General features: G+C 36.4%; 6 protein-coding genes across 7 annotated transcripts; 2 read left to right on the top strand and 4 right to left on the bottom strand.

The window, feature by feature from the left end:
• Positions 1 to 90,360: 90,360 nt before the first annotated feature.
• On the bottom strand, positions 90,361 to 92,549 carry LOC130622292 (protein NKG7-like). Its single transcript, XM_057437741.1, has 3 exons — positions 92,183 to 92,549; positions 91,128 to 91,268; positions 90,361 to 90,583 (listed from the first exon to the last, which is right to left on the bottom strand). The coding sequence occupies exons 1-3, from the start codon at positions 92,370 to 92,372 to the stop codon at positions 90,375 to 90,377; spliced, it is 540 nt and encodes a 179-aa protein (XP_057293724.1). The 5' UTR covers positions 92,373 to 92,549; the 3' UTR covers positions 90,361 to 90,374.
• A 4,437-nt stretch (positions 92,550 to 96,986) lies between these two features.
• LOC130622293 (peripheral myelin protein 22-like) lies at positions 96,987 to 98,515 on the bottom strand. The gene is made up of 3 exons (XM_057437742.1): positions 98,139 to 98,515; positions 97,421 to 97,561; positions 96,987 to 97,259 (listed from the first exon to the last, which is right to left on the bottom strand). Exons 1-3 carry the CDS (start codon positions 98,338 to 98,340, stop codon positions 97,084 to 97,086), a joined length of 519 nt encoding a protein of 172 aa, XP_057293725.1. The 5' UTR covers positions 98,341 to 98,515; the 3' UTR covers positions 96,987 to 97,083.
• Positions 98,516 to 100,733: 2,218 nt separating this feature from the next.
• Positions 100,734 to 106,133, top strand: LOC130622741 (uncharacterized). The gene is made up of 5 exons (XM_057438237.1): positions 100,734 to 100,876; positions 101,531 to 101,654; positions 102,294 to 102,341; positions 102,853 to 103,923; positions 104,358 to 106,133. Exons 2-5 carry the CDS (start codon positions 101,594 to 101,596, stop codon positions 105,329 to 105,331), a joined length of 2,154 nt encoding a protein of 717 aa, XP_057294220.1. The 5' UTR covers positions 100,734 to 100,876; positions 101,531 to 101,593; the 3' UTR covers positions 105,332 to 106,133.
• A 2,122-nt stretch (positions 106,134 to 108,255) lies between these two features.
• Positions 108,256 to 111,813, bottom strand: LOC130622738 (steryl-sulfatase-like). Its single transcript, XM_057438235.1, has 3 exons — positions 110,472 to 111,813; positions 109,425 to 109,934; positions 108,256 to 108,612 (listed from the first exon to the last, which is right to left on the bottom strand). The coding sequence occupies exons 1-3, from the start codon at positions 111,586 to 111,588 to the stop codon at positions 108,287 to 108,289; spliced, it is 1,953 nt and encodes a 650-aa protein (XP_057294218.1). The 5' UTR covers positions 111,589 to 111,813; the 3' UTR covers positions 108,256 to 108,286.
• A 141-nt stretch (positions 111,814 to 111,954) lies between these two features.
• Positions 111,955 to 129,616, bottom strand: LOC130622740 (glycylpeptide N-tetradecanoyltransferase 1-like). Its single transcript, XM_057438236.1, has 12 exons — positions 129,183 to 129,616; positions 121,919 to 122,043; positions 121,116 to 121,207; positions 120,818 to 120,934; positions 120,021 to 120,191; positions 118,062 to 118,170; positions 117,646 to 117,717; positions 115,397 to 115,435; positions 115,024 to 115,083; positions 114,312 to 114,479; positions 113,551 to 113,688; positions 111,955 to 112,918 (listed from the first exon to the last, which is right to left on the bottom strand). The coding sequence occupies exons 1-12, from the start codon at positions 129,538 to 129,540 to the stop codon at positions 112,898 to 112,900; spliced, it is 1,470 nt and encodes a 489-aa protein (XP_057294219.1). The 5' UTR covers positions 129,541 to 129,616; the 3' UTR covers positions 111,955 to 112,897.
• A 5,617-nt stretch (positions 129,617 to 135,233) lies between these two features.
• On the top strand, positions 135,234 to 143,342 carry LOC130621696 (DDRGK domain-containing protein 1-like). 2 transcript variants are annotated; one of them, XM_057437028.1, is made up of 8 exons: positions 135,234 to 135,411; positions 137,076 to 137,195; positions 139,080 to 139,195; positions 139,624 to 139,725; positions 139,853 to 139,975; positions 140,948 to 140,986; positions 141,532 to 141,637; positions 143,135 to 143,342. In XM_057437028.1, the coding sequence occupies exons 1-8, from the start codon at positions 135,276 to 135,278 to the stop codon at positions 143,314 to 143,316; spliced, it is 924 nt and encodes a 307-aa protein (XP_057293011.1). In that variant the 5' UTR covers positions 135,234 to 135,275; the 3' UTR covers positions 143,317 to 143,342. The 2 variants fall into 2 exon arrangements, with proteins under 2 accessions (XP_057293011.1, XP_057293012.1); XM_057437029.1 differs by having other exon boundaries at positions 135,235 to 135,411; positions 139,089 to 139,195.
• The last annotated feature ends 837 nt before the right edge of the window (positions 143,343 to 144,179 follow it).

Here is a 144,179-nt window from a genome sequence, read left to right as displayed (position 1 = left end):
ACCGAGTGCGCGAGTTTGCCGAGTTTTTTTGTTTTGTTTACATTTGTCTCGCAACCGTTAGAAACCACGTGATAGAAAATAAGCAGTATGATTCGCTGAAATGCGTACTTTCGAACGGGACGGCATTCGAATAAAAAGTTTCGTTAGCGTAAAAACAAACAAACATAAAAATTTTTTCGACAAAGTTCTCGACACAAAAGGCGAACTGAAGAAGCGGTTAAAAAATGTCTTATTTTCGACGATCCCTTAGTCACATAAAAGTGCAGATATTAAAAGCAAGAAAAGTCAAAGTGGAGAAGTAGAAGTACAAAAGTAAAGTTAGAAGCCACGAGAAGTTGCTTCGAAAGTGAAGAGTACAGCTAGAAGTAGTAAAGAAAAGTTAGAAGTAGAAAATAAAAGCTTGGGTTTAAAGTCGATTTGGATTCACATATAGTAAGAACTTTGATATTTTTAGATGTTATGTTTTTATGTCGCTAGAGTTAAGTGTCCGGCAGACTCGCATATTTAAAAAGAACAAAATCCAAGTGAAAAAGTAGAAAAAGTGAAGTTGGAAGTGAAAGTGGAGCTACGTGGAGCTAGAAGTAAAGTAAATTTAGAGGTAGAAAATAAAGGCCACCAAAAAAAAGCACAGAAGAACGATCCCTTTACCTTGAAAAAAAGGAAAAAAAGTGGTTTAAAAAAGCATAGCTATATATTTAAAAAGAAAATAGACCAAGTGAAGAAGTAGAAAAGTGAAGTGAGAAGCGGAGCTAGATGTAAAGTAAAGTTAGAAGTAGAAAACAAAGGCTAGAGTTTAAAGTGGATTTGAAATCACAAATAGTAAGAACTTTGATATTTTTATTCGTTTGGTTTTTATGTCGGTGGAGCAAGCAGACTCGCATTTCCCAGGAAAAGCTACAGTTTCATATTTTACCGCGTATGTAGCCATATTTGTTTACGTTTTGTATGTTGCATAATTCATGAGCCCTGGCGCGTAACAAATGTATTGTCCTAAAATTCAAAATGCTACATAAAGCTGTTGGCTGACTAAAAAACGGAAAACTTTGGTTATGTTGAACTGTAATGTTATTAATTTTACATTACTATTGCTTCCCCCTATATGTGTTTTACTAAGCATAAATAGCTAGCTTTAGTTTTAGATAAGTGTTCCCAGTTTAAGTATATTTAACTGGGTGTCTTAGCTCTGTTCTGCCCAGATTGCGAAAACGACCTGTATACAACCGGGACAGCCGGATTATGTACGCACGGTCCGATTATGTTTTTTTTGCATTGTTATGTCCTGGTGACCGGATTATGAACGCTGATATAAATAGCTGGGAGACAGGCTGTGATTGGCATTTTCTTCAAGCTTTTGTAAATTAAACATTCTCTGGAAGATAGAACACCCCTAAAAACTAGACATGGCGAAATAAAAAAGTGTTGACGTAATTCTTAGTATAAACTACCCTTGTAGTAAATGCATTTCAACATAATATACTTTGAAGCAACTAAATTTCACGGAACCTAAATTATTCTTTTTGCGGGAATTAATTTTGGTGAAAAGTTATTAAACTTGCGAATCCCAAAATTTAGTATTTGCCACGAATGATATAAAAGCAGTCAGCCCCAATTATATTTGTGTTATTTAAGTCCTATAATTGTCGAATAATATTTGACTGTCATACATAAGTCGGCCTGCCCCGATTATGTTCGTTCTATAATAAGTGAGAAATAATATTACACTGTCGTATATAAACTGCCCTGATTATGTTCCTTTTATAAGTGCCAAATAATATTTTTTGAGTAATAAGCCGGCCTGTCCCGATTATGTTGCCCTGATTATGTATTTTCTGCCCTGTTCTTAACCGGGGCAAGCTGCCGTATTTAATCAGGCCAATGTTCATTATCCGGGCAGAACAGCTCTACTGTTAGCTAGCTAATGTTAGCCTCCAAGTCCAGCTCCCCATCCCATGGTTAGCTCTCTAACCTATGACTTCTGTTGTTATTCCTCTTTTTTAATTATATATAGCTAACTACTATAGTTTCCAAATTTCTCTTCTTTTATGAGCACGAATTATGATATAACAAGCTAGCTAGCTACCTACAAAATCTTTCAAAGACTTGAACTTTTGCAGGATAGTAGGATGTATTTTTATGCCCATAGAGAGTATAGATGAATTCCGTTGTTTACATTTTCAGTGGTAAGCTCTTTCAGCTTTGGCATTTGCGTGGCAGGGAAAAAGATTGGGGTGCTAGGTGAAGCAAAGTAATTTTCACTTCATTTCTTTAAACAAACGAAGGCATTCTTATGACTTTTATTGAATTCAAATAAAACAAGGCATCAACCTACACTCGATAATAGTTTATAACCCCAACGATGCCCCCGTTAGAAAAAATCCACGGTAAAAGACCTTTCTTTACCAAATCCTAGCATCTTTTTTCCTGCCACGCAAAAGCCAGAGCCAAGGAGCTTACTGCTAAAAAGTAAACAAATCACGTCACGCTGGATTCATCTATAATTTTTTTCACATTACCTGTGCACTTTACCACATGCAATATGACAACTGGAACGAATTTTATAGAATTTAAAGTGTGTGTGTTAAGTTATTTATTATTGTTTTGTTTCTGATTTTGTAATCTAATGGGCGATGACTGTATGCACTGAAATGACTGATTTTTCTAAATTTTGATGTGTTTCGTAACCTTTTGGTGGAAGATTGATGCAATATACGACATGCTGAATGAAATTATTTTTGTTGATTTAGATGTGTTTCTCAAAAACCAATCTGTTTTACATTTTGTGTAAACTTTTGTTTACGAACCGTATACAATGTTTCCAAAATAATGATCTTTTTTAATTCAAGTTTATTCTTTGCTTATTGATTTTTTGACATTTAGGTTCAGAATTGTTGGTAAAGGGCAGTACGGATCATCATACTAAAAAAGAAAAATTTTTGTGTTCTTAACTTGTTGATTTTTACACTGTGTGTAAATTTTTGTGGGAGAGAATGGTATGCAACTGAAATGACTGATTTTTGTAGATTTACGTTTAATATTTTCTAAACTATGGCTTTTTCATATTTTTGTATAAGCTTTTAAGGGAAAGACAATATTTAAAATGTGTAAAGAACTTATTTTTGTTGATTTGTGCTAACTCTTGCAGGCCAACTTTTTGACATTTCAGAATAAAATACCGAGGGTTTTCAACATAATCACTTATAAGATGTGCATATTTGAGATGCGTTATTTCTGACATTGTTATTATCCGTGTTGTGACTGTTGGTGTTCTTACTGTCGGTTTTGTGAGTATTGGTGTTGCGAGTGTCGTTGTTGTGAGTGTCGTTGTTGTAACTTTTTATCAACTAGATTTTGCACCTTGCAAGCTGTTCTTTTTTTATTTTGTGTAAGATTTGACATTTGACATTTTGTGTAAGATTTTAAGAACATTTTTTTTCTATATGCATTTCTTACGTCAGCAAAAAACATCTAAAGCAACTTATTTTTTTAATGGCCTTTTGCCTAAGTGGATTTTTCCATGGGCCTTATCGACTAGTATGTTTAATAATTTTTATTTAGCTTTCAGAAAATTCAAATAGAATGTATAAATTCACTTTAAATTTAAAGTAATTGAATTCTAAGCAGATAGTGAGTGGTATTTTGAACAAACTTCAAGCTTTTGATGACGTCATAAAAAAGTACTGACCTAAGCGAAAATGCCATTTGTTTCTTGACGTACTATAAGTGTGCCAAGTTTGATTCAATTTGGTCAAGTTTATAAAAATTTATGCCCCTTATGTTCAAAAAACCCTGGACCGAATAGAGTTAAGGATGGAACGAGTTAAACATAGTGCAACTGTGCGCTAACATCACTCTTGTTTGGAGTTGCCATAATGTAAGAGCTTGTAAAATTTTATATTTGTGATAACATACCAGATTAAAAAGACCAGCTGGCCTGTCGTCATTTCTCATCCAAATGACGTCATTGTATTGTGTTTTTTTTCTTTTTTTTCTGCATTAAAGCAATAAACACAAAAATAGGACAAAATTGTACCACGTGTATAACTTAAAAGCAAATCCATTTTTGGTTTTGATGTAAGAAGAATTATTGCGCAAAATCGTTCTAGTGGCAATGTATATCAGAAAATGTTTCCGTAGTAAGCAATAAAATTCTTATAATTACTTCAAACAAAAGACATTCTTTATCCAATAACATAACCCATTATTTACATGAAATAAAATATACTCGAATGAAACTGAGATTCATTTTTGTAATGTTTTTTTTTTGTTTTTTTGTTTTTGTTTTTTTTGTTTACTTTGAGCATGGTCATTCATTTGTCCTTTGTAACGAAAAACAAATACCTACCCCAACCTAATCACAGAAACACTTTCGGTTTAATTAAAATCGAAATAGCAAATAATGGAACTGAAGTATTTCAATACAATCTAAACTCAGTATTACATAACCCCCAAAAAAATGACGCAAAAATTCGCACGCACGCATGCTTTGCAAAATCCATTAAAAAAACAAACGATGGCGGCTTAATAATTCTTACTCATTTCATTCCACTATATGAGGTGAAGTACAAGAGAATCCGTTACATGTACAGCATGAGACTACCGACAGATAAAGAGTTAAATGCTCGACTAGGCGAATTACTAAACACGTTACAATAGAACTTAAACCACGCTAACATCAAAAAATATAGGTATTTGTGGAAACGAAAAGTACATTATGCTATATTCATTCTTTGGATCTTCAGAACAGTCATAAACTTGTACTCCAACTATCAAATGAAACAGTAACCTTAAGAAAAATACTTATTTAATGTTTGATAACCGTGTTTCTTTTTTACAGATAGAATTCTACTTTTGTGAAATTATTTAAGTGTTAAAAACAGATACAAGTTGTATCTATATATCCAAAGCAAAACAATCTTAAATACTTAAAATAGAACATTTTCTTTATCCAGTATCAATAAAGATCAAAGCCTTTCTCTCCAACGGTTTAAATCTCATCGGATTAGGTCCTACTCAGACTACGTATCCCTTTGCCAATAGAGCTATTGCCAAAAGTAATAAGTAGCTTTTTCCACTTCAGCCTTCAAAATGCTACATCTCTACCACCCTGCTCTTTATTCTCCAGGTGAAGTAATATTACATTCAATATAATATTACATTTGGCCGGTTTTTTATGCTCAAAAGACCGGAATAGTCTAAGAACTCCAGATTGATTACCTTACCTTGTTTTCCACAGAACATTTCAGCGGTATAAAGATATTGATGGTCTGCTAATCTGTGTTTGGGGAGGTGGGTTCCAGTACTAAATTTAGATCGATTTTGGTCACCATGCAGAAGATGACGTCAGTTATTTCCAAAGTTATTTAGGCTCAAACTTCAATGTACAATGCTCTCCTTTTTTATGCGTCTTGAGAGAAAATGCATAACGTTAGCCATATGCACAAGAGATAGGAAAATGCCGATCCTAGGACAGCGATTAATATATTCTGTACCACTCCACGTCAATTTATAGATCATCCACGTCAAATCAACGATAGAAGAGTCCATAAAATCCATGTGCACTTTACCACTTTACGTTAAATAAGCGGGCATGCTCTATAATATCTGTCCAAACCCCCCCTCCCCAGCCGTGTCCCCCGGGCCCCCTCCCCGTCCCATGGGTCCCTACCCACCCTCATCTGTCGTGCCTTATAATTTATAGTGTTATGTGTGTCTATCTTTACCAGAAACAAGTAAAGATGATTGCAATGTTGCAAGGTTTAGCGCCACATAATGTCATAACTGAAGAATCGATTTTGATGATTCTTTTGAGATTGTTTGAGACCATTTGATCTGACAAAGGCATCACCCTCCCAACCATAATCCTTCAATTCATCACAAAGTCTTGCAGGCAACCATGTCTTATATTTATTTCCCATTCTATCTTGAACCTCCGCATACATAGATTTTTCAGAAAGAGCACCAGGTCTTGATATTTCCATCTCTTTCACATATTTAACAAGGTAAATATCGTTTTTAGGCAGCTCTCTCCACTTTATGATTGGAGTAACTTGTTCTATGTTTTGTTCAAATTCTTCAACTGTTGGAAAAGCCATTGTGTTTATATTCACGATTACATCTCTTTATACCACTTTATAGATTCTATCGGACAGCAGTTTTTGTTATCTACCATCTGTCAATTAAACGCTTATAACAATAGGATTTTTTACATACCAGAAAGTTGTTTACATAAGAAAAAAGTTAAAACGAAAGTAGCCGTTGCGAAGGATATTTGGTATGTAAGGAATGCATTGTTTCTCTATTGTTATTCTGGCTTGATTGACATTTAATTGACGTCATTCTTTATCTAAACAAATACCATATGAAATAACCTGTTGTCATAACAATCACAAGAGCGATCTTCTCATCTTCGTGTGTAGGAGGAGTATCTTTGTGGTAAGGTGCAGTAATGTGTTTATCTGTAGTATCCACGTGGTGTACGGTAATGTGTTTATCAGGATGATCAGGATGATCGAGTGTTACCGGCTTATTTTTAGTTATCTTATGTGATTCGGTAACATTGACCTTTCGATTAATACCAATGGTAAGATCTTCACCCGATATCAAAATCTTGTTGTTGTAACCCACCACACCCGTCTTAATTCTGAGATTCATGTCACTAGGTATCATATAAATACCTTGCCCAACCGAATAATCAACCTTACTTGAAGCGTAGTTTAACGTATCCTGATAACGTTTAATGTCCTCCTGAATATCAACCCTACGGTTAACAATGTCTTCAAGGTTATTCATAAAAACTCTTTGGGCGGTCAGAGCACTTGAATCATTACCAAGGATGGAGGAGCGTGCTGAGGCCTGAGAACTAAGAATTAGATAGGCATAGGCTCTAACACTGCTTGAGATCTTCACAAGACCCGTTTTTGTAAATCCATCGGATTTTTCCACAATCCACCGCGTCATGGAGTCGTTAGTGAAATAACTCAACCCCGGAGTTGGATAGTCTTTACGCCTTTTTTGATATGAAGTGAAAAAGTACTGACCTCTGTATTTCATGGGGTTGGAATCAACATCATACTCATAACAGATTTTTAGAAATTCCTCATTTGAATAGGGATTATCATATTGATTAAAACTATTCTCAAAGGGTAGAGGTGTCTGCAGGCGCTTAATGATTCGTCTAATGTGATAATACACATGAAAACGATATATTGACCTGACCATAGATCTACCATCATTAAGGTGTTCGGAACTTACCCCACAGGCACTTGAAGCACACCAAGTGGCGAAATTTAGCTGGGTTTGCCATAATCTAAAAGGTTGCTCATTCCAAATTCTCATACGTTGCGCGTTCTGACTAAGTTCTTAATTGGTAAAAATATTAGGAAAGGAAGCGGGGAAAGAGCCACTTTCGGACACAATAATGGCCTGTTTGTACAGATCCCTAGCACCCAATATTTGAAGATCCAGCCCTCCATTTGTTTTATATGTCGCATTCGGGTTATATCTGAAAATGTCATCCATTCTTTAATTTAAATATATTCACAATCTCTAATATAATAATGTATATCACAATAAAGGACGTAAATAGCGAGAAGAAAATCTATTTGTATCAACCGATAGACAACTCACATGGTACAAAGGAGGTTGCGATCGTGGAGACGTTTTCGGATAATGTCACATATGTAGCTACAGCTCCAATAGATATACCTTTGGCCGATGGAGTTACCACGGTTAGGTTACCACAGGGTCGGCAATACACATGGAGGGAGTTGAATTCAATCGTGAGAGGTGATGTAAAATCAACACCACTAGCTAGAAACTCTAAGTTGGGTAAAATATTCAATATGGAGGGTGTAACGGAACTACATTTTAATCTTAATGAATTGGATAACTCGTTAAATCTTAAAGATGGTGAATATAGCAACAACCTGATGACATATCATATATCCGAGTATGGTGGTGATTTTACATATATTGAACCGAAAAATCCGCAATATAAGAAACTAAAGAAAGGTTTACTTCAATCACTTACCATGAGAGTCACAGGTCAGGATGGTAAGGTGTTATGGGGTGGTATGAAGACAACAGTTACCATTCACATAAGAGATACGGCGTACAGATGATACCGTAGCATTAACCGAATTAAAGTAAAATAAAATAAAAGTAATATGGAATAGCATGGAATACGGGAAAAAGTTAAACCCAGAGCGTTCACTTAGAATCGCACATGGTGTAAAAGGAACGCATCAAAAAGTAATTGTCACTCACAACCCAAGTGAGATTGATCAGAACCAGTTACTCCTGATTAGGTTCCCTAATTTAGGTAACGATGATGTCATCGTTCCTGGTACTTCGAAAATAAGTTTCGACATTGATCTCGAGTCAAAAGCTGACACCAAGAGAACATTGGTCTCTAACATAGGGAGGGCAATTGTTAAAAAGCTAGCTATCAAGTTCGAGGGTACCGAGATTCTAAGCATTGATGACTTTGATCTTTTTGGGTGCTACAGAGATTTATGGTTAACCAAGTCTGAAAAAAGAAATGCAATAAGACAAGGCATCATCTTTGATGAAGGGTGTACAGAAAACTGTATGAAACTGAGAGTTGGAGCCGCGGATAAAGACGCATCGGAGGTAGCGGACAAAGCTATTTATGATGCATACAAAAACAAGTTCACCATACCACTAGATTTTGAAATGTTGGATAGCACGATCCCATATTATCAGGCTGGATTAGGTAATAGGCTGTGTTATGAGATAACATTCAACAATTATGACAGGGTAGTATTATCAACACCAACCAAACCTTCGGGTTCCACCACGGCGCCGTTGCCGGATGCTAAATACAAAATCTCCAACATATCTCTCGAATATGAGATTGTGACACAACCGACACTCGCCAGATTCATCTCAAATGAATACCAAAACATGGCCGTACTTTACGACAGATTTCTGAGACATAGACAAATTAGGGTGGATAAGTCGGACACAACATGGAATTGGTCGTTCAATACACCGTGCAAGTCTTTGAAGGGTATATTGGTTCTGTTTGAGGAAGAGAAAGCTTACAAACGAGATACAGGTAGGTTCTACAATCCTAAGATCAAAAAGGTATCCGCCATAGTTGAGGGTAAGCCTAACCAACTTTTCGCTCAGGGGATGCAACCGTTTGAGCATTATGGTGAAATTTGCAAGTATTTTGCAGAGTTTAAACAAAGGGATGGCAATGCCGGTGAAATACAAAAACATTTGCAATTACATGATGTGAAAGTCGCCGACTACCTAACCACGAAATATGCTCTATGGTTGGATTTCAGAACCATAGATGAAAACTCACTGCACGGGACCGGTCGACGAATTGAAAATGCTAGTGAGGGGATCACACTGCAAGTTGAAAAGACCGCCGAAACCGCGGGATCCTTAAACGCTTACATATATCTAATCATGGATGCTCAATTAAATATTCAAAACGGTGAAATTATGGATGTACTATATTAAGATGGACTACATGAAAGATCCTCACACGGCACTATTCGTCGGTCCCACGGGCTGCGGAAAATCTAAACGCGTAGTAACGCTACTAGAGAGTGAATACTTTGATCACTTCGATTTCATTGTGATTATATGTCCAACATTAAGATGGAACAAGACATATATGTGTCGAAAATGGTTTTGGAACGACAGATATGTGATTCTAATTGAGCCCAGAGGTATGTTATATGAATGGATTCAAAAGATGACGGATTTATTCGCAGGATACAAAACATTATTCCTGATCGACGATATCATCGCGGATGAGAAACTGGACAAAAAGAGACAACCACTGCTGGAGCTGGCCATCAGCGGTCGGCATCGAAACCACACCATGTGGCTACTCACACAATCATACACCGCGATACCGAAGAACTTACGAAGGCAGGCGAAAATGTTATATGTGTGGTATCCGAAGGACAGGCAAGATCTCGCAACTATTCATGAAGAGAATGATGTCATTGAATCACGGTCAGAGATCCAGAAGGTTAAGGAAAGGCTAAAAGATGGCAAATACACACATTTAGTCATGAGAATGGAACATCCAAGAACTTACGTGATTTGCTAGATTGGACGTTTTTTTTGTTACAAGAGTCTTGTAACAAAAGTATCTAACAGATCTATAGACTCCTATAAGACTCTCCTATAATACTCCTATAATACTCCTATAATACTCCTATAATACTCCTATAATACTCCTATAGACTCCTATAGACTCCTATAGACTCCTATAGACTCCTATAGGACCATGATAGAATATATCAATTTCATAATATTAGTACTAATACTAGTAGTAGTACTTAGTTTTTGCTTTTTTTGTGTTAAAAAATACCTATCGCTATTGAAAATGGCTGAAACTGCAATTGACAACTTAATTTTTATTCAGGGTCCTACACCCGATGATGGCAAGAGGCAAAAATTGCTCGAGTGTGTGTTAACCGGAAATAGCAAGCTATACCTGGGTAAAATGTATACGGACGAGCAAATTCAAAAGCTCAAAGATGAAGAGGTAAAGAAACTCTTTAGTATCTATGAAGCTAAACTATCAGGTCAAATGGTGAAGTCTTTGGGGCAATCAATCATTCACATGTATTCCATGGGGGCCTGTACAGTCTTAGGAATAAACAATCAAGATGACCTGGAGAATGACCCATTCCTAAACTCCGCCCTTCAAAGGTTCACGTGCGATTTGTATTATAGATTCGGCTCATTCTTATCACCAATCAGTGTGGGTCTAATTACAGGTAGGCATTATATCGCTGGAAGAAATTTAAACGCAAATAATAATATAGATATAGATAATAAAGATGTCAGAGGAACAGACTCCTATTCAGGTGACAACGAAGAACCCTAAAAAGGTTGAATCTGGTAAGAGGTTGGCGGAATACAACCGTAAAAAGAGGGAGGAATATAAAAAATGGCTCATGGCACAGAATCAAGCACAGCCGACGCCTCAAGCACAAACACAGCCCGAAGATTCAAATGATATTGTAATAGATGTGGATTCTATGACCGAAGGCCCTAAACCAGATGGAGGGCCCATGAACTACACCATAATGGGGGGAGGAGTGATAGTACTAGTCTTAATTGGTGCTTATTTCGTGTATAAAAATAAGGACAAAAATATTAAGGTGAAGGGTACCCCACCACCCTCCGATCCTAAAAAAACCGTGAGAATAGGTAAACTTGAAATGGAATAAAGGGATAATATCGCGATATTATAATCTCGAAGTATATAAACATGGATAAGAAAAGTATAGTCAACGATATTTATAAGGCATCGGTCGTATGCGTTTTCGCTGTAGGCTATTCAATGCTCGGGAAAAAGGTATTAAAAATGACACCACCCTCAATTCAGAAGTTTGACCTGGAAGATACCGGAAAGCTTGTAGCCATAGTCGCCGCAAGTGAAATGACAAGAGAATATCTAGTTAAGCAAAAAATTATACCTGAAACTATAAATATATAATGTTGCGAATACTGGAATGGTTGGTCTGGGTTTTATGTCAACGTAAGAAAGTTGAGAGGATTTTACCCAAGGTGGAATACATGGAGGTGGATACGGATGTCATAGACTCCGAAGCTATCATATTAAAATAACAACACTAAATTATACTGTAGTATATGAAACATGGCTTCAATTGCAATGATGTTGGGAGGTGCCTTCGCGAACGCTTTGGCTTTCACCGGATCAAGCTACCTCTTTTCAAGTTTATCAAAGGATAGGATAGATAAGGAACGGAAGCGGCATGATCTAGCCATAGAACAACTGCAGAAGGCTCAGGTTATATGGCAACGTAAAAGACAGGACAGGGTTGACTTTATCAATAAGCAGCTCAGACTTGAGAAGAAGGCCGAGGGTAAATTTACGGAGCTGGATGACGCGATGCGGGAATATAAAAAAGTATTTGGAGGTTCACCTCTCACAGATATTCCGCGCAGGCCCGTATTGAGCGACTTTTATACACCCAGCAATGGCCAGCATGAGAGGGAATTGGCATTTATCGCGCTAAGCATGATCGGTGTCGGCGGCGCCGTGTGGTATTTCGAAAAATAGTACCATGCCGCGGGTATTATGTTACATGACACATGTAACATAGTAGTAGTATCACTAACGCTTTGTTACCATGTAGGTGTATATCAGACCTCCGATTCCGACTATCAAATCCCACAGGTTTTGACTCAACCAACCGACGACCTCCTTTGCTCTATTTAGGATCCATGATACGATGGATCCAATTATACCCGGTAGGGACGCGGCTGCGGCACCGGCTAATCTACCCAGGAGAGATCCCAGCGCGCTCAGCTTGTTCTTTATCCATTCCCTCGCACCACCTTCGGTTTTTTCATGATTTTTTGTATTACCGGTGGATGACCCCCCACCCCCTGGTGTCAAAGTTTCAACTAGAAGGCCGATAACCATACCAAATGCCGTTAGTACACTGACGATGGTAATACCCTGCTCACGGAATAGCGTTCGTATCTTTTCACCCAATGTAGTTTCTTTGTCAAGTACTTTGGTAATCGTCTCCCTGATGCTTTTTATTTGACTGTTAAGTTTACCTTTGAGAATATCGATAATCTCTTGCCGGCCTTTCAACTCATTTTGCAAACCTTTCAACCTTTCTTTCGCTTCATTTTGTTGTTCCTCGGTCATATTTGGTGTGTTTTCCATCTCTTCCAACTTGTTTTTTTCTCTGTCAATATGCTGTTCGAGCTGAACCTTTTTTGCAACTTCATCCTGAAGACTTCCTCTTATGTTTCTCAATGATCTATCCAATCCTAGCAATTCACGCATAGGATATTCAAATAGATCACCGGTCTGGGTTGCTTCATGGTCTACAGATTGTTTGACCAATGAAATTAAATCTTCCGTACTGTTTACCACATCCCCGGATATAGCTTCTAATTCTACATCACTTGCTGTTGTTATTTTGGATGACGAGGGTAATTCTTCTTGTATTTTGTTTAGCTTAGCAGCTTGTCGGGCTGTAATCTTACCTTTTGGTATGTCAAAGCCTAAATTACGCAGCCTTCTCTTGCCTAATATATCTGATATAGTACCGGTGGCCCTTAGTCTTCCATTGTTTGTCAAAGGTTCGTTTTTATCTCTGTAGTATAATTCACCATCCTTAATTTCAAAAAGGTCTGTATGTAGCACCTCAGGTTTTGACAGGGATCCTTCAGATAATCTATCATACAACACATCAACCATTTCCCGCAAAACTCTTGTACGTTGAGTGGAGCCTCCTCCGAATGATGTCTCCTCATCAGGTGTGTGTATCTGCACACGCGTGCGCTCCCTCGGTACCAGAGGTGTGGAGTCATCGGTACCCTCGTCGGGTTGACCATGGTCACCAAACGGATCAATATCAATGTCCGCCATTATTTTATTTATTTAGAGGATAGTTTTTTCCTAATATAATAGAAATGGCAGAGAGTTCTAGTACCAGAGAAGAAGTGTTTAAAACGGATATATCCAATTCCCAACTTGAGGAGCTGGTGAAATTACGAGGTAAGTTCCAAGACAGGACACACGAACACGGAGGATCTCTGATCATATGGTCGATTCTGGAGGGATTATCCGGAACCGCAGCAATTACCGGCTCGATAGCGACCGCGGTGACCATTATTAGAAATTTGGGCGGTACCCATGGAAATTACATGCGGAATTCGGGTATGTGTCTATTGGGCTCGGCTTCCTATGCGGTTACCGCCCAATATGTTAGGACATATCGGGAGAAACTTATCAAATTAAGAGCCGCATATCGCGTTGTACAAAATGCCATCGATGTTTTCGATAAAACGCTACTCTGGCACACTCGGATCTGTAGAGCCGATTTTGAGAATTTGTGTGATACGTATCATAGAACTCTCAAGGATCTGGATAAACTGGATATAGGTTATTTAGAGTAAAGTTTTTTTCTTTGTAGTAACCACACAATGGCAGAGATTTATCCGAAGCTACCCACGGCTCCCGAGTATTCGAGCGAGCAGGACAAGTTTAATACTAATACTGTGAACTCTCAACTTGGGGAGCTTAGAAAATTACGCGATAAGTTCAATACAAAATATGATAAATATAACAAGACGCTACACAGACTGGTGTTTTTAAATGCCAGCGCCACGGCCCTAACCGTCGCTTCGGGCATAGGTTCTGTGGCAACCGGTGCTACGCTCATCGGAATCCCCGCTTCCGTCGGATTGGGAGCCGTAGCACTGTCGGGAACCATTTTCACGGGTTCCGTCATGGCTCTGATTAAAAGATATCGGAGCAAACTTGACAAGGTCATGAAATTATATGATGTTGCGACGTCCGCCATCGCCGTGTTTGAAAACTCCGTCTCGCGGGCTCTGAATAATGACGACATTAGTCACATTGAATTTCAAACCCTGAGCGGTATATACTACGAAGCTCTGGACAAGATGACGAAAACCGACAGAAAGATGGAGAGCGAAACTCGCAACCAGTTTGAAAAAAGTATAATGGACGAGGTTCAAAGCCTCAGAAGGACCGTAAATCAAGGTTAGTGATGTGCGCATGTACGCCGCTCGCATATTTCGTGTGCTATTTGAAAAATTAATATGTAAGGCGGTTTGTGACATTATGTGGCGCGATCGTCCCGAGCCATAGCGGCCCTATCTGCCGACCGCCCTGTGCGATCCCCGGCATCATCTTTACCAGAAACAGGTAAAGATACTTTTTATGTATCGCCCCCCTTTTCACCAACCTTGCACATAATCAGGAGGTAAATCTGTATCTTCAGGTATTAACATCAATTCCTCTTTTACAAAAGCCCGTCCGGGTCCGTCTTGAACATAGTACATTACACGGTTACCAGGTTGCGCTATTACCTCACGCAATCTATATGTGTTTTTCGACCATATTCTATCGGTTGCCCGTCTCCGCCCATCATCATGCTCTTCACCAGGTTGTAGTAGATATCTATACAAGCCATCTTTAGGTAATTCTACTTCAGGTGGATAGCTCTCTTGATTAACCAAAGGCACCTCTTTCATTATAATAGCATCTTTCGGCTTCATATCAATCATCTGCGTCTTTGTATCGTTTAGCCTATCAATCAGTTTATACAGATGCTTAACCCATGTAGATGATACCTTTTCCGAATCATTCAGTTCTTGAGCATCTTGTATTTTGAATAAATTTTCCGCAAGTATCTTGTTCAACGCCTCAACAAAAGCTGTGTGCGTATGCTTATATTTTGTAGTCGCCCTTTTAATTTCAACCTTATGCTTCTCCAACAGCTTTGTCACATCTGCTTTGAATTCTGAACCGTTATCACATTGGAAAGTTTTCGGATAAGTTAATGGTCCTGCCTTGTAGATGTCCTCAATCATAGCGGCAACCTCTTTGGCTTTCTTAGTCCTCAAAGGTCGGGCTACTTTGTATCTGGAAGCAGCATCGATTCCCGACAAAATGTACTTATATTTATTACCATACAGTATGTCACCGGGCATGTACAATAAATCGAATTGATGTAAATCATTAGGGGTGGTAACTTCATAATGTGGTCTTTCAACATGTTTTGGGGCGGGTAAATGTACTTGCCAAAATGCTTGCTTTGATAGCCACTTCTTAATCTCCTTTAGCTTGAAACCGAATCCTCTTAAATTCTGAACAGCCTTTTGTCCTTTCCATAAATTTTGAGGTTGATAGTAAGTCTCTTGAAGTTTAGAGTTTGACATGTTTTATTTATGCACACCTTTATTTATCTCCTTTTTTGTTATGATGTGGTACGATAAAAGTGCTTAAAGTTTTTTATATATTATATTAATATGTCGGACATGGATACCACACCGGATTATAAATTGATGAAACTGAGAGAGTTGCGAGAGGTTGCCAAATCCCGCGGAATTAAGTATATCGTTGGTATGAGAAAGGCTAAATTGATTGAGGTGATCGAGAAGAATGATCTCGACCCATCCTACACCATCGATCTGGATACCAAGAAGGAATGGTATGGATACTGTTCAAGGTGGAGGTCGAAAAACAGGGAGGCATATCTAAAAGCTCAAAAACGTTATAACGACAAAAGATCCAAGTGATTGAACAACCCTTTTTTGTTACTCGTTTGAGTAACAAATGTTGGTGGGTGGGTACCCATGGTGTACCGGTCACGGCCCTCTAGGTGCTGGTGGGTGGGTACCCATGGTCTAAGCGGTGTATGTGTGTTTTAGCGTGATGGTTGTATTACAAACGATGACACTCACGACCCTTCAACACGGTTTACGATTTATAAAACCATCTTAAAGATTACAAAATCGTATATCACAACCAAGCATGTCTTCAGGAATCGTTCTCGATTTGATACACAGTAGAGAATATATTGATGACTTTGATCTTTTCACGGTCCCTGATTTAAGAGCCAGAGCGAGGTACCTTGGCCTACGTGGAAACTCGCGGCTCAGAAGGGCTGAGCTTATCGAATTATTGTTATCAACAGTACCCGCAAGATATCCCGATATGACTTTGCCGCTCGTCCTAGGGATGCTGGATCTCGAAGTGACCGAATTTTCAGGACCCGTGATGAGACCAAATGTATCAGTGCCAAGACCGGTACCAGCACCGATTAGACCGGTACCAGCACGGGTTGAGGTTGATGATGAGGACGACGCGGACGATGGTATTGATGAAGATGATAGATGTATCATTTGTCTTTCTAAACGAAAGACTGCCACCATTGTTCATGGTAGAACAGGGCATTTTTGCTGCTGTTTATCGTGCGCAAACAAATTGGAGAAGAGGGGGGATAAATGCCCTATATGTCGCGCATCAATAGATCTTGTCATTAGACAATATATTTGAGGGGTCGGATTGTTAGGGCATTTTTTGTTACTCGGACGGGTAACAAATGTGATTCACGACCCTCGAGGTGCCAATGGGTGGGTACCCATGGTGTATCGATGTATGTATCACAAAGCGTGTTTTACTACAATTTAGCATGGTGGTTGCCCCACAAACTAGGACACTCACGACCCTCCAACACGGTTTACGATTTATAAAAATGGCTTAAAGATTACAAAATCGTATATCATAGCCAAGTAACAAATTTTATTAATCTTTTTTTTAGTTTCACGATTATAAAAAACCATCTTAAAGGTCTACATATAGTATATCATAACCAAGCATGACTTCGAGAAATACAGTTGTTGAATTAAGAGCTCTCGCTAGAGAACGCGGCCTACGTGGCTACTCAAGGCTCAGAAAGGCCGATCTGATCGAATTATTGACACCCACTACTGTGTCAGCACCGAGACCCACTAGACCCGTACCAGCACCGAGACCCACTAGACCCGTACCAGCACCGAGACCCACTAGACCCGTACCCATGCCGAGACCCACTAGACCCGTACCCATGCCAAGACCGGTACCAGCACCCATACCCATGCCAAGACCCATACCAGCACCTAGACCAGGCACTAGCCAACAAGACATGAATTTGAAAAGCAAGTTGATCGAATGGAGAGACTGGTTAATAAATCATGTACCTAAGGCTATTAAGGAGAAAGCGAGCAAAGCTTTCAAAACTATGAAGGATAAGATCATGGGTTTGTATAAAAAGGGCAGTGGAGAGGAAGAGGAAGAGGAAGAGGTGGAGGAGGAGGAGGAAGAGGAGGAAAACCCCTATACCCCCATTGAAGAAGCTTTTGTAGGTTCATACAAACGTTTCAAAATAAACTCGGATGGTGGGAAGAATGTCAGAGTCTTTCTCGAAAAGGTCGAGCACGTCGTAAATAGGTTGATGAGTGACGTGCTCGGGCAGAAGAAGTCGCTGAAGACTCAGGCGACCTTGTGGGTGAAGTGGGTAAGGGAGGACACCAGCTCGACCGATGCCCTGTGTGTACATGTCGATAAAGCTTTCAATAGCTATATGGAGATACTGCACGCCCACGATGACATTTCTGATGTTTTCGATCGGATGTGTAATAAGATAATCGAGCAGATTGAAAACCCTGCTCTACCAGCCAGTGGGTTCACAATCGATAAAATCCTACATATGCATGTGGACTTTCACAAACTAAAATTAACTAGAGGTAGTTCTTACTTGCCGCTACCTAAGAATTTCAGTGGAAAGTTCTCCGTGATTAACCCTCATAACGAGGATGAAGAATGCTTCAAATGGGCCGTTTTAGCTGCCTTATATCATGATAAGATTGATAATCATCCTGAACGAATCTCAATCCTTAAGAAGTTTGAAGATAAGTGCAATTGGGATGGTCTATCTTTCCCAATGGCGCTAAATAAAATAGATTTGTTTGAGAGAAGGAACCCTGATATCGCCGTGCATGTTTTGACAAAAGATGACATAGAGGGTGTCTATATGTGTCGAAAGTCGAAGCATCTTGACCGGGACGAGACGGTTGTTTTGTTTTTACTGTGTGAAGGGGATAAGAGGCATTATATCGCTGTTAAGAACCTGAGCGGTGTCCTGAGCAAGGCCAACTCAAAGCATGAACATAAAGAGCATTATTGCTTGAATTGTCTCTCTGGTTTTCCAAGCGAACGGAAAAGGGATGAGCACTTTGAGTATTGTAAGAATAACGATGCCGTTAATATTCAACTCCCTAGGGAGGGTAGCACCTTAACCTTCACCCACGGTCAGTACCAGCTCAAAGCCCCATTCATCATGTATGCCGATTTCGAAGCTTTTACAAAACCTGAAGAGATAGAGTGTGGATCGTCCACCGAGAAAGTTGGTAAACATATCCCCACCGGATTCTGTTGTTATAGTAAATATGCTCATGGTGAAGTTTTGGACCCTCTGAAGCTTTACCGTGGTGATGACTGTGTTCCGCGCTTTGTGGATCATGTGGTTTCCGAGGCGAAAAGGTTATACAACATGTTTCCACAACTTGGTATGCGAGATCTAACCGATGAAGAACTTGATGGATATGAAAATTCCACCGACTGCCACATCTGTATGAGAGAATTTGGTGATGATGACATCAAGGTTAGGGATCACTGTCATTTTACTGGCAAGTTTCGTGGATCGGCACAATGGAATGTAATCTCCGTTACAAGGTGCCTAATTATATTCCGGTTGTCTTCCATAATCTGAGTGGATATGATTCACATCTATTTATCAAAGAGCTTGCGAAGAAGTATGGAGAAGGTGGTATGAGTGTAATCGCTGAAAATAAAGAGAAATATATCTCTTTCTCGACCGATGTTAAGGTTGGTGAATACACCGACAAAAATGGTGAGACCAAAGACAAAAAGATAAAGCTGAGATTCATCGATTCATTTAGATTTATGTCAAGAGGATTAGGTTCCCTAGCTGACAATCTATCCGATGATCAGTGTAAAAACCTTAGAAAATTCTTCAATGATGAGCAATTCAACATAATGAGAAGGAAGGGTGTATACCCATATGAGTATGTTGATTCATTCGATAGGTTTAATGAAACCAGGCTTCCTTCGAAAGATGACTTTTATAGCAAATTGAACATGAATGGTATCAGCGATGCCGATTATGCGCATGCCCAGAAGGTGTGGAAGGACATGAAAGTTGAAAATATGGGCGTTTATCATGATATCTATCTCAAGACGGATGTTCTGCTTCTGAGTGATGTGTTTGAGACATTCAGAGAGACATGTTTGAGAAACTATAAACTAGATCCCGCTCATTTTTACACGGCCCCCGGATTAGCTTGGCAGGCATGCCTGAAAAAGACAGATGTTGAGCTGGATTTGTTGTCAGATATGGATATGTTACTGTTTGTGGAGATGGGTATTAGGGGCGGTCTCTGTCAGGCCGTTCACAGACACGCGAAGGCAAATAATCCATATATGGGCGATATGTATAATACTTCAGAAGATACAACCTATCTACAGTATCTTGATGCTAACAATCTGTATGGATGGGCTATGATACAGAAGATGCCCACCGGGGGGTTTGAGTGGGATGATTCCGGTAAATTTACTCCCGAACTCATTTCAGAGTTGGCTGTGGAAAACGGTGAAAAGGGGTACATGCTTGAGGTTGATGTTAGATATCCACATAATCTTCATGACACACATAACGATCTTCCTTTCATGCCCGAGAGGAAGGTTATCAATGGTGTCGAGAAGCTGACACCGTGTCTTTCGGACAAGAGGAACTACGTGATTCATATCCGTGCGCTTGCTCAAGCTTTGAATCACGGTCTTGTTCTGGATAAGGTTCATAGGGTACTGGGGTTTGATCAGAGCGCATGGTTGAAACCTTACATCGACTTCAATACACAGCTGCGCACGGAGTCAAAGAATGACTTTGAAAAGGATTTCTTCAAGCTGATGAACAATTCCGTCTTTGGTAAGACAATGGAGAATCAACGAAGACAGAAGGATATACGTTTGGCCACCAACCAAAAGAATTATGAGAAAATGGTGATGAAGCCAAACTTCAGGGGTGCAATCCATTTCTCGGAAACACTGATGGGGATAGAGATGTCCAAGATCAAGATCAAGATGAACAAACCGATCTACCTCGGCCCCACAATCCTCCATCTATCCAAGATGGTTATGTATGAGTTCCACCATGATTACATGAGACCGAAATATGGTGATGATGTGAAGCTTTGCTACATGGATACGGATTCATTCGTTTACCACATAAAAACAGACGACTTCTACAAAGATATCGCGAACGATGTGTCTGCGAGATTTGACACATCTGGGTATGATAAGGAAGATGGTAGACCTCTACCATTAGGTTTGAATAAAAAGATCATTGGGCTGATGAAGGACGAGTTGGGTGGTAAGGTGATGACTGAGTTCATCGCCCTAAGAGCTAAGACATACGCATACAAACAGCTATGTGGTAGGGAGGGTAAGAGATGTAAGGGGGTGAAGAAATGTGTGGTGAGGGAGACCATAGGTTTCGCCGATTATAAGAGATGTCTGTTTGAGGGTGAGAACATTTACAGAACCCAAATGACCTTTCGATCGATTAAGCATGATGTTCACACGGTGAAAACAAATAAACTGGCGCTCAATGCCGATGATGATAAACGCATAATTTTGGAAGATGGTATTACCACACTGGCGAGAGGACATTATAGACACACATAACACTATAAATTATAAGGCACGACAGATGAGGGTGGGTAGGGACCCATGGGACGGGGAGGGGGCCCGGGGGACACGGCTGGGGAGGGGGGTTTTGGACAGATATTATAGAGCATGCCCGCTTATTTAACGTAAAGTGGTAAAGTGCACATGGATTTTATGGACTCTTCTATCGTTGATTTGACGTGGATGATCTATAAATTGACGTGGAGTGGTACAGAATATATTAATCGCTGTCCTAGGATCGGCATTTTCCTATCTCTGCACATTACTTGATAGAGTTTGTCAATATATGCCTTTTCTTGAGACTTCTGCTAAACATTTTATGTGTTATGGCTACAAGAATGCATACATTTAATGTTGTTCTACTCTCTCTCAAAAATATAGAAGCTTTCTCCTGCTTTAAATGTTTTCACATTCATTCTAAATGATGATTGACTTATTCGCTTCAGAAGATACTTAGAGTCCAGTCTTCACAAGATACGTATATATGGCTTTTGATAAAATGCAAACAAGCGCAACTGCGCCCTAACATTTGTGCATATACAGTGAATTCTGTATCTTGCATAGTTTTAAAGAACACCGTTTTTAATAGAAATTTGAATAGAATTTAAATGGACGCGTTGGATTGCGTGTTTATTTTTCTGTACATTGCTCAATATGTTCCAAATATCTCTTGAAAAGTCCTTTAAGTACTTCATCCTGATATTGCCATGCCATTCCAAACGTATCAATGACCAGCCGACCCCCAAGCAGGCGATTATTGAGTATTAAAACGTTTCCTTGACGGCTTTTTGAAGTAGTAATGAAAAGCCCTTCAAGAGGGCTAAAAGCCCCTAAAAGAGGACGAATACAAAACTCTTCATATCCCACGATAGAAAAACCTATCTGTGGGGCACTGCACATAAATTAGACAATAAAACTGTATAAAACAATTTTGTTCTGTATTATAAATATCATTGCCATAGAGAAGTAAATTGACTAGTTTATCATCCGAGAGGTCCGATATTGGACCTATGGTATTTTTAACATTGTCAATGAATGTTTTTCTTATATGCGTGTAAAAAGAACAGGGCAAGAGATAGTGATTACTCGATTTCAAGACCACAACAGCAAATAGGGTTTACGGTATCGCGAAAATTGTGTCTGAATTTATGCTCTCTAAGGTGACTAAAGTTTACGCGCAATCGGGTTAATAGTGTTAGTCCACGAGGATCGCGGATTTTATACACAGGACGCATTTTTGGCCTAATAAAATTAGAAAGACCTGTTTTAAATTTCGAGAATGATAGTAAATTTTTCAAATCGGGCCCAAGTTCCACTCATTTACTGTGTGCGGGAAAAAAGAATTCTTAAAATATTCAGTATTGGTTTTGAAATTGCTAAACAAATTACTTCTAGCCTGGTCATAAGAACTTTGCTTCAAGGGAAGCAATGAACCTAGATAGCCAGGTGAGGTACCTGATACAATATTAAAAAAGGAAACAAGTCTGCGATACCAACGCCTGTCGCTAAGACTAAGTTCTTCGTAGAGACGCTCGCGAGAAGTACCCCTGATAGCTTTAGTGATAGCAAGAGCAGAATTGTATTGGACAGATTCTATCTTATTGCAGAAACTGTCATTGTGTGGCTGGTCATATATTACATCTGCGTAATCAAGATGTCGTCTAATAAATGACTTATAAATACACAATAATGACTGCCGTGGAAGATAATTATGAAGTCTCTTTATAAGCAATATACCTTTGTTAGACTTACATATCTTCTTATTCAAATGATGATCAAAACTAAGTTTTTTATCAAGAATTAATCCAAGATGTTTCTGTGTTGGCAGAGATACTTAGGTAGAGGCATTGAAATATAAATGAGGATGGTTAATGAACTTCTTTTTGCGAGAAAAAAATACCTCTGTAGCTTGTTTGCTAGGATCAGGGTTGAAAGCCATCTTCCATTGAAAAGCCCACTTTTTAACAGTAGAAAGATCATTATTTAGGTCTAGACTTTGTAATGTCATAAACAGTAGAAAATATAGATGTGTCATCAGCAAACAGATTGGATACAGATACAATGTTTTCAGGAAGATCATTAATATAGTTCAAAAAAAGGAGCGGACCAAGGATAGAGCTTTGTGGAACACCAGCATTAGTATTGAGCCAGTTGGATGACTGAACACCTAAAACTACTCTTTTTTTTCTATCGCATAAATAATTTTCCAAAATATTGTAGAAACCTCCTTCGACATCATAGCATTATAATTTATAAAGAAGACCTTCGTGCCAAACTTTATCAAAAGCCTTGGATAAATCAAGAAATACAGCTCTAGTTTTAAGAGAAGGATTGCAATCAAAATATTTGTATAATTCATGAGGGATGGCAAGTAACTGGAGTCACCTCAGCTTATTCTCCTGAAAATATCCAAATAAACTGTTGTAGATTATTTTTTCAAATATTTTGCCAAAAATTGGTAAAAGTGATATTGGTCTGTAGTTCTTAACAATGTTTTTATTTCCCTTCTTGTAGACAGGGATGATGTTTCCTCTTTTCCAAGTATCAGGAAAACAGCCAGATTTTATTCCTGCTTCAAAGAGCAATTTCAAGGGAAATATTATAGAACTAGTCGTTAGCCTGTGGAAAAATCCACGGGTTCGCCCGTCCTTCATATTTACCCGTCGCAACAAAGTGGATAAAAATATATCGCATTTGATATTCGTGTTTCCGTAACATCAGTTTCTAAATTGGCGGGGGGTCCGCGCAGAGACAGACAGACGACGGTCATTATTATAGAGACTAGTTATTTAAACCCGTGGAATAATCCACTTAGACTTATTGTGCTTCTTATCACAAAGAGGTTTGTTGATAATTTTATAAGGAAGGCTGAAAAAGAAACGTCATAAACGAAATCCCGTGGAGATATCCACTCAAAAACATTTAAAATTTATTGTTTCTTATCACAAAATAATTTGTTGTCAGTTTCATTTTAAAGACGCAAACAATTAAAATTTTCGAACGAAATTGACAACCATAATAGCAACGTTAATTGCATGTGACTTTACTCGTATAACAATTTATAACAAAGCTTCCGTCACGGTAATTTTAAATTCGCATGCAATAAAATTCTTAACTAATGAAATTGCTTTATTTTATCACATGATTTGTTTTAGTAAAACAGCGAAATTCATTGTTCTTTTCGTCAAAACTTTCTGTTGTTAATTCCATGCAAGCGGGAATAAATAAAACCAATATGTTTTTTATATAACAGAAAACAATAGGGACGTGCTTAAGGGAATAATAAAAATTAATTATCCGTGACTTTTGCGTAACAAAGTTTACATCATTACACAAAGGTTTTTATGAGAACAATAAAATAAATTAACCGTGACTTTTTAAAACAAAAATGTTAAATCAATTTGAAAGAGACAAAAGACAGAAAAAAAATAAAAGTTTAGCAAAAGTGACATTTTACCGCGGCTGTTTCTTTAGAAAAAACAACACATCCACTTTGCCTGTCACAGACACACGGAACTGGCGTATTATTATATGGACTAGTCGATAAGGCCCGTGGAAAAATCCACTTTGGCAAAAAGCCATTAAAAAATAAGTTGCTTTAGATGTTTTGCTGACGTAAGCAATGCATATACAAAAAAAATTTCTTAAAATCTTACACAAAATGTCAAATGTGAAATCTTTACACAAAATAAAAGAAGAACAGCTTGCAAGGTGCAAAATTGATAAAAAGTTACAACAACGACACTCACAACATCGAAACTCGCAACACCAATACTCACAAAACCGACAGTGAGAACACCGACAGTTACAACACGAACAGTCACAACACGGATAATAACAATGTCAGAAATAACGCATCTCAATTGTGTACATCTTATAAGTGATTATGTTGAAAACCCTTAGTATTTTATTCTGAAATGTCAAAAACTTGGCCTGCAAGAGTTAGCACAAGTTAACAAAAATAAGTTCTTGACATATTTTAAATATTGTCTTTCCCTTAAAAGCTTATACAAGAATATGAAGCAGCCATAGTTAAGAAAGTATTAAATTTAAATCTACAAAAATCAGTCATTTCAGTTGCCTACCATTCTCTCCTAAAATCACCCAGTTAAGGACACAAAAAAATTTCTTTTTTAGTATGATGATCCGTACTGCCCTTTAGCAACAATTCTGAACCTAAATGTCAAAACACCAATAAGTAAAGAATGAACTTGAATTAAAAAAGATCATTATTTTGGAAACATAGTATATGGTTCGTAAACAAAAGTTTACACAAAATGTAAAACAGATTGTTTTTTGAGAAACACATCTAAATCAACAAAAATAATTTCATTCAACATGTCGTATATTGCCATTAGCCATCACCTTCCACAAAAAGGTTATGAAATATATCAAAATTTAGAAAAATCAGTCATTTCAGGGGATACGGTCATCGCTCATTAGATTACAAAATCAGAAACAAAACAATAATAAATAACTTAACACACACACTTTAAATTCTATAAAATTTGTTCCACTTATCATATTGCATGTGGCCACCTTTGTAGAGTGCACAGGTAATGTGAAAAAAATTATAGATGAATTTCAGCGTGACGTCATTTGTTTACTTTTTAGCGGTAAGCTCCTTGGCTCTGGCTTTTGCGTGGCAGGAGAAAAGATGCTAGGATTTGGTGAAGAAAGGTCTTTTACTGTGTATTCTAACTGGGACATCGTTGAGGTTATAAACTATTATCGAGTGTAAGTTGATGGCTTCTGATTTATTTGAATTCATTAAGAATGCCTTGTTTGAAGAAATGAACTGATAATTACTTTGCTTCACCTAGCGCCCAATCTTTTTCCCTGCCACGCAAATGCCAAAGCCGAAAGAGCTTACCACTGAAAATGTAAACAACAGAATTCATCTATACTCTATGGGAACAAAAATACATCCTACTATCCTGCAAAAGTTTAAGTCTTTGAAAGATTTTGTAGTAGCTTGTTACATCATAATTCGTGCTCATAAAAGAAGAGAAATTTGGAAACTATAGAAGTTAGCTATAGATAATTAAAAAAGAGGAATAACAACAGAAGTCATAGGTTAGAACTAGCCATATGGGATGTGCTGAACTTGGAGGCTAACATTAGCTAGCTAACAGTAGCTAAGACTTCCAGTTAAATATACTTAAACTCGGAACACTTAGCTAAAACTAAGGCTAGCTATTTATGCTTAGTAAAACACATATATATATAAAGAGAAGCAATAGTAATGTAAAATTAATAACATTACAGTTCAACAAACCAAAGTTTTCCGTTTTTTCGTCAGCCAACAACTTTATGTAGCATTTTGAATTTTAGAACAATACATTAGTTACGCGCCAGGGCACATGAATTATGCAACAAAACGTAAACAAATATGGCTACATACACGGTAAAATATAAAACTGTGGCTTTTCCTGGGAAATACAAGTCTGCTTGCCCCACCGACATAAAAACTGAATGTCTAAAAATATCAAAGTTCTTACTATTTGTGATTTCAAATCCGCTTTAAACTCTCGCCTTTGTTTTCTACTTCTAACTTTACTTTACATCTAGCTCCACTTCTCACTTCACTTTTCTACTTCTTCACTTGGTCTCTTTTCTTTTTAAATATATATATATGCTGTATTAAACCACTTTTTTTCCTTTTTTTCAAGGTAAAGGGATTGGAACCTGTTTTTTGGTGGCCTTTATTTTCTACTTCTAAATTTACTTTACTTCTATCTCCACGACGTAGCTCCACTTTCACTTCCACCTTCACTTTTCTACTTCTTCACTTGGCCTTTTTCTTTTTAAATATGCTTTTTTGAACCACTTATTATACTTTTTTCAAGATCGTTTTCAAGATTTTTAGAAAGTTAGCCGCTAAATTTATTTCAGCAAATCAAATTGAGTCGTTTTCATTACGTAATGTAAACAAAGTAAACCCGCTAGCAAAATGGACATAATTTTTTCGGCGCCTTCAAAGGGAATATCGGCGTTATCAAAGAAAAATGACGATATCAACTTTGCCTATCACAGACACACAGAACTGGCGTATTAATATATAGACTAGTCGATAAAGCCCGTGGAAAAATCCACTGAGGCAGAATAAAAACTTTGATGACGTCAGCAACCCATCCACAAAAAAAAAAGTAGAACTGTGTTTCCACGTTGCCTCTATTGTGTAGAGCTTAAACTGCTGATCAAGAAAATGTATATGATCATGTGCTTTTGATGAGCGGTTAATGAGATATAAGGGTTTTAAAATTTTGCTGACGTCAGCAATGGCCAGTCAAACCCCCAAAACTTTTTTTAGAAATTTGTATACCTGTTGCCTTCATCGCATAGATTCTGAAACGCTGATCAAGAAAATGTATAGTATCCTATGTTTTTGACAAACGTCTAAGGAGATTTAAGGGCTTTAAAATTTTGCTGACGTCAGCAAAGTCCCTATCAAAAGTTCCAAAAAAAATTTCTTCACAAATCCGTACACCCGTTGCATTCATTGTATAGATCTTGAAACGCTGATCAAGAAAATGTATAGTATCCTATGTTTTTGACAAACGCCTAAGGAGATTTAAGGGCTTTAAAATTTTGCTGACGTCAGCAAAGTCCCTATCAAAAGTTCCAAAAAAAATTTCTTCACAAATTCGTACACCCGTTGCATTCATCGTATAGATCTTGAAATGCTGATCAAGAAAATGTATAGGAACATGAACTTTTGACAAACGGTTGCAGAAATATTGGGATTTGAAGGTTTTGTGATGACGTCATCAACCCGTCCATTCCGAAACGGATTCGGGGATCCAGGTTTGGGAAACTTACCCAAATTGGTCCCAGGTAGTCCCTAGTTACCCACGCAGTGAAAAATCATTGACGTCACCACCTCGTTTCCAAGTTATTTGGCCTCAAAGTTTTAAGTGCACTGTAACGGCTTCATTAATTTAATATAGGATATTGACGTTAAAGTGGTGTTATTGACGTCGCGCCGTACCGTCAGAAAATTTAGCATATTAGACATGCATTTTTCGGTTACTTCAAAGAAAATTTCGGTAAGATTAAAGGAAAATGAACATATCCACTTTGCCTGTTACAGACACACGGAACTGGCGTATTATTATATAGACTAGTCGATTAGGCCCGTGGAAAAATCCACTTAGGCAGAAAAACAATTGAAAAGTTCTGTCATTTGAATTTTGATGACATCAGCAAATATTTCAGTATATTGAATATGCCTTTTACTAAAAAAAATAATCTGAAAATGCATAAAAAGAAAGTATATAAGTCATAATTTAACAAAAAAGTTCTTAAAATCTAACACAAAATATCAAATGTCAAATTGCATGAAATCCTCCCAACAAAACTTCAGACAAAATATGAAAAACAATGGCATGCAAGGTGTAAAATCTAGTTAGTAGAAAGTTACAACATTGACAGTCACAACCCAGACAGTTACGACAACAATAATAATAATGTCAGAAATAACATATATCTCAAATATGTATACATCTTATTATGTGATTATGTTGAAAACCTTCAATATTTTAATCTGAAGTGTCGAAAAGAAAGGCTTGCAACAGTAAGCACAGATCTATGAAATAAGTTCTTTACGCATTTTAAACATTGTCTTTTCCCTTAATGCTTATACAACAATACAACCTGAACAATATCAAAAAGCCAAACTTAAACAAACACAAAACACCTAAAAACAAAAAGTTAAACTTTGAAAAATCATTTATTCGGTTGCATACCATCCTCTCCCGCAAAAATATGCACAAAAAGGAAAAATTAACCGGTTAACAAAACAATTTTTTGTCTAATGATCCGTACTGACTTTACCAAACATTTTAACCTGAAATGTCGAAAAAGCAATGAGCAAGGAGTAAATTTCAAATCAACAAAAATCATTATTTTGAAAACATTGTATATATATATGGTCCTTCCTCACAAAAGTTTACAATAAATGTAGAACACAAAGGTTTATGAGGAGCAAATCAAAATATGAACAAAAATCAGTTCAATTGGCATGTTCTATATTGTCTTCAGCCATTAAATCTTCCACAAAATTGATATGAAACCCATCAAATTCAACTCAGAAAAAGCAGTCATTTAAGTGCATACAAAAATACAACTTGTAGAATATCAAATTATTATTTTTAGTATATATATATAATTGCATATGGTCCTCCCTCACAACAGTTAAATTTTTGCACTAAATTTGCAACACAAAATACAAATTCTAAATAATTCCTATGGTTTCCCTCAAAAGTTTAATCAAAATATAAAAGATGAGAGGTGAACGACAAAATCAAAGTTTGCAGAATTTAATTATTTTGGTAGATATATGTCTATTGATATATGCCCTTTATAACAATATTTCAATCCAAAATGTGAAAAAGAAAAACAGTTTGCAACAAAATCAGTTATTCTGATGATATTGCATACACTTTTTCTCCACAAAAGTGTGAAAAAAGAATGGTTGTAGGAAATACTTCTAATTAAACAAAAATCAGTATTTGCATCTTGTACTCATTAAATATTACCCAAAATTTCAAAAAACTGTGATTTGGAACGCATCAAATTTATAAATAGAGAGGGATCAGTCAATTTCGGTATGTTGTACATAGTCCTGCCCAGTAAGAATTTATACAAAATATAAAAAAACACAAGTTTTTTCGGTGTTGTACTCCCTCAAAAAAGTTGAAACTTTTCTTAATTGAGACAAAATGCCATAAACAAAAACATTTTAGTCAGAACATCTAGAACAACAAAAATCACTACACTTAAGGTACCAGAATTACTACATGTTAAATAAAAATCGTTTCGTCATATTGCATGTAACCGATGTAAAATATATATTATAAGTTATATTATAAGTTTAGTTACACAGAATGTGAAAATACATTATTTGCATACACAAATTGTGAAAAATACATTATTTGCTTAAAAACAGTCCTTAAACTTTTCTTAAATATTATGTAATACTTTTTTAAAAGTTGTTGTGGCTTGTTAATTTAAGCTTAAAATGTCAATTAAAATAAGTTACAGTCACATTCTTAGCAAAGACCACTAAGATTAGCTTACATGTAAAAAGCAACATAAAACTGAAGCTAACATAAGGTAGCTACAGCGGCTAATAGCTGGTCACTTAAATATAAACTGGAGACTTAGCTAGGTATATAGAACATCGCTACATATTTATAAATTCCTTGCTACCTAGCTAGCTAGTTGTTGGTGGTGTGGTTGATGCTAGCTAACAAACATGTCTCGCATCAATAATATCATCAAAACTTTAAAAAACATAAACAAACCTTACAGAAACCTTTCTATACTTCATTTATATACCATGCCCCTTTTTAAATGCTTTTGTAAAGATTTATTTTGAAGGCAAGAGAACACAAATGCTTAAAAAGGACAGCCATCTTTTTTGCAAACACAATTTCCGTTACTTTGTGCTAGAACTTCATTTAACAAACCACACAAAACTCGCGGCTTTTCACGACAAAGAAGACATATTTTTTTCGGCAACATCAAAGATTTTTTTCGGCGACATCAAAGGAAAATGACGATATCAACTTTGCCTGTTACAGACACACGGAACTGGCGTATTATTATATAGATTACCACACATTTGTATCATCTTAATAGAAATATTGTCATGCCCATGTGTTTTATTTGGGTTTAAATCCTTTATGATTTTTGACAAATCAGAGGATGAAAACGTAATACTACTTATGCGCTTATCAGTCTTAAGATTGATGTCAGGGATAGTACTTCCATTATCTAGGATGTTACATTGGTCAGCAAAAAACACATTAAAGATGACATGTAATAGAATCAACACTAATTCGAAAACTTTGTGCGAGTGCTTAGTGGACAGGAATGAGCTAGAATCCCAAAAATCTTTCAATATGCATTACTACTTCAAAGGATTGACAAGTGAATAATGTTGTAATCTTAGCGAGCATCAATACTCAAAAATCGTCCATTATCATTGTTACTTTTGGCAAGCGTATTTATGTTTTTAACTTTTTATTCCCGTTTAAGTTTTTCTAATCCTAACAAACGTTATTGTGTCGGTATTTCTGTTACTATGCTCATTAGACTCATTACGTTATGTATTCCCAAGCTGGACAATATTTATATGCAGCGGCATCTATAACACATGTTCTAAAACCTTCTTCTGGATTATAAAAAAAAAATTTTCCCATTTTTATGTGATTAAAAAAGTTAGGCCACTTGAATGTTTGCCGATTTGGAAAACAATATCTGTTATAAAACTAAGTACTGACAATTAAACATTGTCTCTATCGAAACAACTGTATTCTGTCGGCTTATGCGCTAGCAAAAAAGTCGTGTAACCTGTAAAGAACTTATAGGAAACAGAGAAACTGGTGCAGGGAGGTAGGCTGTTATTGACCACAATACACCGCGGTTTAATACTGGGTATTAACAACAAACGTTTCATGTTAAAACAAAACGAAGAGAGCTAATCAATACAAGTGTTATACTTTTCTGAACACACGCCAAAATGATTTCGCAAAATGATATGCAGAAATGGAAAAGAAAGCGCTTAACAACATATGCAGTTTTCTTATGTCTGTACTTTCTCATTGGCTTGGAAATTGGCTGTATTAGTGCCACATTGTGGATATACGTATCAACTGTTATTAAGCCGCAAAATGAGAAGTTATGGTATGGGTTAATAAATACTGCTTTTTTTTTCCCATCTTTGTTTGTCCCACCCATTGTGTCAAGATTAGTGGACAAAACAAGGCGAGTAAAAGTATGTCTAGTATCTATTATGTCTTTATCTATAGCTGGAAGCATTTTGTATCCAATTCATTTTTCACCACTTTTTCCGCTATTTGGACGTTTTTTAAGTGGTTTTAGCATTGCCATGACTCCTGTCATTGTTGCCGAAGTAGCAAGGTCATACACGGAGAGCGAATTAACGCAGCGCATTCCATTACTTTATGGCAGTCGCATGATTGGTTTTGGATTTGGTCCTTGCGTTTCAGTATTTTTGTTGAAAGCTGATTATTGGGTTGGACAAGTTCATATTACATATGCAAACATAATTGGGCCAATCCTTTGTGCAATTTGCGTCATTATCACTTTATGTATAATATGTTTTTGTCATGATCTGTCACGTGAGTATGACATGAAGGCACATATCATGGAAAAGGAAAGAAAGGGATATGAAGAATCGGTTAGTCAGTCAGCTTTAAAAGCAATAATAAAAATCCTCAAAACTACTGATACCTTATTACTTGCGGTATTATCAGTCTTCTTTGGTATTAATGCACAGATCATGTTCCGAATCTTACCCATAGTACTAATTGATAGCCTTGGTTTTGAATATGGTTTTTTTAACGGATTGTTGGTTGGTTTTTGTTTAGCAAATACAGGTGCCATTGTAGTTTTTGTTTACTGGAAACTGTTCAACAAGCAGATATATTACACTGGTATCTTCAGCCTACTATCATTAATTTTAACTGCTTCGTTGTTTTTTCTGCTTTATCATAAATTTGGAACTGTCACTTGCTGGTATGTGATGATCGTTATCTTGATAATCTCTCTAATCCTGTTTGTACTTTGTGATCAAACGTTTACTGTTGTGATATGGGCTAAACTGGCTTTCTCTCGAAATCAGGCATTCATGGAAGCTTTTCGCGTTATTTCAATGCAATGTGGTCGAATTATTGGGAGTGCTCTTATATTACGACTTTATGAATGCATCTTATCCAATCTTAAGCGTGATATCCATTTTATTCCTGATTGCACTGATATTAAGAAAAAAAACACTATCACATCCAGTGTCTGTTATCTAGTAGAACTCAATGTTCAAAATAAGGATTGTGTTTCAAAAATCTCACAGCAATGTTATTTTGGTTATCTTTATAGAGAAATCTAAGCATTACTTATCTTATATACATAGATTTACCATAAAATATTACTGTATGTATATACATAAAATTTCAAATTATTTCGTTGCAAATAATTTCTTTTTTTCTATTACAAAACCTATGCAAAAACGTCTTATTCCAGAAGCTAACTGGTAACATCTCGAACCTTTTTCTTGTCTCCCATCGGCTGATTTTCTGAAAAAAGTTTTTATAAGAAAAATAGAAACTACAATTTTTTTCCATCTTCATAAATACAACGAGAAATAGGACTAAAACTTCGTGAATTCGATCATTTGTTTTATGGTCTATTTCGCCTGGCTCTATTGGGTGCAGATGCTGGCAATCTGTTGTAACTGATCGCCTTCTTAAATTACTTTGCTAGTGTGTGTAGATCTTTTAACACAAATACAATACACATGCATAAGAATATACTCAGAATAATTTGAGCCTGAAAACTGATAAAATTCAATGATAATTTGAACCCGATTTGATTTTTCATTCTTATCAAAACTCGTGTATACTGTAATAAGAGTACAATATTAAATGTTACAATCATAATATTACTAGTCTTAAGGGAAAACTTCTGTTCTTCATGCGCGCTTTCATCGAAAAACTGTTTTTGGCAGGAATATAATGTCTTTGCTAAAAGTGAATTCCATTTCCTTCTTAGCTGTGCGCCGAAATGATACGAGTAATTAACGGATGTATTAAAGGGTAACCCGTGTAATACGTCAATATTAATTCTATTTTTAAATTCTATTTAAATTTCCATTGAAAGCGGTGGCCTTTGAAACTGTGCAGATACGCAATTCATTGTATATGCACAGATTTGCGGTACACTTTACATTTTTATTGAAAGTCATATAAGAACATATTCCGTGAAGACTGGGTTCTAAGTGGCTTCTGAATTGTATCAGCCAATCATCAATTAGAGTATATATGAACATCGAATGCAGGAGAACACTTCTATATTTTTGAGAGAAAGTGGAACAACATTAAATGTATGTGTGGACAAAACTTGCTTGAAGACATGTATGCGTCCGTGTAATCATACTAATGTTTAAAAAACATCTCCAGCAATTTCAAGTCGATTATTGATGCTTGCACAGTTTAATTCTCGCAGAAGCAGCAGGTGGTCAACTGCGCCCTTTTTATTAAGACACAAAAACTAAAAAAGTCGACGATTTTTTTATATAAGTGATAGCGAGAAAAATTAAAAAATTAAAAAATAGCAAACGAGGCAAAAAAAAGCGTGACATATTTATAAATATTACTATTCACCCTAAGCCAAGGTTAGCGTATCGATCTCGCAAGTCTATACTTATGACGTCGGGTAATATTTCTCGGTATAGATAGACAAAACAGTTTATATTGTATTAATATAGACTGGTCACGTGAAATAAAAAACATTCGAAAATACTCAACAGTGGGGTAATAATAGCAAATAATGTTTATTTTGTCGAAACAACAAAATCTGGAGTGTTTATATTTATTCTCCATGCATATATAATTATTTTTATCAATAGTTTTTAAGGTTTAAAAATCCAAAAAATATTCTTGGCATTCCCGTACAAAATTAAAAATTGGCGGGCTGAATTCAGAAATTGCATTCATATGGGCAGCGGAAAGGGAAAATACGTCCAAGTGCTGTGATAGTTAAAGAGAATATCTTTTCTGGTTCCATGCTTGAAATTTTTAAGCTTAACTTTACACGAAAGTTGAATGCTCGCAAAATTTTGCATATATATGCCAAAGTTTATATTGCAAGTTTTGCTTATTTCTTCTAGTAACAGTTATAAACATTTCCTTCAGATTTAAAAAAGCTTTACCACTTGACTGCATACTAAGGCCCGCCAGCTCCAGAAACTTTGGGGATATGAGACCGCAAACTATAGTCGTAGAACACATTACCAAATAGATTTGTAAGGTACAATAGATACTATATCAAAGACGCTACTTTAAACTTTACCAGTTTTGATCAACGTATCGACCTCGCAAGCTCCGTCGATACTTTTGGTCTCAGGTAATATTTCTCGGTATAGATAGAGAAAATAGCTTATATTGTATTAGTATAGCCCGTCAAGAAAATAGTAGCTTAAAATGTAAACAAGAATTGAAAATGAATTTAAATTTTACTTCTACAACACGTTAACCGATAAAAGATATGTTAATGGATAGAAACAAAAGCGATGTTCTCAATATTTTGTTTGAAAGCTTACCTTCAATATAGCTAGTCAACTATTTATATGGTCTATAAAAACGATGATTAGATATCCAATTTTATCAAAAATGCTTAACCCTATTCGGTCCGGGGTTTTTCGAACATACTATGACCAGGGGGGCGGATTTCGCCCCCCCCCCCCCGGACCGAATAGGGTTAATACAGGGCACGAATTCATACTACAAATACGTTTATCAATTTCAGACTCAGCCTTTCAGCTTATCGGTACTTAATCACCATAAAATCGTCAAAGTGGTTGTCATTCTTGCCTAGCTAGTCAACAATTTACATCAATATTAGCTTTAACTATACTTCAAGCTGCACATTCAACTTGGCGTTGTACACTGTGTTTACACTTCATAACTTCAAATAAAATTTAAATACGTGGCCTGTGCGATCTTTACTAAATCGGAGATCCACGGTATAAAATCAGGATGGTTTGGCAAGGAGTTTTTTCTTAGATTCTTATGCGAAAAAACGCTAGTGCCACTTACCGTCCTGCGTGCTCCTTCACACTGTTGTTTTCATTTTTTTAGCATGTGACTGTGTGTATTTTCCTTGTACGTATTGCCAAAAATATATAACAGTATATCTTCAAAATAAATGGATTGAAAGCAAAGTAAAAAAAAATGTCGTTGTATTTAAAATTAGGTCGCACTGCTTTTTTAAAGAAACAATGTACTTTGTTATAGTTATGTACTTTATCTCACCTAGCATTTTTGTAAATAAGAAAACCTGTTGCCATACAAGCCTGCACTTCTTTATTTTTATACACAAAAGAAACCCCCCTGTTACTTAACTAAAGAATTAATAGAGGGAGGTTAATCCGATATATTTAAAATAAAATTTCCATTTTAGAATTCATGTTTGAGTCATTAGTCAAAATTGTTAGGTTAGCAAAAGAAGGTACTTCTCAAACTAATCGGTAAAATCTGGAGATCTGTCTTTCTGGAATTCCAATTTGTTATATCGCAACTCTTTTCTTACACGCAATAACTCTAGTTTGACCATAGGGCCTAGTAAAGCTTCTTTTTCATTTCTGAAACAATGTTCCTATGACTTTTGGCTAAGACAGAGGGCCCTATCGTCTAGACATTTAAAAGTACTGTAACCTTTAATCTGAAATCACAGAAAACTTATTAAGACATAAAACTAATATATATTCAGAGAATGGAGGGAGACATAGATTCCTACTAGAGTGTTGCGTAAATGAAAAGTATCTGATGCAGTTAAATTTTTACAACAAAGTGAACTTTTTAATGGCTGTAGAATATATAGATAACCTGGGTAATAAATTATATCTTTCTTTGTACGCAACCCATCTTTAAGCCCAATAACTTATTTTTTTAATATTTAAACTTCGACAATTCGATATGGCTTCTTTATATGCTCTTAATTATTTACCTAGACACGCCATCTATAATATAGGCTAATTTCCAACGAAATAGTCAAGCAGCAACGACAATCACTGCATTACCTAAAGTTTGAAATAATTATATTCTACTACATACAAACTCAGATATACATATTTAAAATATAATTGTGACACAATTGATGTTGAAATCTTTTGTATTGCAACATTGGTTAAGAATTTGCTTTGGCTAAATCAAAAAAGATGGAGTGCAAGAAATGTAAACAAACAAAGACGCTTTTATTGTAACTTTTGTCACGCTTGATGGAAAAGAAATACTTACTTTTACTTAGGGCGCTTGTGAAATCATACGGATATTAAAGTATTAATATAAAAATCACTTTCGCAAAATGTTAATGCTGCACTGTTTTGCAGGACACATGCACACGTTCACAATGGTAATTCTTAAACTTTCGCAAAGTTGAAACCTGCTTTATGGTAAGCAAACCATGCCAATCGATGATGAATCCTATCAATTTTTGCTTTGCCATTAACATCATCTTTAACTTTACTAGTGTTTTCACCTGTTCTCTTTAACTTTAGATCCAATGCTCTCCCTTCGTAATGCAATATGCGATTGATCAATTGCATACGTGCATAGCCAATCAAAACGACCAAAAAGTATTTCTGAAAGAACTTTTTTTGAACAAAATTAACAAAATTTTGTAGTTTCTTAAAATATGCCTAAAGTAACGAAAATACGTTCTTAATTATTGTTTTTTATTATCATTTTTATCATTTTTTAATATGATAGATTGACACTATATACCATAAGTTTGCCCAACCTAAATGCGCCAAAAACTCGATAAATAAAGGCAGAATTCTTCTCAACGACTCTTCCTTTTTCCCAAACTTACCTCGTTTGTGAGAACAGTGTTATTATTGTGCAGCTGCAAATATTTAGTTGACATAACCTTTCTCAAACCAGTTGCGCTCGCTGTTTCTATGAAAGGTCCACTTGCAAGAATGCTTTGCTCGTTGACATTGGGTATCCTTGTAAAACTTAAACTGTTTACTCCACGTGATGTAATCAAGTGTATTAAAGCTAGCAAGTTGACGATCACAAAAACAACTTTCAACAACATAATGTCCGTATTTCAAATGGAGACATATAACACAAATCTTGCAAGGAATCAATTAAAGTTACGATTTTACTATGGTACTGTAGTATTTATAAAAAAATAATCCCTTCCCTTGTCACACCTATGTATTAAAGCTTTGTATGGTACGTTGAGAGACATTATAGGGAGCCTTAGGTAGCGTAGAAACCAAAGAATGTAAAGATATCTAAGTTGCACTAATTACCTGAATTCGTCCAAGACAAATCAGATCATCTCTTTTTATAGAACTGTATTTTTCGTGATTTGAACTTTAAAACTAATTTGTAAAAAACTCGCAGTAACAATAATCATTGGTATATTAACTTCTTCAGCGCCAAGATTTTAAACTATGACCTTGATGATCAGACAGGGTCAACTTTTCTTACCTTTTTAAAAATAAGTATTTTTATCCTATATGTAAATGATTGAAAAAAAATATTGCCTTTTGTATTGCCATTTTTAAATAACGCAAGGATGCTTTAAAATAAATATTCATTGGTCAGCAAATGTCAGCAAATAGATCTATTTATTAATACATGAAAATCAATAGTTAACGGTTACATACTACACCCTTGACAACTAAACAAATAAAGTTATTTGTGATTGAAAAGACCTGATAGTATGCATTCTTTATATTAAAGTTAAAGTATTTTGAATGCAAAGTTTGGAAAGTAAACAAGTTAATTTGGAATAAAAGAGCTTAAACGATTGTGTTTATAAGAAAAATCTTGATTGGTTGTAATATTTTGGACATGAAGGTTTCACTAATTATAGATGACATCATGAACTAGCTCTGAGTGAGATGTTGTAATTAATAGTTGTTCCAAAGCACGTAGGGTATACATATGAGCTGCGTTTCTGTAAGCACGCCACACAGTTTTGTTACATAGTTTGCCAATACCGGGCACTTAGCCAGGCGTTACGCCAAACTTATAGGTAAAGTTATTCGTCAAAATAGAACATGCTGAGGAAATGATCTTCACATGACGACAGGTTGTGACCTGTATTTTTATTTCAGTCAAAGTTGCAGGAAAGTTTTTCTTTTGAAAAAAACATTACACATGAAATGTTTTAACGTTGTTTAGCACTGCACTGTATTCTTGACCACCTAAACCGAAGTTGCAGTTCAATTTACACGAGAGCTTTCCTCGCAAACAGAAAATGTCGGCCGTCTGTTTTTGCAACGGAGTTACACTGTGTTTTTATTTAAAAAGTTGTATGCACATAAAGTATAACTGTTCTAACAGCCCCATCAGGCTATGTGGGACGGTTTACCCACAGTTTACTCTTGATCGTTTCACGTGACGTTTAACGGCGGGTTATTGAGTTAGTGTAATATATTTCTTTACGATTCATTTGTGGGTAATTAGTCTGTATTGTCTGTCTTAACTAGCATATTGCTCAGGCACGCACCTTTTTCCAGCCAATAATGTAATTGTTCTTGAATGTAATTTTTGGTGTGCAGTGTACAGTATTTTCCCAAGCGTGTATGAATCGCTCATTTGATATGTACTGTTTCAACGTTTAATTCCAAGCAGTCTTCTATATCTTTTCGATGGTAACAATTTTTTTCGAACGCAGGAATTTGCTTCTACAACGGCAAACGACCTCAGCAGGATACCTTATAGTAGCACTTGCTCCACCAACATCCGCACTAGGGACATTAAAAGAACTAATATACCTACTCACCAAATCTTACACAAAATATTTGTAGGTTTTGCATTTACAACGCTTTCCTAACGGATCTCCTTCCTCCTACATGTCACGAATATAAACATCTTCACCTTAAACGCCGTGGCGCCGTAGGTTAGTGGTTATAGCTTTCGAACTCTGTGCGGGAGACGGGAGTTCGATTCCTCTTGACGGCGATTCAACTTGGGCGAGTGAATGTTACCATAGCCCGGGATTAACCCAAGCCATGTGAGGGAAATTGGGAACATGGCACACTGTGTGGGGCGTTGGATGTTGCCGAGAGTTGTTTAGTAGAGCGGGGGCCCTAATTGGGTCTGCATAGCTCAAAATGAGCATTAAATACTCTAGGACTCTCCATCTAAGCCATGGCCCCTCCCGGAAATAATAGACAGGTATATCCCTCGATATTTGTGAGGCTAGCCATGAAAAATATGCACATCTATCTATCTATCTATCTATCTATCTATCTATCTAAGCCATGGACTAAATATCATTAGCAGAAAACGCACCCAATTTAAACATCGAAGACATAACACTATTACATACTTGAAGAGTTTTAAGCATATAAATTGTATAACAAGGCATGACACAATCATTACCCACAAATAACTTCAATAAGTTTACTAAAAGTATATAATCCTACCTTGCAAATGTTCTTCATAACCCTGTCTAAATTCTCTTATCATCAATAACAATTCTGTATAAAACATATAGCTTGTACTAATCATAAAAACGGCAACATCATAACCATCGATAATATTCTCCCTACATAATAATTATTTAGATTTTTCAACTCAGGCAAGGAAACTCCAGTAGCCTAATGATATGTGTTCGGACCAAGTTTAACTCATTAAAAACGATTTATAGCCTTCTGTTTACCTCGCAATGTTGTATTATTCATCTCATATGTCCATATTCAATCCTCTCACTCATACATATTTAATCCTCTTACTCATATACCCTATTAAATCTACAACTTTGCCCCCGTCAAACATTTCCTCTGCTCGTCACTATCACTGAACATCATAGCGAAATATCATCGAGCAAAACCGCTTTAAAAATAGCCCAACCCACGCTATTGTGCTGGTAATTTTGTTATAAAAAACGATATTCAACTTAACCTCTAACCAAGTAAACAAACTCTAATTTCTCCTCTTGATTCTCATCACAATCTACTCTCGATTGATGGCAACAGCACCATTAACGTACGTCCTCTACAGGAATTGCAATAGGACATGATGACTTTTATCATCGGAACGATGGACCTAACTTGAGATTAAAATGCTTACCACCAACTTCTGACTTAGGGAATGTTCGTTTGGGAAATATTCACTCGAAAACCGGTAAATTTTTTTAGTATAATTTCTAGTCCAGATTTTGTTTTGTTAACTAATTTTAAAAAAATTGCTTCCATACGAAAAAACAAACATTTACTCTCTGAAATCGTGGCTGCGCATGGTTGAGATCTCGGTAGGCTGATAATTTATTTTTTCTTAGTTCCCTTGTAGCCAAAATAAGTTTATGTCAAGTTGTCTAAATTTTGAAAACTAAACAATAGATTCTTGTCACATGGTGTTTTCCCACCTGAAGAAAAGTGTTCTCGCCAATTTCATATTACTCAATTTAGAAGTGGCTATTAATATTATTCTTCCGGATACTCGTCAGCAGGTTTAAGATCATGGCACTGCAATTGTAATTAAATGTAATTAAATGCTATCCATATCTTCTGATATAATCTGTCCGTGGGTCACGGAAAAATCACTTTACTTCTGACATACTGCAACACACTTTAATAATATCAATACAACACAACAATACCTTCAAGGTAAAAACATAACCTCTTCGCGTAACCGGGTAATAGTAACCATTCCTTGCACGCATTAACCCTTTCACTCCTTGGCACCCGCAGAGCCAGTCATCTCTGAAAAGGCTATATCTCTTAACTTTTAGACAGTCTAGATTTTTTTTTTTAAAAGTAAACTAGACTTTTTACAATATCAATTGGCTTGGAGTCGCCCTACCCAAATGCGATGCCACGCGAAGCGAGGCGAAGCAGCAAAACTTGTGAATAACTTCGACAATGCACGCTTTTTCGGGACTTAAAGAATTAGGAATTAACAAATATCCACCTCACACTTTCAGAAAATGATGCCAACGCGTGCCTCTAGTAGCTCAGATCGGTCATTCACTACGACAGCATTCTATTATGTATCCACTAACCTTCGCCCTTTTCGAAAGCACTATATACCCAATTGTGGACTATCTATTACAAAACTGGGTAAAACCATTTTCGCCAGATAGCTTTACCTGAGCAATATATAACATCCATCTCGCGTTGTAAGAATTATGATTCTATACACAGACCTGTGTTTGGTGGAAATAACTACACAAAAAAAGAACAAAAAGTGGCAAATCCTAGCTGGAACATCCGATAACCAAAATTAGTATACCACATTGTTAAAACCTTTTTCGTTAGAAACATAGTTTACGACTAATTTTGGAGGGCTAACCGCAAAAAACGTTTGGTGTAGTCTATACTCTGTACCTGATGCTTGTGAAAATCTCTATTCTATTTATAGCTACAAACCATTTAATTCTTTTTCTACCCGGCCACATAACTTACGCCTGGATTTTACGTACAAATATTAACTTTTTATGCATAATCAGCAATGAAATTTCCCTTGACGGCATTAACGTGCGGCGCGATATATACAATCAAGTTAAAAAGCAGATCTTGCTTTTGCACTTAAAATACGCTATAAAACGGACAACTCTCTTAATTTTCCTTGATTCCATTTATCAGTTAGTATATACTAAAAAATCAGTTCCGCCCATTGATGTATTGCCATCGTTGTGTACCATTAATTCTGTGATACCATCCTTAATAAAATTTCTTATTATTTTTACTTCTGATCAACTTATCTTGCTTACTTTTCTGCAAATCAAAACGATTCTTAAGCTAGGCAGACTTCATAGTTTTCTTCAACGAATTCCCACCATAATGTGACACCTTTCTATAGTCCATAATTTTTTTAAATACAAATTTCAGACGTCCCACACTTTTAATCAATCTATGCTATATGGGTAGTAGCATTATCAAAAAGAATATTTTCCTCAATTTCTAACCCGAAAACCACAACAGGGTCCACGGAGATTTAATTCTAAGTAAATAGAGAATAGCTGATATCACGTTTTTGTTGTAAATTTTTAAAGTAATGGTCATGCGATGTTGCTAAAATGTTTGTTTGAGGGGAGTGCACCGAATTTGTGTTTTTAAAACTTTGTGAAGTTGGTGCGTCAAGCGTAGCAGGGATCTCCTTGTGAGGCAGAAGATTGTTTAGGACAGTGCTTAACAATGACAATGTAATTTAACATTTCTTGCTCAGGAAATGCTAAATTACGTGTATATCAACTAATTCGATTGGCTTTAATTCAAATATCTGCTATTTATTTCAGCGGTTGTGTACTGTATCCCGGTCGTAGCTAATTTGAATGGCCTTAATGGCCTTAATGGCCTTAATTCAAATATCTGCTATTTATTTCAGCGGTTGTGGACTGTATCCCGGTCGTAATGTTAATCGAGGAGGCCTATCGTAGAATACAAAACTAGACTGGTGTTACTAGAGTTAAAAACTTAATAATAAATTTATTGAGGGCGTCCTTCAAAACCATCAAAACGACAAGTAAGTGGTAAAAGCACCCGTGTTAGTTTCCGTTGAAAGAGCTTAACGTTGTCTAAGTATTTGTATATTTTTGGAAAAATATTGATCGCTTCTCAAGGCTTTGGACTTGAAATTTCCACATCATCAACTAGCTCTAAATAAGATTTTGTGCGTTATACGAAGGTATGTAGGGTTATATTTTATTTAGGCTATTTAGTTTGGTATTTTGGATACTTAATATCTCGTTGTCATAATATGGCTAATAATGGCAATCGCAAGATGTTATACGATCAGATACATAGCAAAAGTTTCTGCATGAAATCAGAATTCATGTTTTCTGTTCCGATAAAGACATCGTTCGGAGCGCAAAATAAAACAAAAACACGAACAGGATTTTGTGATCGTCATTTAGCTGTAATACACTTGATTTCATCACGTGAAGTAAACTGGAAGTTTTAATCGATTACCTGATTTCGACAAAGAACCGTTCTTGCAAGTTGAGCAATTATTCAAAACAGTAAACAAGACCGCTAAAAAGAGTTAAAGATCTACCCGTAGTAGACAGGAAATACCTTCACCCAGGCACGATTAGGAAATGTGCGCAATAATTAAAAACTGAGAATCATTAAGCTTAACTTCTCCATCAAAAAAACTAAATGTAACTTCCTGACTAACTAATGTCTTAGGTAATAATGAACACAAGGTGTTTACATACTTTTAAGTTACAGATGTTGATTTGTACATTAAGTTTGAATGTGTTTTCTTCATTTTTATTAACCTTTTGGGGTGGTCTGTTCAGATTAACTCTAAAATGCATCAGGCAAGTACGTGACAAATGCGTAACGTGATAAAAAGCCTCAATCTATTCGTGCAAAATAATCCAACGAGCTTAATTGGATCTATTCCAGCTAATATTTCGACATTAAAATTACAGATAATTAAGACGTCTTCTGGTCACGGTAAGTTGGATTAAGAGGTTTCTCGATACCTAAAACTTTGATGAAAGGAAATGATGCAAGTTCCTTCGAGTCATAAAAAATGTTTATGTCTGACTGTACTTTTTTGATAACAATACAAGGAGAATAATCAGTAAAATTTCGTGTGTATTCAATCAAACAATTAATATTAGTACGGTACAGCGTGGCTCCTGCTTTTATGTGTGTAATTTTTTTTCTATTTTATGAGTTTGATAAATACCGTTTTCCGCTCAAATTTACTTTTCGTTAGCTTAAATGGCAAGTTAGTTACGCCACGGGAAAAATATGGGTAGAAATAGTGTAATTTTCTCACTAATTTGATAAGTCTGCGACAAATAACAAAAGTATAAAAACAAAGAGATTCTTGCAGTTAGACAACAATTTAACCCTATTCGGTCCGGGGGGGGGCGGATTCCGCCCCCCCCTGACGGTTTTTTTTTAATAACTCCTGATTGCTTTGTTATATGGCTATGATACTTACTGAGTTTTAACATTTATCTATTAGACACCTGCATGTAAATTTTTTAGGTCCCATACCTTTCAGAGGCTTTGATATTGGCCATTACTCGAAACTACCCCTAAAATCTCTATGAAATCCTTATAATGGAGAAAATATAATAACCCCTGTTAGGATTATCCTTAGAACTTGAAACTTGCAACACAACTTTGTTTCATTAAGAAGAATCATTTTGAATAATTTGAACATGTGACTAATCCGATTTCCCGATTTTGTCGGATTTTACCCGAAAATCGGAAAAAACGGATTTTCGGGCAATTTTTGGCAATTTTTTATCCGATCCATGTAAAAACCGGAAGATATGTTAAATAACTTTTATTTAGCTTTTAGAAACTTTAAACAGAATGTAAAAATTCGCTCTAGAACAAAAGTAATTATATTTTAAGCAGATAGTGGCATTTTTAAAAATTTTTAAGCTTTTGATGACGTCACAGAAAATGTGCTGACGCAAGCAAAATTTTTTTGGCGCCATTTTGTTCCTTTTATGACGTACTATAAGTGTGCCAAGTTTGATTCAATATGATCAACCCTATGAAAAGTTATTGAGGGGGGGGCGGAATCCGCCCCCCCCCCCCCCGGTCATAGTATGTTCGAAAAACCCCGGACCGAATAGGGTTAAGGTCTTTGGAAAAACACTAGAAAAAATTAAAATAAAATAATCATTCTATTTTTTGAAATCTATTGAAGCGTTCGTTAAGGAATAATAATTTTGATAATATGTTATTGCTGAACTCTTCTGCAGGACACATGCACATATTCACCGTGATGATTCTTTTAAATTTTCGCAAAGCTGAAACCTGCTTTATGGTAAGCAAACCATGCAAGTCGTTGATGAATCCTATCAATCTTTGCTTTGCTATTAATAACGTCTTTATCTTTATCAGTGTTTGCATCTCTTTTCTTTAACTTAAAATCCAATGCTCTGCCTTCGTAATGTAAAGAGTTGACAGCTAAATAGCTCCATTTGAAGCGTTCATAGCCAGCCAAAACGATTAAATTGTACTTCTTGTGAAACCTTCTTTCAACTACTCGGTTTTCAGTTTTTGAATGCATGGCTAAGGACAAAACACAAAAGCGATTAAAATTTATTATTGAATTAAATGGTTTTAATATCTGTATCTTAAACATTTTAGTTCTCGTTCTTTTCCTTTGAGTAATAATTATAAACAGTCCAAAAAAATTATGAAAAGTAAGATCTATGGGTTCAGTAATTTTTTGGATATTAAAGCTTTGTTACAAACTCTCTTCTTACAAACCTTACCTCGCTTGTGAGAACAGTGTTATTATTGTGCAGCTGCAAATATTTAATTGACATTGACCTTTCTTAAACCAGTTGCGCTCACTGTTTTTATGAAAGGTCCACTTGCAAGAATGCTTTGTTCGTTGACATCGGGTGTCCGAGTAAACCCTAATTGGTTTCCTCCAAACGATGATGAGATTGTTAAAAATGTTAATGAGCTAATTATCAGGAAAAACTTTTCACTGACATTATGTCTAAACTTCAAATAACAGTAATGCTGTCCTACTTCGAGTCAACTGAAGGTAGGGTGAGAGTCATACTGCTAGCATTAATAGAAAAATTGTCTTCCCTTCCCTAATTTAATAGGCTTTATCGACCGTTTCAGCTAAAAACCTGTAACCAATTTGAAATAGCATTTCATCTTTATAATACAACCCGATTCTTTTAAGACACCACACGTCTGATTCAAAACGGTATAATCTTGAGGAAATGTATGTGGAAGTGTACTAGTGGCGCCTGAATTACCAGTGGTAACCATTCTAGTTGTATTATTGATAGTAGGCTAGTGTGTGGGCTGGTGACTGAAGTAGTAAGTGGGATGGTGAGTGGAATACTGATTAGGGTGGTGACTGGGGTGGTGACTGGGGTGGTGACTGTGATGGTGACTGGGGTGGTGAGTAGGAGGGTAAGTGGGGTGGTGAGTACAATTGTGAGGGGGGGGATTTTGTGTTATGTAGTGAGTGGTGTAGGTGAGTGGGGTATCAATTTTTTAATATCGAACTTAAACTACCTCCACCATTCATGACATATAAATGCTTGCAAAAGTCACCAACAGCTGTGAAACACCTTGGTACTTTGCCTTGCGATTAGTGTTTCAGGCATCAAACAGTTCACAATCTTTCTCAGAGCAAATTGTCAAATAACAGGATGTCGGAATAGGACACGCACCTTATTACGTGATTATAACATTGAGTAACCCCACTATAAAAACTCACTGGGGACCTCTTTGTGCTTTTTATACTTTTAGAATATATAACGCCATAGTTAAGAACTTTTAGGTATTATTAGAAATAATGACTTAATAAAACAATAAAATGTATGTGACTATAAAAACATTACCACTTATCTGTTCAGTCATTGTCATTGAATAATCTAGGTATTATCATGTCATCAACATCGATGACAGCTGTAGCTGTCAAAACATAGCCTAGAATAAACTCGCTTTTTCATTAGTTTTTTTCATCAAATACCACATGTGGCAAGTTCTGTACCAGATGTTTTTAGATTTAACACAAAATCGGACAAATCAGGTTTTCGAGCATTATTTTGCAATTACCATTTGTACGAAATTGGTGAAAACTGTATGATATGTTAAATAACTAATTGCCTGTCAGAACAATTAAATAGAAAATTATAATTCGTTCTTCAAATAAATTATTTGGATTTTATTTTAGGTGAATGTCAAGCTTATGATATCGTAACAAGGCAAGTGCTGACATCAGCTTACATTTTGTTACTCCAAATATTTTATGTCATACAACAACTAAGCTAATTTTTAGGTAGAATTACTTTGGCTCGGTCATATCCAACTTAAGTTACCTATTTATCCATATTTTCTGACAAACTTGTTGTTGTGTGGGCTTTTCTCAAATCAGGAATTGTTGTCCTATTGGCCGTTGTGGAACAAGAGAATGCATTCTTAAATCATTCCTTGTTGTAGTATACAGATCAATCGGGCATAAGATCATTTCCTTTTAAAGTATTTCCGTTGTGTAGAAAAACCTACAGTTGTAAGTATTTATATCAAATTGTTTTTCTTCGCATTGTTACCAAGCAACACATGCGTAAGCTGAAAAATTTAAGCTCATTGCTGGGCAATATTAAATAGCAGCCTGTTATTACCAAAAGTTACAAAATTAATTCTCAGATTGAATAAAACATTTGTCGTTACAAAATTTATTAAATAAATCCTGACAAAATATCACTGTTGTTGAATTGTACAGAATACCTCAAATTGTATCAATAAACTTTAGACTTCAGCCCAAGTTTATATTGAAAAGGTACTGTGTAGTAAGTACCTAGCTGCATAGCCACCTAGCTACCAAGCTACCTAGCTACCTAGCTACCTAGCTACATTTAATATAAAAAAACAGACAAACCATTTAAAAATTTTAAGGCAGCCAACATTATTTTGCTATTTCTATTTTTAGTTAGATGTAGCTATAACTAGCTACAATTAAAAATTAAAAAATGTAGATGACACGAAAAGAAACAATAAATTAAAGTTAATGTAAACTTAAACAAAACTGCAAAAATATAGCTAACTAGCTGGCTAGGGTCTTTCTGGTCATGATGTACGTTTGAAATTGTATATTTATAAAATAAACATTATTCAGATGAAGAAGTTTCAAAAAGAAACCTTTCAGAAGCGTCACGACTACATTAGATCATGCACCGAACATGTCATAATTGTACGGGATTGTAAGATGTTTCTTCGACTTCATAGCTCAGAACTCATAGACAAAACTGCGCACATACTTGTTAATTGTCTGGGCTTTTTGTTAAAATCCTAAATGTCCAATCACCCTAAAAGTTCAATTGAGTCTCAATCGGTTTTAAAGTTCTCAAATCTTTAAATTATCACTTCTTGTAATATACAGTCTGTGATATACAGTTCAGGCTAAGTATCATTCCCTTTTTTGGTAATTCTACGCGAGAAAACTCCATAATTGTAAGGATTCATATTAAACTGTTTTCCTTCGTATTGTTACCAAGCAACGCAGGCGCAAGTTGAGAATTTTAAGCTCTTAGGTGGGCGATATTAGGTAGATTTAATTATCTATTAATAGCAGGTTTAATTCAGGAGTTGTGTACCTTTTGGTTTACGTGATTAGGAAGCAACTTTTATTACAGCCCGTGATTGTTCAATTCTATTTTTGGTTTATAATTAGTAAATTATGGTTTCTAGCAAAGTTTTTTTTTATATTAAACTGTGTATGAATCAACGAATTCAACCAGCGTACATATTCAAGTGAGCGGTTTTCCATCCAGAATCTCTATTTCATGCATCCTTAGCGCAAATTAGCGATTGAACTACCTCTTTGAACAATATGCGGGTATTATTATAAAGTGTTGATCAGATTTTAAAGGTTAGGTTAAGTGCTTAGGTAGAGAAAAGATTAGGTACAGCTATTCCAATAAAAGCACTGTAGGAGCCTATGGTAACCCCGTCCTAGCATAAAAATTGAACGGACGTCCTCTAATTTGTCACATCATCCCGTCAAAATCATAAAATACACCTTTTCCAACTTTAGCTGAAATGAAAACACAGGTTAACTACCTGTTGTTACCGTATCATAGCAAAAATATTCACTCAATTTCTTTAAATTGTTTTTAAGGTCTAATAAGCCCCCATAAAGTTTTAAGCGCTACGTTACAAATCCGTGTGAAGAGTTAACTGTGTTGTTTTGCAAACGCCTTGTTATGCAACAATTAACTGTTTTTCAACTTTTAAAGGGCATCACTTCGCCAATACTCTAAAGCCGGTAGAATGAAATGTATTTACTTGCCAAGGGTGTAAACCCAGTAACCAGCTACCAACTGCTACGAAATTCAGTAAGTGAACTTTGTGCGTATTGCTTACAAAGAAACAGCTTTCTTAGTTGCATGTGGTTACGAGGTTTGAAATTCTGCCTTGGTTTTGGCATTATTTATGTCTGGGATTGTAGCTAGCTGGTTAGGATTCTCTTCATTGCGATAAGATTATATTACAAATTTTTAAAATTACTTTGTTGTTGTTTATAATTTTTGCCTTCCTAAAAAATAAAAATGTGATGATTGTAAAATTGTATATCTCAAAACTTATTTCGATAGAATAGTTATAAAAAGAAACCTGTAAGAAATTACAATGACTATATTTGATCGTCCGTGACACAAACCATATCAGTGGTTGCATTAACAAGGTCTAGATTCGGACAACTTTCCTTTCTCTAAATATCTTTATCACCAGTTTTAAAACCATATTTTGGCTTTTTATATTTCTGCAAAGAAATTTTACAGATCTAAAATGTTTCAAACAACTTTGCTTTTCCAAAGTTGTTACCCGTCTTAGTCGGTTTTTGAGTTCAAAAATATAAGATGGCCTCATTCAAACGTTTTTTTATCCCAATTTTCCTCCAATGTGCTAACAACAAACTTTCAATCATACAGAACCCTAAGCGCCCATATAGAAATCTGTACGGTGTAACATGTCTAATAATACTCCACATTTTTTGCATCATCATAACTTCTAAGATGTCTTCCTTATAAGGTAAGGTTTATATTCGCCATTTAATTCCTTTAAAAGAGGATCTTGCTTCATTGTGCAATGTTTTATCTTTACCAAATTTTGGTAGTAATGCTTTAAAAATAGTTCTTTATACTTTTGTTTCATCTATGAATTGACGTACAGCAAGTATTTATGTATTACGAAGTTACATAATATTTCAATGACAACGGTGAGTGTGTTCGCAAATGTGTGAGTTAAATAAATTTAAATGTGGAAAAATACTTCTCAAAAAAGCTTAAAAAAGATTTTCCTGTTTCTTTAAAATCTTACTGTGCGCTACACTTTATTAATTTACTAATGGAAATCAGTTTTATTGTAGCCATGCGCCTTACGCTTTTTGCACTATAGCGACAAAAGCGCTGAATAGGAACCCGTCTTAAGCTAACAGAACAGGATAGATACTGTTAGTTGGCTAGGCTGGTCCTTACGATGTACGCGATGATTTATTTATTGATTTATTTATGCAATTTTTACAAATAAAAGCTTTTAGAAGCCAAAAAATGTCAAAAGGGATATTCCAACATCAAACCACAGCTTCAAAAATCGCTGTCATTCCGCTAACTTTAATCATTTCTATTCCTTCGTCAGCCATGTACAAAACTTACTTATCACTTATTAAAAACAAAAAGGTTCCTTGGTTGGTATGCATCGCGCATGCAATCAATACAAAGTACAAAAGCATATATTGCATTTGTCATTTTGTGAAATATGAAAAGTTCGTGTTCCCATGCCATGACTTTCTTCTTTGAAACACACAGACAAAAGAAAGGGATGACTAATTTAAAGATTTTCTTTTTATTTGCTTAATAATCACAACACACTTTGTGAAAACACAGATACCTAAATTACCAGCAAAAGCAAAGTGTAGTAAAAAAATAATAACAGAATTTGATGTTTAAATTTTGAAGTCTTGAAGGTTTTAAAGTCTGATGTAGTTTTTACAAATATGAATAAAAAAATCATGAAGTATGACGTAAAAGTACAACTAATAAAGTGCCTAAAAACATAACCAATATCACTGAAGAATTTGTTATCAAAAGGATAATTGAAAACATAAAACATCTTTTTCTATCTCAATTGGTTTATGTAGGTTTGATTTGTAGGTTGAAGGTTTAAGAAAGAGGTTTTATGAAACTTCAGGTGGTTTCCCACCTTTGAAATATGATGCACCATGACGTTGCCCCTTCTATTAGTGATAAGAGCGTTAATTTATAAATACATGCGAAGACGACTATGAAATTGTAATTCATGCAAAGATGGTTTAGCTTACCTGCAGCTTCCTTTAGATAACTAATTAATTAATTCTACATTTTTTCAGCAGCTTGTTATTGTCACATTCAAAAATTTATCTTTGGTGTGAGGATACCCAATGTCAACGAAGAAAACATTCTTGTAAGTGGACGTATTATAAAAACAGCGATAGTGTGACATGTCTCAGACGAATTAAGGCAATTAATACAACTTAGATATCTTTACATTCTTGAGTTTTTACGCTACTTAAGGCTCCCTGTAAGGTTTCTTAACGTACCATACAAAGCCTTAATACAAAGATGTGACAAGAGAAGACATTATTTTCTTATCTTTTAAATACTAGAGTGCCATAGTAAAATCGTAACTTTAATTGATTCCTTGCAAGATTGGTGTAAATTGTCATTTTAAATTCAGACATGATTTTGGTTAAAGTTGTTTTTGTGATCGCCAATTTGTTTTAATCAATTACCTGATTTGAACGAATAAACCGTTCTTGCAAGTGGGCATTTTATAAAAACAGTAAACAAGACCGCCTTAAGAAAGGTTGTGCCAAATGAATTTCTCCAGGTGCACAGAAAAGTTAAATATTAATGGGATAGTAATAAACTGATTTCAGATGGTTTCTTTTGATGACCCGTAGTAGACAGGAAATACCTTCACCAAGGCACGATTAGGAAATGTGCGCAATAATTAAAAACTGAGAATCATTAAGCTTAATATCTCTATCAAAGAAACTAAATGTAACTTTCTGACTAACTAATGTCTTAGGTAATAATGAACACAAAGTGTTTACATACTTTTAAATTACAGATTTGTTCATTAAGTTTATAATGGTGCTTTTTAAAGCTTATTAACCTTTTTGGGTGGTCTGTTCAGCTTTGTTTAAGGGATAATAATTTTAATAATATGTTAATGCTGAACTCTTCTGCAGGATACATGCACATATTCACCGTGATGATTCTTTGAAATTTTCGCAAAGCTGAAACCTGCTTTATGGTAAGCAAACCATGCAAGTCGATGATGAATCCTATCAATCTTTGCTTTGCTATTAATAACGACTTTATCTTTATCAGTGTTTGCTTCTCTTTTCATTAACTTAAAATCCAATGCTCTGCCTTCGTAATGTAAAGAGTTGACAGCTAAATGGCTCCATTTGAAACGTTCATAGCCAGCCAAAACGATCAAATTGTACTTCTTGTGAAACTTTCTTTCAACCACTCGGGCCAAATTTTTCAATTTTTGAATGCATGGCTAAAGACAAAAACCAAAAGCGATTAGAATTTATTATAAAATTAAATGGTTTTAATATCTCTATCTTAAACGTTTTAGTTCTCGTTCTTTTCCACTGAGTAATAATTATAGACAGTCCTAAAAAATTATGAAAAGTAAGATCTATTAGTTCAGTAATTTTTTGGACATTGAAGCTTTGTTACAAACACTCTCCTTACAAACCTTACCTCGCTTGTCAGAACAGTGTTATTATTGTGCAGCTGCAAATATTTATTTGGCATAACCTTTCTTAAACCAGTTGCGCTCACTGTTTTTATGAAAGGTCCACTTGCAAGAATGCTTTGTTCGTTGACATCTGGTATCCGAGTAAACCCTAATTGGTTTGCTCCAAGCGATGATGACATTGTTAAAAATGTTAAAAAGCTAATTATCAGGAAAAAACTTTTCACTGACATTATGTCTAAACTCTTAATAAAAGCAACGCAGTCCTACTTCGAGTCAACTAAAGGTAGGGTGAAAGTCATACTTGTCGTACTTATAGAATAATTGTCTTCCCCACCTGCTGTGCTGATAATAATAAATCTTGTTTTCTAACGTAATAGGCTTTATTGTCCGTGCAGAGCATATAAACTTTTAGATAAAAACCTGTATCCAATTTGAAAAAGTAATTCATCTCTATAATGCATTCCGATTCCTTTAAGACATCACACGTTTCAAAACAGGATAATTTTGAGGAAATATATGTGGAAGTGTGCTAGGGGTGCCTGAGTTACCAATGGTAACCAATCTAGTTGTATTATTGGTCGTGAGTCGGCTGGTGAACGGGCTAGTGAGGGGACTGGTGACTGGAGTAGTTAGTGGGGTAGTGGGTGGGGTGGTCAACAGGGTTGTGAGTAGGGTGGTGATTAGGGTTTTTAGTGGGGTGGTAAGTAGGGTGGTGACTTTGTTGGTGACTGGGGCGGTGACTGGGTGGTCAGTGGGGTGGTGACTAAAGTAGTTAGTGGGGTGGTAAGTAGGGTGGTGAGTATGGTGGTAAGCGGAAGTGGACGCTCAATTTTTGAATATCGGACTTTAAACTACCTCCACCATTCATAAAATATATATGATCGCAAAAATCACCAAAAGCTGCGAAACACCGTGGTACTTTGCTTTGCGATTAGTGTTTTAAGCACCATAAATTTCACAAACGTTCTTAGAAATAATCGCCAAATAGATCTATCTTTAATTAGTCTATATGCAACTATAGTTGCAAACAGATTCACTAGTTAAAGCATGCAGCAATTTAAGAATCTTTTAGATTCAGTAAGCATTCATTCCAAAGTTTATATTATATAACATATGATATGCTGTAAGAAAGTTTTTATAATTGCTATTTATTTTCTTTTATGTAACTTTAAGGAATGAATAGGACACTTTAAGTCACATACATTTACATAATACATACATTGAATAATATAGATATTATCATGTCATCGACGTCGATGAGAGATGTACCTATTGAAATGTAGCCGAAAATAAACTGGCTTGTTCGTGACTTGAAAATATCTATATGATTTAAAAATAGATGTGAACATTGTTGGCCTTTGGCCTGTTTTTTGTTAGATTTTTGTCATCGTGTAACACAAGGAACAATATTTTTTTTCTTGCTACAACAATATTAAGCATCCGTTTTGAATAGTTTTAACCCTATTCAGGGTGAGGAGAGGAAATGGCCTACCTGGCATACTTTCGTTAATAACTCTGGAACTATAAATGGAAACTTCTAGTAGCTGATTTTTTATCATTTTGGATCAGAAATACAGAGAGAAAAAAATTCTAAAAATTTACAAGGAGTGACCAACAATGACCCTGGAATAGGCTTGTCACGTGATACAAAAATGCCCAGATATTTTGGAAGTTTGTTTCCATTAAAATTCATGAGCTGTAGCTAGCTAGCTAGCTGCGCTGTGTACTATATAGGTAACATGACATCCTCGGACATTTTACTTAACCACACATTTATAACCGACCTATGCAATGGCTATTATTAACCAGGTGAGGGATTTTTAATATGCACAACAATTTTTTTCTATTTTTAAAATCAAAACTAAGAAGGATAGGTTGTACTGCTGAATTTATGGATTATTTTTGACATTTTCTGATCATTTTCAACAAAAATGACCAGAAAATTTGAGAAATTCTGCATTTTTTAAGTTTAATAAGAAAACATTTGATGTTTTATGATGAAATGACTACACAAATCAACTGCAGTGATAATGGCTTACTACAGTTGAATATTACTCCTTTTCGTTTCTTTTTTAACATTTTTTATCTGAAGTATGTTTATTTCATAAATATGTAATTATCACATTATTAAGTCACTTATAAATCCTAAACAAACTAACAAATGCAAATCATGACCACCTAGCCAGCCAGCTAGCTATATTAATACAGGTTTGTATTTACTTTGGTGTAATTAAATTATACTCAAGCTAACTTTATTGTTTCTTTTTGTGTTATCTTTTAAAAACCATTTAATTTTTCTAAAACTATTCAATCCTTTAAAAACTATTCAATCAATTGTGAATTTTTTATTCAATTTTCCTGGGGCGAGCGTGTTTTTATAATCTTTCCCTTGGTGTTAAATTTATCAAAGATGGCGTCTAATAGCAACAACATGGAAACAACAACAATGTTAAACAGCTTTTCGAGGAAGCTAGTCAACTTCTTCGAAATAAAGAAAGCTCTAATATAGATTCAACAATCCGACGTCCGACAGCTTTGTTGCGGCAAAGTTTCTCAATTGAGATCTTCAATAGCCTTAATAGGAATGAGAAGTTGAGAGCAGTGGCACCTTAGAACACGAGCAGCAGAAGTAACACAAATTGTATTATTGAAAGATCTTCTGCTATCAGTTCGAGAATAAGTTAAAAGTGAAAATAAGAAACACAATGAGTTTGCTCTACTTTTTCCAAAGAAGAAGACACTCAGAATATGAAATGGGATAGTGCTGTAGCTAATGGGATTGTTATGTTTACTGAGAACGACATTGAAGCTGTTATCAGATCAAAAATCACGGAGTCGCTCAAAGGATCATTTCCTTTACAGGGATCTAATGACTTCGTATTTGTCAAAGTAGGACCCAAGCAAAAAAATTCAGGAATGGAGCACTCATTGGCAGTTATTAAGAGGTTGGCAGGACAAGGCATAAGGCTAGAAGTGTGATTAAAAAATTGTTTTTCCTAATTAATTTTCTCTGATAATGTATTTTGAGATTTTTTATATATTAATGTAGTAACCTTTTAGGTATATACAATAGGTTTGATAAGTAAAGATGAGGAAAGAGTTTTATTTCATGTGAGAAAGTGAAGATGACAATAACAAAGATGATATAGAGAATGAGTTGCCTCCAGCATTTTCTTCAAACCATGTCACAACCATCATTGTCACCACCATTGCCACTTTCAAATGTTGTTATAACACAGTTATCATTGCCACCAATTCCTATTATTGATGACGACAAAAAAATTATTATTAATAATTGTATCATTACTAGTCGATAAGGCCCGTGGAAAAATCCAATAGAATAGGCAGGATAACAGAGAAAAACAACCGTCATTTAAATTTTGATGACGTCAGCAGAGACATGTCAGAACACAAATTTTTTTTTCGGAAATGTGTATGCCTGTTGCCTTCATCGTATAGATCTTGAAACGCTGATCAAGAAAATGTATAGGATCGTGTACTTGTGACAAACGGATGCAGAGATATTAGGGTTTAAAGGTTCTTTTATGACATCATTAACCCGTCCATTCCGAAACGGATTTTGTGACCCAGGTTTGGAAAACTTACCCAAATTGGTCCCAGGTAGTCCCTAGTTACCCACGCGGTGAAAAATCATTGACGTCACCACCTCGTTTCCAAGTTATTCTGCCTCTAAGTTTTAGGTGCACTGTAATGGCTTCATTAATTTAATATAGGGTATTGACGTGAAAGTGTCATCTTACATTTTTTCAGACCTGGTGCTCAACAAAAGGTCAATGTTGCAAAGCTGAAATCTTTGTTAAAGCCCAGATTTTCAGAGATTGTTTCAAATGCCCTTTTAAATGAAAAGGAAGTACATGCTTTACTTAAGAGAGACGTGAAACAAGTAACACCAAATAATAAGTTGGGAATATCCTTGAATTTGTCACTGTTGCTTCCGAGGAGCCTGTTTTTAATTTTGTAATTGAACTATTTATACAGTTTGTGCTACTGATCCAGTCTTCGTTATGCGCAATAAGCTTGACTTCTTGATTTCTCATAAATAATAAAACTATTTCGATCCGAACCACGATGATTAACTATTTCATCGCACACTCGAGTTCTAGACGACCACAATTTACCATTCTCGGTAATTAAGTTTAGAAACAAGGTTTCATAGTTTCGGCTAAATTATTTGAACTGCAATGAAGAAACATGATTTTTCTTCATTTTCTATCAATGCAACTACGAATAACGAATTTCCATCGGATCAGGGAATGATGGCTGTCAAGATACCACAACGAATTTGGCCGTGGTACAAAATAAGAACGTCTTGTGATTATGGCTTCCCACGTAGTAGCAGTGTTTTTAGAGTCCACCCGTCTAACTTTCTCGTATTTTGCTTCTTTGAACTGTAATTCTCTTTGACATGTAAAAAAACAGATATAAATGGTTTCTCTGTTGTTGGTCCATGACGATCGTAGTAATCTTTGAAGATTTTGGTAATTTTCTCGTCGCTCATAGCAGTAAAACGCTGTAAGTCTTGGAGATCGTATTTATTTACTCTTCTGATAACTGCCCATCTTGATACGTTTAATATTTTTGCAACTTTGTCCAAACTGAAACCAAGGCCCTTGAGCTCCTGTAACACATTACATGCAAATGTTATCTTAGAACGACCCTATCTTCCATCAACATAAGTAGATACTTTTAACATGGTTGCATTTCTTGATTACTTGATTTGTAGCTTGACTAAATTTTTTCTCAAATCGTTGACATATGGTTAAGAAGGATCAATATTTGCTCAATATTTAGTATTTGCTATTTATTCTTGGAAACCATTTTAACACATCATACAGGGTCTTTTGTAAAGAAGAGCCAAAATCGTCATTCATCTTCCAATCCTTTTTTTAATTTTTGTGCATAGCAGAACTTGGGTACCATTATTATATTTAGAGGCCAACAGAGAAGGAGAGTAAGACAGCTCTCGCCCCAGGAAGATAGAATAATTTTAAGGATTGAAAAGTTTCAAAGAATGGAATGGTTGTTGAAGGATCGAATAATTTTTAAAGGATTAAATAGATTTTAAAGATTAAATAGTTTTAAGGATTGAATTTGAATATAATTTGTTTTTACCCAAAAGAGAATCAATTTAAACCAAAAACCAAAAATATTGCTACAAAAAGGCAAGTATACCACCCACCCATACAACGGGCTGTTACCTTTCCTTGCTTAAATTCTGAAAAAAGTTTCCATTCTCATTAAACGACACCTGAAAATGCATTCCTGCGTTCTGTCCATTTTTCTATTTTTCAGTTCGTCTTCAACCCCAGATTTTTATATTGCAGTGTTTAGAATAACCTAGTTAGATTGGCATTTAACTTAAGCACCTCAGTTACAAATAGTAACTCGATTTAAGTATCACAGTCTAACTTCTGATCCAAAATAACGAAAAGTCGATGTTCAACTTATAATTCTTAATCTATTTTGTACAAAACATAATAACCTGATACTGTTCTGACCCAACTGCGGACACTGTGTCAACTTTAGACGCGGGAATGACCCGTCTTTAGACAGGATGCCCTGTCAAAAAACGGGCCAGTGCGTTTAAGGTTGTGACGGCCAATCTATTGAAGGGTCTGACTCCGCATTTTCAAAAACTTGTCATAAGATGGGGCAGGTCCAACTATTGGCAAAGGACTCTTTCACTTCCAAAAACTTTTTATAGGACAGGACAGGCGGCACGCACTTTCAAAAACGTTTCATAAAATGGGACAGGCCTAGCAATTGAAAAAGAAGTCTTGAACTTTCAAAAACCTTGTCAAAAGATTCTTGCGCTTTTAAGAAAACGTTTCCTAACATGGGATAAGCCTAACTAAACTAATATAGTCTATTGATATACAAATATAGCTAAACTAATGATCAATACAAATAATATCCATCTTATAAATTCCTTTATAAATTGGACATTTCACAGAAATAAATTAACAAATAAATTTGAGAAATAAGCATCGGTAGCTCAGTCAGAAGAACGTTCGACTCATTTGAGGTCATGAGGTTGATCTATCAATGGGCTTGTTGTCTAGTTGAGCAGAAATTTAAATAAAAGGTTTTACAGGTTGAATTTTACTTCTCAGCAAAGTGTTTATGTTTATTTTTACGCTGAATTTTGGATCAGTATCAGCTTACAGGATTACTGTTTTATTTCAGTATGTGGTCCAGAGTATAAGTTGCGGTTTGATTAATATAACTATTCATTTTAGGACAGAAACTATGATTGGCATTGTCAACTCTGCCAAAAAAAATTTTGGTAAATCTATAAAGGGAAATCGTAACTGATCATCCTGTCCATTTAAAGAAACAGCTAATGAAGTAGTTTTAGGGAGCCGTTTGATATGTTTTTTTTCAAAAATCACTCTCATAAAAATATCATACAGAATTTGATTTGTGACGTCACGGCTATTCATCACGCCTCATCAGCATAAAGATCAGCAAAAATGCGCTGATCATCAACGCATGCGCAGTAACACAAAAAATCCGCTGATCATCAACACAGCAATGTGATCGTTTTGACCACCCTTCAAAGTTGAATTGTGTACGTAGGGAGAAGATGAGTTGGTTCAAGAATGCCTCACATCATATCAAAACGCAAGAAATGTCCAGCTGGATAGTTGAGAATGATCCCTACCAGCTCATGTAGGTGAAGAAACCAAGGTTATCTTACAACCCTGTTGTGACATAAGAAAAAAAAATACTTTAATAAATGTGCAATAAAAAAATTTGAAGTATTTGGAACTACAGTAGGCATGATCTTTATAACCGGCATTGGTCTCTCTCTGCCACTAATGGCGTTGGCCTTAGTACAAGAATCGTCAAAGGAGATGGATAATGAACAAGCGATTAAGGATATGGAGGATCGTATTCATGCCTTGGAATAGATAGTATATCCTCAGGTTATAAGATAAACGAAACAATGTAATGACTGCGACCGTATGCTGGATGAGTATGACAGGTGTACCTGCGGACGAAGGTTCATGGTAAAGGCTAAAATGCTGTGTTGGTATTGCTACCAGGAGTATATCACGTATAACAGGGGTAGTTGTTGTGTATGTGCGAGGAGAAGCAAGCCTCGGACCTTGTTTTGAATTCAATAAAACAAGATGCTAAAATTTGAGAACAAGCTTGTCAACCCTAGAAATTTCTACAGTTTTGCTGCTACCTTTACTGACATCAATGACATCAATGTGAAATATATCACAGTATCAGATCCCATTCCTGCCAACGGAGGCAAGGATCAAAGATGCATTATAGACTACCATACATGAGAATTGTGGTAGCCCTCAGGGTAAAAACACTTAAATTCTGGTTTCCTTACGGAATCATCCGGTACAACGCCAGTGCTGTGCCAGCGACGAGTCTTGATTTCGAAGAGTACCCCGATTGGGTATTGGGTATCGTCAAATTTGGAACAAAATGCAGGAGTTTATTTCTCAAAACCTGTGAAAAAAAGACGTTACGTGAACGCGAAACTCAAATACTACAAGGACGCAATAACAACTAAATTCCATGGTCAAGCAGTACCCTACGATATACCCTTCCAAGCCAGTGCCATCCTGGCACTATCATTGGTATATGAGCAGGGCAAAAACTATTACCCTCAGGTATATGTTGTGCAATGTAGGTATAAGGACTTTAAAGTCGAATGGTTGCTAAGTGATGATTCCTCCCATTGTAATACAGAGCGGAGCACACAGAACCGAGGCTAACGCTCCTATTCCGACACCTGAGGTGATAATACTAACACTCAGTAATCCATGATCACAATATCTCACCCAGGTAACATGCATCTTAAACTTTTTTGCCAGTTTGTTCCGTTCTTTAATTTCACTTCGTAGATACTTTTCAATCTCTCTGATCATGTCAAGTCTGTATTTCTGGCTTTCATGGTCCTCCACAGGCGCACTTGGTAAATTTGGATATAACTTGGTGACATCATTCATTTATTATTCTATAAGCAAACACATTGTAATTCCGGTGAAGGAAACGTTCTTGTTGTGGTTATGTTCATCTGTCAGCATAAACTCGGGCGATCTGTCGAACCCTTCAGAGGAAGGTAAATTGGAGTGTTAAAACTCCATGTAAGCATGTCCCCCAGGCATTTAACTTTTTGGTGCAAAGCAAAGCGAGAATTTTCGACCTTTTACTATTAAATAGGCAGTCGACTTCGTCCAACAGGGCAAACCAGTCGTAGCCGAATGTAGACTGCATCGTATTTACCCTTCGTATAGTATTTTTTACTGGGATCGTAGGCATACTATCAAAACACCTATACATACTACACCTCCTAGACATACTACACCTTCTAAGCATACTACACCTCCTAGGCATACTACATCCCCTACGCATACTACACCTCCTATACATACTACACCTCCTGAACAACCCCTACAGGGGGGTCAACATGAAAATACCAAGACCGCGCTCATTACTTCCGAAGTAGGGCCCATCATCGCGTACATCTGGCTTAAGTAAGGTCTAATGTGTTATTGACATATTAGACTTTTTTCCTCTTGCCAACATAGGCCACAACAAAAGCGACGGCAGCTACGATTGCCATGTACAGATGCTTGGCTGCATATCCGACAATTGTTGCTGCTACTCTGAGAAAGAACAAGACTACGGTACCAATAATACCAGGTAATGAAGCACCTGCCTTACCTGCCAAGTATTTCAGGAATTTTCCCAATCTCTCCAACTACTTCTCTACAAATCCCTTTCCTGCAGCACTTCCTCCTGCAGCACCTCCAGCACTTCCCCCTGTAACAGCGAGTACAATGGTGGAAATCAGTAGACCAATAGCCAAGACGATACTCGCTATAGTTAGACCCTGCTCTTTGAAGAGGATCTTGAGCTTTTGAAGCAGGCACGTGTCATCCTCAGCGATTTTCATCAGGGTTTCTTGATGACCTTCTGGTGGCTATAGATTTGAGAGTAGAATAGCCTGTGTGCTTCTTGTGCTGCCTTTTTTGAACCTTCAATTTTTCAATCTTTTCCTCAACCTTTGTTATTTCCCTCTCAAGGTTAGTTTGTTGTCTCTCGATTTTCCCGTCTTTCGGCTCCTCGAGTTGTTTAACCTTGGCCTTTGCCTTGTTGATCTCGCTGTTGTACAAAATCAGCTTACCTTTCAGTAGCTGAAAGCGCCCCGTATGGTTTATATTTCGAGGTTATACCGTTGATACCTTCATCAGTGCCAACAAACGAGGTTTCTACCAATTTCTCCGTGTCATCTACGATCTTCTCGGCTGAAGAAATCAAATTCATATAAATCCCTTTATTTCCCTGGAACTTCTCCATGACATGCTTAATCTCTTGTGAGAGGTTCTGGTCCGCTGCCTTACCTTTGTTGGGTGTTTTATAGTTGGTAAATGCTAGGGCTTGCAGAAGTGTACTACCTTACATTTGTATAGTGCTAAAGGCTTTTAATGTGCCATTCTGATTCGTTATCACTATTTCTTTGAAAGTTTTATTCCTTTTCACTAGTTTTTTAACAATAAGTTGATTTCCTCCATCCATCCTAAAATAATCGTAATGTTTCCCCTCAAACGGATTTTTTCCCTCTGATCCAAAATGCTAGCCCTTGGAACACCCTGTTGTTCTGTTGTTCTACTCGGGTTGACCCTGCAGGCCTTTGCGTTGATGTTGTATCTTCAAGCCTGTCATCTAGACGGTCCTCCTCCTTCTCAATATTGTGTTCATATCTTGGGTTCCTCAACATTTATTTAAAAACAAAATAAACAAAATAAATTAGTGCATTCGCCACTACATTGGATCGCTACGCAGAAATGAAACAGCTTTTTGGGATCAAAGGTAGGCAGCAGCGCGTCCAAATCAGTAACACAGTGTCGACAATCAATCAAGACGAAGACTTGTACGTGGATATTCCAAACATGCGACAGGACGAGGTTATTTTTCCAGGGAGTATCAAGCTACTCTTTGACCTTGAAGTGACGGCTACCAATACGAAACGCACGATCGTTTCAAATATCGGCAAGGCGTAGGTGCGAGACCTACGTATCACTTTTAATGGCAATGAAGTGCAAAATATCAACGACTATTCTACGGTCGCAGTCTACCGCGACTTGTGGCTACCCAAGTTCAATCACAACAGTAACATAATTTGAGAGGGTATTGCCACTGACCATGCGGGGACAGACGAAGAAAAGGCCATTGTTGCCACGTATGGTAACACCTTTTATGTACCCCTGGGCAAGATGTTTGAGTTGACTAATGATCTTTCCTTCTTTCCAGCTGGAATATACGATCGACTCCAGTTTGTCATACATTTTGCCTCACATAGCGACGTTATCAAGGATGGAGGTAAAGCATCCTCTGGGCCTACGGCAGCCAAGGCAGCGGATGCGGCGAACAAGATCACTAATATCAAAATTGAATTTGACAAGATCACTCACGAGGGTCTTGCGAGCGCCATGATGTTACTGTATAGTCGTCTCACTTTACGTTATGAACGGATACTCCATAGCAAGGTGGTTACCATGAAAAAGGCTGATACCAGCTACAATTTACAAAGTAACACTCCAGTAAAGAGTCTAAAGGGTGTCCTGCTGCTCTTTGTAGACCATTGAAAAGTGAAGGCTTGCTCCGGGGTCAACGAGGTGTTCTACAACCCTAAAATTGAGAAAATCCGTCGCCGTGGAGGGCCAACCTAACGAATTGTACTCACATGCCATGCTTCCTAAAGATCACCTGGAACAGATTGTAAATGTCTTTGGCAGCCACGACTCCAATGTGACCATTGGCCAGTTTTTTTAAGGAGAGGTACGCGTTATTTATCGATTTCCGAGCCTCTCCCGACCACAGCCTACATGGATCTGGAAGACCCCTACAACGCTTGTCAGACGACATTACCTTCCACATGAGCATGAAAGCCGACGGAAGTTGAGATACACGCTGCTATGTATACCTGCTTCAGGATGCCCAGATAAACATCCTTGATGGTAGATTTCACTCTGTGGAATATTAGTGACCACAATTTGTGTTTGTCCTAGGGGCAAACACGAATCAAAATGGAAACCAAGAGCTGCTCAACATGTAAAAAAGTGTTAACCCTAGACAATTTTAGGATCAGGGGGAAAGGTCAAACAAAGAATTGCGTAGTTTGCCTGGATAAAAAGAAACAGAGGGGGTCCAAAAACAAGAGCCCCATGGTAGGCGAAGATCCCAGTGCAAGGTTTGTAAGGGGAGTCAGATTTGTGAACGTGAAAAGGTGAGGGCCTATTGTAAAGAGTGTAGGGGGAGTCAGATTTGTAACCATGAAAGGCGGAGGGCCCAGTGCAAAGAGTGTGGGGGAGTCAGATTTGCAAGCATGAAAGGGTGAAGTATCACTGCAAAGAATGCAAGGGGAGTCAGATTTGTGAACATCAAAGGGTGAGGTAAAAGTGCAAAGACTGTAAGAGTCTCAAACAATAAATGGCAACTATCGGTGTTCTTGTTGCAGGAGCTGAGATCAAGGCACTTGCGTTCAGCGGGACAAAATTTCTATTCAGTAAGCCTTCAGGGCATGGTGAGGCAGAGCGCAAGAGGCATGACGAGGCGATGGAGAAATTGCAATTAGCCCAAGCACAGTGGGTACAAGACCGACAGGCTAAGATCGACTGGTTCAACAAACAACGAGAATTGCAAATACAGGCTGGCAAGAGCCTTCGGGAGCTTGAAGATGATATGTACAAGTACTACATTGCATCGAACAATAAGGTTCCAGAATTTTCTGATTAATACACACCCTCAAAGCAAAAACAAGATAGCAAGTTAACATTAATTGTTGGCTCCTTGACTCTACTGGGGTTTGTAGCCTATAAGTATTTGTAAAACGTTTTTGACATGTATTAAAGACATGTCAAAAGCATCACAAAGCCTGAAACGTATCAATTATCCGTATTTCACCATTACAACACCCAACGAGATGCGTCAATTTATTATCCTGCACATGCCTCATGAGAAGCTATATGGAAATACGTACAAGTACATACTTAGGGGCATTGACGTGGCTTCAAGGTACAAGGTGGCGAGACCTCTACGTACCAAAAAAGCCAGACAAGTCGCAAATATACTCAAGGACATTAAAGCGGGACCACTTTGATACCCCAAAATTTTTCAATGTGACAATGGCTCCGAATTCAAGTCAGTAGTGACGAAACTGCTAGAGGACAAGGGGTGGAGATTAAACGGGGCACTACCAAATACCACCATACGTTCACTGCCTTTGTAGAGTGCTATAACAAGGTACTTGTCGAAAAACTCTTTAAACCCCAAGATGTCAACCAGGAGAGGAGCATGGCGACTCTTAAAAACGCGCAACTGACGCCTTTTGGAGCAAACATACTTACAGGTTGGATAGGTTAGTAGCATGTAGTCGTGTTTTGTACTATTTGAAAGACGATCCTGATCGTAGATTTATGTCGGAGGAATTCTTGCTGATCCCGAAGGATGTTCTGGTACCTCCAGAGGGTGTTATCAAGGAGTTGTAATAGTTTTTCATGCGTTCCTCTAGGGCATCTAAATCTCTTTCATCCTCAGCATCTTTATCCTCGTCATCTTTTTCATTCGGATCTTGGCGATAATCCTCTGAATATAGTGTATAAAACGGATACCCATATACTATACCTTTGATGACATCGGGTTCATTTTTAAGGTCAATTTCATCCAAGCATCTATCGTCTATAGGAAAGTCGAGGATATCGCCTATGGTTCTATATCAGCCAAATCCGACAGTTACAACTCCTTATTTTTGACGACCTGATAACAGAGTACATCATAGTTATTCCTGCCCCTTCGAACAATATGCAGCCCTAGACTTTTTACATCCTTCTCCCGGGCCTCGTCGATCTCGCATCTCGCGAATGTGGCACAGGCTTTTTCACCCGATGATACTCTCTCTAAAAGATCTTCGTCAGTAGGGTATTTAAAACCTTCGTAGTGTAATCCATCTCAATATTTAAAATTTTCCAAGCATGTTGGGCAATAACCAGCATTGTCATTTTCTGGATACTTGAGTGGGATTTTGTGATCAATGTGCCACTTACCGTAATTTGCCAGGGTCATCCCCTCGGAAAACTGAGCCTCAAAATGGGCATGCAGCGTAGCCATATCGCACCCAAGCTACTCCTGAGAACTGAGCTCCTTGTTTTCCTGTAGAGCTTTGTGGGTTCGGTTTCTTACAACAGAAGCGAGATGTCCAGGATGGTTGCAAATGGTGCATATTGCTCTATGTTTTTTATATTCCCTGCAGATTTGAATCCCCCGAAGTCTTTACACTGGGATCTTATCCTACCATGTTCCCTGCAAATCTGATTTCATTTACAGTTATTGCACCTAGACCTCCTCTTTTGATGGTGGCATTTGTTTTTAGCACGCTTATGTATCTTTTTATCCAAACAACATATGTACCATTTTGTCCGTTGATCTTTCCCCTCGATCCTAACATTGTCCATAGATTAAAAGTATTTACATTTTGAGCATTTTCTAGCCTCCCCCATATTGTTTTGTGTCATATCTTCAGGTAGCTTTTCTTCGTAACGGTAGAAGGTTTTCACAGTGGTAGTTTTACTACCCACAAGGGTAGTAAAATTAGCGCCCTCTGGTCCTCTAGTCCCGGAACACCCAGGTCGTACAAGTCTCGAGTAAGGTCGATGCTCGTCCTCTTCAAACCAATTAAAGGCGTGCATGCTGTTGGGATTATCGATGACGACAATCTCCTCCGCGTTTGGGTAGTTGTCCTTGGACCATCTCCTTTTGGTGGGAAGAACACGTCTTTGAACACGCGCACAGTAGTACGAATATGATGATATTCATTATCCTTCTGCGTGGTATGCTTGCGAAAAATCATGATCATGTTGTCTTTTTCAGGATCTTGAGCATGTGGTGCGTACCGTTCTTGAAGTCTCGCAATTTTCTGGGTCTGTACTTCGAGTTTGTACCCCAGCTCCAAAAGTTGTTCATCCCTGGAATCAAGATCGTTCTCGAGAATGGCAATCTCCATATCTTTTTCCTCGAGGGCTTCACGCTATTCCAGGACCTCATTTTGCAATTTTTCGACACCTTTTCGAGTTAGCAATCTGGTAAGCTGTGCCGTCTTTGGTTTCCTGAAACGACATACAATTTCCAAGGCATCGTCTAATGTGACGAAGACGTCGTGCTGATTTTGGTCTTGTTTTAGGCGTTGGTTTAAAACCAATACTATCTCATGACGTGGAAGGGTAGACATATCCCGATAGGACTCTGCAATTTTTTTAATCCGAAAAACCTATCCAGTGAGGCACGTTTAAAATACGGCTGATTTTGTGATCGAACAGAGTTTCAATTGCTCCTGCTGGTACGGTGTTGAATAAGCCAAGTTGCGACATTTCTAATATACCAACGTAAGTCGGAAGATTTCACTTGAGAACCTTAAAAGTCCTTGGATGTTCAACCCTTACGTATAAGCATGCATGCTTGGATTTTTTTAACTCAGCCTTGATTTCCCCCAATCGGATATCATGTCAGAGGGGCCAGTATGTGGTCTTGTATATGAGGGGTAGAGGTATATCAAACACTAGCTTACCATCCAGGTACCGCAATATCTTGCGATATCTCTCAACGAGGCGTGCCTTTTCCTGAAAGACTGGGCAGGGTTCAAGGTTAAAAAAGGGTATCTTGATGAGGTTTTCAAAAGCTCAATGTACAGAGGTACAATGTCTTTACAAAACAAGGTATAGAGGCGTAGGTAAAACTCGTCTTGTTGAGACCCTTGTATCTCTACTATCACTTATTGCTTAGGAACAATACTTGCGGGAATCCAGCCTTTCTTCACAGCCATTTCGCAACTAGCTCTACCTGCGGCAAAGTAGGCTACCATCTTCATGACGTTGTTGGTGTCCATCTTGGCAGAGGGTCGTGTAATGCCTAGGAATTTCTTTCCTGCTAGAGCATAGACAAAGGTAAAACTTACATCTACGACAGTCTCGTAGAGCATGTCCTGAAATTCCTTCTCCTTGGGAGTAATGTTGCTTCCAATGTGTGCTTTGGTTGTCATTTATAATGTATTTTGAAAACATCAATTTGAGGCTCAGATTTGCCCTGTTGAAGCTAAGGAGCGGGCTTGTGGGATTTACCTCCAAATTTATACCATACTCCAACCCCTATCGCGAGCACGGCAAGCGTACCTACACCGTAAAGGTAGACTGACTGTACGGTACTAGTGGTAGTAGGGAGTGAATTTAAGTACGTTTTTCGCTCCTTTCACACCTTTACCCGCAAAAACCCCGCTTCCACCACCACCTCCACCCATAATCGGTAAACCCGACGTTATTCGAAAATAAAATCCAAGAAATACCGATTCCGATAATACGCATGCGCAGGCATATATACTATATATGCTTACATCAACAAAATTAGAATATGAGTAAGGGAAATTCCCCAATTATTCAATCCTTGACCAAATCAAAAAAAATGCTAGTTGGAAATAAAATGTACCTATAATAAAGGGATGAGTTGGTTCAAAAATGCAATCAGTATAATATCTAATACCGTGTCGGCACCAGTAGCGGCAACTCGCGAAGCTCTCGCTAGCCAAATAAGGAGCGTGAAGGATACCATTAGTTTTTATTATAACAGGGTCAGGGATAAATTTTCAGGAACACCAACTCTCCACGATGAGGTTCAACAGGTCACCATCGAAGATGAATACCAAGGAATTGAGGACCTCAAACACATGTTCGGGAAAGAATCTTAGCATGCCACCAATACTGATGTAATTGAGAATATCCATAATATTTTTGATGCTGACGTGGAAATGTTTGAAGAGGGAAACCGCATTAAAACATGGAGGTTCAACAAAAACCTTAACCAGCCATTGACAGATACCATTATGCGAAAAATCACACCACACGTAGACATGCGTGTGAAGGTGGTATACAGCTTTAGCTGCAAAATGTACCGAGGCGGTGGAGATGTGGCCGATTACCACAAAACAAAGAGCTCCGGGTCACTCTCAAGCATGGCTGAAATCGAGACTTTTATGGATGAATGCGAGATAAAGCGCCTGGATCTGGAAGATGCCGAATTTTGGACGAAAGCCTACTTGCCACCAGATAGAACTATCGAGACACCAGGAGCATATGAAGGTAAAATAATATTCAAGCACGTTCAGATCCAGATAGTTTCTACAAGGGAACCCCTACTTGGATTTGGACCTTTGCCAGGCTGGTTGCGCCTCAAGAGGTAGTTATAGTTTTGACAAGACAGACGAAAGAACGGACAGCCTATGCTTTTGGAGATGCTTGGCCGTTCATTACCGCGAGAATCGAAAGCAACGTGAAAAACATATTACGCAAGAGGCCCTCAAATTAGCTCGTGAATACTACGAGGAACCCAAATTAAAGAGGGAAGAGGTACGTGCCACGAGGCTCGTGGATTTGGAGGGCATCGCTAAAAAATTCAAAATTAATATCAGAGTCTTTGAACCCAGAACAAACTCTAGCAAGGCCCCATGGCGTCTCGTATATGGACAAGGTCAATACAAAAAAGACTTAGACATGATCAATATTGGCATGCTGCAGGGTCATTGTTTTTATATCAAGAAAATGGAGGTACTAACTCAGCATTGGGAATGCGAGGTTTGTAAGCAAAGATTCAACAGATCGAAGAACCTCGCACGACACAAACAAAATGAATGCGAAGGTATCAAGACAAAGATCATTTGCCAGGGTGAGAGGGTCCAGCGCATGCAGAGTAACTCTGAGAGGGTATTCTATCCTGATAGGGGTTTCAGTTACGCGGCTTGTCAATGGATTGAGGCCATGTCAAAGCAAACAGGTAGGCATATACATCATGCTCTTTGTGGGCATGGGGGAGAACGTGTGATACGCGACGGTAAAAAAGAGGTCTATAGGGTAGATGGGTATGATCCTCAGACAAAAACAGTATACGAATACCACGGCTGCAAATGGCATGGATGCCCATGTCGGTCTAATAGAGCCAACGAAGATAATTTCAATCGTACCAAATTTAAAGAAGACCACATTCGGTATTTAGGCTACAATCTTGTCACTGCATGGGAGTGCGAAAAGCCGCCCAAAGTTAAGAGGGCATTCAAGAAGGAATTTAGACCCTACCCCCATTTCATCGTTTTTGATTTGGAGGCCCTCTTAGCACCCTTGAATCAGCAGCAAACCTCTGATTTGACATATATTTCAGAGCATATCCCTGTAGGTGTAGCCATCCACGATAGTCTGCAAGAATATCCTACCTTCATCATGAATGAAGACCCAAAGGTGCTTGTACAAACATTCGTTGAGCAACTGGAGCAGAGACAGATCAGGATTGTGGAAGAAGTCGAAAAGATGTACCCCAAGCCAGATGATTTCGATATGCTCCCGAAACAAACTCAAAGGGCTTGGCATGAATGGATAAGGCAAGTGACAGTGATAGGTTTTAACAGTGGCAAGTACGATATCAACATGATAAAGCGGTATTTTGTCGAACGAATTGCGGATGATGTTGTTTATATCAAAGTAGCGAAAAGGGATAATGATTACATGTTTCTAACCACCTCGATGTTCAAATTTATCGATATTAAGAATTTTCTCGCAACAGGCTTGAGTTATGAAAGATGGTGCAAATCGCTGGATTGCAATCTCGAGAAGGTAGTGTTCCCATACGAGTGGCTAACATGCTACGAAAAGTCTCAGTAGTAAAAACACCCTATCACCCGAAGATTACCAGAAATTCAGAAATGAGTTCTATAAAAGAGAATGCGTCACGATGCTGGATTGGTTAGTTGAATACAATATGGCGGATGTAATACCATTTATCGAGGCCGTCAACAAGACCCGCAATACATACTACAGGGATGGGATTGACATTTTGAAGGATGCCGTGAGCATCCCGGGTTTGTCAATGCGCTACGTTCTGAACAAGTCTCTGTGGTTGAACCCAGATATAAAGCTTCATGCCCGGGTGATCCCTGTAAGCATAAATGTGAGGCTAGTTGCACCTGCTGCCACCTATGCGAGGATTGTAAACAGGTTAAAAAAGCTTGTACAATATGTACAAAGAACGAGCCCTATGAACTCCTACAAACAGGCATGGTAGGTGGCCCAACTATCGTTTTTTGTAGGTACCATGAGAGTAATGTGACGGGTATCAGATTGCATATTTATAACAACCGAAAAGTGCAAGACTATACTGGGCTATGATGCGAACATGCTCTATCCAAGCACTCTGCTACAAGATTTTCCTTGTGTTAAGGAGAAGTTGCTAAAAAGGGCAGACCCTGCTGAAGAATTAGATGATCTAGTGCGACATTGTTGATGGATCGCTTTTCGGGTTTGCCCAAGTTGACATTGAAGTGCCTACTGAGTTGTACTAGAAATTCAGTGAAATGTCCCCGTTATTTGTTGTTAGGGAGATCGCTGATTGAATCAAATTCCTCAGCATATGCACGATTATTTAAACAAGACTGGGCGAAAACGTATCCCGGGTACCAGGAAGCTGTTGGGAGTGATGAAAGCTGAGAAGATCCTGCTTTGTACTGACCTGCTTAAATGGTACCTGAATCATGGATTAAAAATTACGGCTTGTTATCAAATACTCAAGTACTCACGTGGTAAACCATTCGCATGGTTCCCAGAAGAAATAGCGGAAGCGCGTCGCAAAGCAGATAAAGATCCTGATAAGCGCATCGCTGGCGATACTGCAAAGCTGAAGGGGAACTCGTTCTATGGAAAAATGATCGAGGATCTGGCGAGACATAACAATACCACATTTACAAATGAAGAAAAGGAAGTAGATGCGGCAATGAGGAGCCCATAACTGGAGGATCTTAAAGAAATTGGAGACGCGTACGAAGTAAGACGGCGTAAACAAAGCTTTTCCATTAATAGAGCGTACCAATGCGGGATATATGTATATCAATTGGCCAAGCTGCGGATGCTCGAATTTTACTATGACTTCCTGGATAAGTACGTAGATCGACAAAATTTTGAATATGTGTATATGGATACCGATAGTGCTTATTTTGCAATCTCTGGAGATAACTTACGTGATGTTGTTCGTCTTGAATTAATCAAGCAGAACGATGAGGATGTTAAAAACTGGCTAGTCACCGATAAATATTCAAACCGCACCGAAGGGTTGTTCAAAGAAGAATTTATTGGTTCGAGGATGATTGCATTGACCGCAAAGTGCTATTTCGTCGAAGGAAAAGACGGCACGAAATTTTCCTGCAAAGGAATGTCGAAAAGGAAAAATGAGGTGACATGGTCAAGATACACGGAAGCACTGAAAGGCGAGCTAGATACCGCTAAAAATGTGGGCTTCCGCGTACATAACCAGGGTATGGTCACATATCAACAAAACAAGCTGGGTCTATCAGCGTTCTACGATAAGAGGGCAGTGCTAGAGGTTCGTATACACACAAAGCCTTTAGAGTAGTTAGCGTATCGGCCATTAAAGTTTTATACTGGGATCGCAGGGTAACAAAAAATGCCTTGGAAAGAAGATTGCGAGCGATTAATAGCAATAACTCCATTTGTATGGGTAACTGTGATCACGCTATGGGTTGAACCATCCAGTAACCCCGACAGTGCAGAAATAAAAAAACAGTAATAATGTTGTACCGCGGGAGGCTCACGAGGATTGCCCAGCGGCTTGCAGGAGCGCCTGGGATAGAAGTATTACGACCTATGCGCGCTAATAAGCAGTAAAGGTGTTGTGAGACACCACCTTTACACAAAGCTGCAAATAAAAATGAAGTTATTGCTATTAATCGCGATAATTCTTCCGTATATATTGATACTTACATTCATCTATAGATCTTCATCTTATAATAAATAGTATGTCTGAATTAGCTGATATTTTTGATGCTGTAGATACACCAGCAGAAGCGCTTGATCAAAAACCTATAGACAAACGTCAAGCCCTTAAAGATGCTCGCAAAACCTAGCCACACCTCTTAGGAAAAAAATGTACCGAGGTACTTTTGGTTAAAGCATCACCCGAGGCTATTGAGAAAATACATGCTGAGTTTGTTGAACGCGACCTTCATGAGAAAGGAGAGAAGACTGCAAAGGCATTGTCAATTCACGCCCTTAGGCTATATAGCAAAGCTATCGGTAACCTTATACAACTGGATAGTACCGAAGCCTTTCGTCATGATTTAGAAAACGATCCTGTTATCAGGGAATCCTTGGCTGGGAAAAAATCCGCGGGTACCCAGCAGCCTGCACCAGCGGCTCAGCAAAAACCTTCAAAGGCAGATATTGATATTTTTAAAATGCGCTGAGCCCTATAACAAAGAATGAGTTCAAATGTTACCCCTCAGCAAAAGGAAATCATTGATATGATATATGAGACCGTGGTCGACCTCGGTTTTACTTTCGCTTACGCGATGCTCGGTAAACGATTTTTAGGAATCTCGAGCCCCAGCACAAAACTCGACACGAATGATGTGATGAAGATGATCGCATATTTCACCGCAGGGCGAGGAAGCCCGCTTCTATCGCCCAAAAACCCAAGTAAGCACAGTTGAATAAATGACCTTGGATATCGTAAAAGAACCCCATAAGGCTATTTTCACAGGCCCTACTTCTTGTGGAAAAATGCAAAGAGTTCTCGATCTTTTGGAGCATGAATATCGACACTATTTCCAAAACATCATAATTTTGTGTCCTACTCTCAGGTGGAACACCACTTACTTGGAAAGACCATTGCTTTGGAAGGATGATTATGTGTTTTTGATAGAACCGCAGGATCAATTGTTTGAATGGATAGTCAAATTATCAAACCTCCTGGCAGGGGAGGGGACGTTGTTTATCGTTGATGACATGATTGCTGATGAAACCCTGGATAAGCGGAGACAATCCCTATTGGAACTCGCGATTAGTGGTAGACACAGGAAGCATAGCTTATGGTTGTTAACTCAAAGTTATACGGCTTTACCAAAAAATTTCCGCCACCAGAAAAAAATGCTATTTACATGGTATCCCTCGGAGCGTTCTGATATTAAAATGATTGATGAAGAATTGAACCTTATCGAGGATTGGGAGCCTATCAAAACCCAGTTGAAAAAATCCAAACATGCCTGTTTGTATATTAGATTAAAACACCCTAGGGCCTGGAGTGTTCTAGAATAAATGTCATATATCAGAACATTAGAAATTTAGAGATTTGTACCACATGCTTATAATGATTTTTCGTAAACATACAACACCTGAAGATGATAAATACCATAATCTTTCCTATTATTGCGCCCGCGTAAAGAAAAGGAGGTGGATCAGGCTTCAATTTCCAGAGTCTGAAGAGATCGTTGTTATTGATAAATTTGCATGCGTTTAATAGGTTCGAGGAAGAGGGTTCCCACTTCAGGCGCTCCTGCGGAGCCGCTAGGCGATCTTATTGATCTTACTCGCAACGAATGTGAAGCGATCCTCGACTTATACGACCTGGGTGATCCAGCATTAGAATATTAGGCATAAGTTTTTGTGTGTTCATAACACACAAAATCGAGAATTTTTCACCAATCTTTCACATGCTCTGGGGTGCCGAGGTACCCTCGGGTACTAGCATGAGCTCTTCTGCCACAAAGTTTCGATCAGGCGATCCATCTGCCAAATAATATAGGAGGCGTGTACCAGTCACTATACGGTCCAGCCTGTATGTACGCTTCGACCAATAGGCATCCGTTGCACGTCTTTTTTGATCACCATGTTCCTCGCCGGGTTGCAGCAAGTATAGATATAAACCGTCATCAGGTAAAGGCTATTCCTGCCCGTCAGGACGGAGCCGCAGGCGATCAAGTTCGATTTTTCCAAGTGGTGCTCCTGCGAAGCCGCTAGGCGATACGTCATCGAGCTTAATGGATTTTGAAGGTTTCATACCAATCATAGCGGTTTTGGTGTTGTTCAAACTCTTGACGATAGTGTACAGATTCTTGACACATATACTGCTAGTTTCGTCAGTGAGCAGCTCTTGTGCGTCCTGAGATTTGAACAATTTCTCCGCAAGCACCTTGTTGTAGGACTCCACAAACGCCGTGAATGTATGATGGTATTTGGTAGTTGCCCGCTTGATCTTGACACCCTCGCCTTCCAACAGCTTCGTCACATCTGATTTAAACTCACTATAGTTGTCACATTGGAATATACTTGCACCTCGCTAGCCTTTTTCGTTCTCAAGGGTCTAGCTACTTTGTAGCGCGAAGCCACATCGATGCCCGTAAGTATATATTTGTATGTATTACCATACAGCTTATCATGGGGCATGTACAAGAGATCAAACTGGTGCATCTAATTGGGTCTAGTTATGGTGAAATGAGGGTAATTGATACACTTGGGGCTTTTGATATGTCAAAACCACAAGAGCTGACGAGATAGCCAATGTATAATTTTCTTTTTTGAGAGGCCACTCTGCTCAGAGAGTAGTTTAATGGCCTTTCTCCCGATCCATAGATTTTCGGGTTGGTAATAGATGCTGCTTAATTTTTCAGCTTCTTCGGTTGTAACAATATGCTTTGATTTTGACATGTTTATTAGATGTCAAAATATTCCTTCCATAGAGCCCCTGCGGAGCCGCTAGGCGAACTTGTACACCGCAAAACCCATAAGTTCTAAGGACCCTACGATGAACGTCAGCTCACCGTCTTGTTGCTGTTTGCTGGGTATATAGTAGTCGGAGAGTTTGGGAGCTTTTTCGATCGTCGCGATATAGTACTGTCGCATACCTTCATCGATTCCTTTAAGACTCTCGCCAGCTTGACGCTTAGGCTCTTGCTGATTGTACCAATCGATCTTCGCTTGACGATCCCGCACCCACTGCGCCTGAGCGGCTTGGAGTTGTTCAATAGCTTTATCGTGTCTTTTGCGCTCTTCTTCGCCGTGCCCACTTAGTTTGCTGAAGAGATAGTTACTCCCCGAGAATGCTAGAGCGTTAATTATTGCTCCACCTGCAAGTACTGCTATGCTTGCCATGTTTATTGTGTAGGTCTACAAAAACAAATTTTGATCTCTTAATATTCGACACTGTGGAACCTGCCATCTTGGATAAGGAAGACGTAGCACCTAATATCTCCATTGCCATCTGCTTTTTTCGTCATGTGCAGGGTTATACCGTCCGATAACCTTTTCAGAGGCCGCCCAATACCATGTAGGCCTCGATCAGGTGTTGCCCTGAAATCAATGAATACGCATAGTGCTCGGTGAAAAATTAACCTATGGTCACTTCACTATCATGGCACCCAAATAATTCAACGATCGGCTGCAAATAATCTCGAGGGAGCATAGCATGTGAATACAGCTCATTGGGCTCACCCTCCACCGTGACAGAAATCTTCTCGTTTTTGGGATTGTAGAATTGCTCATTGACACGCGCATAAGCCTTGGATACTCCAGGATCGACGAATAATAGTAATATACCCACCAAGGATTTTGCAGGGGTATCGACTTGGAGATTGTAGGATGTATCACTTTTCTTCATAGTCACCACTTTACTCCTCATTACTCGTTCGTATGGTAGGGCAAGGCGGCTGTATCGCGACATCATAGCGCTCGCCAGATCCTCATTTACTAATTTTTCAAACTCGAGCGAAATGTTAGAGATTTTGTATGTAGCGTCAGCTGCTTTGGCTGCGGTTGAGCCCGCGGCTGGTGTACCGGCATCCTTGATGACTTGATCGTATGAAGCGAAATGTAGAACGAACTGTAGCCTATCGTGGAGTCCATGTTGATAAAACGGAGATCCCTCGTCAACTCGAACATTTTCCCCAACAGATTACAAAAGGTGTTTCCATACGCCGCGGCTATAGCACGCTCCTCATTTGTTCCTACATGGTCAGACGCTTTTACCTGTAAAGCGCGAACTGTCCCGTCATTTGGATTGATTCCCTCCAAAATCAGATTGTTTTCCCTATTAAATTTTGAAATCCATAGATCACGGTAGACACTGAATATATTATAATCCGCAATATGCTGCACCTCATTACCATTCAAAGTAATACGAAGGTCCCTCACAAGGGCTTTTCCGATGTTGCTAACGATCGTTCTTTTCGTGTTGGTGCCGGTCAGTTCCATATCAAATAGTAGCCGGATACTCCCAGGAAATATAACATCGTCTCGACCCATGTTTAGTATTTCCACATAGAGATGCTCATTCTGGCCAATCGTGGACGGTACATGACTCTCTTTAACCCGCTGCCTCTTGCCGTTGACAGCGAGCATAGTCTTGACTTCCTGATAAGGGTTTAGTCTTCCAAAAACACTCATTTATTTAGGTAGGCTGGTGGTTGAAATAAATGGCTGATAATCCAGAATATGAAGATGACTTTACGCCAGAGGAAGATATTCAAGACGAAGCCGAGGAGTTTAGTAGCGAGAGCAAGATCCTTAGACCCGAGAACGTATCAAGCACGCCCGCAACACCTTCACGAGGCGGCCTCACCGACACCACGACGGCAAGGCAGGAGCTACTAAAATCAAAAGTTGATAGCCTTTACGAAGCTCTTAGTGGGGAGCTGGGAGAGCCAAGTGCGAGATGTTACAACGAGCTTAAGGTCGACGGGAGCCGGCTTCTTTACGATGGTGTAGAGCTCACGAAAAGGAATGGTGAATTGAGGAGCGTTTTCGAAATACGGAGGAGGTTAGGTGCGGGGCGATTGCGAACTATAGGGTTCGACGACTATACTACACCACACAAGGGTAGTAAGACTATGGCTCAGAAACTCCTTAACGAATTGGACAATGTCAATGGAAAGGCTGATGACATCGAAATGTTGCCGCTACTCGAGAACGTGCTCGATGACACGGAAAGTCTAATCGAAGATACTTCCTTTGGCGGAGATATCACAGAGCGTGAAAAAGGAGGGTTAAACCGCGAGCTTCAAACGTTACCTGGTAACCTCAAGCACTTGAAAGGCAAGATGGTCTTCTACGACAGTGAGATCGACAAAGCAGAAGCCAAGGTAAAAAGGCTCGAGAGCAAGAAGACCACACCTGGGGCATCCGAGGAAGAGCTAACTATCTGGGACAGGGATATAGCCAAGGCCAATGAAGACCTGGAACAACTACGTGATCAAAAGGAGACAACGGCAAAAGCACACGGTTTACTATCATCCGACACTCAGAGCCAGCTGCTGCACATCAAAGAGACATTGATGAAGATCGCGGTGGATGATAAAACTTTGGTTGAAAAACTCGGGGTCCTGTTTAAAGAGCAGGGTATTACTATAGCCAGTATCGTCTCCGCTGTTGGCTTGCTCATATCCACCATCGTACTCGCCGTTACGGAAGAAAATGCAGGCGCCGTAGGAAGTACTGGTGGCAAGGGTTTTGTACGCAAGCAGTTGGAGCGACTCGGAAAATTCTTGAAGTATATTGCCGCTAAGGCAGGTGCAGCGCTACCAAGGATCATTGGCAGCGTGGTCTCGTTCTTTTTCAGAGTTGCAGCGAGAGTTGTCGAATTCGCAGCAAAGCACTTGTATATGGCTATGGCTACCGCCGTGGGTATTGTTGTTGCGTATGTAAGTAACAGGGGGAGTAAGAATCGATGAAGAGTCTAGTGTGTTGTTCAACACATTAGATCGCCTGGCGGATCCATAGGAGTACCTATTTCTTCATCCAGAAGAAAGCGAGGATAAGTCCTACTCCTACCGTAACCAGCGTGGCTTTGGTATCCTCGTGAACAGCAGCTTCCTCTGAGGATGGTGGAGGGAGGGGTATATCATGTACCTGCTTCCTTGGTATGGTAACAGCATGCGGAGCGTTAATATTAGGAGTGATACCAATCTTGAAATGGTCCTGACTGATCAGGATCTTGTTGTTAAATCCTTGGACATTCCCGATCCTCAGGTTCATATCTGAAGGGATCATGTAAACCCCGTATGCTACGGAGAAGTCTACCTTGGATATTGCATATCTAAGTACATTCTCGAATTCACTGATATCCCTACACAGCGACGTAGGTCTAATCACCAATTGTTCGAATGTCGTCAAGTATAGCCGTTGGGCATCAATCGCGAAGCCCTCACTCCCGATTATATCAGAGCGGGCGTTGGCTTGGCTCTCCAGTATCAAGTACGCGTAGAACCTTACGCTTTGCGATAACTTTTCAATGCCAATACGGGTTAAGCCGATCGATTTCTCGATTACCCATCTGCTCCATGATCCCTCGTCGAAATAACTAGGTCCCACACCAGGAAAATCTTTACGTTTGGCTTGCCACGAACTGAAAATACTCTATTTTTCCATTCTTGCTCATTTGAAGATACACCAAATTCACGTGTCAAGGCGTGAAGCTTTTGATTATTGAATGGGTTATTTAAGATATTGAAGCGGGAAAAGCCAGGCAACGATACCTCAAGCTCCTCTAATATTTTTCGAATTTGGAAATAGACATGGAATCGATAAACAGCGCGAACAAGGGGTAATGGAGAATTAAAGTGCTGCATTGAAATGCCATATGCCAATGTAGCGCAAAATTCAATTGCGTCGACCAGAGGCCGAAGGGGTGGTTTTGCCAGGTATTGACCGGAGGATTACTGTGGAAAACATAGTCCACGAAGATATCTGGGAATTTTACTTTAAATGTCGAGCCTTTGGCAAACGATATCCTGCTTGGTAAGGTCCGAGCCCTTGAGTCTCTCGTAGGGGTATAATTTGCTCTTGGGTTGTACGAATATATACTCATTCTTTCTTAAAGAAAGATGCGACAGCTCTATGTCACAAATATAGATAAGCCTACGATATTTGAGGAGTACCTAGGGCAGGATACTAAGATCGCTCTCAAGGCGAATAGCATTCGACCTACATGGTTGAATATATATAGCAACAATACGCAAAGTAGGACCTGATCAGACAGTTACTCGAATCGAAATCATGAACGGTTTGTACGAAATTGAAGATATCGCGGCCATTGTCAATACCCAGGCACAGGGCAAGGTAGAGCTTTTTGTGCTTAAAAATGGGGTATGCAGGCTCCGGGTTAATGAAGGGTACACATTGGTGATTCATCGACCGTTACAAGAGCTTTTGTGTCCACCCTACGATCCCAGTAAAAAATATTATAACAAAGGTGACTATGATTTTTTCTACAAAACTGACGTATATTATAGGTTACGACTTATTTGTCCTCAGTTAGACGAGGATGACTGCCTTCTTAATGGAAAAAAACCCAAGATACTGGCTATGTTTCCGACCAAAGAAAATTCATGGGGAGACATGTTATCGTGGGATTTTGATAACCACGTATACCTTCCTTTGAAAGGATCCACGGATCGTCTCAAGTTCATGCTAACAGACGAGTATCACCACGATAAGAACGCATCATTTGTTGGAATTACCATGCATCTACTGATAGAATAAATATGAAAGATGTTATGAAACTATATCCTTGTTTACCGCCGAGTGCACCGGATCATGAGCCTGATGAAAGTCAAGTCTATCGATTGAAGAAAATCGAAGAGATCGAAATATACCTACGAAATGAAGCAAAGCAGCGAGAAAAATTCAGTAAGAAATTTGGAATGCATGGTACCTGGATCCATTATATGGACCACGGATTGCTCGGCATAAGCGTGATAACATCAGGCGTAGGTATCGCTAGTATGCTCAGCGGCATCGGAGTTTCTCTAGCCGTCGCGATGGGAGGGATCAGCATTGCCGTTGGATTAGGACAGACTGCTTTAAAACAAGGTGGGAAGAAATTAAACTATAAACGTAAGAAGCATGACTCAATAAGACTCCTTGCAGAGACTAAGCTGAATAGTATTGTCGATTTGATTTCGAAAGTCATCGAGAATGGAGTGATAAGTGATTATGAATTTTCACTGATAAACCAAGAGAAGCAAAACTATATGCTGTTAAAGGAGCAGATTCGACAACGTACAAAAAAGATCGTGGAAACGATCAATAACCAAGAAAGGCAACAATTAATAGCCAAAATCTAAATTTTTTTTAAATCATTCATTTTTATTGAACCGACTCTATTCAGTGATGAATCGATAGCCTTTCGATTGATTTTCTATTGCCCACAATGGTTCCATGTTGGTATAATGTAACCGCGCGAGCTGTATCTCCATACTGGGTAGGGCATTATTTTCTTTATATTTAACCGGCACCTTATGATCAAATTCCCACTGACCTCTATTGTTCCAGCACATCCCATCTCTAAATTGGTCCTGGATATGCCCAATAAATGTACAGATGCCGCACCCTAGGTACTCTGTGGATGCTATCTCAGTGTCATTGTTTAGGGCATGGTGAATCCTACTTAGAATATCCAGGGAAATCACATTCTTTACAAAACCCTGATTATTTTTATGATGGCATTTGTTTCGCTCCATCGACGCCTTTACAATATCAAGGCATTTGATACATTGTTTGGTCCATTGCCCATTGCGCTTGTTAATTCTGGAATATGCAAAAGATAAAGACCTTTTGCATTGTGAACATTTCTTGATTTGCTCCATATTTTTTGTTACATTTGTGAGATACATCTCACAAAATTTTGAGCATACTATACCACACCAAGCACTTCACCTGTATCTTTATCGATCATAAAATCACCGTTATAGATGATATTTCGTTTCTGTCTCACCTTCAGGCCTCTGATGTACTCATCGAGTATTTTCATGGCCGCGATATCCGAGCATGGCTTGCAATAAGGCCCAAGTGTTTGTGTTGCAATATCTTTATATTTTACCTTATGAATCGCGGCTATAATTTCACCCTTTTTTATAGTTGAATATTACCTTTTTTCACAGGTGGGGTGGTGAAGCAATGACCTTCCAAGGACTCTACCTTGGTCAGGATACTCTCATACTTCTTTAGCCACTCGGGATGGTTATATATATCGAATGACATGGTAAGGGAGCAGCCCTCATCATAACGCGAGGCACCTTCGGAATAGAGCTTTTTGGGTGTTTTGATCAATAGAGGGGATAACTTGTTGTCACTATTTTTATAACCAATAACGAAACGTTCATCTCTGCCCTTGTTTGCTGGAATAGGATCGCTTAGCACAATATTTTCAATGTTTATGTCTTCGATATTAAGTGGAGTCGCTTTGGCATAAAAGTCTCTTGAGTTAACATTCTCGTTAGCAAATTTAAATATCCCTTTATTTATGGAAATTGAACCCCCAACTAGGAATTTTCACAAGTACACCACCCACCATTATACGTAATATACTCATACCAGCAGTAACAGCAAAGCAGTTTACCTTTTATGACGAATCTCCGTCCACAGGAGCATCTATCATATCCATCGAGCTCGCTTTCACATTCATCACAATACTGAATCATTTATTTACTCCACAAGAGCTTGAGGTCCGCCTTTTCATCCTCGGAAAAACACCAATTAATGACTATATCAGGATGCCACGCTATTGGAAGTATCTCTTCCCTAATCCTGGCCTTTTCCGCCTTCCGCCGACGATCAGCATCGAGCAATCGAAGATCAGTGCTACTACACATGTCCTGGGTCACGAACCAGTCCAGAACAAACTCGAGTAGATGGGGTCTATCTCGAACCGCCATATTACACATGTCTCGCGTCTTGAGCCTGTCAGGAACATTAATTGGGGAATTTCCCTTACTTATATTGTGTATACTATGAGTATATGTTTTTGCGCATGCGTATTATCGGAATCGGTATTTTTCAAATTTTATTTTCGGATGACGTCGGATTTACCGATTTTGGGATGAGGTGGTGGTGGAAGTGGTGGAAGCGGGGTTTTTGCGGGTAAAGGTGTAAAAGGAGCGAAAAGCGTACTTAAATTCACTCCCTAATACTACTGAACTTGCCCCAGAAGGGGTTTTCACCGTAGATTCTACGGTACCCTCTTGGTGTTTCATTTCTTCCTTCCTTTTCTTCATCAGTGCCGCCAACTTGTGACCCTGCGCAACCCTTCCCGGATGCTTTTTTGGTCTTGTTATGACCTTCTCTTCTTGTCTCTGCTCTTTCTCACTCATTTCCTATAAGCCAGACTTAAAAGAAATTTTACCTAATCCTCAAGGATCTTTCTCTTTAGTCTCCGCTTCATCCTCTTTTTGCTCATATGCCGGGCCGTGTGTCCCACCACCAAGATAGGTGCTAAACACCTGACAATTGTACAGTACACAAGAATCCCGAGATCTGCCATGGTGCCTCTAATTATCGGTTCTTCTTCGATATCTTTTCGGAGATCGTCAACACTATCAATGTCTACAAAGTTCCCAATTAGATTTGCGTATAGGTTAACTACGTGGGTACATAACGCCTTGGCCGTTTTTTCTGCTTTTTCTTAAAGCTCGCGTGGTACGTACTCGGTATGTACCCTCTTGATGGCCTCATCAGGAGCCTTATCAACAAAGCCTTCTGTGCATTTTTTCGGTAAAAGATGCCCTTTGCCTTTACGCAGAGCTTCCTTGAGAACCTGGCGCTTATCGATGGGTTTTTCGATATGTTCACAGGCTTGTGCGGAGTCGAATACTTGTGCAAGCTCTGACATCTTTATTAATAACCTTTTATAACGAAAAAACAAAACGCGATCAGGGCATAAGGTAGTATTACAGAGATATACAAACACACTTCCATGTTTATTAGCTTAAACCGTAAGCGGAGAGGTATGTATCCCGTCGTGATGTACAACTCCCTTGTCATAAAATGCCGAGAGCCCGAGCTTTTTTTGTTCGTACGTAATCATCTCCTGGTTGTGCACTCGAAAACTTAAATTTTTGGTAGTGTCTAGACCACCCTTTAACGTGCTCAGGTACCTACAATCCTGGCCAAAATTGTTGATAAAATTTCCATTGCAACATAAGCTTATAAGATAAACAAAGATGCAAGCCCCCCTCTCCCCCCATTTCAATGTTGAAGCCAATGGCTGGCTGTGGGTTGAGTGGCCAACTGCATTTTTCAAACTGTGACAATGACTTCAACATTGAAATGGGGGGAGAGGGGGACTGGAAACTAGCTACTATTCTACAAGTGAAAACCTGCACTGTTTTAGTATACACATACCACAATTTTGCTGGCTAGTTTATGTCAACTAAACAGAGAATCTCTTCACATGGGACGACAGAAACAAAAATAATGATAATAAAGATAATAAATCCACATGTGTTTGGCCTTTTCTCAACCAATTTTGGCCAGGATTGTAGACCAAGTCACGGCATTTTGCTTCTTTGACATGCCTTTACACGAAAATTTCGGACCATCTTCACCTTTCACAAAAAAGCACTTGAGCGTCAGGGCAATCATCCGAAACCCTATAAATTCTAACTTGAATAGCCCTCATGTTCGACTCAAGTACTTGTTGGTGACGATCCATTTTTCAACGTCTTCGTCGTACTCAGCAACCGTTCGGGGCAAACGACATTTCCAAACTTTTTCCCAGAGATGGTAAAATAGGCACTGTCAGTGTCCATATAAATATACTCAAAGTTTCGGCGATCCGCGTACTTTTCCAGGGAGTCATAGTAAAATTCCAACATACGAAGTTTGGCTAGTTGATATACCGCAATACCACACTTGTGTTTGCCCCTTCTGAGCTCAAACGCATCTCCAATTCCTTCGAGATCTTCGAGGTATGAGCTTCGGGGGGCTGCATAAACTTCCTTTTCATCCCTCGTGAACGTAGTATTTGCATGTCTTGCTAGGTTTTCAATCATCTTGCCGTAGAACAAGTTCCCCTTCAACTTGGCCGTATCCCCCGCAATACGCGGGGTCTTCATTAGCTTCTCATTGTGCATCCGCAATCTTCTTGGGAAACAATGCAAAGGGCTTACCTCGAGTGAGGAACTGGTGAAAAGCAGTAACCTTTAGCGCATGGTCAAGGTGCCATTTCAACAAAGGTGTATACAGTAGGATTTTTTCAGTTTTTAGCATCCCTAAAAGCTTCCCACAAGGAAAGCCTTGCATCAAGGTACTCAGGTAGAACATGTTTGAGTCGTATCCTAGAATAGTTTTACACTTGTGGGGTTTTACACTTGTGGGGTTTTACACTTGTGGGTACACGTGAGACCTGATACCCATCACGTCTTTTTCTTGGTACCTACATTGACACGCCTGGAATACTTACTGCATCCTTTAAAATGTCGATCTCATTGTCGTGTTAATGCAACCTCGTCCTATTCACGGCTGCAATGAAAGGTTCCAGACCGGATAGGTTGTACTTACGCAACCAGTCTATCATGGTGACGCAGCCTCGCTTGTAAAAGTCATAATACCTTGAATACCCTGTACCCTTTGTACCCTTTACTCGTGCACCACAGGCCTAACATGGTTCAACTTTTCGTAGCTTGTTAACCACTCATATGGAAACACGAGCTTCTCAAGCTTACATTCCAGAGATTTGCACCAACTGCCGTAGCTTATACCAGGAGCAAGAAAATTCTTAATGTCGAGAAATTTAAACCTTGATGTTGTGAGGAACATGTATTCGTTGTCATTCTTCACCACCTTGATCTTATCGCCTTGCGCAATTTCTTCGACAAAATACCGTTTGATCAGGTTGATATCATATATGCCGCTATTGAATCCAATTATAGCTACCTGGTTTACCCACTCATTCCACACTTCCTTATTCTTTTTTGGGGAGCATATCAAAATCCTCAGGTTTTGGGTACATTCTCTCGACCTAGTGAGGGCCTGCCTCTTTTCCAGCCCCTCCACAAACTGTTTAACCAAGACCTTGGAATTTTCGTGCTCAATGAATGTTGGGTGGCTATTCAAACTATCGACAATACCAACCATTATGGGAACATGTCTCGAAAGATACGTTAAATCAAAGGTTTGCCTCTAATTGCCTGCCTGTGATAGGAGGGCTTCAAAGTCGAATACAACGTAGTGGGGGTAGGGTCTGAAATCTTTCTTAAAATACCTGTTAATTTTTGGGGGTTTCTCACATTCCCAGGCTGTATCCCGGAAGAGGTGTACGTGATCGAAAACGATTTTCCCCTGATATGCTCCTGGGGTCTCGGTGGTCCTAACAGGTGGTAAATATGCCTAACTCCAAAACTTGCCATCCTCTAGATCGAGACGCCTCATTTCGCATTCTTCTACGAAAGCTTCAATTTCCGCGATGCTTGATAGTGACCTGGAGCTCTTAGTTTTTCGGTAATCAGACACGCCACCTCCACCCTTGTAAATATCACAGCTGAAGCTACACAACCTTAACGCGCATTTCTATGTGTGACGTAATTTTTTGCATAATTGCGTCTGTTAGAGGTTGGTTCAAATGCTGGTTGAACCGCCATGTTGTGATCCTATTTCCATCTTCTAACTTTTGGATATCGTCCCCCTGATAGTCCTCCGTTTAGTCTTCCCGTGCTTCCTCTTTGATCTCGTCATAAAGCGTTGTCCTTTCCGAAATTTGTTCCTTTGGCTTGTTGTAGTAGAATGCAACGGTATCCCGACACTCTGTAATCGATCGGTAAGAGCGTCGCAAGTTGCTGCCACTGGTGCCGACACGGTGCTATATAGTTTGTTGCATTCTTGAACTTCATCTTTTATTACATACAGATTTTTTGAAGTGGTGCCGGTGTTCGCCGTGGCTTGTTTGAACATGTTTTGCGCATGCTTTTTTGTCACGTGGGCCTTGCTGCGCATGCGTTGATGATCAGCGGACTTTTTCTGATGATCAGCGGATTTTGTCGTGATGAGGTGTGTGAACAGCTGTCACGTCACAAACAAAATTCTGTATGATATTTTTTATGAGAGTTTGACCGTGATTTTTTAAAAAAAAAACAGTATCAAACGGCTCCCTAGAACTACTAATGACATTAAACCGACTGATTATTTTTTGTATTTGAAATGCTACATAAGTGTTGCTTACGATGATCTTGTTGTATAAATTCGCAAACACACCATATCTTCCAAAAAGTAATGTTTTTTTTTGGAATTGATAACAAGCAGAGTTATATTTGGTCATTCATTTTTGTAAAAGAGCAAATTAACTTTGTTTCACAGGATATTGAATGACTTTTATTGATCACCCAACAATTTTACAAGGTCAATAGCACTATATACATATCGTTCACAAGGTCTTTTGGTTACTCCCACATGACTATTGACCTATGAGATTGGGAGAAGTTCCTCATCTATAATGTGTTTTTTAATTTTGTAGCTATAAAAAAAGCTGTTTTTTTAATGTTATTACATGACAACGAAAAAGAACATATTCTTTGGATTAAACAAATTATTTTCAAAATACATCAATAAAAAATTGACTTCCCTTCAACATCTTTCGAAAAGGAGAAAAAATTTTTTGAAATTAACTACGAAACATTATTTGCACCCTCAACTGCAAAAAGAAAGAGAAAAGATTTACTAATAGCTAGCTAGTTGTATAGCTAGCTATACTGTCAACAACTTGATTGAGAACTATTTTGTCTTAAAATTTCGCGAGACTAAATTGATGCTGGTCAAACAAAGATATTTTGATTGGTTGTTCTGCTAAATAGAAGACTAGCTTTGACAGCTAGCTGACTATCAAAACAAAACAAACTTTTTCCACAGAAAAACAACGTATTACTCTGCAGCAAATATGAAATCACGAAAACTTGAGCTAAAACTTCTAAGTAGAATTAGCTAACTAGCCAACTACAGTTTAAGTCTTTTCTTAAGTTTAGAGTTTAAGTTTTTTCTTTGAAAGGAATTTTATTGACAATTATTTTTAGTTATACTTCGAAAGCGTCACGTGTTATAAATTAAGACTTTAAATTGCTTCCAAAACTTCATCAAGAACTTTTAATAATTTTGAATCCTCCTTTTCGTAGCCATTTTTATAAAATTAGTGCCTTTACAGAAGAAAGAACAATAATCCAGATCATTCTTCTTCTTGTGACTATGCTATAACTATGTTGTTGTTAATCGACTAAAACTGACTATATTAGGTATCATTTGTTGGTGATTTATACATGTTTCTAATTCGTTTTTTATTTGTTTAAGAGCCATGTAAATTTTCAAGCAATAATTTTGTCTGTTTTTTTATCATTTCTTGTATTTTTCATGCTTTAAAAACTTGATATTTTAAAGAACGTTGGTTTGAACAGTAAGGATTGATGAAATATATTATTTCATTTTGTTTTACTGGCAGACAATTAAAAAATTCAGGCTTAGAAAAAGTACAAATATTTGATCATTACAGAATCTATATTTTCCCCACGCGAAAATTTGCTTCACAAAACAAAAAGAATAGCGATAGCCAAGCAATAGCTACAAAGTGGACTCAAAACATTAAAAAGATTGTTTTATTTATTTATTTCAATTAACTATGCAAGAGGCGTCAACTTCAGTGGTGGCAGAAAAATGAAAAAATACATCGTTCTGTGAATCTAACCGACACTTCAGATCAATCTACTACACCTGACTCCCGAAGTATGTCCTGCCTTGTGGAAAGCTGGGCACAAGTATCATGCGGTATCTGTGCGCCATTGAACGAACATATAGAAAATAGAGTGTATTCTTTGCTGAATATCCCTTCTAGTGACCGCCGTTCAAACAGCAGATTAATGAGAATCAATCTTCAATCGATGATTATGGGTACAACAATGTTAAGCGTGCTTTACTGTGTGCGGCTTGTTGGTGTTTGGGCTCTCATGTTGATCGTTGTGATTGGCTTTGTGACAGATTTTACTGCAAGTATCTCAGATTGTCAGTATGAATTATCTCTGAGCAATCCTGGCTTTTGCAAGCGCGTCTATGCCACCTTTATTGAATGTCTAAAGCTTGTTGGAACAACATTGGAACACATATCATGGCTTTACTGACATACTTAAGCCTTGCCAGTAATATTGTACCAGTGAAATTTTAGCTATATTTGGCATTACGACTTACGATAAGCACATACTGTCAACAATTTGGACTATTTACAATTCCTTTGTTGCTGATCAAAAAGATAATAATATTAGCCTGGATGAGCTTCATTGGGTTAGCGCTTTATTTGTCAGCCTTGTTTTCCATACTTATACTTTGTTGTGTTTCGTGTTCCAAGTGGAACTTTAGTCAAATCCCATGGAAGGTTGATATCACTGGAATTGGAATTGCCATCGGAATTATTATTAACTTGTACGCCGTACATTTAAACTTGCCAAACCTCGAAGGAAGTGTATCAAAACCTGGTGTTTATAAGAGAACAACAACTGTGATTTCTTATGAATATCTTCACAAAAATCGCCTTTGCCTTGTGTTGTTATTTGACATACACGGACACCACGCAACCAGAGATAACAAGTAATATGGATGGCTGGTTTCCAATGCCTTTATTGCTTCGAATTGCCATTATGTGTTTCTCCTACTTTACCATTCCATTACAAAATTTTGTTGTTTTTGAAATGATTGATCAAATTTTGTTACCGCATTTCCCGATTTTTGACAACAACATCTATGCATGGACAATCTTATCACGGAGTGTCCTCATGACCATGTGTCTATTTGCAGCGATTCTAACTCCACATTTTGGAATAGTGGTTAGTTTAATTGGGAGTGTTCGTGGTAGCATAATAGCATTGATATTGCCAGCTTGCATTTATATCAAAATACAAACACACAAAAAAACATATTGCAAAAAGATTTTGTGTTACTTGGTTGTGCTGTTTGGAAGTTCAGCCGGAGGTGTTGGATTGTATTCATCTATTGCTGCGTTAATAAAGAAATGAGAATTAGCTAGCTAACTTACTTGTGCCTTTCTAAAAAAGTAATTTAATATTTAACGTAATTTCACTTGATGCATTCTGAAAAATACATGGCAAGTTCAAACTTTCAACACATCTTAATTTTTATTGGTTGCTCATTTAGTTTTGAATAAACTGTCTGCTACATCCATGTCAAGAAATGTCAAGATGTTTTAGAATAAAAATTTGATTGACAGTACATTCATACTGTCAGATAATAATAAGTAACATACATTAAAAGACTGTGACCTAATTCAGAAAATTTGATGCAGACAAATAATTTCTAGCTGGAGTTATTGGAAGAATTCAAAGGATACTGCAAGCGATGCATTCCAAAACGTTGTGATGAAAATAACGCTATAATAAAAACAATGTTCGGAAAATCCAAAAAATTATTATTTTAAAAGTCAGATAATTAAAAATTGATTCTCCCAAGTAAAGGCCTACACAGTAAATAAATTGTCGACAAAAACTACTGTAAGTCACCCTTGTTCTCAGGGACTTTTGTATTTTTGATATGAGAGAAGTGTTGTATGGAAAAGCGAGACTTACCTCGCTTGCCTTTAGTATATACGTATCGATACACGTGTTGTATGAGAGTTAGTTAATTAAAGATCGTAAATAAGTAACACGAAGCGATCCCACCACACATAATAGAAGACAGGCAAAAATCTTTGGGAACAAAATGTACTGTCTTATTTACAAATGTATTTAATACTATAGATTTCGAATTTTTTTTTCAACAACATTATCTGCTTTTCGATAACAACTATCTGCAAACACGTGTTCGACCTTTTAACCGAGTCTCTCTTTATTTAATAATCTTCGAAAATAAGAATTTCACTTCTCTTCCTGATTCTTTCTTCTTCTTTTGCTGCTGATCGACTATACACCAATGATATTGAAAACGAAGCTAGCGTTAGCAAAAAGCTCACCCATCCAAGATAATAACTCCAGCCCCATTTAAAATCATGTTCATCAAAATTTCTCGTGTATAATGCCATTGATAGAAACATCAATCCGCCTATCAATAAGAAGGACTTGTAATAAAAGTGGAGACTTGGACATGCCCAGTTTTTTTTTGTTTTTTTTTTTTAATTCTTTTGAAACTAAAAAGAATGTTTATTGAAACTATCAACTACTAAGACTATGTTTAGTAATATATATAATTGAGATATAATCTATTTTAAAAATGGCCTAAAATATGTACGACGTTTGATCCCCTAGAAAATTTCTACAGACTGATAAAAAGTTTTATATATAACAATCTGTCTAAATCCAAATTGTGTAAATTTTTCTGACAAAATTTAACATGAAAGAATAATTACAGGGAATAATTTTATAAAGGATATATTTTTGGTGCTAGGACTAATGTTAAGTGTTAAGACAGGTGGCAGTAGGATCGAGATTTTAACTAATTTTATCATTTTGGGTTGTTTTTCTATCATTTGATAGAAAAACAACCCAAAGACATCTGCTGCTACTGCATTCTATGTGGGTAGGCTAGCCTTAAGAAAGAGGAAAATCGCCCTGGTGAATTCTACTTAATAAAACAATAACGATATTACCTGATGTTATAATAAAAACAGTTGTAATGTAGCTATGTCGGCTGCTTGTTAAAATTACCCAAGATAGTATGTGATAGGTGAAGGTTATAAAGTAAGTGATGATAGACAAACATCCAAATGCACGTACAACATACAGCCATTCTAAATAGTAAATAGATGGATCAGAAGTTGGTTTCCTTACAATTTAAACCAAATTGTATATAAATAAAGTATGGTGTTTTCACAATTAAGTTCCATATTCCTCAAGAATAGGAGTTGAAAGTTTTACATTTTGCATTAAGGCAAAGTCGATGAACTGTTTTCTCCGGTGTAGATTTTCTTTTGGTAATCAGAAGACCATAATATGCGTCATTACAACTCAATTTAAGCAAATACACAAATTCCACAAAACTGTATACATCACACAACACTTTAGATGCAACGTTCATACTTTTCGTGTATTGACATGCTAGATACCCTCTTTTCCTTAATCCTACTCGGTCCGGGGTTTTCCGAACATATTATAACCCTCAATAACTTTTCATAGCCTTGTTCAAATTGAATCAAACTTGGTACACTTAGAGCACGTCAAAAAAGGAACAATCTTTTTTTACTAATCTACTTTGAAGTATCAAATTAACAAGGGGGGGATTGTAAGGCTTAGATATGGAACACACACATATGGTTATTTTAAAGAAAAGGCTTTATGATTGTGTTTTTTAGTTAAATGACATATCACTGCAGTGTATCATTGAATTTTTTTCTTCAGATTGTAGACACTCCCATACGCTGTTATTAACTTTGCTACAACTAAGAGTAGTTTTGCTGGATGCTTTAAGAATGGAAGTGTTGCAAGAAACGCAAAGGGCTTTAGAAAAACAAAACAGAGATCAACAAATGGGGTGAGGGGAACGATGATTTGATGATCTAAAATATTTTTTGCAACAAAATAAATTAAGCTGTTAAAATCTTTGTCAGTATAGAAATCTGAACAAAAATAAGAATACCCAACGCAAAAAAAAAATCACATTTAAACAACAAAAAATTTATGAAAAAAAAAATGTACTTGTATGTACCTGGAACTTTCCCTTTGTGATGCTGATCTTTAGAAATGTCGACGCATCCTTGTTCATCACAGCTTTTCCACAATCCAATGCTGCCACTCGTTAGAACGGTCCACTTATGTGTCGAGATACTTGTTAGAGCTAATATAGTACATGCTAGTAAAGTTAAACCTGCTGCTGCTTTTAAGGAATTATTAAACATTTTAATAAATTTTTGTGATCTTTATTTTTTTTCTTCACGTAATTATTATCAGTAAAAAAGTGTTAACTTAAACAATAAAACACTTTTGATTGGTCATTTTTCAGTCAGTTTCTTTGTTAAACAGCAATCAAAATCTGTCTTATCAAACCGATTTGTCCATTTGTAGATTTCACGAAATGTATTCCACAGTCAAATGCATTCAAATATCTCCATCGCAGAGGGTGATAGAATTAATACTAGAAGTATGACGTATAAAAAGGGTATTGATTCGAAAATGAATCACAAGAAATCGTATATTATAAAACATTTAGATCCATTTGTGAGATGAATAAACGTGTTTTATTTCTCTTTTTTTTCTGCCATTAACAACCACCACCGCCGGCTTAAAAACTCCTTCCCTTTCTAAAAATAAACTTAGGCATGGTAATGGCACGAATGTTGGAAGCGAATAAATGTGAATATGCGTGTGAATTAACAGCAATATGGTTTTAAAAGTTGTGTCTTTGATTCGCTATGGCAATAATACTGAACTTATTCTTGTATTGACAGGACTTGCCAATGCGTCTTAAAAGCTCTTACAAAAAGTACATAATCATATTTAATACCCCACTGTTGAGTATTTTTGAATGTTTACGTTTATTCGAACGTTCTCGAAAAATTTGTTTTGTTTTTTTTCACGTTATCAGTCTATATGACGCCGTATTAACCGACATCAAAACAAAAACAAAACAAGAAAGTTAATTTAAAGTGGTAGAAAAATTTTAATTACTCCTTGTTTTCGTCTGGTAGACGATAGTTTATTTGACAATTTAAATGAAATAAATGAATTCATAGCAGCACAACAATTAAAAGCTACAAAAACTTTTGGATGCAAATGTCCCCGAAGTTTATGTAGCGCAACACAGTGGTCACAAAAATATTAATTCGTTAAGAAATTACAAATCAGCTAATACCACTCACCGTCACAAAAAGTCAAACATTTTGAGCTCAAATAATAACCAACTTGACGTACATAACCAATCGACAGCTGTTAATACTTCCAGTTCCACGTTGTATTCAACCCTCTCTTCATTTTTTTCCGGAGGAAATTTTACAATTGTACATTTAATTTTAATACGAACACTCCACCAGCTAAACGACAAAGAACTGAACTTTAAAACTGTTTTGAAATATTCTATTTTTAAAAGTTCTATTGTATTGTTTATTTTTTAACGAGTTGTGGATCGAATGTCTGTGGGCGTTCGAAATATAAAGAAAGTTACATGGTTTCCACCTATAAGCCTTGTTTTTGGTAAAGACCCCTGAACTCTAACCCCGTTTTTTTTTCATTAATGGTTATGAAATAATCAGTGGGGTAATAAATGACTTATTAACCTTTTTAGCCTGTCTACACAGGAAAATATAGACCTCTGTCATCACACCATAACCTCGGTCTATATTTTCCTGCAAAGACTGACTAAACTGTTAATAAGCCATTAATATATATAAGCGATTTTAAACATGCTGAAATTTAAAATAAATGTTACCAACCTGGTAACCCCGCAGTTTGCGAGAAATTGAACAACACCGTAATGCTTCGAATACACGCCCCCTTCTATTAAACGCCCCTCTCGAATAGACGCCCCCTTTTTCAGTCATTTTTTAATAAACTTCCCCCTCTAAACGACGCCTCCCTCGAATAGACGCCCCTCCCTCATAAGGGGGCGTTTATTCGAGGCGTTAGTAAAAGTATATGAGAAAATCAATAACTGTTTTGGTTTTGCTCTTATTTTAATTAAAAGGCAATTTTAATGGTGCTATTGTAATATGTAAATTTCATAAGCACAACTAAACACAATCTCTGATATTTGGTACATTCGGTAAAATAAGGAAATTTTCTATAAACAACTTTTTCTTAAATCTTAGGTTTAAGGTTGGAAATTTAGATATATTGTAAAGTTTATATTATAGGCATCCAAAAAAAACTGCAAAAGAGACGAAGTGTAAAAAATGTAATAAACGCCCTCCTCTTTTGAACGCCCCCCAGACACTCCCCAGAAATGTCAAAAAATTTAATAAACGCCCTGGGCGTTTATTCGAAGCAATACGGTAGTGTGTTTCGTGTTTTATCGTGTTAAGAGCTTTCTAAAGTCTTTTCTTGCAACATATAGTTTAAGCATTTTATTTTAAGCATATAAACACAATATAAATATTAACTGAATAAATATTTAATATTAACTGCATAGCGTTAAAAAAATTAGGAAAAACGGGATAAATACTTCATCAAGAACTTCTCGAAAAATTTAAATCTCGAGTGTTCTTTAACCTACTTTTCTGTTGTTTTTATTCTTGTAGTTGTGTTATTTTCATGCATATCGACCGGAAAATTCAAACAAGCAATCAAGTAGCAATGATCAGTGAAATGAGCTATCGCAAAAATTATCTCGTGTGTTATCAATATTCTGTTAAAAAAAGATTATAATACACACTTTTACAATTCCCACTGGTTAAAGTTTCGTGTGTTTTAAATTGGGGGCATGAATTATATCGCCTTTGTCGATGACTGTGGAAAAATATGCAGACATATCTGTAATTCTTAGATAAGGCCACATCAGCATTCCATTTTTTTCTCCTACCCAATCTGCCTGTACTTGCAAGGGATTTGGGATATTTTTATGCTGATAGCTAAGCTTTTTTTGATATTCTAATAATAAACTTCTTTCTGTATGTTCACAGTCCAACATCACAACATTCCTTATAAGCTGCAAATGCCCTAGTAAAAAAAATAAATTAAAAAATACTGTTATGCTAGTGAATGACTGTCTATGCATGCACGTTAACTGACTTAGAGTTGCAAAAGAGGAGTGCTTTGCTGTCTAGCAAACTTTTTTAATATGTAAGTAGTCAGGATGACTACTTACATTTATAGCTAGCTAGCTCAATTACACAACCTAAATAAATGTTAAAGTTATCCTCTATATGTTATTTAACCTTCGCCAGGATATTGTTTTCCAAAAATTTAACCTCTTAAAATTATTAATGCGGTAGTAGTTTGTTCTTTGTACCTGGTTGCAAGCTCTTCATCACTTCCAACAACTTGTTTTTTTCGTATGGAGAGATATTTTGTGAGTGCCAGATGACTCGATAACTTTAAATCATTTAACGAAAGCTTGCTAAGTAAAACTGGCTCACAACTTAAATTACTAGCCATGACAAACCAACAACAATAAGCAGGACAGGACTTAACTTGAGGCACCGTTAGCTCAAAATTTTCGTGACTTCGTGGCATCGATTCAATATAAGCTAAACGAAATTTAATTCCGGCAGGCTCGGCGAGATTGTAATACGGTGTATTAGCCAGCTGTTAGCGTCTGGCGCGTCAATGTCTGGTTCATCAATAAAAATGTCGACATTACTAACGTTGGCATAAACATCATTACCGCAATCTTCTTCGCTTGTTTTACATAAATTTGTGCACGATTTCGGTTTTCAAACATTTGCACTTCTTTTTTGCATTCACTTTCAATTTTCAGCTGGTTAATTCCTTCAGGAATGTCTGTAACCATTAAATCTATACCAACTTTGGTCAAGTTTGATTTTTCAGTCATGATTTCTTTAAAGGAGTGGTATTGATAGTAAAGATTATATTTTAAATATAAGCCTAAAAACTTGTGCGCATTCTATGTTTTTGTAGCGCATCGAACGTCGATATTTGTAATTCTTCCGCAAACTTATCTTGTTGAAAGAATTCCACTCGAGCTTCGTTACAACGTTTTGTTACTGTTTTCGTATAATCAGCATACGAACTGTTAAACCGTTGAGACATCGTAATATTCGCTGACACAAACACAACTGATTGCGTATTGAAAGCATTTGCTGATATTTAAGCATTGTCAGCTCCAATAGCTTACAGACGAATTCCAGAAAGAAATTCAAAACAGTATAAACGTTAAGTTAAGATAGATTCGAAATTAGGCATTTCAGAGCCACTTCACGCCTAGTGGAATACGTCATTCTATGACCACAAGTCTGTTGTCAAAAAAAGTTATGATCGAAGGAATAACCTAGGAGGATAGAACCCCCCCTCTCTTTTTCAATACCTATTTTTCCCATGTGGTACACGAATCTAAGTCCGACCGAATATATCTAATTTGGATGCACGAATCTAAAACGGGCGAATTTAAATTTGATCAAAAATAAGTACATGCGTTTAAAGGCACTTGCGTAAGTCTTCTCTGAAATAATACTTTGTCTGTCGTGGGTATATATCCAGTGAAAGGTGTTTAGATATGTGGTATTTTTAACCGTGTTTCTTTAGTTGAATAGTTGGGATAAAATAAACAGAAGACATCCTGTCACAATGAATTTGGCGGTTACTTTTCACACTATTGATCGTCCAAATGTGGCTTTTGATGTCCAAATATCCCGATAGATTCCATGTAAAAAGAAACCAAACATATACTTGTAATAAAAAGAACTTAACTACCTATTAAAACTACCACCAAAAATGCATAAAATGCATGAAACTAAAGGTAGCCGGACTGCATGAAAAATAAAAATAATGAACATCTTTGCAGGGTTTAAATACAAGTAATCAGCTTCATCAATTAAAATAATAATTAAAACAATAGGCAATTATTTTGGTCATATATATTTTTATATGTTATATATGCAATGGTGAAATATATACATCATGTTTTATTTACATTCGTTCTAGTGTTTAGCATAATTTTTAATGGCGTATATTTTGTTGTGTCATCATATAAACAAAAGCAAGTATAACTGACAGCAGGTTGAAGGTAAATGACACCCAGCCTAAGATGAAACTATAACCCCAACTGTAACCATTATCCATTACTGAGTGAAACTTCTGTGTATAAATTGCCATTGCAGCCGTGATGCATATCCCTAAAAATCATTTTTTGTCACTAAATATTTTGTCACTAAATTGAGCTGACTGATGACACGGTATGTAGTTAAAGAAGGAAGAAATAAATGTAAAAAAAAAGGATACAATGAAGAGTGGAAAAAAGTGAAAAACAAAACAAACATCTTTTCTTTTTACTTACAAGCTATTCCCAGTAAAACGACCAGAAAAATGTTGCAACAAAGAAATCTGTTTGAGATACAGCTAATGAAAAACAGGAAAAGCGACACAACTTGAATTGCAGCTCCAATAATTAAAAGCATAAGCACGCCATTATGCCAATCTAAGAAGCAAATGAGATATTTTTACGAACAAAAACGATATTACTCGAGAGATGAAGTGTACAACAAATAACATGGCGTTAAAATAAATCCTTTAGTACTCATACTTATTGGACGTACTATAGTATAGTGGACTTTTGTAATATTTGCAGTATGGTGTTTAGTGTACACCACCCGATTTACAAATCGTCCCTAATTGGCCAGTCATTTGTAAATGTGAAAAAATAAGCAGATACTAGTAAACACTTAAATTCTTTATGTCTGTTTGGTTAGTTGGTTGAATAGTTGGTTGACATTGCGCTGGATTAAAATTATTACGACAATATCATATCAAAATTTAGACTTCAATTCCTGTTTTTTATGCTCCCATGTCCTTTATTTGGACTTTAATTATTAAAGTCAAGATCAAATACTTTGGACAAAAAAATTATCAGTAACAACCTCTTTATTGGTCCAGTCATTCCCAACTGATAAACATAAGCACTAGTGATAAATATACACAACTATTTTTTCAATACAGCATAATATAACATGAGAGATTATAATTAAATACTTCAACACCTTGCAACACCACTATACCTGGCATTCCTGTCGACTTAATTTGTGGATCCTCGTCAAATTCTTGACACCCGATATCTTCATCATTACAGAAAAACCAGAGACCTTGATGATGTGCTGACGAATCATGCTCAATCCAGAAATTGGTAGATAAACTGATAAATGATGCTACAACAGCAAATGATAAACACAAGAACACAACAAGCTTCAGACACAACGACATGCTTACGTATTATCGCAAGCTGTTAATGTAAGCCTCACCAAAGGTCTTCGAACAACAAAGTAAATTATTTTAAATAGAAATAATTCTTTAACACCTGATATAATTCCCCATGTTTTTTTCTGAATTCAAATAATTTTCAAAATTTGTCAATTGCCATTACGACAGTTATTTATTGAATGTGTGATGAAAAGATATATTCACAATTGGTTGATAAGGATGTATATAAAATTGTTTAAAAATTTATTTCTACACCATTTTATTTCGGATTACGAATATTAAATATTTCTTAAATTAGAACATGACACTGAGATATTATGGATTGGGTACGATTTCTAAGTGAAGAATAATAAAGTTATAAATATACGGCTTAAGAAACTAAAAGTAATTTTTCTAGTTGACTATTATTTCTTTTTCCATATTTAATGAAAAACTAGCAAAACAATAAAACAATGAGCCTTGCAATCAACCTTTTTTTGAGACATTTTACCATCACTCTTCTTCCCTTCACCCACCCTAACAACTACAACAACAACAACAACAACAACAACAACAAATTAATAGTGGTCCGATAATCAGCAAAAGCATGTGCATTAATTGGTCCTTAAATACCTCCAGATTTTTAGGTCAATTTGATTGGCTACAAGGTGCAAACCCGAGTTCGTTACAGAGTGCAAGCTAACTTATTTGGCAGCAGAGAGCATCTGAAAGGTGATGACAACGAGGATACGTTTGACGTTACATAAAAAAGCGATTCATTTATGACACCGAACTTCTGATATTACAATCCTGGACATAATTTTTTTTGCAAATGTTTGTTTGTTTTTAGTCAAGTACAATCCCCTTTTCAAAAACTCGGCAGCTTGCAGATGAGCAAGCATTGTAAATGCTTTATGGAACAATCCCCGCAATGATCTGTCAATGTCCATAAATTTTAAAACGCTCCACTCTAAAGTCATTAAAAATAGTATCGTGTAAGATTTTTGATCTGGCTGAATACATTAAATTTGCTAAATATGCTAAATTTTATAAACATGATGTTAATTTGACTACGGCCTCAATTATCTTACTATTTTAAAAAATTGAGCCTGGAAATAAACAAAGATTGGACAACATTTTAGATATTTTCTTTCTATCAAAAGTCACTTAAGTCTGAAAATTGGCATGCTAGGTATCAAGTTTTTAAATTCTCTTCCTAAAATAATGCTTACAGAAAAAAGTGCTTATATATTTCGCGTCATCGTATGCATATAATATTCAAAACTTTTGCATATTTTTAGCCTAATTATACTTACAGATTAAGCCGATTACCTGATCAATTCATTGATCGCATTGAGAATGTGTGTTGATCGACAATAATAAAAGTATATGATGGACCTTGTGCGAAAGTCATGACTTAAAAAATTACAAAAATTTACCGTGCTGAGGTACGTCTGTCTAAAAGACCATTCTTTAGTTTTTTTTATATCCCGCCCTTATCCTACTACGCATGCTCACCATATGCCCTCCCTTACAGGGACAAAACGAAACTCCATTATCAACGAGGTTGCTTGTTAAGCACACAATGTTTACATTGGGAAATTATTTTCTAATCTCCATCTAAAACCACTACCAAAACTTAAAAAGCCTCTAAAGCTAAATAGGGGAATTGCGGTAAGAGAAAATGTCAATATCAGTTATTTGACCAAACATTAAAAGTTTTTGCAAAAATATGTGGTATTGCATGCTTGAATCGGTGGCCGCGGTCTCTGGTAGAGACATTCTTATGAAGAAAAAACATTCTGGTACATTCAGGTGTCAACAAATATTTGTTACAACCTTGAATACACAAGCCTCACTAAGTACCTTACTTTCTGTATACTTTCTATTCAGTTAATTAGCACCCATGTAAGAACCCGCCTACATGGTTTCTACGTAAAGGATTTAATACAGTTGTTAATGATGTACATATTTTGGCGCTAATTTATGTGCTTTTACTTGTTTTCTTTGTCTCTACAGAAAAATAACACGCCTTCTTTAGGGTAATTGAGGTACCTTGTGGATTTTATCAAACCAATTCGAATTTTACGTTCGAGAACCTAATTTTGGTACGTTTAAAAATAATACATTTGTCAGGAATTTTTATCAGAAAACCAAAATCTTCAAAAGCAACGTGTGCTGCTTTTGAAATAAAAATATGCACATGAATCAAAAATAAAACTTTCTTTTCAACAAAATAGAAATAGAACTCGAAGACAAACCCCTTGAAAGCACCACCCCAGTCGCAAACAGTGCGCATATTTATCAAAAAGATGTTGAAAAGAACACGAAACAAAATTTCACGCTTGAACGAACAAATAAAATAACAGCTCAAAGTGAAATTATTTTTATAAACATTCGAAATGACGTTAGAACGCGGTTCAAAAAATTTGTTGTGTTCGAAGTATAATAATAAAAAGAAGAAAGTTCTTTTGCGATCAGATTTTTGTTTATTATAAAATTTAGTTGATTTATAACGTGAAAACAGGATTGGGAATTTATTACGTCGCATGAAATTTAGGTGAGCAAAAATTTGAGAGTGAACATTTGAACGAGAGATACGTTATTGGGATTTAAATGGAGTCTGTAATGACCATGTGTAACCCGTATTGAGTAAACACATTTTAAAAACGCTCAAGATGGATGCTTTGCTATTGAGGTGTAAAATTTATGATGTCCTGAAATGTGTTGATTATAAAACTTTAAATTACAAACAATAATGTTTAGTAGACCTTGTTGAGTACAGCATGGGAAGAAAATTGGAATATATGATCGTTTTTAGCTACCCTCTCCAGCCTTTATCCAGTCTGTAGCTTATCCCATCTTGACCACGCAATTTCTTTTTGTTTGAAAAGATTGATGCATAACTTCTTAAACGTAAATCACCTTCAAACAGACGTTTGTAGTGTTAAAATTCGAATGTACATTCGACAAAAGATTTAAGCTGTATCCGCTACAAACTACACTCTAAATTTTTAAACAGAAGGCTATTTTGGTGGGCTTATATTTGGGTGATAACCACACTTCCTATCTTTTTACCCTTACTCACCCTCGGAAAAATATATTCCAGGCAGCAGATTTTCGCCTTTCGTAAACATTTTGATACTTCGTGCATGCTTAACACAAATTAGCCGTTTTGCAGGTATTATTTTTATTATTTTTTCTTCAACTTTAGATTAGAACACAATAAATAAAGAAATACAGAAACTGACATGCATTAAATTTATTTGCGCATGATATGGAGCTCTATCGCTTCAATTTTATATATCTTCTACTTCTTCTGACAGTTAATTTATCAGGTATGTTGGCTTTTTCTTTAAATAAATAAAATATTGTTTCTAAACTCTGCAAGAATAGCCTTAAACGTATTAACTTTCTCGAGTTCCGCAATATTTGGGTAAAATCGCGATATACACGCTAAAATCGGTTGACATGATTCTGAATGAACTATAGGAAATAAAATTACATCCCAAGGAAAATTGATAAAAAGTTTATTATACTACATTTCTCTAATCTGTGATAACATTAAACGTAGTAAATCAGTACATTAAAAAAAACGTTCTACTCGGTGGGGGAGGGGGAGGGGGAGGGGAAGGGGCTCCCCTTTCCAAATTTTTTTTTAAAATTTAAAGAAATCAATAGTTATTTACAAATACTAAAAGATGGCTGTGATATTTTTTGTATTTTCAAATGAAGCAATTTGAGGTCATTTTTGTCTTTTTCTTAAACACCCAACCATGGAAGGCACTAATTTGTGTCCTCAATCCCTACTTTAAAAACCGTGTCGTCGGCCCTAAGCACGATTTGACTTATTTGTCCAAGCCATACGAAATGTTGATAAGTATTGAGGCTACAAGATATGTTTGATGTGAAAGCTTGTTACACTGCATACACGAAAGAATTTTTGATTTTTGTAGCTGAGATATTTGTTTTTTTAGATTCATTACCTACAACTCAGAAAGATTTATCAAGTGGTACGAAAAAAGGTAAAAATCATGTTTTGTAACTACTTTGAAGTAGCTTTGACTACAAACGTAACTTGTATGATTTACACCATGGAGACCCACATTTTAAAATTTCATGACATGTCATCTAACCAGAAATGATGTTTCTAAGATTACGGTTAACATTAATACTTTTAAATCTAACTCTCAAAGTGTTAACATATGTCGAGCGTTTAAATGGACTTGTTTTAGCATGTTGTTATTTTACCAAATAAAGGTGCCCAATAAGTATTTGGTTCTATTAATCAAAGATTTCATGTGTATTGAATTTTAACAATTGATGAAATGTAAGAAATTTTATAGGTTTGCATAACAGGCTCTATCAGGGAAAATAAAGAAATTCTTTTGTGGTTTAGAATGTTTCACACAGACCTGAGTTTGTTTTTCTGTAAAGCTTTAGAGGGATTTGGTGTTTTTGAAAAAAGGAAACTATATTAATCTTCATGAAATTCATATGTCTAAAGAAACTTTTACCAACTTTCCGATTTTACAGGATGTGCGAAAGGAGCGTTATACAATCGCAACAGCCTATCAAAGCCGAAAGGTAAAGAGATTCACATTATCACCACAGACATCAATGAAGTACTGAGTGGGATCAAAAAAAGATCTGCGGAGGAGGATGACTGCACTGAGAAGAAGAGTGAAACACCAAGCATTCACGAAAATGCGGTAGGAACGCTTCATACTGAAGTGAAAGCTAAGAAATCTGAGCAAACTCACCTTACAAGTATAGACAATAAAAAAAAATCCGAGTTAAGTTTAAAATTAAGTCAACTCGATAAAAAATCACACTCATATCCAGATGCTTTATCGCATATCATGAAAGATTTGTCTGGTGCGAAACGCACGGTATCGAAAACTCCAAATCTAAAGACACTTAAAAATTCGCCATTATGGAGTTTATCGAAATTAATAGATGATGTTAGCGCTATTACTGCCAAGAAATCTCATAAAAATGCAACTGACACGAAAGAACCAATCAGTGAAACACATGCATCAATCTTTCCAGTTAGTGACAAACATAAAACTGGCACAGTAAAAGCAACGCTATCCACCACCTCTGAAAATAAAGGCTTGAAGGCCACATTAGCTAAGGCTATAGCCAAAGTTGAGAAGGTTGTAGCTAGTAAAAATGCTGCTCAAAGAAAAATTATCACCACTGTTGACAAACCCATAACGAATCTTCTGGAAAAAGACAAAGCTATTGTGAATAGTTTTGAAAAAGATAAATCAATACTTAATCCTAACTTCAAAAACAAAACCATTGATGCTAACAAAAAGACAAGCGATAACGCCACAGCAACAAAACCGAAAGCAGCTCCACCGGATCCATATGCAGAAATTGCTGCAGGTCCTGATCGTCCTAAACTTCCGGAACTAAAAGGTGGAGATACTGCCGGTGCAAGTGATGGTCCTTTAATGAAACTTGGTAGTGGTGGCGGTGGTGGTGGTGGAAGTGCAGAACAAGTGGTGAGTGATTCTGCCAAAGGTGCCAAGCCTTTAAGTGGACAACATGATGTTGGTGGTTTATTGGATTCTCTCACAGATAAACTGAATGCTGCAGGTGAGGCTTTTTAGGATTTCTATGACAAATTGCCATTTAACGAAACATAGAACCTTTTTCCTCCTAGACCAAGACTACTACCTCGGATTGGGATTACGATGTTTTATAAGGTATTAAAATTCTAAGCAGGACGGTCATATCCATGTTTTCTCTTTTTATCAGAAGGAAACGATGTATTGCTTTTAGTGTGAAATCCTGCTGGGGTCGATTTAATCGGGGCTCGTTGAATAATAACTCGCTATCAACAGAATTGGCGAAAATCAATTCTTGCCAAATATTAAGACTTGGCAACTTCGCGAAAATTAGTTGTAAATGAAATTTTACTTTCAACAAAATTTCTCACGAAAATTAATTTTAAGGTAGCCAGTTAAAATTTAAAATGTTACTTTTTACAAGATAAGAGCTAAATTTCACTTAATTCTGTTACGCCACAGGAGGTGGAGTAGCGACGGATCAACCAATCAGTGGGAATGAAGTCAAGTATCTACAAACACAGCTAGGAATGGAAGATGAAACTGGAAAACAAGCTGAACCAATGCCTGGTCAAGGTCCTCCTGCAATTGCACCTGAGGTACAAGGACAGGAGCAAGCATCAGAAGCACCTCCCGAGGCAGTTCCAGAGCAAGGAGTTGGTCCTGTTGACAAACTAAAAGATGAAGCTGATATGAATGAAGCACATAGAATAGCTGAATCTAGCGGTACAGCAAAAATGGAAGCACCACAAGAAGAAGAAGGACTTGATAAAGAAGTGATGGAAAAACTGGCTAACACTGAAGAAGGTTTGAGTAAATCTATAGCGGATAAAGCAAACTCCTTGAGCAAACTTGGTGCTCTGGATATACTGAAAGGTGCACAAAAAGGAGCTCCTGAAGAGATGACAGATTACTCTGACGCAGATATTTCTCCAGGTCCTGATCCGTATGCCATACCAAGTGCAGAACCAGGTCGAGCTGCTTCAAGTATGCCTGCTGGTGCTAATTATAATTCTCAAGAACTGGAAACATCTAATCTGTTAAACTCTGGCAATTCCTTGCAAGGTTCTGACGGTTTAGAACGTGGTGTGTCTGAAGGATTCGCTCAAAGCGATGCTGCTGGATTCGAGCAGCGTGAAGAAGGTGAAGGAGAGAGAGGCTTTGGCGATGAGATCACTGGCAATACACGATCGCGAACCAAGAATGACGATTCGTATATTAGCGAAGCAATGAACGCCATGGGTGATACTCCATTTACCACACGACAAAACATCCCCGATGCTTTGTGGGATGGTGCAAAAGGACTCGATGGTTCAGATTCATATAACACCAACTATAACACGCAAATGTTTAAAAAGAATATTATACTGAGACCAAAGAAAGATAACTATGTTTCGCCGTTTAGTGGTAAAGAATCGTTTGAAAATGATGTTTAAAACCGTATTGTTTATAGAGATGTGAGAAGTCTTTAAGTATTCCAGTGAACATAGAAGTAGCTACGACCCTAATATTTTGTAGTACTTTAGGGTCAATATTGTCGACCCTAAAAGCAGTTTTTGTTGACTGTGTATACAAGTAGTAGCGAGTTGTTACGAACAACAAATTAAAAAATCCAGGGATAAGGGATTTGAAGAAAGATAATTACATTTTACCTTGGAGAAGATTTTACTGATAAAAAGTATACATGCACAACGGTTTTAACGGCTAAGGAAAAGAATCTTCAATTTCGAGCTTTTGTATTGCTAAATAGTTTTTCTTTCATCCTTTTCGGAGAGTCGAAAGCATTTTATTTTTGAATAGAAAAACTGTATGCAATATGGCGAAAGGTGAAAAAAAGTTTTTACGAGTTCAAAATCTAAAGGAAATTTTAGCAACGCTTGATAGTATGTGAATTATTTTTCTACTTCTACGAAAAAATTAATTTTATACACAACTTTTTACTGTAGAGATAATTTTTTTATCAGTTTTTTTGAACATATACATAACAATTAGTATTTTACATATCTTTAATTTTTTAAATAAACACTCAGAGACAAGAATGTTTGGAAAAAGTGTTGACCTTCTGTTATGAACAAATGTTCATCGTTGCTGTAAATTTTTAATTAAGGGATGGTTCGTAAATTTCAGCGTTTGTTTCAAATCACAGATAGGGGACTTACGCAAACCCATATTTGATGGTTGACGGTACCTGTACCGAATGGGAATAGCGAACTGCTTTGGAAATAACCAATCTGTAAACTATACGTGTATTGGTTACGGTCTGATTTTGCAGTCATCTTGCCTGGGGTGAAAAACGCTAAAAAATATAAAAAATAAGAACAAGGATAAAAATAATAATTGTTAATAAAAGCACAACTGAACTTCTTTGTCTACCTACTATAAGGTTACCTATATTTTTTTCGCGGATTTCCGATTCAGAATATTTGATAATATATCTACGTCATTCACGGAATTATTTCCCGCGAAATATAATTTTGGACCCGCGAACTAGAAGAACTATTAAAATTTAGAACTATGAAGGTATTTTATCACCTTTCACCTATCGTCCAAAGGAGGTTTAATTGCCCTTGATCATTCCTGCCTTCTGAATGAAGTGAACAATAACAAAAAATTAGTTCATTTAAAATGGGCTTCACGTATGAATTTATTACTTTATTTTTATATTTCAGACGTTTTTATGTTTATAGAATGCTTATTTTAGTGTCTGTAAATTATTTTTGTTTACATAATTTGCATGCACCATCTTCATTTACAGGTTTTTTTTCGCGCCACTCTTCTTTCGTGCTTTGCGCAAGTCATTTATTCGAAAGTTTTCTAATATGCCAAGTGTCAATTTCAACTATCAGGATAGATAAACAGATTTCACCTTGAATTTATAACTTTCTACCACAAATTTTGTTGGTGGAAAAGGTTTTATGTAACCCGTAAAGTGTTTTTACGTGTTTTACTATAGCAGATTTTATGCAGATTTGCGCAAAGTGTAACGGCCATCTTAATGAATTAAATTTTTTGTACTTTACAAACAAAGTGGAGATAGAGCGAACTATTTTTATCAAAAACTTCAGCATCTTTTTTACGGAAATAGTTAAGACAAGAGAAGTAAATAAGTCTATACGTTTTGTATAGGTTCGCTTTCTGAAATAAAAATTTTTTTAGTTTTTATATTGATTATCCTGTTTGAATGACTGTTTGCGGCGATGCGATACTAATACAATATTTACTGATCACCCCGGGGTGTCCTGCAAAATATCGCCCGATGTCTTTCCAATGTTTCTTCAAACGTGTTTGTTTATTTTAACCTACTATTTGTCTGGAAGACGGGCAATACCGCTCCATATAGACCCATCGTCAACAGCGCTAAGCCAATCAAAATGCCTAAAACCACGTATTGCTCACTTGCAAATCAACAATGCATTGGTTAAAATTGACAAGTAGAAGTGGGTTATAAAGATCACCGGAAGTGTAATTGCTTTTGGCTGTCAGCGTTATTTACGAGGATTGAATCCTCATTCGTTGGTTAAGATATTTATTATATTTGTGGTATAAATAAACAGATTGGAATAGACAAAATTGGGTGAATGTAATTTTTGAATGCCTTTAAATTTTTTGTGTTAGGCAAAATAGCCAGTGTATTCAACACAAAGATGATGATGGCCCCAAACGTCTCGTCTTCAGTCCGTCCGTATTTTGCATTCTCTTGCACGATCGCCCGCGTCCACATCCGCGCATCTCACAAGCTTGCGCCAACTGCACAATGTTGGTTTTTCTTAACTTATCAGGGAAGCGCACCTTTGCTAATGCCAATCAACGATCGATTACAACTTTTAATGATAAGAAAATATAATAATATAATCTCTCCAAATAATGGAGAGATATTCTTTTTTACAATCTTTTTTGCTACCAACCACACCTTAATTCTGTGACCAAAAAGTCCAAAAAATGTTAAGCAAACACATCGAAAAGGGAACTCTTTTCAGAATAACAATTCCTTATTGCCAACCAAATACAGTTATCACGGCCAACTTCTAAGGTCAGATCGTTTTAATTGAGAAAGGCCTGGCCCTCTGATAAAGCCCTTTTGTCACCGTTCTTATTACCTTCAACGCAGTGTATTTTTCACAAATAATTAACGACAGTGAAGCGAGAACATAGATAAACTTGGAAAAAAAATATTGCGAACAATTTTGAAAGTGTTGTGTGCTGATAATAAATCAAACTAAAATGAAACATGGAATCGAGTATCAAATATCTCCTTCACTTTCTAGAATAGAATTCTTTAAAAAAAATCGCGATACGGACAGGGAAGAAAATGCTATACATTGTGAATAATTCTCAAATAAAGCTTTAAAACAAAAGAAGATAAGAAACAAGAATATTCTATTAAGAGCTAGTTAATTATCCGTAATTGAGCGTGTTATATCCGAAAAATCGTCATGGCTTGGTAAACTTTCACAATAAGGAAAATCCTGACACGGCAGTAACCATGGATACACCGGCATTTCGAATTCTGATGACCACATCTTTCTATTCTGTCGTTCTGTTAGATGGTGCTCGTAAAGCTGGGTGATGTTATGGTAAACTCCTTCATAAAATTCGCCAGCATCCTCTCTGTTCAACCAGTTTGGACAATCTTCGCTGGAACAATTGTGCACGTGGTGTACAGAGCGATGCAAGTCAACAAGCAACGGAGTTGTTAACTTTCTGATATTACCAGAAGCTGAAAATATAAACGTTAAGTTAATTAATTTTCGCAAATTTCGCGAATTTTATCCATATTAGCGAAAATTATTCCGCGCGAAATTCCTAAAATAAGGAAATTCGCTATAAAATTAATTTCGCAAAACAGAGGGTTTTTTCGTTTTATTTTCTCTAGCTTTTTTCGGTAATTTTCTGTTTTTTAATTGATAAAAATAACAGTCAGTCAATGAAAGGCTGCCTTATGTCAATAAACACGCCTGAAATAAATTGCGAGAAAATACTAAACTCGTAAAAAATATTTCTTTGCATTTTGACTGATTCGCGAAAATTAACCTTCGCGACAATTTATCCTTTGGACATCGCGAAAATTAATTAACTTAATTAATCAACAAGCTGGATGATTTTTGTCCCACCTTTATCCAGAAAGAAGTGAATATTTTTTCTGTCAATGGAAATTAGCAGAATTTATCTTGTTTATCCCGGGATGGTGTGTTTATATGAAAAAAAACATCTCGCCTGAGCTCACGCGGGACTTCATATACGAAAATGATTTTTAGTACATTTATTAATGAGGGCGAATCCTGACAAACGTACCATCCCCGCAAACGCCCCGTCCTGCATCTTATGTGAACACCCCCTGAATAAGCTCGTGACAATCTCGAAGATAATTTACCGGAAACAATAAAAAAAAACATACTTCTCTGAATTTTCTTATGAATATCTAATCTTTTTCCAGATCGTATGGAAATTTGGACCATAACATTGGACCATTGGACCATAACATAAAATACGAAATAAAAACAAAAATTGAATAGAATAACTACTACCTACCATCCAGGTAAGAATACATCATCTGATACCTTCCCTGGTATGTAACTGCTACTGGTTTCTCTACGTTGAAGTAATGAAACATAACCCTTGCTGGCATGAGTGCTCCTTCCTTGGAGTGACTACTGACAGAGTTGTCACTGAAGTCTTCTTCTACATAAGCTTCCACAGTAACATCATCATCTTCAGTCTCTGTAACCAATTTGATTGGTTGAGTATACGGACCATCTTGAGAAGAACTTTCAGAAAAAACGTTTTTATCATGTGTTTCAGTTAAATCAAAACTTTCAGAATTACTTTCTGGTATAGCCGACATGTTTTCTTCATTGGAAGTAAAGAGACTATTGTGTGTTCGATTATTGAAGTGGCATGACGTCATATGCAAGATTGTGTCGAAAATATCGGTCACTGGAGCTGCATGAAAAACCTTACCTTGTGCAGAATCACTAATTGAAGGCTGTTTTATAAACAATGGTATCTTTAACCGGTTACTCCACAATGTATCCTCAAGCACTGAAAATAAAACCAATAAATCAATGTACGGCACTAGAAAATAGAGCACCCCATAGCGGACGGTATAGTCCAGTTAATGCATGCAAAACCATCACATAGAAGGATTGGAATTGAAATAAAGCGGCAACAACAACAACAACAAAATGAAATAGGTATATATCTAATCTATTTAAGTTTTTAGTTTTTCACAGCTACCAATAAGCCATGCGGCAGAAATGTTCAGAATCAGACCAGTCTACCTTTTGCCCGAAATACGAGGGTAAAAAGAACTGGTGGAAGAAATAAAAGTTTTAAAAAATAATTGGATTCTAAAGTGACAATTGTAATTACATTTTTAGTATAGTCTACATGTTACAGAGTTACGTGCAGTTACGAGCATAGCGAGAAAAGCTTATTGTATAACTATGTATGCATTTGCCGTTCTATAAAAGACTTTCTGGGAAGATCTTGTGATAAAACGAATAGACAGGAGATAGAACAAAACTTCCGCCACATTACAACAAGATAAGCACAGAACATAAACTGAAAAGAGCTAACCTTCAATGGTGCGAAAATTCTTCTTGCTGTATCGCTCGTGTATCTCCATGTGACCAGAAAATCTTTTCTTTTGATTTTTACTTCCAGTCAGCAATATGATACTGTCATTATAGAGATTCTTCTTTTTCAAATTTGATAGTATTTCCCCAATACTCCAGTCTAACTCCAGTAAAGCACTGTTCCGCATGTCCATCGACTTCGTTCGAAAGAAATTAGAGTGAAATAAAGGCATGTTCATTTTCATGTAATTTAACACCATAAAAAAGGGCGTCACGCCCTCGGCCCCGAGCAGTTCGCTACTATGCTTTGTGAGAAGCATGGTTAAGTTATCCAACTCGTAAGGTTGCTGTAGGATGGTGTTATGGTAGTATAAAACGCACGAAGCTGAACGCTGAGCCATAAACAAGTTTAGCAGCACGTAAAACGCCAATGACGTACAAAAAGTATAAATCAATAAATTTATAAACATCCTAAAGGTAATTAATCGAAACCACACTAATGAAGTTAAAAAAACAACTACTATCGTCCATAAAAAAGACGCCTTGTAGAATAAGTTTGTATACGGGTGTTCCCAATCCGGGCTGGGTGACGACTTATTAGAATCTTTTCTATGACACCACTCGTCGTGAGGGTGGGCGGTGCCCAACCACGTATCAAACCCATGCTCTGTGGGAAAACGGTTACCCTTTTCACCAAGTCCCAACTTCCAGTAACCAATAAACCACGTCTTGTAACTACACGAACGTAACAACTCCGCAACAGTTACTTCATCAGTATCTAGACCACCTGTACTCGCCAGACTAGGAAAGTAATCGAATGGAAGAAGCTTTCCTCTTATCATTCCAATGTCGACAGCTGCTTTGCCAGTAAACAACGCAGCAAAGTTCGATGAAGATGAGAGTTCTCCGTATATATTGTGAAACGAAACGCTGTCCTCTCGGAGTTTGTAAATATTAGGTAAAGCATCTTTACTGATAATGTTTTCGTCGATCAGATGTAACACTTTTATAACTTCATTGATGCTTTCAATGTAGAAAAGCACAACATTCGGTTTAGATGTACCAACTGACGTGGATGATATTACAATCAGAAGTAAAAGGACTGTCTTGACTGCCATAAATTTGTTTGATGACAAATTGTTCAAGGCATGACTTACTTTCGGAGTGAACAAATTAAACGAAATATAAAAATATAACTTGCCATACTTCTGATTGGTTTCAACAAAGCAGAATATTGTTCCTTGCTGCACGTTGTACCATACTATTTCCCATTCTTCAACTTTCTTGAGATAGATTAGATATTTCTTCACTAGCAGGAAAAACCCTTATTACATGTCAACGCTAAAATTGTAACATTGGACATTAAAAGTTTTTTGCTAATTCGCGAAAAATGTTATTGGCTGATTCGCGCACAAAATTCTCAAATATTTAAGTAGCAAAACCCTTAAAGCAGCGCTTCCAAACAGGCAAACAAAAAAAATATATAAACCATATTAAAATTATGAAATTTAAAACAAGAATACATTTAATCTACAACAGCGTCTCACATGACAGATTTTTAAATCCAGTTTAGAATCTCTGGCAGTAGTCAGATGTTGACAGTAGTCAGATGTACGAGCAAGTTTTATAACCGTTTCAATAATAACTAAACACGGGACACATAACGTAATATTAGCCGTAAAACAAGCTTGAGAAATAATGCAAAGAAAACAACCGAGACATTTTGTTTCCTCCATAAATTATATTCGCTTCTGATAAACTTTAATTTAAATAGTGGTTTTAAAGAGAAAAATCCATGAGAAAATGGCACGAGAGAAATTAGCTATGAAAGGGTAAAAATGATATCGGCAGAAATCAAAACTAATAGTTTCGACGTTTACGAAGTTCAATCGTAATTAATTAGTCGTTATCAATTTAAATGAAAAACGAAAAGTGATTTAAATTGCACGAAAAATCCAAACGTATTCATCACAATTATATAAATCTTTACGATTTACACGCAGACAGCTAGCTAGTTATAGCTAGCTAGTTATAGCTAGATAGTCATAGCTAGATAGTTATAGCTAGATAGTTATAGCTAGATAGTCATAGCTAGATAGTTATAGCTAGATAGTTATAGCTAGATAGTTATAGCTAGATAGTTATAGCTAGATAGTTATAGCTAAATTGTAATAGCTAAGTTGTGGAATAAAAACATCGTCTAACAAATACGCAATTAAAACATCTACAACTCAAATAGTATAAAAATAAAAATTGACAAAAAGGCGAAGAAAATAAAATAATTGTTATGTTTTGTTCTTATTAAAACCAACGATAATAGATATCTTGTTAGAAACTTGCATGGCTTGTGTGGAAGGAACCAGTCCACTGCAGTTGCTCGTAACTTGGTCTCGCACCTGCTGACAACACTATATGATCACTTCTGTTTTATTGTAGAACCAGTCCGATCTACAGAAAGACAAAAACAAAAAATAAAAAAAGCGCCATACAATTTTCAACGCAAGCATTTTGAGGATATTCGGAGCGCTTTCCTGACTCTCTTGTGAAAAAAATTATTTTAGCCACAAAATGTTTGTAAGAAACAAAGTAGTCACCCTAAAACTTAAGACACTTTTACTAGTTAAAAAACTTAAAAAAAATTAAGTAGAGACTTTTTTTTAAAATTCCTCCCATCAATCTCCATAGTAGCTATTACGTCTATCAGGGGCGTAAGAAACAATTTTTTTTATTTTTTAGATTTTCGGCAAGGGTAAACCATGTTTTTTTCCTATAGGATAAGATTTTAAAAATTAGCCCCTCCAGATTGCCAGAAAAATGCATCGAAATTCAACAAAATTGTATGGGTATAGTACGCCCAAGTGTGTATAGTACGCCAAGAAAACAGTATTTTAAATTTTGTTTAATATAGACTAAATTAAGCAACGTGTTAAAAAACTTTTTCTAGTAACATGATCTCAGAATTTTAAAAACTTGAACTATTTGGTCGTTTCTTTGGTTTCTTAAAAAAAATAAGACGTGCATTAGCAGGTTTGCTTCTTAGAGCCAGTTTTCCTTATAGTTACACAGATAAAATGACTTACAGCTCGTTCACCGATTGTTGGACATTTCCAATTATACAGATAGTAGTTAAGATTTCCATCTCCAATTCCAAATTTTAATTCTTCTAAAAACTGATCATTGTGCATCAGGTTAAGTGCGTTGAACACATCGAAATCATTCTACAATTAAATACGAATTCAAATATTGTATACATGTCAAATAAGCGTGCAGTTTTCAAGCAAGGTTAAGATCTTACGTTACTGAACAGTTGTGTCACAATAAGAACAGCTTTAGAAAATTTCACACAGTTTATTTTCTCAAAAACTACATAAGTAAATAACAACGATTCTTCATCATCAAACACAAATACTTTCTTATTTTCAATACTTCAGTAATCTCATGCTACCAGAAGATTAGGTTTAATAGAATATGCAAAAGCTTTAAATAAGCAACAAGTTAGCCTTGGGCGAAGCTCAAGATAGATTTCATCATCCGTTTTTTCAAAGGAATATATTTTTTAAGGTTAGCTTTCTTAATTTTGAAGGGGATTTCATAAGACGTTAAACCCTCTATACTTTTAAATGCTTTTTAACGCAATCTATAAATTTATATTTGCTAATTTATTACCATATTTCACGAGTTTGAATTAAAAATTTTTTAAAAAAGCCAAAATGATCTTGGCATTGGACTTTACGCACTACCATTTCATTCCTCATTGGTTAAAAATGCAAAACGAGGATAACATATCATTTTAACACCACTACACTTATAAAATATATTTATTGTGAATTGTTGTACATACATTTTTCGCTACCACTAAAGCGTCATTCATAAGTTCGGATAGTTTGGCTTGTGATGCTACATTGTAGAAGGAGTAAGCTGCTTTTAATGTTTTATGTTTTGGATGGTCCACAACTGTCGATGGAAGCGTGTAAAAACTAACCATATCTGTCACATTTCCTTTGTCATCCTGAGTAAAGAGAAATTTGAAATGCAAATTATTAGGCAGGAAAGAGATGAAATACACCTTTGTACGAGTTTATTTTTCTAAACTGGTATAGCAAAATTTATAATTTAAATCTTTGACGGTTTTTCTGAGCTCCCTGCTTGGAAAAAGATATTGAAGTAAAGTCTAACTTTTTTTTTTCAACAAAGTGATCTAATTATCTGATTAAAAAAAATAAAGCACTTACGGAAACAACTCAAAAAAAATATTTGGCACATCACATAATCCAGGAAGAAAGAAAGTAGTACCCCAGTAACAAATCAACACATTTCATTATAAACTTACAAAACGAATTATCAAGATAAAATTTAAAATGACAATGGTTTTACTATTTTTTTTAATAAAAAGCAATGATCATATTGCCATGGCAAAACCACCTTCATTTAGAAATCAGAAGTATTAAATTGTAGTAAAAAAGTGTGGTTAAAATCAAGAGAAGAAATTTTTATCAAGTGTTTACATCTGGTTTTTGTATCCACTGCACAAGCAATATCACAGAACTACCTACCGTTGCGACGTAACATGTTACAACACCATCTCTGGGTAAAAACCAGTGCTCAAATTCCTCCTAAAAAGAACAAGTAACGTAAAAACAGATATTGGTTGCACTTTTACATATCATGTTTCTCCTTTTTAATATAACTTTGGATTTACCAAATGGACATGTTGCATGAAAGGAGTTAGACAAACTTTTTATAAAAAGTGAGCAGTTTCTTCATCTTCAAAATAATGACAGTGAAAATAAATTAAGTGTTTCTAACATCACTGTTTTTTTTTTGTCAAAAGAACTTTTTATTTTAACTAGCATATTATTTTCAACCTAAAAAAATTTAAAGTGAAGAGCAACAATAAAGTTTAAGAAACAATCATAAGCGACCTACTTCAGTAAAATTAGGAGCTAGTTGAAATTGTGATAAATACTAAATAAATAAAAATAAATTATAGTATCATACAGTAGTACTATTATAATGAAAGAGAACTACTTTGTTCATCACTAACATACTGCCTGGCAGTGAGCGGGATTCGATCCGCGGTCCCCATAACTGGGAGCCGCAGACGAACCCACTACACTACGTGCGGCAATATTTAAGGGATGAACTCAGATAGTTTATCCGGATGGTGTGTATACATAGGTGAATATTTATCATAGCACATCCGTATTTCATTCTCAACAGAGAATGCTTCACCCCGATCAGTGTTAGTGTGTTAGTGATGAACAAAGTAGTTCTCTTTCATTATGACTTACACGCATGTGCTTAGTCATGCATAATGAGGTAAAGTCCTCATGCTGCAAATGAGTAAAAAAAAGTTCTAGCGCCCTAGAGGGGAATTCCCCTGCACATCCGCTAAAAATAATCAAAAATCAACGCATGCGCAGTAAAGATGTGACAAACGTCCACCCCTCAAGGTTGAATTGCGTACGCAGGGAGAAGATGAGTTGGTTCAGGAGGCGAAACATATGGAAAAAATTGGTTGAAGAGGATCCCCTGCTGCTCAAATATGTACCGGACCAGTTCAAGACGCAGGAGATGTGCGACAACGCTGTTGAAGAGGATCATCACCTGTTCAAGTATGTGCCGGACCAGTTCATGACGCATGAGATGTGCGACAAGGCTGTTGAAGAGGATCCCCACCTGTTCATATATGTCCCGGATTGGTTTGTTACCCGGGACATGCGTAGCTCCATTAACCCTAAATTACTCGAGGCCTACCATCAGAGGAAAATCCAGAAAGCTAGGATTAAGGAGGAGCTGCTTCCATTGGCCTGCCATCCCGACAGGGCTGTGGACTGGTGCTTTTCGGAGGATGAAAAGGCAGGTCTCGAAAAGTTGTGGAGCTCCTAAGTTATCTTATAACCCAAAGGATTATGAGATAAGATGAAAAATACTACTAATAAACTGTCAGCAATAAAAATTCGATATATTTGGAACAGCAGTAATCATGACCTTCCTGGTTGGCACAGGTCTCTCCCTCCTACTTATGGCCTTAGCATTAGTACAAGAATCAGAGAGGGGCAAGGAGAATGAGCGGAGGATTCAGTACCTAGAGGATGATGTTTATAACTGTAAATAAATGAAACAATGTAAGGACTGTGAAAGGGTACTTGACGAGTTTGATAGATGTACCTGTGGACGTAGGTTTGTGATGAAAGCTAAAATATTGTGCTGGTACTGCTACAAGAAATATGTATCACCTAGCTGTGGGTAGCTGTGTATGTAAAACGAGAAGCAATCTTTGGAGCCTGTTTGAATAAGCAGGATGCTACAATTTGAAGAAGAGATTGTCAACACTAAAATTTTCTACTCATTTGCTGCTACCTTTACGGACATCAATGATATCAACGTGGACAGTGTCAGATCCCATTCCTGCCAACGGAGGTAAGCATAATCGGTACATCGCAGGGTATCATACATGAGACCTCGTAGTAGCCCTCAGGGTAAAAACACCAAAAATCTGGTCCCACATGGAGTAAGCCGATACAATGCCAATGCTGTACCGGCGATAAGTCTTGATTTCGAAGAGTACCCTGATTGGGTTGAAAAGTATCGTCCAATTTGGTCCAAGATCGAAGAGCTGATTTCTGAGCAATTGACGACGGAGCCCGTCATGATCAGAGGTCTGATCGGGGTGAAGCATTCTCTGTTGAGAATGAAATACGGATGAGCTATGATAAATATTCACCTATGAGTAGTACTATTACTTGCTCAAATTTTTTCAGAACAGGTTCACAAAAAAATTAAGTACTAGACTAAACAAAATTTATGAAACTTTTGGTAGCAGAAAAGAAACAGGATCAATTATAGTTTCAGAGAAGAGAAAATTGTTTACGTAGCTGAAAACTAGTGGATTTCTATTCCTTTTATTAAAATACAGCAAAACCCGATCACATTAAAGGCAGTTCTAATGCCCCGATTACATTGGAGGGTGTTCTTATGCATGACTTCAAATACATATCTAATTGGACAAGCCTACATGTTCCTCTCAACAAATTATAATACAGAAACTCAAAGACTTGAAATTAAGAAAACAAATGCATAAAAAGCGTGGCTTTAAAAACACTTTATATTATTGAATCAGAAGATAGAAGATAGAAAAGTGATTGCTTACAAAGAAAACAACAACAAAATACCTTTGATAATAACGTATGTCCAGATTTTACATCTTTGTGTGTCATCGGTCGTAAGCCAGGTGTTTTTGTAGTCTGTAAAACAAAAAATTATCCTTGTCAAACCTTATTATTATCTGTACATAAAATGCTTATCAGATATAGTAATGAATAATACGTAATTTAGGATCAACACAATAAATAAAGCGTTTTGTGTAAACTAGACGAAAGGGATGGAGGGGGTTAAGGGGTAGCCCTTAAAGGTTTCACCAATACACAGTTTTCACCATAGCTGCACATTTAACTTTTAGGCATAAATGCTATATGAAAAACATGTTTCCACACAGGGGAGAGGGTGTGTAAAAAATAAAAATAAAGGGTACAAAAAACTGTAAATATCTAAAACACAAACTCGTACAATTATTTTAGCGCTAACTAACCTCCGGTAGTTTATACAACTTTATAGTCCTCTGCATTGTCATATTTCTCTTCAAATGCGAAAACTTAACATCTATTAATTTCTTTGGGTTAAGAGAACGGTGCCAGTACCTAAAGCGCAATGAATAAACTTTATTTTATAAATAATTTTAAACTACAAAAACAAACTCATACAAAAAAACACATTTAAACTGTATATTTCATTAAAAAGTATTAAAACTCTGGAAGTGGGTATTCAATGTTTAAAATGAGAAATTCTAAATCCTTCTCTTTTATAAATATATGCTTTATATGAAGATCAGGCTGGGATTTTAGGTTAAAAAAAAAGTCCATTAATTAGAACAGTAAAGAAATAAAAATGACCACATTGGTTAGAATTTAGGTACGTTACTATTGCTAATTATTATCCTCAACAGGTTGAATAAGTGCCCATTCGATAACTTAAGGTAACTCATTTTTGGTCTCAAGCCTTAGTACCGTTGTTTTGTTTTACTAAGCTTCTAAAATTATGCTGGGTGACCACTAATAAAATGAGAACAAAAGTAAGGATATTAAGGAGAATTAAGGAGACAAATGGACATTTTTAAGGATATTTTGCTGCAAACGAGAATAAAAAAATAAGGATAATTAAGGAGAAAACCAATTTTAGTTCTCTATCTGTAATGTTACATACTATGTTCTATGATAAAAAAAATTATACACATTATACAAATATATATAAATTATGTCCTGAAAGATAGAAAATATAGGATTTCAGGTAACATAGAAATATGCTTTATTTCACTGGTGATGAACAATCCATAAACACATTTCCAAAAAAGTTACGATCAGAAAAATTAAGAAATAAGAAATAAGGAGAAATTAAGGAGAATGGCTAAAATTCAATTTTTTAAAGTAGTAAGGAGATTTTTTTTTTTAAGGTTATTTCGGGAATTTAAGAGGAGTGGTCACCCTGGATATATAAAATAAATTTATATATAAACGCAACACAGAAATTTTCCCTGTGGTTTGTAAATAGGACTATTAATAAATCTAAACAAAAATTAAATTGTCTATAAAACAAATAAGACTTATCCAGTCCACTTATAAAGAGCAATGACTTAATCAGTCACATCTAACATCTTCATATTCCGTTATAGGACGTAATCTAGTAATCTAAAATAGTGGCTGTATATCCGAAATAACAATGCCATCAAGATTTTTTTAAAGCTTACCTCCAGTGACCAAAAAAGTTTAACTAAAACGACTATTCGCTTGGATTTACCAATAATTTTTTCGTAAAATACGTACTTATACTCTCAAGATAAAATAAAAGTTTTTCTGTTTTTTTTGCCATACACTACATTTAATTGAGCTAAATTTAGGCATGTGACATAGTGGAGTATTTAGAGGACACTTCCTAGAAATATTGCAACGCGACTGTATATTGATTGATGCTTTTTTCTTGCTTTGTAAACTTTGTTCAACAATAGTTTTTCATGCTGTTGCAAAATCCTTTTTTTGGCTCCCACTGAAATAAAAATATTGCTCTGAAAAATCATTAATTTTAGCTTTATTTTATTGATAGGGGTATAAAAAAATATGAAATGCTCCACTATATTAAAACTCTGCCACTATTGTAAACAGGTTTTGCAGTTCATTTTAACAACCTTAAGGGGTCTTATTTTACAAAGTTGCAAGTTTTGAACAAAATGAATATTTTTTTTCCTAACCAGTACATTACCTGGAGTTCATTTGGATAAACTTTTATGTCATGGAGGTAAGCTTTTAATTATAAATGAAATATAATTTCTCCACAATTTGTATAAAATGGGATTATAACACTTATATTTTGGAGTAAATAGTTAGCTTCTCTAATAAAATGGAAATTCGGAATAAATTCAAATTGAGAAGTAGATGTCTCATGGCTACTGATAATGGAACACCAGATTACTCTCTATACTGCTCTCATTTGTACTAACCTGCATGTTCCAACAGGTTTGGGTAAAACGATTCCTGCAGTATAAACAGCCTGAAATATTCCTTCCATATTAACACGCCTCGTGATTTCTCTAATTAAAACAGGTGCTACTCGTTTTGACCGTAGCTTTTTATGCACACATAAGAAATTAATTTCAACCATCTTTACATATCTATGAAAGAAAGAAGAACAAATCAACAACACAGAAATTATGTTCTGACCGCATTTGAAGAACTGGTAAAACAATGTAGCTTAGGTCCATTCTTTCTTGCAGCAAAGATTTCCACTGTTACTTGCATTTTGTGTATAAACAGAATTTCTTTAGAAGGCATTTATAGAAAACACCAACTTAAGCAAACTACAAACCAAATAAAATCGTTTTCTAATGATCGTAAGTCACACAAGTATTCTTATCCAGAGCTAAGGTACCGATACATTCAATGGTTGCCTAGTTGAGCAGTTGCACTTAATTGCTTAAAATCTTGTGGGTCACGTTTAATTTAAAATTTCTCTATACAATCCCCATCCATAGGAGTACTAATAGGATATGTTTCTAGGCAGTAGAATTTTACATGTCTGGTTCTAGATCAGGTTCCATACAGGTTCCATACTTTTCTTGCAACAGAAACTCTTTTAAGGATGTCTGTTGCAAATTTTGTGCTTTAAAACGGAGGTCTGTGCACACAATCACATAAAACTTTTTTTTTTGCTTTAGTTTTAGTAAAGCAGAGACTCCCACAGCTATACAAAGACCTTTGTGAAAAACAAACACAAAAAATATAATACTTTGGGACCTACTTTTCATATATTTTAATATTGGCTGGCACTGCACTGATAAAGCCAACTAGTTTATTGTTAGATACCACCCGAACTCCACAATGCCATTGCATTTTCCAGCCTGGTGGACGAAGTGCCCTTTAAAAACATGAAATAAAGTTAAAAACAGATTAGTCAGTTATTTACAAGACAAGTCCACAGATCCATAACAATAAATTTGAAGTTTTCAGTACAAAAAAAAATCAATTTATGAGTACCTGAGCAATATGTCACACTAACATCCCTAAAAAAATCTTTTTGGGGATAAAAATATACATACCATGTCAGAAATTCAGGTGAATAATCGAATCGAAACATATTGTCATCATCTTCAACATAGTTTTCGTTTAGTAGTGTATACAACTCCTTTAACTAGAATTTAAAATAATATAAAAACTTAAGTGTTGATGTTTGCAATTTCAAATTTTCTAGCAAAAGATTTTCTGCTCACAAAGAAAGAAAAAACAACACATAAACAAAGTTGAACATGGGACATGTGACGATTTAAGGTAGAGTTTAACCAAATATGCAATGACAGTTGAAGCAAATATTTCTTGTTTTTTTCCTAGCTTAAACATTTTAAGTAACATCATACAGCTCATTTTAGCATGTGGGAAATTCCATACATTGAGAAAAAGGGTATATTTCAATTCAAAAATTACAAACCCAGGAATGAGCTAGAATTTTTTCCAATTATGGCTGTTACGCCCCAATTTCTGTGAGAGTCTCACGGAGGACAGACGATGCACAGAAACAGCTTTTCTGATGGTTACTTTTTGTTACAACGATAAAGATTTCAATTTATTATATTGCGGGTTTAACACACTTGCTACTATTTTCAAGTCCTTATGCGCACCTGACTGCAGCAAATAATACAACCACATGCTTTGACCACATGCGCATCAATTTAAAATGATAAAAAGAATAGAACAATGTGTTGTGCAGCCATATGACAAAACTAGTTAATAAAAAATAGATGAATGATTTGGAAAGTCAATTAGTAATTTTAATGGGGAATTGTCTATGTAATAAACAAAATAAAGGCTGGCGAACGTCCCGAAACCTAAAAAATATCATATTTACCACTTCTTCATTCCCTAGATCTAGAGTATCCCATACAAATCCACCAGGCAGGGAGAATGATTCTTGTCGTATGTCTTCTTTATCTCCTTCAACAGGTTCGTTAATATCTTCTTCAATCCTGTCACCTACAAAAAAACCCTGAAAATGTACACTGATTTTCCAGACAGTAACTTGTGTTTCCTTGAGAAAACAAAGGAAATTTGCTTTTTGTTTTATTAGTTACTGTGACATAAAAGACAATACATTAATAAAATTTTAAAAATTGTTTTCTTCACTGAATAAAATTATATATATAACTAAAAAATAACATTGATGTCCAAAATACTTTTAAACTCCTTGAGCTTCAAATAGCAGGACACCTTTCATTTGTGAGAACTAATTTAATATTTGAATTTTTTTTTTTGAAACAATAAACATTTGCTTTTTTAGACAGGGATCTTATATTCATCATCATTCTCTGCTTAACTTCCACTTTCCATGCTAGCTTGGGTTGTACATTGTATATAAACTTTTTCCAATCTGACCTACATTGTCAATTCTAAACTAAAATTTCTTTGCATTAAGTCTGTCCTTAGTACCTCTAGGTTTTGTCTCGAGAACTGTCAATTCTCTAAACTTTCTTACCAATTTACCCATTATTTCTATGTGTCACAAACAACTTAATCTCTTTAATGTCATGAATACTTATGAATACACAATTAGACTTTGAGTATGTTTATGGTATGCTCAATATTGAAAAAACAAACTAAAAACTGAAACAATGCCTTAACCTATAATGGGTGAATGTGTTAAAACAAAAGGCCTACTCATACAAATATTCAGATAGTGGTGCTAATTTGGCTATAAAAGACTGCATTTAATTAATATACCTATGTCATTAGAAAACACACATCAGAAGGGTTTACCAAGGCTAACAATTATGCACTTCTCATGTACCCAATGCTTAAAAGTCCAACACGAAATTGTGTAAGTACCAGCCCTTTCCTGTAAACCTCAGAAAAAATTTTTTATTAACTGATAGCTATTTTATTTTCATTCATTTAAATGAGAAATCTGTAGCATTTATTGGTTAAAAACCCTTAACAATAAGCTTTACAAAGCACAGCATAAATTTAACCTTCGCAACACCATAATGACAGCTATGAATAGAAACAACATTGCCAAAGGGTTTGTCCAGAGAGTTTTTCTAAAAGCTACAAAGAGATACAGCCATTCCAACTCTTTTAATAACATTTAGCCATTTTAATTGTAGTTTTGAATTCACATCAGCCCACCCTTGAAAATAAGGTTAGGGTCACCTGACCAACTTACTCTGAAAAACAAAACTCAATTTGGGAGTCAGTTATTTGTGAAAAAAAAAAAAACATATTGTTTTTTTTTCCACACACAAAACCAACACCACCAAAGTTTACCTTTTGCATCAGCATTTATAAAGCAAAGTAGATTGATTACTTTTTGTGCTTGATACTAATCTTGCTTGTTGATACCATGTAAATAATTGTCACTGTTTTTCAAGGGACTTGTTGCAATTTTAGAAAAAATATGTACATAAAATGGCATACATATAAGAAGCATTTTATAGATTTTCAGAAATTCTTCTACAGCTTTTGCTTCTATGCTCATTCGCAAAGTTTATTATGATTAAAGGGATATCTCGATTTTAGTAAGTTCTTGTCTAAAATGTGATGGTCACTGATAAATTAAAGTCTTGTTCAATATATTATCATGTTTCTGAGTTGAGTTTTGAGATCAGATCATATCAGATGAGATTGTAAGGTTTGTGTGGCAAGTATCATCAACAGTCTTGTTTTTTTGGGTTTGTTTGAAGTATTGAAAACTTAAATCCAATGTGCATGTGGTTAAAATGAGGTCAAAATCAACACCAATGATGATATTAGGCTCTTCTTCTAGTACAGTGGTAATTGTATTAGTCAACAAGTTTATTACATTAAGTATATGTGCATAACATCTTTAAACTTTATTAGAAAATGATATTAAATGCTTTAAAAGTGTACTCTCTAACATAAAAAGCGAAGCAAATACAAATCTTACACAACTGATCTTTGCAGAGCTATAAATCGGTCCCCCAAGGTTACAATAATTCAAAATGGGGGAGCAATCTTAATGAATCGAATAAGATATATTTTGGTTCTTTTTTACTGTAAATAATAAGAAAGAAGACATTGATTTCCATGTGAATTGGGGGAGCAATTAATGGCTCAGCTAGTTTCTCATTTCTCAGAATTGGGCAAAATTAAATTCGTATGAGTTTAAAAAAATTCGTATGAGTTTTAAATTAAATTCGTAAAATTTTAAATTAAATTTGTATGAGTTAAATCCGTACGAGTTTAACAAAAAAATTGTATGAGATTTTAATTAGATGCGTATGGTTTTTAAAAAAAGAAAATCGTTTGACATTGTATTAAATACGTATATGAGTTTTAAAATAAAATTTGTTTGAGTTTTATAATTAGATGCATATGTTTTTTTTAAAAAAATTCGTATATATTGGAAGAATATATATTGGAAGAATCATTATCAGAGGTTGCTTAACACTGAGTTTGATTGGGACGAGGATAATTTGTCTGGTGATGATGTCGTAGAAGGGCCAGCCATGCAGATCAAGACAGAATGGGTAGTGGAGGCTATTAGGAAAATGAAGATTGGCAAGGCTGCAGGAGTATCAGGTATTGTTGCAGAGATGGTAAAAGCATCTGGATATATTGGAGTTGAGCTTATTACAAGTCTTGCTAACCAGATTATAAAGGATGGTGCTATTCCGAGTGAGTGGCAGTCGAGTGTAATAGTGAATTGTTTCAAGGGCAAGGGTGATGCATTAGAAAGGGGTAACTATAGAGGTTTGAAGTTGGTTGATCAAGTAATGAAAGTTATTGAAAGAGTGATTGATAAGTTACTTAGAGAAAGAATTGATATAGATAAGATGCAATTTGGTTTTGTTCCAGGGCGTGGCACTACAGATGCAATATTTTTACTCAGACAGCTTCAGGAAAAGTATTTAGGAAAGAGAAAGAATCTCTATTTTGCCTTTGTAGATTTAGAGAAAGCTTTTGATAGAGTGCCACGTAAAGTTATTTGGTGGGCTATGAGAAAATTAGGTGTGGATGAGTGGCTAGTTACGATGGTTCAGTCTATGTACAGCAATGCTAGAAGTCGTGTCAGGATTAACGATTCACTTAGTGATGAATTTAGTGTAAATGTTGGTGTACATCAGGGTTCTGTACTTAGTCCTTTGTTGTTTATTCTAGTCTTAGAAGCGCTGTCGATGGAGTTCAGAACAGGTTGCCCATGGGAGTTATTGTATGCAGATGGTTTGGTTCTCATAGCAGAGTCGATGGAAGAATTAGTTGAAAAGTTTGAGAAGTGGAAGAAAGGACTAGAAAAGAAAGGGCTGAAGGTAAACACAGCAAAGTCTAAAGTCATGATAAGTAGCATTGCAGCCAGGTGTGACCCTGTAGTTGGAAAGTGGCCTTGTGGAGTTTGCAGGAAAGGGGTTGGTAGTAACTCAATTTTTTGTCAGACTTGCAAGCATTGGGTACATAAGAAGTGCAGTAGTATTAGTGGAAGGTTAAGAGCTGGCATACAGTTTGTATGCAAGCGTTGCAAAGGTGAGATTATAGAGAATGAAGTATTTCCAGCTTTAATGATGTACAACAGTGGCTCGTTAGAGATAGTTAAGAACTTCTGTTACTTAGGTGATATGTTGGGCAGTGAAGGGGGTGTTGGAAGAAGTGTTACTTGCAGGATAGGTTCTGCTTGGAAAAAGTTTAGAGAGTTACTTCCTTTATTGACTAGCAGAGTCCTGTCAATTGAGGTAAAAGGTAGGTTGTATGAGGCCTGTGTAAGAAGTGTTATGTTGTACGGTAGTGAGACATGGGCAGTGAAGCAGGAAGATCTTGACCGTTTAGAAAGGATTGATATGAGAATGGTTAGGTGGATGTGTAATGCCAGTCTGAGACACAGAAAGAGTTCAGATGAGCTAAGAAGCAGGCTAAGTCTCTGTAGAATTAAAGATGTTATCCAGATAAGAAGATTGAATTGGCTGGGGCCTTTAGAAAGAATGGAGGAGGATAATTGGGTAAGAAAGTGTAGAGACTTGATAGTTCCTGGGGCAAAGCCCAGAGGCAGACCGAGAAAGACTTGGCAGGAGGTTATAAGGACAGACTTGATAGAGAGGAAGTTGAGTTTAGATCTAACACAGTCTAGATCAGATTGGAAGAGAGTCATTAATATACCCCGTCCAACCCATGCTAGCATGGAAAACGGACGTTAAGCCGAGAATGATGATATAGTACAATCCAGATGTAAGCTTACGCGTACGCTCAAGTTTCACACCTTTTTCTCAAAAGCGGTAGTTGTTCATCTTTTGTTCTTATTAATTATCTTGCGAGTCTTGTAAGTCATTAACTTGCGCGTAATAAACAAGGGATTATTAAAGGAAAAATAGCTTAAAACTGCGCGTAACTATTGTTAAATAGTGTTAACTGTTCCCAATAGCATATTTGCAAATGTTATCAACTCTATCAATGTGACACGAAGAGCCATTGTTTAATAGTTTTATTAAATAAAAGTTTTGCGTGGAAACTAAATGAACTAGCGACAAGGCATTGTTGGTTGCGCGGGTTAAGCGATAGAAATTATAATATTTTTTTAATTTTGATAGAAAAGCTTTTTTAGATCGCGTTTTAAGTTTAAGAACGAAAAACGGTTGTAAAAATGTTTTTTTAGATCGCCTTTTCAAAATTTAAGAACGAAAAGCGGCGATAGAAATGTTTTTTTAGATCGCATTTAAAAGTTTAAAAACAAAAAACGGCGATAGAAATGTTTTTTTAGATCGCATTTTAAAAGTTTAAAAACGAAGAACAGCGATAGAAATGTTTTTTTTAGATCGCATTTTAAAAGTTTAAAAACGAAAAACGGTGATAGAAATGTTTTTTTAGATCGCATTTTAAAAGTTTAAAATCGAAAAACGGCGATAGAAATGTTTTTTATATCGCTTTTTCAAAGTTTAAAATCGAAAAACGGCGATATAAATGTTTTTTAGATCGCTTTAAGTTTAAAAACGAAAAACCGCTATAGAAAAGCTTTTTTAGATCGCTTTTTAAAAGTTTAAAAACGAAAAACAGCAGTAGAAATGTTTTTTAGATCGCATTTTAAAAGTTTAAAAACAAAAAACGGCGATAGAAAAGCTTTTTTAGATCGCTTTTTAAAAGTGTAAAAACGAAAAACGGTGATAGAAAAGCTTTTTTAGATCTCTTTTTTAAGGTTTAAAAACGAAATATAATTCGTATGAAAAAAAGGAAAAAGGGAATATAATTCGTATGACAATTCGTATAAAAGAGAATATAATTCGTATGACAATTCGTATGAAAATTGTATAAAATTCGTATTAGATTTTTTAAAAATCGTATAACTATTTAACACTATACGAATTTTATACGATTTTTATACGAATTAAAAGCAATTAAATTTGTATATATTCGTATAAAATATCATACGAAATTTGTAGACGACCCCTTAATTACTAATCACTAAGATATCTTATTATGTATTTATAAATATATATTTTATCATTATTTATCTTATACACTGGGCCTCCATTGACAGCATTTTTTTTTAAATTGATGGTAGCCACCCTATATAAATATGTTTTAAATATTTTTCCTTGTATTTTCAGATCGGAGCAAGTAAATTTGTTCCCAGGGCCAAAAACAGTATTGCGCCACTCGACCCTTTTCTGTTAACTGTTAGTAACCACAGGTGTACCCTAAAGGAATTAATTTCCGCAAAATTAGTAAAATGGGTTCTTTGAAATTTTTTTTTTGAAAAATATTTTATTTGTATTTATATTGCGTTTGGATCGGAAAATAAAATTCCTGGGTTTTTCCGACTTACTGACAAGTTTTTTTATTATTAAAAGTGAGTCGGTCGGAGGACGTGAACATAACACATTTTTGATGATGGCCTACAGTACCGCTTGAATGTAACTTTACATGTAAGCGAGTTTTACGACCTCATGTAACGATCTGATGTCTACATAAAGAACCTTCACATATCATTTGTTTACACTTAATTGCTTTCATCAAGATTTGATGAATCCTTTTGTTGTTACATGTAACATGCATGTTATTTTTTAAATGTGTTAAGATCACAAAGGCTATTGAAATATATTATTTTAGAAAAATGAACAAACATAACACGTTAAAAGCATTTCTATCGCCGTTTTTCGTTCTTAAACTTTTAAGTAAAGTGAGTAAAAACAATAGATACTTAAATCTTTGTTAAATTTTATTTTCTTTCGTTGATCTCTTGACGACTGTAGCAATTAAATATAACAATGGGACACACTCAGTTCACATGAGCTAATTAAATTTTGAAAACAAGACATGAACTCTATTGTTTTCAACATGCAAAAATAGCTCATCTATTTAACAATAGGTTAACAATAACAACAACAGTTCTGATGCTACCAAAAGCTCATGCAAAGGTGATAACTATCTTGTACATGTAAAGTTACATTCGAGCGGTACTGTAAGAACTCCATCCAGTAGCGAGAGAACCCTTGAAGTACACCCTGGTTCCATAAAATATATTTGTGTTTGTTAGTGGGGCTTTTTATTGGTCAAGAAATTATAACGCTGAAAGCCAAGGTCATTTGCGGGAGAAAAAAGGTGCCGATAAGCCGCAAACACCTGCATATATAAGGGCGAGTTTAGGCGACTTTTCGAATTAAATTGGCGGTTGTCGTCCGAAACCGCACACACTTTCCCGAGCTCGCCCGGAACATTCCCGAAATGCAATTCCTTGTAACATACCATGGGAATGTTAGTTGGAAAAAGGCGCTTGAAGGATAAAGGAGTTAATAAAGTTTACATACAAGTTATTTATCTTTTAAGAACTTCGCTACCACATAGTAAGTTTATTTTAATTTTTATAGTTTTCTGAATCATTAGTGTTTTTTTTTTCTTTTTCGGGCATTGTTCGGGTCTATGCGGGGTTTTTCGCAAAATACTTGATTTTTTTTAAAAAAACCGAAAACACCTGCACTTTTTACGGCGTATGCGGCTTATCGGCACCCTTGTTCGGGAGAGAGAATAACTGAAATCCCATTTTTAAAAAGTTTCTGAATGTGGAAACTGTTTTTCACATTGAAACTGTTTATATCTGTATCCTATTCCAAACTGACAAAGAACAAAAAAAAAACCCTGGATTGGGCTTATTATAAGTAATAGCTAGACATACATACCTAGTTTTGGAACAGGCTGTGTATCCCAAAATAAATAAGTTTTATCATTTGCCTCTTCTTCAGCAGACCGAATAGAACTTCCAGCTATCATTTTTTGCAAAGTTCGAATGTCCATTGTAGGTGCAACCAGTGCCTGCTTTTCTTTTGTTTGTCCATCGACAGCATCGCTTGTTTTTTTCTTTTTTTTCTTCTTGCTGCTTGAACTTGAAGTGGTTACTTTTTCATCGGGTTTAGGTTTAACATCTGATTGTTCTAATTCATTTTGCACCGCTTTTTGATTGTCAAAACCTTGTCTTTGATTCTCTAAATCAGACGATCCACTTTTACTCGTAGTTTCTGCTTCAGTGGGGTCTGCCATTGTACAAGCTATATATACCTGGCTGCGCTAGGTTTGCACGAGGTTCGCTTTCCTTCCTTACTCCGTGCCTAGTAGGGCGTTATTCAATGCCAGGTAACTCAAAATAATTTGTAGCATTTTAAACAAACAAACAAATTCTTTTACAAAAATCAAATTTTTAATTTCTCAATTTTATACAATTTTGACCAAAATGTATTTTCTTCTTAGATTAAAATATTTAATTATCTCAGTCATCTTTTCCCATGCCATAAATAAATTAAAAAGATGGCCAAGGTCGACTAATCTATTCTATGTGGGCACATTGAATCGCGGTACGTTGAACGAATAAAAGATGTGTCCCGTTCTATCTGGAAGAAGGGAAGACCCGAACTGGACATATCAAAAAAAACTATAAAATTCAGACAGTGCAGTGATTTTAAGTTTCAGCCTTCCTTTTAGTGAGAATGTATTTTTACAAAAACACTGTAATGCAACAGATTTGATGAATCCTTTTGTTGTTACATGTAACATGCATGTTATTGTTTAAATGTGTTAAGATCACAACAAAGGCTATTGAAATATATTATTTTAGAAAAATGAACAAACATAACACGTTAAAAGCATTTCTATCGCCGTTTTTCGTTCTTAAACTTTTAAGTAAAGTGAGTAAAAACAATATATACTTAAATCTTTGTTAAATTTTATTTTCTTTTGTTGATCTCTTGATCTCTTGACGACTGTAGCAATTAAATATAACAATCATCATCATCATCATTCTCGGCTTAACGTCCGTTTTCCATGCTAGCATGGGTTGGACGGGGTATATTAATGACCCTCTTCCAATCTGATCTAGACTGTGTTAGATCTAAACTCAACTTCCTCTCTATCAAGTCTGTCCTTATAACCTCCTGCCAAGTCTTTCTTGGTCTGCCTCTGGGCTTTGCCCCAGGAACTATCAAGTCTCTACACTTTCTTACCCAATTATCCTCCTCCATTCTTTCCAAGTGCCCCAGCCAATTCAATCTTCTTATCTGGATAACATCTTTAATTCTACAGAGACTTAGCCTGCTTCTTAGCTCATCTGAACTCTTTCTGTCTCTCAGACTGGCATTACACATCCACCTAACCATTCTCATATCATTCCTTTCTAAACGGTCAAGATCTTCCTGCTTCACTGCCCATGTCTCACTACCGTACAACAACACTTCTTACACAGGCCTCATACAACCTACCTTTTACCTCAATTGACAGGACTCTGCTAGTCAATAAAGGAAGTAACTCTCTAAACTTTTTCCAAGCAGAACCTATCCTGCAAGTAACACTTCTTCCAACACCCCCTTCACTGCCCAACATATCACCTAAGTAACAGAAGTTCTTAACTATCTCTAACGAGCCACTGTTGTACATCATTAAAGCTGGAAATACTTCATTCTCTATAATCTCACCTTTGCAACGCTTGCATACAAACTGTATGCCAGCTCTTAACCTTCCACTAATACTACTGCACTTCTTATGTACCCAATGCTTGCAAGTCTGACAAAAAATTGAGTTACTACCAACCCCTTTCCTGCAAACTCCACAAGGCCACTTTCCAACTACAGGGTCACACTTGGCTGCAATGCTACTTATCATGACTTTAGACTTTGCTGTGTTTACCTTCAGCCCTTTCTCTTCTAGTCCTTTCTTCCACTTCTCAAACTTTTCAACTAATTCTTCCATCGACTCTGCTATGAGAACCAAACCATCTGCATACAATAACTCCCATGGGCAACCTGTTCTGAACTCCATCGACAGCGCTTCTAAGACTAGAATAAACAACAAAGGACTAAGTACAGAACCCTGATGTACACCAACATTTACACTAAATTTATCACTAAGTGAATCGTTAATCCTGACACGACTTCTAGCATTGCTGTACATAGACTGAACCATCGTAACTAGCCACTCATCCGCACCTAATTTTCTCATAGCCCACCAAATAACTTTACGTGGCACTCTATCAAAAGCTTTCTCTAAATCTACAAAGGCAAAATAGAGATTCTTTCTCTTTCCTAAATACTTTTCCTGAAGCTGTCTGAGTAAAAATATTGCATCTGTAGTGCCACGCCCTGGAACAAAACCAAATTGCATCTTATCTATATCAATTCTTTCTCTAAGTAACTTATCAATCACTCTTTCAATAACTTTCATTACTTGATCAACCAACTTCAAACCTCTATAGTTACCCCTTTCTAAAGCATCACCCTTGCCCTTGAAACAATTCACTATTACACTCGACTGCCACTCACTCGGAATAGCACCATCCTTTATAATCTGGTTAGCAAGACTTGTAATAAGCTCAACTCCAATATATCCAGATGCTTTTACCATCTCTGCAACAATACCTGATACTCCTGCAGCCTTGCCAATCTTCATTTTCCTAATAGCCTCCACTACCCATTCTGTCTTGATCTGCATGGCTGGCCCTTCTACGACATCATCATCAGACAAATTATCCTCGTCCCAATCAAACTCAGTGTTAAGCAACCTCTGATAATGATTCTTCCAAGCTACCCTTTTCTCCTCCTCTGTGCTAGCCAAAACACCTTCATCATTACGTATACACTTCTCACCTACAATATCTTGATTAGTCTTCTTCATTTGCTTTGCTATCTTGAATACCTCATTGCGCTGGTCTTCCCTTCTTAACACATCTGCAAATCTGTTTCTCTCTGCTTCTGATTTTGCCTTATACACTGCTGTACGAGCCTGACGCTTAGCTTCTAAGTAAATATTTTTACTACCACCTGACTTCCACTCTTTCCAAAGTTTCCTCTTTTCCTTTATACACTGGTCAACCTCATTATTCCACCACCAGGTCTGTCTATGTCTAGCTGGTCCTTTCGTCCACCCACAGGTATCATCAGAAGCTTCTAGAAGACAATTCTTCAAAGTAGTCCAAGTACTTTCAACATTGTCACTATCACATTGACTATTGTAGGCTAACTGCTGAACTTTTGCACTAAATTGTCTTGCTACAATCTCTTCCTTCAGCTTCCAGACTTTTCGACGGGGCCTGTACTTTCCCTTGGCTTCTCTGACACTCTTCAAGATAATATCACAAACCAGCAACCTATGCTGGGAAACACACTCTTCCCCCGATATAACTTTCACGTCCTTTACCACTTTCTTGTCTGACTTTCTAACCAAAAAGTAATCTATCTGTGTCTTACAACCACCTGACTCATATGTTATCAGCCTACTCTGTCTCTTACTGAATGATGTATTGCAAACTACCATGTCCGTTGCCATTCCAAACTCAAGCAATCTCTGCCCTTCCTTATTTCTGCTCCCAAATCCATAGCCTCCATGCACACCTCTATAACCTTCAGATTACTTCCCAACATGACCATTAAAGTCGCCGCCCACCATGACAAGTTCAGTGTCTCCAAACTTTGATGTGACTGCTATTAACTCATCATAAAACTTATCTTTATCTTCCTCACTGAGTCTACACTGTGGAGCATAAACTGACAGAAAAGTGACAATCCTATTACCTATCAAAAACTTTATCACTATAATACGACTATTAACACGCATAACATCTATTACTTTTTCTACCCACTTCTCTGCAACGAATATGCCAACTCCTCCATATCCATCACTATTACCAATCCAAAAAAGCTTATACCTTGCCCTCCTACCTTCCACAAATCTCACTGAAGCTCCTCTCCACCTAACTTCCTGAACACAACACATATCAACAGATCTACGTTCTAACATTTCAACTACTTCACCTGCTCTACCTCTCAGAGTACCAACATTTACACTAGCCATCCTCAACCTAGTGTTATCTACCTTGTGATGTGATAGCTGGGTAACGGTCTGACGATGCTCACATCTGACATCTGTCCTACCGTGCGCGACACCTTCACTCCTTAGAGTTCCAGCCCCGTTTACGCAGTTTGTCTGATTAACTATTCTTACGGCCATTAATAAAGAGTTTTGGCATTGTTTTACAGCTGGATGCCCTTCCTAGCGCCAACCGTTCACAGACCGGACTGGGTGTTTTTTAAAGTGACACCATCACTATGTGGCATTTCATGGGACTTCCACAATCGCCCCTTTAAACTAAGGTATGGTGGATCTATCTTTTGAGTGACACGCACAGAAAGATCACAGAAAATAGCACATAGCTACATGCACTGCTGGGACTGGGGGGGGGGGCTAGCTCTGGCGATGTGTAGATTTTTATATAAATGAATGGATGTGCATATTTTACATGGCTGGCCTCACAAATATTGAGGGATATACCCTGTCTATTTTTTCAAGAAGATGCCACGGCAATTTTCCTTACATGGCTAAGTTAACCTGGGGCTAACATTCACTCTCCCATACAGACATGTCAACTCACATGCATTAAGCGTGTGACACCCACATTTTCCTTACCTCACACGCTGAAAGAATATTGTTAAAGTCACGCATCTCTTTTGAAAGAACGAGAACCTCTATTTCCGCAAATTTTTTCTTTATCTTGAGTCTCTTTATATGATAAAGAAAATCGGTTTCGTCTCTTCCATCTCAATTTCACCCGTTCTCTCACTCATCAAATCGATTTCACCCTCTGTCTCAGATCTTTTTTCTATGTACACCAGTTACAAGCATACTAAGACTCTGTTCACATATTGCGGATAGGTTTCATTTAGGAATAGTTTTGTTCTGGGATGATGTGTGAACAGGATTTTCGAAAAACAGAGCAGTGGAATCATTTCACTATTTACAGAGGAACGGAATCATCCCGTTTCGCATATCAGATAGCTTCAAAACCATGTGAACGCGAGGCCTACCTGCAACAAAAATCATTTCGGAACAACATCAATGTGTGAACACAGTCTAAATTTGTCCCATATTTTTCTAGTTCTGCCGTATTTAAAACTGGCGAGTTAAATAATCGTTCAAAAGTAACACCAATTCGTAATATTTCTTAAATATTAAAATGGTGGTATAGGTGTTTGGAAGTGCATTTCCAACGATCTAGAGTGTCCTTATAAATTTTTCCTACAGTGCCAACCTAGGGGGCTCCTCCGAGAGATAGTAACAATAAACATTGTCACGCATTAAGATTTACAAAGTTGGTGTCTCTGCACATATTAAATCACTGTCAAGGAAAATTAAACACTGGTGTGGTCTTCCGCATGCTGACATTACTGGGTTTGATAGTGAGTGGATAACCATGTCTTCGCAAATTCTCCTGGATTTTAAAGTCTCCTTAAAAATCTGCTCTAGAAGTAGATTTTTTAAAAATGTTTTTACTCTAATATATATATCCTCAATTTTAGTTTACAACCTGTAAAAGATAAAAAAAGCTACATGGGTACAAGGATAAATTGTTATCCACTCATTGCATCCTTTAAAATCTCCTCAAATATCAACTACTTTATTAAAAAAAAATGCCCTAAAAACCCTAATTTTTTAATGAAAATACTTTCATGTTCTCCAAAAAGGTTGGAAGTTCTCATTAAAAGTCCTTAAATCTCTTTAAATTTGACTTAATGTAAATAGTGGCAGCCGTGAAGCGTCCTCAGCACTGTAACCAACCAATAAATTTACTTATTTTTATTTTGTTACGAGTGTTTGAAATAATGAACTTAAATACTTAAATAAAGTTATTTCATTACGCATTTGTATAAAACTATACATCTGGGTTATACATCTGGGTGTAATGTGCTTAATGTGTTTATGCTTTAATTTAGGTTTACATAAACATAAAAATTAATATGTCACATGAAGAAGGGGGTAAATTCATTAAAAATTCACAATATGCAGCTGTAATTTGGTTGATATTAGCTGCAGTTATCGCACTGGTGTTGTATGTGTCATATTACTTTTCACAAAGTAAGAAGAAGAAAGAAAGTAAGTGATTATACTATATGTGTCATGAAAACACTAACTTCCAAATTGATGCTCCCAGAGGATTAAAGTGTTAAGATTTGGAATTGATATTTTTATTTGGAAAAATTAATTTTATTAAAAGCAAACCTTCGCCAAATCGGCATTGCTGATTGAAACAAGAAAGATTTTAAAGTGTTTTTCTGTTTTCAGCAGCATATTTTAGCACAAAGTCTTAGTATATATGTTATCACTTCTCATCAACGTATCCGGAGAGGTTTTGCTACCGGTTTACCGGTATGGGATCCCAAATTCTTGTCCCAAAAAGATATAAAATGCAAAGAAAAAAAGACTAGTAAATTAAGTAAATATAAGCTCTAAGTAGTATGTTTTTCTTCACAAATTTGAGATCCTTCAAAACGATTAAACTGCTTGGGTTTGACGTACATGCGATTACATTCATAACATTTGAATGTTTTGGATTTACAAGCCTACCACCATCTTTACCCACTCGGCCATTTCAAAATAAATCGAGTGAACGATAGCTTCAGCCTATGGACCCAACTCTACGTCTGTGAATCAATCATTGCAGCGCTGGGGAGTAGGTTGATAATCACAATTTTATTGGTTGGTAATTTGTATCAAAACTTTGTATCAATGCAGCCCTTGAAATTAGCGTCGGCATTCTGCACTGCTGACGTAAAATACAAAGATACCGTAGTTTCGTCGGCAAAAAAATTGCTGTGAAATTTAAATGAATGGTGTTATTATGAAGAACGTAAGGCAAAGAGAACGTTAAAGTCTGCCCCTTTCCTTCATGCTGACACTCTTATGCTCGGCTGGTGCATTACACCGAGACTCAAACGAAAGACGCAAGACTATTTGGAACCATGCCACAAGTCAGTCCGACCTTCATTGTCACAGAGAATACTGTGAGAAGAGTACGCACCCATGCAAGTTAAATATAACCAGAACATGGGAGGGGTTAGGTGTCCTTTACCTTAATACAGCTTTCAGACAAATGTTCTTGTAATGTAATACCAAAGAAAATGTTCAATAAAGTTTAAAAAATCTTTTTAAAAGGGGAAAGAGAAATCAAATATGTTTAGTAATAATAATCGAAAAAATTGTATATCGTATTAAAAAGAAGTCCAGAAGTTATGTCTCCCACATGACACAGCAGGCAATAAGTCAGTCCTGCCCTCGGTTTTGTAAAAGAGATATTCTGCGAAAACTCTACAAATTGAGTCTCCTGTACGGTTTTGCTTTGCATTGAACTGTGCCTGTGACAAGCATTTTCGAAGCATGTCACCAGCGACTTCTGCAATATTCAATAACGATGCCCTGACCTTCAGTTTGTAAATAGCACATTCACAACTTACTTCCTAATCAGTTTAGAGTGAATATAATAATAGTAGTATAGCTATCAAACCTTGTTACTTAACATGTAAAACATGTAAAAAAATCTTATTTTAGATAATTTGAACTTTCAAGATAATTTTAGCCAAAGTTTAACTGTTTTAAGACTGTTTCTTGCTTCCTCACTGACCACATTTAAATTATTTTATGCATATTATATGAAAAATAAATTAATTTGGTGTTAATTTAGATCCTGTCTGGTTCTGTAGTATTTGGTATGCATAGATAAACTAATATATGTAGACTTCAATCTAATCGATTGTTTCTAGAGAAACCTCTCAACCAAGAAGTGAAAAAACCTGTTGTTGTAGCCGGTGGAAGAAGACCTCGTCGAATGAGAGTGAGACGAGATGTGGAAGATGATAATAATGATAATGGTGGATTTGATGGTGAGCAAAACATTTTTTTGATAAATTTGCACACATTCTCTTTTTTAAACTAAAGGTCTCTTTTTTAAACTGAACGCCAGATTTTACACATACCCTATTACCTTACGTCATATTGACGTTCAGCATCCACTTTTTGAATTGCGATTCAATGCTTGTAATTTCTGAAAAAGAACGATTTCACTGACACATCAAACAACCATAATACATTTTAAGGAACATAAAATTAAACAAATAATGTCTTCAATCTTTATCTAAATTAAGAGCATTGGTACTAGGTATTTACCTGGGAACTACAATAACAACTTAATTTCATATATTTATATATGTAAACAAAGATAAAAATACTGTGACATTTCAAAAAAGCAATTGTTTGGATTTTTTACAAAAAGTGGTAATGGTTTACTTTATGCAAAACAGATGTCAGGTTATAACAGAAGGTGCACTGACCTTAGGACAACACCTGCAAAAATCTTTTAAGTGAAATTGGTGGTTGATCCTTAAATTTTACTGTCCCAAGCTTATCAATAAGAAAATAACACCCAAGCAATAAATTGCTTGCCCAAGGTTACAATAATTTGGACTGGATGAGCAACCTGAATAATCAGAATAAATTTATAAACGCATATTTTATTACAAAAGCTTTTTTATCTTGTCTTTTTTATATGTTTTGGTTATTTTTTTCTTACTGCAAATAATAAGAAAGATAACATTGATTTCCATGTGAAATGAATTGATATCTCTCAGCCAGACAAACTTTTTTGTTAAATTGTGGGGCAATCCAATGGCTCAGCTAGTTTTTTATTTCTCAGAATTGGGAGAGTCTTGTGTGAGCAAGAGCGATCACTCTTCCTTTATTGATAGGTCTGTGGTCCTATTAACTCTGTCAACTATTAAATACCACTTAAAAATTTGATAATTTTGTCAACGAATAAGCAGACATGGAAAGCCAGTTTTCAAATATGTACCAGGCGATCATTTTTTTAACAGTTTTGGTGACTTAAAGTGGTTTACTTCCAGTCTTCAGACAAGTTATTGGTTTGATTATGGGAAGCTTAAAATCATGATGATATTTTATACATGAAATTAGTAATGGTGTGGTTTTAATGGGTGCTTTGGGATTAATAAGCCTGAGTTGCATTTGTAATGTTGACAAAATTTTCTGAACATAGTTAGGGCAATTTGTAAACATTTCAAAATAAGTTGAGGGCTTAATAACCCACAATAGCCAAAGAAAGCATGTTATTCTATTTTTTGTATGGACTTTTTATGTGCTCCTTTTTAGCAAAAATTACCAATGTATGAAATTTCTTATCATAAAATAAAATGTTTCAAACAGTGGGGAAAAAAAGAAATTACTCATAATGAAATGCTTTATTATTAAAGAACTCAATTTTGGATTAAACAAAAACACAGTATATCATTAAAAGGTTGAAATCTCCCTTTAGGTCAAAAGTAGAAACAATGCAAGATATTTTTTTCTGATGTTAAAAATCTAAGCCAATCAAAATACAACATAAGGTTCTAAATAATAAAATGAAATTAGCAATTAGTTTATGTTGTAAGAAACAGCCAATCATATAACATTTGGAAATCGCGGGCTTTTTCTTGTGATAAAAAAAATTATGAAGTAAAATAAAACCGGTGAATTACAACCCAGTCTATTTCAAATTTGTAATAGACCCGTTTGAGATTTGACATTGACCAGTTACGAATAAATAAATTTTAGTCGTATAATTAATTCTTGGAATTAACCTGATTCAAGGAAGAGAAGATGAAATCCTCTTTTCTTTATAACCGCACTACAAAAACTTCCCTTAGAGGATGGTGATGAATGTTCCACAGATTGAATAGCCACCAAGATTCTTAAAGTTACCCTAATATAAGATATTTTAGATGTTGATGGGCAAGAAGACTGGGATGGCGATAAAGCTCCAGGAAAAGTCGGAGCAAAAAAGTTAAAAAAATTGGAAATGAAAGCAGAAAAACGTGCAGAAAGACAGGTAAAATTTTTTGCAGCATCTTTTCAACCTACAAACTTCACGTTATCTTGTGAATTTTCGTCTAATTCACAAAAGCACACATAAAAATATTGAATTTGTTATTACATGGAAGTATTTGATGTTTTTTGTTTATTTATTATTTATTCTAAATCAGAAAATTGAAAACCAACTGGGATGTATTTCTTTAATTTACAGAGAATTACAGACTAACAATCTTAATTTTCTCCTTGCTTTCTCTTATAAAAACTTATCTAACTTATTTTTTGAATGTTCTTGTTCAAGCTCCCAAGCCTTGCAATAGTCCTTTCATGCTGCTTGCAGAAATTAACACTATTTTACAGTCAGCATGAAATGGATCTGCCTGCCTTCCTCTGTGGGTAATCTGTTTATTTGTTTGCTGGTTTTTTGACGATTGTCTAATAATTCAGGCCGAACTAGAAGAACGGGAAGAAAGAAAGAAAAGAGAACTCGCTCTTGCGGCAGAAAGAAAGAAAGATGAAGAGAGATCCAAAATTGAAGAAGCGGAAAGGGTGAGAGTATTATCTTGGAAAAATGTGTATAAATAGACATGTTTTGCCTAGTGTAGATTCTGCTTTAGCGAAATTTCTCAGGTACCATTGAAGAAATTTGTTTTGTTAAGAAATGTTGTTTTTTTAGGCAGAAGAAGCTCGTCTCAGAAAAGAAGAACAGGAGCGCAAAGAACACGAAGAATATTTAAAGATGATCGAATCGTTTACTGTTGAAGAATCTGGGGAAGTCGGTGTACTTACAGAAGAAGAGGTAAAAGTTATCATTATATGGTGATCTCTCTTTAAAAAAACCTTCAGGATGTTAAAATGGGTAGGGGAGGGATACAAAGCGCTTGCCTGTTTAACATTGCATGTCTTGTGTTGTGCACGTTTATTTCATTCTAACTTTTGTGGAGCTTCTGATGGAAAATACGTTTTTTTTAAAAAAAAATACTTTGCATAGGAGGAGTAATGTGCTTTTTTCATGAAGTATTTTCATGAGGAGGGTTTGAACATTGTGTTGTCATTTTGAACAGGGCTTACTCTGTTGTTTTGGTTGTTGAAATCATACCTGCATGTGCAAAAAGCTTTTGTTTTTTTCGCATGCAGTCTTTTTATTTTGATGAACATACCACGTAAAGTCACCTCACAACTCGAGATGGGTATCTATTTTGCCAGTCAATGGAAATTAACGCTACAGGTTTTTATATAAACATTTTTTCAAAAAAAAAAACCTTAACTTCGACTTGAATTTTTAGCTGGTTAAAAACAAAGTAAAACTGTGCTTCCAATTTATTTTCTTTTTCTATGAAAAAATAGGTATGCTCTCTCTTAGAAAAACAGTACCGTCACCAACAAAATAATATAAAATTGAAATGTAATAGAAGTTATGGTTGTATTGAAGTCAGCTGCAGAGCATTTGCTTATATCATTAATAAAGTTCTTGTTGTCATTTAGTCATTTGAGTTTTTTTACTTCGTGTTAAATAGTCCTACAGGTACTTAGTATTGAAATCACCCTCCACCCCTGATCCCCTTAATTAAGATTTCCCTGAAATACATTTATTATATATATTTTAATTCAGCAATAAAGACACCCTTATTAGGTTTAAAGTTTGACGAAGGGAATGTTAATATCAATGCAAATACTAAACTTTGGATGTGCCAAACCATAAACGAATTATTCTTGGGACATGCATTAAAAAGCTGAAAATTTAATCTTTTTGTAATTATTTTTTTTTTAGTCTCAGTCGCTACTGCAAGAATTTATTGATTACGTCATGGTATGCTAATTTTAGATCTTCTTACATTCTAAAGTATGTGTCGTAATTATTCAGTTAAGTGTCATAGTTTACTAGTACTGTACTTATTCTGGGGTAGGGATGTTTTGGCTGCATTCAAAGTGAAACCTAAACGTTGTCTTTACATAGGACCCCGAGAGATTAATCCCATATGATTGACATTCGAATTCTTGTATTTCTTCAAAAAAAATAATTTGTCGTATTAAGGACTAAAGAGTCTTTGACTGGGCCATTTTTTATTTTATATTTCACTGATTCTTGAAAAATGTGTGTAGCTTATAGATTATTATAAGAATACCAAAATTTCTAACTTGGTTGGTAATTATTTTTATCCTTCTATTGTTCAATAGACCTTGTTTTAAACCTGTGTTTGCGTGCTTAGAAGATCATAAGCTTTGCGAGAGTGTTGTAGCAGACACCTTGCTATAAATTCGCCGCTTATTCAATGGCGGTGTCTGATGGAGTAGTAAGGGTACATGTATGTTTTCTTAAGGCTAGGTTGCTAACTTCATATTTTCTGTTTTTAGCAAACAAAAGTAATTTTATTAGAAGATCTGGCGGCACACTTTAATTTGAAAACACAAGAAGCTATTGAAAGATTAGAAAACCTCCAAGAAATGGGAAGACTAACAGGTAAAAATAAATTACTGTTATAAACAAAAGATAATTTCATGTTATTTTCAAAATTGATATGCGTGAGAAAAGTTAAAGCAACGTTGAATTTGCTTCAGACTTTTTAATTTACATCATTACGTGTAATGATGTAAATTAAAAAGTCTAAAGCAAAAGCCAAGGTGAATTTTTTTCTTCGTAAGTTATAAAATCCTTTAACCCTATTATACCTGAGCTTTTTTGGCCCTTGTAACCCTGTGGGGGGGCACAAAGTGCCCGTGGGCCATAAATCCTGAACCACTTGTGCTTAAGTGATAAAACTTGGCTCAGTTGGAGAATGGCTTAGTAAAAACTCAATCCAGGTAAAAAAAAATAATTTGATGACGTCATAGGGATTAGAAATGACGTCACGCATGTGAAAAATGGTCATTTTCCCAATTTTTCAGTACGTTTTAATTTCTTGTGTGTTACTAATGATACGGCCTTGATTCTTGGTAGATGTGTGGAATGAATACCAAAATATGTGTTTCACATGCAAAAAGTAATTTTAATGACGTCATTGGGATAAAAAATGACGTCATATCGGCAAAAAATTTCTTATTTTAACGGTAAAGATCAAAAGACCCGTTCTACCAGTAATATATATGCTCATGTCACTAAACTTGGCATATATGTAGAACAGGGCATTTAAAGATAATCCAGGTAAATAAAACAATATAATGACGTCATTGGGATCCGAAATGACGTCAATTTGCTGGATCGATATTTCCTTCAAATCTGGTCTGCGTTTTGTCCCTAGTAACCATATATCTCCTTAGCAACACCTTGGTCACCACTTAGTAACCAACATACATGTAATAAATAATTATATACCCGATACAACATCTTATAACATTCCTACATGAATGTCAACGGTTTTCAAAATTTAAAAAGTTTACCCCCGTCCAAAAAATGCAATACCCCCAGCAAAGTACAACGTTTTTCCAAAACTTTTTTTTTCATCAGAAGCTAGGAATAGTAACAAAATTTTAGCACTTAATCACGTGTGTATCCAAAGTTATGCCTAGTCAAAAAGGCTTCGGGCACTTTATGCCCCACCCCCCACCCCCCTCCAGGTAAAATAGGGTTAAATGCCTTGAATCTGTCGTGAATATATAAAAAAGTTTAGATAGACAAGCGATAAGAAGTATTTCTTATACAAGAATTATTAAAGATCACAAAAGTGGCTGCTGAGCATTTTGCTTTTGTACCATAATGACGTTAGTTTCTAGAAAAAAAGGTTACCAAATTTATACTTAGCCTCAACCCGACGTTAAACTTGAAACTCAAAAACGTCAAAAAATTTTTATAACCGCTAAATTTTCCTAAATTTTTTCAAAAAGTATTTCAAATAAATTTAGTAACCTTGGCTGTTCGAATTTCATTAAAAATTCTTACTTTGTCGTTCTTTATTAATCTTTTTTATACTCTTCACTTTATATCTTCTTGTCTCATTACTTTATCACAATTCCTGTTTAGGTGTCATGGATGATCGAGGCAAATTTATATACATATCCGAAGAAGAACTAAATAACATTGCAAAATTTATCAAACAACGAGGACGTGTCTCAATAGCTGACCTTGCCGAGTCAAGCAATTCCTTAATAAAATTACAAGAGGCGAAAACTAAAGAACCTAAATCTGTAGATGTTTCAGCTTAGAATATAATTTGCTAAATTACATAGAATGTCTACTTATGTTCTCAATGATGATAAATTTTGTTAGTAATCAATTTTTTAAAAATGCACATGGGCAGAGCTCTTGTTACAAACACTTTAAAATGTATAAAAACAGGGTTCAGGCTCTATAAATTTTTTTGATAGTTAAGAAATTCTCAGGCGAAATTCCAAATTTTTGTTTCTCATAAAACCAGGCATGTATTGTTCCATTATTATTACGCACCACAAAACGCATCGACGTCCGTTTTGCAGACCATGCGGTTTTTTCTCGCTGAAAGAAATCTCGTTGTGGTGTTGTTCTGTCGCAAGTGTGAAAAGCCCTAGGCATGAGATTTTTTTTGTTTCATATGACAAGTATGAAATTCTTTTGAGTGTAGAAAATATCACAGAGTTTCTTTTTGGACTCAGCCTTACAATCCGATTTTGGATTTCCAGGTTTTTGCGCATTTGCAATAACAAGGTAAAGGCAAATAATAAAAAATTTCTTTTTCGATCATAAACTTTGCCCTTATTTATGTGACATTGGCCATAATAAGTAAACGGCAGAGACCTCACGGAAGATACGTGCAAAATGTTCAGACTAAGAGGAAAAGTTGTCATCTTGGACTGGAATAGTTTTTCAATCTAGTTTCTGATCACATGCGTTCATTATATGCAAAAGGTTATTATAATATAGATAATAATTGTATTTCCAAGTCAACCAAGCAAGAGCATTATATAGTTGTTGTTCCAAGCCAACCAGACGCTGTTTTGAAAAGTTGCATTTCCAAGCTAACCAGGCGATGTTTTGAAAAGTTGTATTTCCAAGCTAACCAGGCGATACCAAAATCTCCAATTCTGTGTAA

Source organism: Hydractinia symbiolongicarpus, chromosome 12 (genome assembly GCF_029227915.1).
Source record: "Hydractinia symbiolongicarpus strain clone_291-10 chromosome 12, HSymV2.1, whole genome shotgun sequence".
Taxonomy (NCBI): domain Eukaryota; kingdom Metazoa; phylum Cnidaria; class Hydrozoa; order Anthoathecata; family Hydractiniidae; genus Hydractinia; species Hydractinia symbiolongicarpus.
The sequence above is the reverse complement of the archived record's forward strand: the minus strand, read 5'-3'. Positions and strand labels throughout refer to the sequence as shown.

Excerpts from the sequence above, each read along its gene's own strand:
- LOC130622292 (XM_057437741.1), bottom strand. The coding sequence starts at position 92,372 with ATGTTTAATAATTCCTTAAAAGCAGCAGCAGGTTTAACTTTACTAGCA. Across the intron at positions 91,269-92,182 it reads TCACAAAGGGAAAGTTCCAG|AATGGCTGTATGTTGTACGT; the intron begins GTACATACAAGT and ends TTTACTATTTAG. Across the intron at positions 90,584-91,127 it reads TGTTTTTATTATAACATCAG|GCGGATTGATGTTTCTATCA; the intron begins GTAATATCGTTA and ends TCTTATTGATAG.
- LOC130622293 (XM_057437742.1), bottom strand. The coding sequence starts at position 98,340 with ATGTCGTTGTGTCTGAAGCTTGTTGTGTTCTTGTGTTTATCATTTGCT. Across the intron at positions 97,562-98,138 it reads TAAGTCGACAGGAATGCCAG|ATTGGCATAATGGCGTGCTT; the intron begins GTATAGTGGTGT and ends TTTGCTTCTTAG. Across the intron at positions 97,260-97,420 it reads CGTTTTACTGGGAATAGCTT|GGATATGCATCACGGCTGCA; the intron begins GTAAGTAAAAAG and ends AATGATTTTTAG.
- LOC130622741 (XM_057438237.1), top strand. The coding sequence starts at position 101,594 with ATGGAGCTCTATCGCTTCAATTTTATATATCTTCTACTTCTTCTGACA. Across the intron at positions 101,655-102,293 it reads TCTGACAGTTAATTTATCAG|ATTCATTACCTACAACTCAG; the intron begins GTATGTTGGCTT and ends TTGTTTTTTTAG. Across the intron at positions 103,924-104,357 it reads AGATAAACTGAATGCTGCAG|GAGGTGGAGTAGCGACGGAT; the intron begins GTGAGGCTTTTT and ends GTTACGCCACAG.
- LOC130622738 (XM_057438235.1), bottom strand. The coding sequence starts at position 111,588 with ATGGCAGTCAAGACAGTCCTTTTACTTCTGATTGTAATATCATCCACG. Across the intron at positions 109,935-110,471 it reads GAATTTTCGCACCATTGAAG|TGCTTGAGGATACATTGTGG; the intron begins GTTAGCTCTTTT and ends TTTTATTTTCAG. Across the intron at positions 108,613-109,424 it reads GATGTATTCTTACCTGGATG|CTTCTGGTAATATCAGAAAG; the intron begins GTAGGTAGTAGT and ends TTATATTTTCAG.
- LOC130622740 (XM_057438236.1), bottom strand. The coding sequence starts at position 129,540 with ATGGCAGACCCCACTGAAGCAGAAACTACGAGTAAAAGTGGATCGTCT. Across the intron at positions 120,192-120,817 it reads AATATTAAAATATATGAAAA|ATATGTAAAGATGGTTGAAA; the intron begins GTAGGTCCCAAA and ends TTTCTTTCATAG. Across the intron at positions 114,480-115,023 it reads TAACATGTTACGTCGCAACG|GATGACAAAGGAAATGTGAC; the intron begins GTAGGTAGTTCT and ends CTCTTTACTCAG.
- LOC130621696 (XM_057437028.1), top strand. The coding sequence starts at position 135,276 with ATGTCACATGAAGAAGGGGGTAAATTCATTAAAAATTCACAATATGCA. Across the intron at positions 137,196-139,079 it reads TGATAATGGTGGATTTGATG|ATATTTTAGATGTTGATGGG; the intron begins GTGAGCAAAACA and ends CCCTAATATAAG. Across the intron at positions 139,196-139,623 it reads AAAAACGTGCAGAAAGACAG|GCCGAACTAGAAGAACGGGA; the intron begins GTAAAATTTTTT and ends CTAATAATTCAG.